Source organism: Chiloscyllium punctatum, chromosome 25 (assembly GCF_047496795.1).
Source record: "Chiloscyllium punctatum isolate Juve2018m chromosome 25, sChiPun1.3, whole genome shotgun sequence".
NCBI classification, from domain to species: domain Eukaryota; kingdom Metazoa; phylum Chordata; class Chondrichthyes; order Orectolobiformes; family Hemiscylliidae; genus Chiloscyllium; species Chiloscyllium punctatum.
The window spans coordinates 25,217,598-25,341,037 of NC_092763.1; the positions used below are offsets into that span (position 1 = coordinate 25,217,598).

General features: G+C 42.7%; 2 protein-coding genes and 2 pseudogenes across 4 annotated transcripts in view; all 4 read right to left on the reverse strand.

Moving 5' to 3' along the window:
• Positions 1–13,999, reverse strand: part of LOC140495763 (muscleblind-like protein 3) — a 287,745-nt gene extending 273,746 nt beyond the window's left edge. Inside the window, exon 1 of one of the 2 annotated variants that reach the window (XM_072594844.1) lies at positions 13,980–13,999. The gene's annotated coding sequence lies outside the window, so the exon portion shown is untranslated. Of the gene's footprint in view, positions 1–13,780; positions 13,799–13,979 lie in introns of those variants that run through there. The other variant, XM_072594846.1, reaches the window with a different exon arrangement.
• Positions 14,000–53,573: 39,574 nt separating this feature from the next.
• Positions 53,574–110,472, reverse strand: trmt2b (tRNA methyltransferase 2 homolog B). Of its 2 annotated transcripts, XM_072594859.1 has the most exons (15): positions 110,202–110,472; positions 109,807–109,970; positions 82,302–82,491; positions 78,517–78,754; positions 75,471–75,525; positions 73,620–73,727; positions 71,871–71,970; positions 68,666–68,736; positions 67,411–67,557; positions 65,881–65,975; positions 61,630–61,844; positions 60,590–60,691; positions 59,685–59,804; positions 56,999–57,098; positions 53,574–54,144 (listed from the first exon to the last, which is right to left on the reverse strand). In XM_072594859.1, exons 3-15 carry the CDS (start codon positions 82,465–82,467, stop codon positions 54,018–54,020), a joined length of 1,644 nt encoding a protein of 547 aa, XP_072450960.1. In that variant the 5' UTR covers positions 82,468–82,491; positions 109,807–109,970; positions 110,202–110,472; the 3' UTR covers positions 53,574–54,017. The 2 variants fall into 2 exon arrangements, with proteins under 2 accessions (XP_072450960.1, XP_072450961.1); XM_072594860.1 differs by lacking the exons at positions 82,302–82,491; positions 109,807–109,970; positions 110,202–110,472 and adding an exon at positions 81,891–82,295.
• Positions 95,409–99,110, reverse strand: LOC140495769 (interferon-inducible GTPase 5-like; annotated as a pseudogene).
• Positions 105,116–108,767, reverse strand: LOC140495770 (interferon-inducible GTPase 5-like; annotated as a pseudogene).
• Positions 110,473–123,440: the final 12,968 nt, after the last annotated feature.

Sequence of the window (123,440 nt, forward strand, 5' to 3'; positions counted from 1 at the left end):
GGCAACCTGCCGAGTTATATGACATTGGTATAAAATAGCTGCCAAGAAATTAAACAAGGAATTCAGGTGATTTCTTTCTCCTGAGAGTAGTGAGAATGTGGAACGGGAGTGATTGAAATGAATAACTCCGATGGATTTAAGGGAAATGGGACAAGCATTTGAAGGAGGGAAGAGGGAGTCACAATAATGGATTTCAATGAGGAAAGATGTACGATCCCTTACCAAGTTTAATCAAATTGTTTGTTTCTGTGCCACATGGAAGACATTACACAATGTGTTGATGTAGTTTCTCTATTCATAAGGCACATTTGGAACATCAGCATGTACAACTGGAGGGTTTTCAGTCACTCTTGTGGAGTATATAGGAATACCTATGACTCACTGATGCTCTTCAAGTCATGGACAACCAGATTTCCAGGAAATGTCATTAGTTGGAGCAACCTGATCTTGGGTTTCAGACTTCAGTGATGAGGATAGATTGAAGAAGTTGAGACTATTCTCTTTAGAGAGAAAAAAAAGGCTGAGAAGAGATTTGACAGAGATTTTCAAAATTGTGAGCAGGTTGCATAGAGCAGATAGGGAGAAGTTGTTTCTGCTCATCAAAAGAACAAGAATGAGAGAGCACAGACCATAAGACTGTAAGACCATAATGTATAGGAGCAGAATTAGGCCATTTGATCCACTGAGTTTCCACCACTATTCAATTATGGCTAATATATTTCTCAAATCATTGTCTTGCCTTTTCCCCCTGACCTTTGATCCCTTACCAATCAAGGCCCTATTGATCACTGTCCTAAAGACACTCAATGACTTGGCCTCCACAGCCTTCTGGGTCAATGAATTCCACAGAATCACCATCCTCTGGCTGAAGAGATTTCTCTTTATCTCAGTTTAATGTCCTCAGGTTATAGTTTCTCCTACTAGTGAAAATACCTTCTCCTTCTCCACATCCTCTCTATTCAAGCCTATCAGTATCCTCTAAGTTTCAATCAGATTCTACCTCATCCTTCTGAACTCCATCGATTACAGACCCAGAGTCATCAACCGCTCCTTATTGGACAAACCCTTCATCCCTGGGATCATTCTTTTAAATCTCCTCTGGACCCCCTCCAATGTTAGCACATCCTTCCTCAGATACAGGCCCCAAAACTGCTCACAACATTCCAAATGAGGGCTGACCGGAGCATTATACAGTCTCAGTAATACACCTCTGCTCTTGTATTCTAGCCCCCTTGAAATGAATGCTAACATTGCATTTGCCTTACGAATTGCCAACTGAACCTGCATGTTAATCTTAAGATAATTCTGAACTAGGACTCCCAAGTCTCTATGTACTTCAGATTTATGAAGCTTTTCCCAGTTTAGAAAATAGTTACCCTTCTATTCTTCCTACCAAAGTGATAACCTCACACTTTCCCACACTATATTGCATTTGTCACTTCTTTACTCACTCGTCTAGCTTGTCCAAAACCTTCTACAGCCACCCCACTTCCTCAACTACCTTTGCGACACCCCCAAATATAGCAACTATCCCTTAGGTTCCTTTGTGTAGATTATTATTTTGAAATGTGAATATTTGTGGTCCCAACACAGGCCCCTGTGGAGCTCCACTAGTCACTGCTGCCATCCTGAAAAAGACACCTTTATCGCCACTCCCTATCATCTGCCAGTCAGCCTATCCTCTATCCATGCCAGTACATTGCCCCTAACACCATAGGCTTTTATTTTATGTAACAGTCTCCTGAGCGGCACCTTGTCAAAAGCCTTCTTGAAATTCAAATAGATCATGACCACTGGCTCTCCTTTGCCTAATTTGCTCATTCCACCTCAAAGAATTATAATAGATTTGTTAATCATGACCTCTCCTTGATGAAACTATGTTAACTCAGCCTATTTTACCATGCACTCCTGAGTACTCTGCAATCTCATCCTTAATAATGGATTTAAAGATGATAAAGAAAGTGATGCAAGGAAAAAAAAAAATCACACAGCGAATATACAATGAATTGCCTGGAAATGTGCTGGAGACAGGATCAATTAAGGCATTAGATTGGATTATTTGAATAGAAATTGTAATCATTTGCAACCACTTGTTAAGGAGTATAACTGGCACCTAGGACATTTCTGTCACTGGTCACAGGTTCTGTGGGTCCTTATATAGCTGATGAGCCTGATCTTAGAGCCACATCTCCAACCACATATTTGGTAGGTGTTTCCGGGAAGAGGGAATGGTTCTTGGGCTTAATGTTGTTGGCATCCTTTCTCTGGTTCCTTTTCCATACTTCCTCTTGCTAATGGGTATTCTCAAAGAATTGTATCCCCTCATAATGGAGGTATCCTCAGTGTGAAGATGTGACTGCGTCTCCACAAGGATTGTTTAGTAATAATTTCTATTGATATGCTCATGAACGGATGATTCTGAGAGGGATTGTTAAGGACAAGGTCCAGTCAATTTCTCCCTCTTGTTGTTTACCCCTTGCTGTAGACCCAGTCTAACAGCTGTGACCTGCAAAATGACAGCTGGCTCGATCTGTGGTGGTGGACATTGACGACTCCCATCCAGAGTACATCCTACATTCATTACCACCCCCAGTGCTTCCTCACATTGGTATTCAACAAGGAGGAGCACTGATTCATCTGTGAAAGGTAGATGATAGGCATAATCATCGAATTGACCCATTGAGTCTGCACTGGCCCCCCGAAGATGATCCCACCCTATCCCTTTAACCCTGGCTAATCCACCTAGCCTACAGCCCCCTGGATACTACAGCGGAATTTCAGCATGGCTGATCTAACCAACCAACACATCTTCGACTATGGGAAGAAACCAGAGGAAATCCATGCAGACATGGGGAGAATGTGGAAACTTCACACAGACAGTTACCCTAGAGTGGAACCAATCCCAGGTCCTTGACATTGTGATGCAGCAGTGCTGACCATTGAGCCACTGTGCCATCAGTGGTACAGCAGGAGATTTCCTTGCCCATGTTTGAGTTGATGCCGTAAAACTTCATGGGGTCTGTAGTCAATGGTGATGTCTCCCTGGACTGTTCCCTCCCTTTTGTATATGAGTGTACCTGCCCTGAATATACTTTGGGATGGGGCAATGCCTTGGGACAGTCTCCCACAAGTCTGGGGGTGCTGTTGTTGCTTCCAGTTCCTCGGTCATTGCTGAGTATTACTCCTTAATCAATTTTCTGCAATGGCTTGATACAACTGAATGGCTTTTTCAGAGGCAGTTTTAAGCTGATTGTATATTTGCCTGATGAAGTAAGGCTGGCAGGTATCATTCCCTTAAGGTTACTTGTAAACCAGGAGGGTATTTACAACATCCGATGACAGTATCACCACTGAAGTTGGCTTCCAATTCCAAACTTTTTAGAAGTGAATGGCTTTTAATTAATGATTTTTAAAAAAATTAAACTGAACCAGTTGTCAAGCTAAGATATGAATGTGGTCAAGGAGACAGGCTGAGATTTCTGTAGCTTCAGGTGTGTCTCCAGGATTACATGCTTCTTCCCTGTTTCTGAGCCACTGACCAACTGCAGAATGCTGGTGGGTGGAGTTAGGAAGGGTGAACAACGCAAGGGTTCATATCAGCACCAACAATGTAGATACACAGAGGAAACAGAACACTGCAGATGGATTTTTAGAGAGCTAGAAAATAAATTCAAAAACAGGACTTCAAAGATAAGAACTTCAGAAATATACCTGTTACACCATGCACCAATAGAACTTATGCACAGAGCAGATAAATTCATTGCTGAAGACCTGGTGGAGGAAGGACTGGGTTTTGGAATCCTCGAACGTTGGAACCAGTTCTGTGGAAAAAAGGACCCATACAAGCCAAAGGGGTAATACCTAAATAGAGTCATGACCAATATTTTGTGAGCGTTTTTCTGACATGTTAAACTGGATTGTCGGGGGGGTTGGAAACCTAAATGTACATACCGATGAGAGAGAAGCAAAGTTGGAAGTGAAATGTAGAAAGTTAATAAGGAAGCATAGATGGCTGAGTAAACAAAAACGAGAAAATTGGCATCAGAGAAGCTGTTAAAAATAAGGGGCCTTTCTTTTTTTAGACAGAAATTAGACTTACAATTGCATCTTTGGAACTCTCTTTCTGAGAGTACTTGAATATTTTTAAGGCAGAAGGTGGTGGATTGTTGTTGAGTAGCAGGGTGAAAGGTTATTAGGGCTATGCAGGAACGTAGAATTGAGGTTACAATCAGGTCAAAGAGTCATAGAGTCATACAGCACAGAAACAGACCCTTTGGCCCAACTCACCTGTACCAACCAGATATCCTAAACTGATCTAGTCCCAGTTACCAATACTTGGCTCTTATCCTTCTCCATCCTTCCTATTCTTATACTCATCCAAATGCCTTTTGAACGTTCTAACTGTATCTGCCTCCACCACCTCCTCTGGCAGCTCATTCCATAGACGTGCCACCTTCTGCGTGAAAATTTTGCCCCTCAGGTCCCTTTTAAATCTTTCCCCACTCACCTTAAAGCTATACTGTCCAGGTTTTGATTCCTCTACTCTGGGGAAAAGATCTTGGCTATTTACTCTAACCATGCCCCTCATGATTTTATAAACCTCTATAAGGTCATCCCTCAGCCTCTGACGCTCCATGAAACAAAGTCTCTATTCAGCCACTCTCCTATAGCAGGCAGAGCAGAATTGTATGCAATATGCTAAAAGTGGCCTCATGAATGTCCCATACAGCTGCAACATGATTTCACAGTTGCTACACTCAGTGCAATGACCAATGAAGACAAATGTGCCAATCGCATTCTTTACCACCCTGCCTACTTGCGACTCCACTTTCAAGGAACTATGCCCCTGCACCCCTAGGTCTCTTTGTTCAGCAATACTTTTCAGGGCCCTTCCATTAACTGTGTACATCCTGCCTGGGTTTGCCTTACCAAAATGCAACATCTCACATTTATCTCAATTAAACTTAGCCTATTGGTTCATCTGATCAAAGTCCCACTTTACGATGAGATAAGCTTCTTTACTGTCCACTACAATATTAATTTTGGTGTCATCTGTAAACTTGCTCACGATAACTTCTATACTTATGTGCAACTCATTTATATAAATGACAAAAAGCTACCGAACATTACGGCACATCGCTGGTCAGAGGCTTCCAGTCCAAAAATCAACTCGTCAGCATCGCACTCTGTTTCCCACCTTCAGGCCAATTTTGTATTCAAATGGCTAGCTTCCCATGGATCTGAAGTGATCTAACCTTACTAACCAGTCTAACATGTGGATCCTTGTTGAATGCCTTAGCCATGATATTATTGAATGGCAGAGAGATCCGAAGGGCTGAATGGCGTATTCCTGCTCCTTGTTTATATGTTCAATAACTGATGGCATATAGTTCATTGGAAAGAGTTGGGTGAATTAGGTGGCTGTCCTGAGGTCATACTTAACCAATTGGAAATATGGGATTTTAGGTCTTCCTGAAGCATGGCATTAAATTGGAAAGCACAACATCCCTAGTGAAATAACTTCAAGGGCTAACATCAATGCATAACTTTTGACAATAGCACTGCCTCTCACTGAGTCAGGCATGCAGGGGGCTCAATGTCCCTAACATTCATCCTTTTATGTCAGCCAGGACTCCCTGATTAGACCAGATTAACAGCCTCAATCAAGGAACTCAAATTCTATGGAATCTGGCTGGCTGACCTCATTATAATCACTACACCTAGTTAGAGAATTTTCAGACTGGTTAGAGAGAGGGACAGAGAAAAGGAAGGGGGTCATAATACTGCTTTAAGATAAAAATGCTGTGAGGATGGAAGACAGGCTTCTAGATGATCAGAAAAGACCATATTGGTTAAAATAATGAACAGAAAGGACAAATATGTTCTCACAATTAAAAATGTATGGGACGCCAAACCAAAAATAATCTAGAAAATTTATTGAGTAGTAATAGCAGAGGATTTCGAACACCAAAATATTAATCATAGAATCCCTACAGTATGGAAACAGACCATGCAGCCCATTGATTCCACATTGACTCTCCAAACAGCATCCCATAAAGTGCCACCCCTTTACCCTGTCCTTGGAACCCTGCATTTCCCATGGCTAATCCACCGAGCCTAAACATCCCTGGACACTATGGGCAATTCTGGAGAACGTGCAAACTCCACACAGAATGTTGAAAATGCATTCCAGAGAACTCGTAATTAACACAGCAAGCTCTTTTTAAAAAGTTAAAAATCACACAACACTAGGTTATAGTCCAACAGGTTTAATTGGAAGCACTAGCTTTTGGAGTGACGCTCTATCATCATCTCCAAATCATGACTTTTAAAAAAGGGACAGCTCTGGACTTAGTTTTCAAGGCTAAAAATTAGCTGGTAAAAGGGATGTCATTTGGGGAGCACTTTGATGGAAATATTTGGAATGTCATCATGTGAAAAAAGAAGCCAAGGAAGAACAGTACTAAAAATTTTAAGTTGGGAAAACTGAGTTGTGATTTAGCAAAAGTTCACAGGAAACAGCCACATGACAGTGGAAGACATTGTAGGAGGAAAAAGCGAAAGTTCAGAACAAATATGCTCCCACAAAAAAATTTAAATATCACACCAGGTTATAGTCCATCAGATTTATTTGGAGGCATTAGCTTTTGAAGCGCTTCAACCTACAGATCCACACACTCACGCAGACCCTCTCTCATACACAAGCTTTCTCTCATATGCTCACATATATATGCACCCTCTCACAGATTTATACCTCATTGCACTCACACATATACATCGACACACATTCTGTCACAGACACTCACATGCATACACACACTTGATCTCCCCTGCGTACACACGCATGTAAGCTTGTATTTGCAGAATTACATTTTACTTTGCTCAAAAACTGCATAAATCCATGTAAGATTCTGTACGCTGGGACACAGACAGACTTTAACCTCACATCTTCAATGCATTATCTGAACTGAGATGGCACCTATTGTTAAAGATCTCTTGAGAATGTAACTTTAAAAAACGTCTAGGATTTACATATAAAAGAACCGAAACTAACATGGTCATTCTAAAAGATGAAAGATTTGATCTAAATGTGTTTAATGTTACATTCCATGACACTGCAATCCAGTTGCTATAAATCCTGTGTCTTATAATTCTGTTCTAACACACCTGTTGAAGGAGCAGCCTTCCGAAAGTTAGGAAATAAACCTGTTGGACCTGGTGTGTGATTTTTAACTTTGTCCACCCCAGTTCAATACTGGCACCTCTGAAAAAAAATGTGTGGGGCCTCAAATCTAGACTCCCTTGATTGTCAAGTGGCAAAGGATTCGAAAGGAAAAAAAAAGGACAAATATAAAGCATTTAAAACTACAAAAAGTACAAGAGGAGTGCTCAAAATGCAGAATGGAATTAAAATGAAAATTTGGAAAGCAAGCAGTCACAATGAACAAAATTGTCAACTATAATCAAGACACAGATTGATCAAGAACAGTTAATGTGGATTTATTAAGCAATGGTCAAAGAGTGATATATCACTCGTTGAATGTCATTAAGCACATTGATTCCATGCTAACATTCTGCAAGAGCAATCCAGGTGTGTTTAACTTAATTAGACTGGTTGAGCTGATAAAAAGGAGAGTTGATTTGATTTGATTTGATTTTCATTTTATTGTCATGTGTACTCAAGTACAAAAGTACAGGAGTACAGTGAAAAGTGTATAATGTTGCCACAGAAGGTGCTGTCTTAGGTATAAGCACCTAGGTACAGAATCTTAGGAACAAAGTAGAAAGAAAGAAGAAAGTTTAAAGTTAAATGTTGCAGTAATTATAGTACAGTGACACCTACCTGGTTTAAGTAGAAAATAAAGAAATAAAGCTGAAATTTCAAACATTACAGTCTTTCTTAAGTGCTTAACCATCATGGGACCACACCTCAATGAATCACCTCGAGACTGAAAGTCCACACTGAGGTCATTCAGGGTGAAGAGACAGCCATTCCAGGCTGAGAGACCGCCAAGCCAAGCCAAATTGGCGGCTTTGCCATATTTGATATAGTCTATATGCATGTTGTGGTTCTGTTCATCGAGCTGGGAATTTGTGTTGCAGACGTTTCGTCCCCTGTCTAGGTGACATCCTCAATGCTTGGGTCCAAGTCCAGGACAGATTCAATCAATAAGCACATCGACCTGGACCCAATATACCGACCACTGCAGCGGACAGCTGGAACTGACAACTGGAAGCGGCAGATTCAAACCACTACAAATGCTGGAGGAAAGATCACAGAAGTGCTTCACAGGAGGCTCCCAAGCACTGATGATGTCACCTAGACAGGGGACGAAATGTCTGCAACACAAATTCCCAGCTCGGCGAACAGAACCACAACAACGAGCATCCGAGCTACAAATCTTCTCACAAACTTTGAAGTCTATATGCATTTTAGCAAGACATAAGGCAGACTGGTCAGAAAATTCAGACCTCATAATGTCTAAGGGCCAGTGGCATGTTGGATTCAAAATCAGCTCAGTGACATAAAGCTGTAGCCGATAGTGGAAGTTATGTCTCTTGTGACAAACCAGTTGGAAGTTGTCTTGATATAAGCAAGGGTAGATCTCTGAAATCTTTGAGATCAGGGGATCCATTATGGAAGGCTGTGGGTACAGGAACCACTCTTAAATTTTGGTCACATAAATTGGACTGATGTTTCATTGTACTATTGAGAGGTGCTACACAGTAAGAGGTGCTGTCTTTCAGATGTTTGGCTAGGGTTCCGTCTGTCCTCTCAGGTAGATATAAAAGATTCTGTGAAACTATTCAAAGAAGGGGTGGCTAATGTTCTATGGACATGGATTTGAATCTGCTGTGGCAAATAGTGAAATGTGCATTTAGATTGAAAAATCAGGTAGCCTAATAGTGACCACTGTCTATTGTTGTAAAAACCCATCTGGTTCACCAATGTCCTTTAGGAAAGAAGTTTGCCATTCTCATCTGGTCTGGCCTATGTGTGATTCTAGACCCACAACGATGTGGTTGCTAGGATAGGTAATAAACGTTGGCCAAGCCAATGACATTCACATCTCACAACTGAATATACCCAAAGGCACAAGGAGGGAAGGGGCTCTCCCCAGTGACCATGGCCACTATTTATTGTTAACTAACATCACTAAAAACAAAGCAGCAGTTAATCTATCTGCATAATGTTCTTAGTTTTCAAAAAAGGACTACAATGTTTACTGCCAAACAACAGGGCCTACATGTCAGAAGTATTTCATTTTGCTTTGAAGCTCTTTGGACTGTGCTAAGGGTGCTTTGTAAATGCAAGTCTTTCTTTTTAATACCACTAAACATGGGAAGAACGGGAAAAATCAGTTGTCCAAACAGAAAGACATTTTGAGTGTTGAGAGATCGAAACTGCTGTCTGACCTGGTCAAACCAGATGCACTGCAGCCTGGATCAGGTGTTACCCTGATACAGCAGTTAATGGTAATAATAAAGCAGGTCCCGTGAGCAATAATTATCTTGCTCTGTGATATAAATACAGTTAACAGAATTCAACCAACCTGAGATTTACACGTCAGCTCAGACCAATGTGCAAGACATGAGCTGAACAGCAGAGGTCCCAGAGTGGCTTTGAAGGTAACTGTCAGAGCCTCAAATGTTTCATTAGTTTTAAAGTCTCAGGATGTCAAAAAGACTCACCAAGAGCCTTTAAGGGCAAACAAAATTAGAGACTAGGTTTTGTTGGGTGTAGTGTAGATAGGAAGAAGGAAGGGATGGAAGTGAAAGAATGGGGGAAAAGAAGGGGAATGGAATGCTGAAGCTGCCGGAGAGATAGAAAGCAACGAGGAAAGATTTGTAAATGGGAGGAGGATGAGGAGAAGGGAAGTGAACTGAAGGAACAATTCTGGAAGAGTTTTATGTTCATATCTAATGTCTTCTCTCAGGATAACACATTCCTTCTCTCACTCTACTAGTGAGCTTTCCAGTGCCAAACCACCGTCGCCAAGTGGGACAGATTATCCCAACTCTGACTTGTTTCATTCCACACCTGGGCCCTCAGGGTCCACAGGGTCTGCCAGTCGTTCTACATAACCCCCACCATCTGAAGTGTCTCTTGATGAAAACCTGCCACATGTCAAGTTCTATCCAGTGGGGCAGCACTTCATTCGAGAACCACAGGAGATAAAGGAGCAAGGACACCAGGCACCTGGAGCTTGTCCTTTGGCAATTCTTAATTATTGTTGTTTACTGTTAAATATAGATAGAATAAAAACAGAAAGTGCTGGAGAATCTCAGCAGGTCAGCAACTGTGGAGAGAGAGAGAGACTGTTAAGATTTCAAGCCAAAACTGCTTGAAAGATTTCAAGCCAAAACACATCAGGCAGTTTCCACTTTTTTTTTCAGACTTGCATCATCAGCACTGTTTTTACTTTATTTAAATAAAAATGGAAGTTGAGATTTTGGGTAAATCTGTTTTTTGTTCTGGCTTTTCTGTTAATATTTATATCGTAGAGAAATGAGGTTAGAATCCATGAAATTAGAACAGAAAGTGCTGAGGAAACTCAGCATTTGTAGAGGGAAAAACAGGATTAATGTTTCAAGTTCAACACGAGCTTTCTTCAGAACTGAACAGGGCAGGAAGATTGAGGTGTTTTATGCTGCAATAAGAGGGGGAAGGGAAGAAAGTAGAATAGATGGTAAAGGTGCCCCAGAGTAAAAGAGGTAATGGTGATGGAAAACAGAATTCACAGACTGAAGTTGTTGAACTCAATATTGAGTCCTGAAGGCTGTAACATGCTTAAGCAGAAATGGGGTAGTTGATGGCCAAGCGATAGCGTTATTGCTAGACTATTAATCCAGAAACCCAGGTAATGTCCTGGGGACCTGGGTATAAATCCCACCATGGCAGATGGTGAAGTTTGAATTCATTAATAATCTGGAAGTAAGAGTCAAATGATGATCATAAAGCCATGGCTGACTGTTGAGAAAAGTCTATCTGGTTCACTAATGCCCTTTAGGTACGGAAATCTGCCATTCTTACCTGGCCTGGCCAACATGTGACTCCAGACCCACAGCAGTGCAGTTGACTCTCAACTGTCTTCTGAGCAATTAGGGATGGGCAATTAATGCTGGATCAGCCAGTGACACCTACATCCCATGAATGAATAAAAAGAGGTGCTGTTGCTCCAGCTGGCATTGAGCTACACTGGAGCATTACAGTAAGCCCAGGACAGGAACATCAGCGCAGGAGGAAGATTCATGACCAAAAGGTCAGGTCATTATTAAGGATGGAGTGAAGTGAATGCGTTCTGCATCAAAGGAACTCTTGAGGGTGGACTGAAAGGAATCAATCAAAAAACTTTGGGAAGCACAGTGATGATAAACTTGACTTTGGGTAATAGTTCTATCACTGTCGCAGCCTACTAAGGAGCACCATCAGTCTAAGATAACAGTAACAGGAGAAGGCTCTTCAGACCCTCAAGCATGTTTTGTTAAATCATGGCTGTTTTATGTTTTAACGCTAGCATACCTTGATCCAACCACCCGTCTTTCAACATTTCAAGCCAAACATTTGCTAAACTCAGTTTTAATATTCCGTTAGTTCCACTTCAGCAACTTCATGAGGTTCCAGTTATTTGCAAAGAAGTGCTTCCTGATTTCACCCCTCAGGTCTGAGCTCTAATTTTTCACATATTCAGTTTTGTTGTCATGGATCCTTCTATGTAACTTAGCCAATCAAATCCAGCAAAAAGCCTACTATAAACTGACCGATGACACTAAATAGTTGTCAGGATGTCACCGGGGAAAATTCAAAAATATGATGTAATAATGCAAAGAACCTCAGATTTTGGAGATCTGGAACAAAACCAGAAGTTGCTGGTGAGACTCTTTGGATGCTGCCTGAACTGCTGTGCTCTTCCAGCACCACTAATCCAGAATCTGGTTTCCAGCATCTGCAGTCATTGTTTTTATCTCAGCAGTTTTGCCAACAGTTTTGGAGAGAGAGACAGAGTTAGCATTCCAAGGGTATCAATAAGGAAGCCCAATGAAGAAGAATTACTGGACTCCAAGCATTAACTCTGTTTCTCTGCCCACAGATGCTATCAAACCCGTTGAATTTCTCTAGTTATTTCTGTTCTGTTTCATAAATTTGATGATTGCTTCATCATCTATGTTGTCTGTTCCTGCCCAGTACGTAACCACAAGTAGAAGGCTCTGTGGCACAGCGGTAATGTCATTACCCTGACACCAGAAGGTTCAATTCCCAACTGCTGCAGACATTTGTCTTACTATCTCTGAGCAAATTGATTTAAAATGTCTGTGATCATAATGAGAAAACAATTTCAGGAGGTTCAAGTGAAAACAAGATGGCGGCACTGGCAAGGTAAGTAATGTTTGGTCTCCTGAGCATGCTCGGTACAGGTTGGACACATTCTTTTTCTTTCTTTTTCATCTTCTTTCTTTTTCTTTTTCTTGTCGATGGTGCGGAAGATTTCATCATCACAGAGGAGGTTGAAGTGAACCTCATGGCGAAAAGGGCAACTACAGCGGTGGCTCATGGTTGCGATCAGCCTCGTGATGTCAGCGGAGTCAGGGTCTCTTGGGGCATCAGCTGGACCCAGAACAGGGACTCATTGTGGCCCGGAGACTGGAACATCTTACAGAAATCCGGGAGAGCTTAAGAAAACCCAGAGCCGTGCTTGACAAGAAGGACTGTAAAGATGAACATTACTCCTTATTTTTCTACCCTTATATTTTTCTGTCAATTGATGAAGCTCTGTTCAAGTAATTTCTTTTTGTTCATTTTGTAATCTAATTGTGGCGACAAAACACTTTTCACTCTATTTCCCGAAATACATGTGACAGTAAGATCATTCATTCATTCGTTTAAGACATGGAAATGCACAATTTAGGAACAATCACGATATATAGATGTTTAATATCCACTGTGGGGAAGAACTTTACTTCTGCAGAGGCTGCTACCTGGGTGACCTGTAGGTTTCCTCACCAATATCATTGAGGAACATTACATTTTCAATGCAGATAGCAGTCCACAATCCTCTCCCTGTTGAATCGGCATAGTCTATGTGGCACAGATGCCACCCTCAGAATTCATTTCCCCTTCAATATCCGTGATTATATTGACCAAAAGTTGGTTACGTTCACATTTAAGTAATATATTATTTATTCCAAATGTTAGAATCTTTAATTTGATGACTGTCATGTAGGTTTACAGTGTTCTATTTCAGTGTGACATGTTTCCAAACAGATATCTCTTGCCCTTCACAAGGAATGACGGTGACATTAGCATCTGGCACATTCTATTAAAAACAAACCTTTCCTCTCTGAGCGTCAGGGAGCTGAACTGTCAGAACTGCAGAGGGTGAATCAGGCACAACCCTAGGTGAGAAACTGGACGGAGCTCACTCAGGGTACAGGAGGTATGCCCAACATTTCAGTTCCTTTTCAGGTCAATCATTGGACATGCCGTTTACATCATGAGAGAAATATTTAATTACAACTATAAACTTAATGCAGCCTCACAGAAGTCAATAAGATGTTTTCAGCAATAATGGGCTGCGTATAGGTTCGAGACTTCAGTGGGCATGAAGTTAGTCAGCAAAGATGGCACACTCCTACCCTCTTGTGTTCACTCAGAAGAGGTAGCAGTGTGCAGTGCCTAACCACAGGAGCTGCTCTCTGTCAGATACAAGCCACAAAAAATAAATCACAATAACAGTAACAGAGCTTAAAATTGATAGACAGAGCATAGGGCATTCCTCACCATTTAGACAGCTGCAGGAAGGGAGCATGGAAAAGAACTTCACAATACACCAACAATCATTTCGATGTGATTCCCACTTCCCCGTTCAGCTGCTCATAAGGCAGCTTGCACCAGATACATATTGATGGTTATATTGCTCATGCAATTTTAAAGCTGTAACAATGAGATGAAATGGTATATATATATAGATATACATTACCGAATACTGTTATCCCTCCTACTACTGCCAGTAAGCCAGTCACTTGACCATGCATGAGCAAATCAGATGTGGAGCTTAGCTATTGGTTTGCCTACGTTCTGTCATGCTCTGTCTCTCTCACTTCCAGGCTTTCCCAAACACTGTGCTCTTCTGTTTATTCCTTGTAGATCTTTTATTTATATATAAGACATGGCCAGGGGATTGAACCTTACTCCCAATCCTTTCTGTACAAAGTATTCTTTGAAAAACGACACAGGGTTTTGATGAAAAACTGAAAACAAAACTGAAAGAATTCCCTTTACAAGGAAACAACCAGACCAATAAAAAAAAACCTCTGGGCTTCCTGCAATGGAGCACACACAGTCATGTGACAGGCTGCCAGCATTCGTGACCTTTAATCGTGTCTTTCCCATCGACAGGCACAAGGAAGGGACATGCCAATCAACTCTGACACTGTGACTTTAAAATTCCTGAGAAACAATCAAGCAAAAGGAAAATAATCCATCGGACAGCATTCCTGGAGGCTGCAGTGTGCGAGATCGAGAAACCAACTTCAGGGAGGGCAGAGAAAAGGGCTTTGGCACTGCTGACATTTGTTCATAGGGTGAAGATGGAATAATAACTATAAAATACTAGGAGGGAAAACTACAGCAAATCACCAGTCTAAAGAATCAATCCAACTGCTTGGATAACAGGGTATATGACAGTGAAACACTACACAACTAATCAGCTCAAATCCAAAACTTAACACTGCCTTCAATACTTCATCAATTTTTTTTGTTTATTTTGGTAATTCACGAGATGTGTATGTCATTGGCTGTGCCAGCATTTATTGCCCATCTCTAGATGTCCTTGTGAAGATGGCGCTGAGTTGCCTTTCTGACTAGCTGCAGTCCATTTTGTGCGGATAGATCCACAAAGCTGTTAGGGAGGGAGTGACAGGATGTTGACCCAGTGACAGGGAAGGAATGGCAAAACCAGGATGGCGATTTTATTTTATTTTATTTATTTATTTATTGCCACAAGTATTTTGTAACAAAATACGGTGAAAATTGTTGTAAAGTGTCACCGCTCTCTGGCACCATCTTAAAGCACAGAAAAATAAACCAAAACATAAAATATAAGGGCTGAAAAATAAAGAAATAAAGATGTAGTGTTTAACTTTACAGTCCGTCATGAGCATCTTCGCTGTGGATTGAAAGTTGCCGCGCTTCCGCACCATCTTACCTCCACCATGTGCCCTCCACTGCATATCCCAGAGGGCAGTAGACTAAACCATATTGTTGTGATCTTGAAGTCACATGTAGGCCAGACCAGGTAAACACGGCAGAGTTCCTGCCCTAAAGGACATTAGCAAAACAGACAGATTTTTACAACAATTGTCAATGGTCACACAGTTGGCATCAAGTTCCGATGAAGAGTCACTGGACTTGAAACGAAAACTCTGCTTTCTCTTCAGAGATGCTGCCAAAGCCAGACCTGACTTACAACGCTGTGACCTCTGCCAGGGGTGGGGAAAGGAGGCAGATGTGGAATCCACCTCAGTTGAAATGGGGATTGAACACCATGTTGTTGGCATCTGAGCCACACTAGCTTTCCACCCAACCACTGTAATCACTCTCTTCACATGAAATCTTAGTCACCAAGGCAATATACACTTCTGCATGCACATTGTAGCCTGGATCTATGGATACTGATAGGAGAGTCTCAAATATCTTTTAATTACATGGCTGACCAAGAATCTCACCTGCTCTCCACTGTGTTTGGCTTACACTGAATGGATTGACAAGCTTCAACTCAATGTTGGCTGCATTGCAAATTCCTTGGTCATTACTTTCTGGAGGTCAAAGCCAGAGAAATCTGCTGTCGAGGTTTGTGATGAGGTGTTGGTCCTTAAGCTGCATATAGTATGTCGAACAATGCAGCACATTACAGGCCCTTTGGCCTTGGTTTTGTGCCGACTTTTTATCCTACTCTAAGATCAAACTAATTGTCATACCCTTCATTTTACTACCATCCATGCACCTATCCAAGAGTCACTTAAATGTCCCTAATGTATCTGACTTCATTACCACCGCTGGCAGTGCATTCCACATACTCACCACTCTCTGTGCAAAGAGCCCACCTCTGACATCTCCCCTAAATCATCCTCCCATCACCTTAAAATTATGTCCCCTCGTGATAACCATTTCCACCCTGGGAAAAAGTCTCTGGCCATTCATTCTATCTGTGCCTCTCATCATTTTGTACCACTCTATCATGTCGCCTCTCACCTTTCTTCGCTCCAGTGAGAAAAGCCCTAGCACCCTCAATCTTTCTTCATAAGACATGCCCTCCAGTCCAGGCAGTATCCTGGTATAATCTCCTCTGCACCCTCTCTAACACTTCCACATCCTTCCTATAATAAGACGACAGGAACTGAATACAACAAACACAATATGTCTCTCAATTCCACCCATCCGGTCAATGGCTTCAAACCAGACAAACGAGTCTGGTCCATTCCCTGGGGAAGAGAGTTCCAAAGACTCACAACACTCCAAGAGAAAAAAAATTCTCCTTGTGGGATGCTAAGGCATACAAGGCTATGGGATAAGTGCTGGAAAATTGGATCGGAATACTTAGGTAGTTGACTTTGACAAGTGCCTTTTTCTCTGCTGTAGACCTCTGTGACTCTATGTGTACCAGCTGCTGACCCCAGAATGGTTGGAAGATTTGCAAGTACTTTCTTCATATGTTTATCAAGTCTTAGTCAATGCAAGGGTTGATGCTACCCATTACATCTCACACCCCATGAGCACGATGGTAAGGCAGTGGTTGTCTAGGCAACACAGGACTTCTATCATACAATTGTACCTAAATATGCAACAAGTCAATTGTCCTTCATCTGTTACTTGCAGCACCAGTTGCTAGTACTTCTAATCTGCTTTCACATCCCATTTCCCATGAACTTGTCTCTCAATCTGAACTTGTTGCTGTTGCTCTCTCAGGGCCAATCTTAACTTTGCTGCTAATGATGCATATGAGGTGATATTATTATTGTTGTTGGTAAACCAGTATGGTGATTACATTTTCATTTTCTGGCACTTCCTACTGGACCATGTCCCCACAAAACCAAACATCAAACTATTGTTTCCTGGACTAAAGAATCTCATCTCTTCTAGAGATCATCTCTTCGTGACTTCCAGCTGGTTCCCAGAATAGCTTGTGTCTTCCTTATCCCCAAGATTTATAAACAGGACTGCATTGGTGCACTCATCGTTTCAGCCTCTTCCTGACCCACTGAATTGATTTCTTCCTATCTTGACTCTGTTATGCCCCCCCCCCCCCCCCACCCCCTATCCAACTTCATCCCACCAATATTCCGTATGTTTCTTCACTTAAAAGTTTTGGATTTCCTGGCTCTATCCATTTCCTCTTCTCTATGGACTAGTCCACCCTCCACCAGGATGGTCTGACAGCCTTCCACGTCTTCCTTGGAATGGAGACATGAGCATTCTCCCTCCAGCACCAGCCACCTCCATCTCCACCTGACTGGCCTTGTTCTCACATTGAACAACTTCTCCTTAGATTCCACTCACATCCTTCAAGTTCTGAAGAAGACTTACTTTGATCTTGGAACTTAGTCTAAACTTGAATTAGTCCACTAACCCTCTGAAAGCTTTCATTTCATTCATTGTTATTGTGTTACTGGCTAGACCTAATTTCTCATCCCTAATTACCCTGGACCTGGCTTTCCGGGCCATTTCAGAGAGAAGTTAAGTGTCAACCATATTCCTATGGGTCTGGAATCACATCACATGTAGATCAGACCAGGTGAAGATGGCGGATATCCTTCACAAAAGGGTCTTTGAGAACAGACCTTTTTTTTACCAATTATTGCATGGTCATCATTAGAACATAGAACAATACAGTGCAGAACAGGCCCTTTGGCCTTCAATGTTGCGCTGACCTGTGAACTGTTCTCAGCTCGTCCCCCTACACGATCCCAAAATCATCCACGTGCTTGTCCAAGGATTGTTTAAATCTCCCTCATGTGGCTGAGTTGACTACATTAGCAGGTAAGGCATTCCACACCCTTACCACTCTCTGAGTAAAGAACCTGCCTCTGACATCTGTCTTAAATCTATCACCCCTCAATTTGTAGTTATGCCCCCTCGTACACACTGACGTCATCATCCTAGGATTAGATTTAATCTTAATTCTAGATTTTTTTATTGAAGTTAAATTATACTAATTGTCATTGTGAGGTTTGAATGGATTAGCCTGGGATTTCAGGCTAATAGATCAATGACATTACCACTTTGCCACTTCTGAAATAGTCTAATATACAGTAAATTCAAGAGTATTTAGGAATTGGCAACAAATTCTAAATTTGCCCGGCGGAGTCCACATCCCATGAAAGAATAAACAAAATGAATTTTGAGGAACAAAAACAGAAATTATTCGAAAAATTCAACAGTTCTGGTAACATCTGTGGATAGCAAGCAAAGTTAATGCGTTAAATCCAGTGAATTCACTGCTCTCTGAAATGGCCCAGAAAGCCAGGTCCAGGGTAATAAGGGATGAGAAATAAATTCATCAGAATTAGTTTCTATAGCCTTTGGATCTCCAACCCGAACAAAAGCCAAATACAGACCACTGCAACATTTAAGCACCTGAAGGCAGACTAATCTATCATTCATGATCAAGGAGGCTTTGGTACAAATGACTGTATGGAATGCAGGTACATACATGTTTTCTCATTCCCATGAGTCTTTCATCTCTTGATGAAGGACAGCATAATTGACCATGATTATAAAGACTCATGACTTGTCTCATTTTCAAATCACTCAACCTGTTCCAAGGCCAATTTGACTCAAACTTAAATTTATTTTACATTTTTTTTCATTGTAGTCCCCTTCATTTTTAAGTGTAGTTGTTTTGAAACTGTACATTTCAGGCGATGAATATCTTGACGTTTTTCCATTTGCAAAATGAGAGGGCAAACTGAGGAGATTGCCTGCCTCTTTACATAGTGGTATAATCCACTTCCAACACTGAATGCCTGAAATGTTTTAATGCTGAAAATTGGAAAATATGTCTGTACCTGAGTTTAGCCCTGGGCAATGAACAATTATGTCCAGTACATTAATTAAAATGAAACTTCCCAATTTTTTTAAGTTGCCATGGCAGCACCTGAAGGATTAGTTATGTCCTACTGTGCCCAACGCTTCAGTTTTTCCACCAGCTTTATCTCCTCCCTGATCACTGCCTCAGCATGAACCAGCCTCATCACCAGTCTTGGTGTTCCAATTAGCCTCAAGCTACATGCATAGCCCACCTTAAATTTTTCTCCATCATACATACAGCCGACTTCAGCCATGACTGAGAATGTATCACTCTTGCCTCTAAATCATAAAATTGGGGGTTTGGCTGGGATGCCAATGCATTGTTGAGGGAGCAAACATGGAGAATGCTAGAGAAACTCACCAGGTCTGACAAAATCAATGTTTCCAGTTTGGTATGACTTTTCATCAATTACTGATGGTGATCTGCACTGCTGCATCTGCTATTTTTCAGATGAATCATTTTACTCAGATCCCGTCTGTGCTTTTGAGCTCCTGAGGTACCATTTGAGGAGAAGCAGGGTAGTTCTCTCTTGTATTCTAATCAATATTTATTCTTTAAACCACACCTACTAAGCAGATTACCTGATCATTATCATATCATTGCTGTGGGACCTTGCTACTTGCAAATTGACTGCCCTGTTTCCCATACTACAACAGTAATTACACTTCAAAAGTATATGGCTATGTGCAACCCATTTTGGGCCATCTTGAGAGACGCTTTTTAAATACATGTTCTTTCTTTCTACTTCTGTAGCATCATTACATCAGCACTTCATCTGTATCATCAGCTCCGGACTTAAACTTCCCAGTATTCTCTAGGGTGATCTTTCCACCACCAGCTTCCATAAACCTAAGCTTACCCTGCTCCAAACTCTATGCCACACCAAAGTTCCTCTAATTCATCAGTAAGTCCTTATCTTTCTACACTGCCTTCTTGTCCTCTAATAATTTTCCATCCTCTTATTAAAATTAGTGCAGGAACTTGCCCTCCCATGAGCTGTGTGCTTTAACTCTGGCCAATTATGCCTAAACCACCTCTTCCTCACCTTCAGGTTACAATTCCCAGCTAAGTCCTCTCATGTCTCTACCTCCTTTTAGACCTGCTGTGAAGCAATCATTTTTAACAAAGCCGTTGGTCAATTGTGCTAACACCTGTTCCCTTGATTCAGTATTTGTAATGGCTCCTGCCTGACAGGAGAGATCAAGAAGAATGATGAGAGATAATTGAAGGAAAGGAATAGTCACAAGCTGAAGTTTCAAAATGGACTAAACTGCCTTATTTGTAAGCTCAGGGGAATGGTGTATCAAAGTTAGAGTAAAGAATTTGTAACTTATGTGGTACATGAACTAGACAGATTTTTATAGACGTTTTTAATAGTTCTTGGTTTGCTTAAGCAGTCTAGCAGGTTCAGTGCTATTGCCCCTGCCTCTGACCCAGCGGTCATTCATGATTTCATTGCAAAAATTCTGAAGTGACATGGTGGCTTAGTTGTTAGCACTGCTCTTCACAGCTCCAGGGACCTGGGTTCGATTCCAGCCTCAGGTGACTGCCTATGTCGAGCATGCACATTCTCCCTGTGTCTGTGTGGGTTTCCTCTGGGTGCTCTGGTTTCCTCTCATGGTCTAAAAAGGTGCAGGTTAGGTAGACTGTCTGTGCTAAATTTCCCGTAGTGTCCAGATGGATTGGCCACGGGAAATGCCAGTCACAGAGATAAGGCAGAGGGTTGGTCTGGGTGGGATGCCCTTCAGAGCGTCAGTGTAGACGATGGAATGAATGGCCTGCTTCCACATTGTAGTGATTCTAAGAAGCCCCACTCTGAGACTTGACGGTTTATGAGAGGTGTGTTTGTAAATGTGTCCAAACAGATCAATTATCAACCTATACCCTTATAGTAGGTTGTAAGATTGGGAGAGTTTCCTGGTCAACCAATGTTATCATTCCCAGCTCCAGATAAGAGGCCAAGATCACTATCAGGAGGAACATCCAGCTGCCAGATCCAACGTAACAGAAATAAAGGTCTTTACTGGTCATATTAAATTCATGATTTGGAGATGCCGGTGTTGGACTGGAGTGTACAAAGTTAAAAATCACACAACACCAGGTTATAGTCCAACAGGTTTAGTTGGAAGCACACTAGCTTTCGGAGCGACGCTCCTTCATCAGGTGATTGTGGAGGGCTCGATTGTAACACAGAATTTATAGCAAAAATTTGCAGTGTGATGTAACTGAAATTATACATTGAAAAATTGATTGTCTGTTAAGCCTTTCATCTGTTAGAATACAGTGATAGTTTCACTTCTTTCATGTGTAAATCACAAAACCCTTTTTTTAAAAGTTGCATTCTCGGGTTAGCTGTTAACAATGGTGATAGCTAGACAATGTTGAAGGTGTTAGCCCCCTGTGTTCTCTGTCTATGACCTGATGTTTAGATTGATTCTAATCTAAAAAGTGAGATAACAGAGTTTTACATAAATTCATGCAGTTTTTGAGCTCAGAGTTCTACATGAATGTATGCAGTTTTTGAGCAAAGTGCAATGTAACTCTGCAAGTACAAATTGTGGTGAATTTCAGACATCCTAATAAGTGAAATCATGTGGAAAACAGGATGCTTCCTGAATCCTGGAAGACCAGGTGTGAGAATTGTTGTCAGATGGAGGAGCTGGAGCTCTTGTGTTGGACATCATTGCAGCACAGTTCTGAGCCCGAGAGTTTTGTGGACAGCAGCTTTTCAGAGATCTTTTTTATTCATTTATAGAATGTGGGCAATGCTGGACGGGCCAGAATTAATTGCCCATCTTTTATAGCCCTTGAGTCATGGAGTCATGCAGTATAAAAACAGATCCTTTGGCCCATCATGTCTATGCTGACCAACAAACATCAAACTACACAAATCCCATTTCCCTGCATTTAGTCCAGAGACTACTAGGACCTGGCATTTTGAGTGCTCATCTAGATGTTGCTTAAACGTTACAAGTGTACCTGTCTCCACCACACTCTCAGGCAACACGTCTCATATTTCTACCACCCTCTGGGAGAAAGAACTTTTTTTTCAGATCTCCTCTAAACGACCTATGCCCCCTGGCCCAAGACATGTCTGCCAAGGGGAAGAGATTCTCATGACCTACACTGCCTGTGCCCCTCATAATTTTGTTTACCACAATTAGATTCTTCCCTCAACCTCCTCTGCTCCAAGGAAAATAAACTTAGTCTATAGTCTCTCCCCCTCATAACTGAGACTTTTCATCCCAGTCAACATCCTGGTGAATCTCCTCTGTACCTCTCCTTCTGACAGTGTGGTGACTAGAACTGCACAATGTATTCCACCAATGATTTATAAAGTTGTAACAAGACTTCCCTACATCTATATTCTGCACCCAGCGAAGGTAAGCAAGCATCCTGTATGCCTTCTTCACCATCCTGTCTACCTGCACTGGCACATTAGGGCATTATGGACTTCTACACCGAGTTCCCTTTCATCCTCAGCACTCCCTAGGTGAGAAGAAGTTAGTGAGCTGCATCCTTGAATTGGTGCACTTCGTGTGTTGTAGGTAGATAGGGGAAGGAATTCCAGGATTTCGACCCAGCAACACTGAAGAAACAGCGATAAATATCCCATGATGGTGTTCCTGTGAGTTGCACTCATCCAGGCTTTGTGCCTTATGGATGGGACAGGATTTGGGAGCTAGTTACATATTGCAGCATTCCAGCCTCTGGCCTGCCATTGTAGGCACTGTCATACTAGACCTGTTCAGTTTCTGGTCAACGGTAAACCCCCAGGATGTTAATTGTGGGAGATTCAGTGATGATAATGTCTAGGGGCAGTGGTTAGATTGTCTCTTATTGAGGGTGGTAAATGCATGGTGTTCGTGTGGCAGAAATGTTACTTGTTGCTTGTCGGCCCGAACCTAGATATTGTCCAGCGTTTCTGTAATTTGACATGGAATACTTCAGTATCTGAAGAGTCATGAATGTTGCTTATCATTGTGCACTCATTAAAGAATAAACCCCTTCATCCTATTGAGTCTGTTCCAGTCAAAAATAATAATCGGGCAGCACGGTGGCTCAGTGGTTAGCACTGCTGCCTCACAGCGCCAGGGACACAGATTTGATTCCAGCCTTGGGTGACTGTATGGAGTTTGCACATTCTCCCCGTGTCTGGGTGGGTTTCCTCTGGGTGCTCTGGTTTCCTCCCACAATCCAAAGATGTGCAGGTTAGGTGAATTGGTCATGCTAAATTGCCCGTAGAGTTAGGTGCATTAGTTAGGGGGAATGGGTCTGGGTGGGTTACTCGTTGGAGGGTCGGTATGGACTAGTTGGGCCAAAGGGCCTGTTTCCACGTTGCAGGGAATCTAATCTAATTAAACTATTCCAACCTTCTGATGGAGAGAAGGTCATTGTTGAAACAGCTAAAGATGACTGACCTCCAACAATCACAATCATCTTCCTTTGTGCCAGGTATGACTCCACAATCAGCAGAGAATTTTCTCCCTATGGTGGCTGAGTGGTTAGCACTGCTGCCTCACAGCACTAGGGTCCCAGGTTCGATTTCAGCCTCGGGTGACTGTCTGAGTGGAGTTTGCACATTCTCCCTGTGTTTGCATGGGTTTCCTCCCACAATCCAAAGATGTGCAAGTCAGGTGAATTGGCCATGCGACATTGCCCATAGTGTTAGGTGCATTCGTCAGAGGGAAAGAGGTCTGGGTGGGTTACTCTTCAGAGGGTTTGTGTGGACTTGTTGGGCTGAAGGGCCTGTTTCCACACTGTAGGGAATCTAATGGGCCAAAAAAGGTACAACTTTATGTCCCCACGGTGGCTCAGTGGTTAGCACTGCTGCCTCACAGCACCAGGGTCCCAGGTGACTGTCTGTATGGAGTTTGCACATTCTCCCGAAATTTGCATGGGTTTCCTTTGGGTGCTCCAGTTTCCTCTCACAGTCCAAAGATGAGCAGGTCAGGTGAATTGGCCATGCTAAATTGCCCATAGTGTTAGGTGCATTAGTCAGAGGGAAATGGGTCTGGGTGGATTACTCTTCGGAGGGTCGGTGTGGACTGATTGGGCCGAAGGGCCTGTTTCCACACTGTAGGGAATCTAATCTAATTACTCCATAAGACCATAAGAAGTGGGCAGCATGGTGGCAAAGTGGTTAGCACTGCTGCCTCAGGCGACTGACTGTGTAGCGTTTGCACATTCTCCCCGTGTCTGCGTGGGTTTCCTCCGAGTGCTCCGGTTTCCTCCCACACTCCAAAAATGTGCAGGTTAGGTGAATTAGCCATGCTAAATTGCCCGTAGTGTTAGGTGAAGGGGTAAATGTAGGGGATTGGGTCTGGGTGGGTTGCGCTTCGGCAGGTCGGTATGGACTTGTTGGGCCGAAGGGCCTGTTTCCACACTGTAAGTAATCTAATCTAATCGATTAATTCCAGTTTTGCTAGGGCTCCTTGATGCCAAACTTTGTCAAATGTAGCTTTGATGTCAAGGACAGTCACTCCCACCTCACCTCTGGAATCCAGTTCTTCTGTCTAAGTTTGGACTACTAAGGCTGTAATGAGGTCAGGTGCTGAGTGCCCCTGGAGGAACTTACACTGGACGTCACTGAGCAGGTTATTGCTGAGCAAGTGCTGCGTGATAGCACTATTAGTGACAGCTGGCACATTTCAACTAAAGAAAGTGCAGGCAAAGAGGGAATGGCTAACTGCCAGGCAGTTAGTGCAGGAATCCCCTGGGTGCTTCTCACTCTCCAACTGGCAATGAATTCCGAATATTGATAAGAGTGATAGCTCCTCTGGGGAATGCAGGCAAAGACAAGTACATAGGAAATGTTTTAAGCAAGAATGAGGAAAGGCAACATAAAATGAAGGTTAGAACTCTGAACTGAATGTACAGACAAGAGAGGAGTGACAGCAGGATCAGCTGAGAAAGTGATTGCATACAAAATCCCAGGTTTTGTAAACAGTGGAGTGTTGTGCCCAGTTCTGGGCATCACATTTTAGGAAGGATGTTAAGGCTTTAGAAAAGATGTAGAAAATATTTCAGAAAACACTTCCAGAGATGTGGGCCTTCAGTCACGTGGATAGATTTAAAAAGGCCAGGGAATATTGAGAAAGGCACAAAATCAAGTGGACTCTAGACAGGGAAACTATTCCCATTGGAGAAAGGGTTAAGGACCAGTGGACACTGATTTCATGGTGAAAGAATGACTGGCATGAAGAAAGATCTTTTTTTAAGCTGTAAGTCGTTAGCATTTGGAGTGTGCTGCCTGGGAACGTGAAGGAGGCAAACACAATCTTTACAAAAGAGAACCAAATCCTTTTCTGAAGAGAAATATACACAGGTCAATGAGGAAATGAGAATACCTGCAGTGAGCTATCACAGATGCGAAGGACCAAAGGGCCTTACTCTGTGTTAAAAAACAGTCCATGGTTAAAAGTCAAACGTTTTTAGTCAAATGATCTCTTTCCAAAACGATTAGAAATCAAGATCGCCCAATCTAAATTAAAGGTAAAGAAACCATATTCCCAAAGGACCAGAGGGCTGTTCACTCTTTGGAGAGTGATGATGGTGGTGGGTTTTTCATGAGGCTCACCACATCTCAGGCAAGGGGGTAGGGAAGTGAGGGGGAGGGCCAGGGCTGAGAAGCCAGGACCTTCATGGTAACCTTAACTATTGTAAGAATAGAACTGAAACTGTTAGCATCACTCTGCGTTGCAAACCAGCCAGTGAGCCAACTTACAATCTTGCATAATACTTATAATATGAAGGTGCCATATGTAAAGTGTGAGTTAATGATGCTTTTAATAATATAGATCGTTGCTTACAATATAAATATAAGGATTATCTCATCGATGTAGACAGTAATGAGACAGCCCAGATCACGAATAAATATGACTCTTCTAACATCCGAATATAGACCATTGCCCTGTTTTTATTGTGTTTAAGGATCGCCTGTCTCTGCTGTACCACTCAGTTCACATCCAATACAGACCAATTGGTCCAATTAATATTAACAGCAGTTGCATCATGTTTCAATGTTTAACAGTCTCAAAGTAGGTTACTGCTTTACAATATTTACTTTACAAAAATGTTCTATAAACAGAAGAATTCCCTTCCCTCCAATTCTATTGCAATATGTACTGCAATGTAAAGTTCAGGAGAATAGTTTACCTACTATGCAAGCCCAGTCCAGTTTCACAGTATTATTGAATCATTCAATGAATTTACATGATTGCTGCATTGTGGGAGACATAAATAAGTCATGAGTACAAAAATTAAACTCATTGGAAATGAATATAAACAGAAAGTGATGGAAGAACTTGGTATACCAGGCAGCATTACTTTACTGCCTTCTTTACAGTTTGACTCCAATTTTAGTATATTGGAGTATCAGAGCATTTGCTCCTTTTGCAAATTATTTTGAATCTGCATCCTCTTGTTCAAGATGCTTCTACGTGCAGGAATAAATTCTCCCTATCTACTCTCTACAAACCCTTCATGATTTTGAAAGCTTCTATCAAACTTTCACTTAGTTTTCTCCACATCAAGGGATATAGCAAAAGCACGTCCCTTACTTGCCAAAGGTAAACTCAAGATACAGTGCTGAAAACCACGCAACAAAGACAGCTGAGGATTCAGAAGATTCATGGGTGGATATTTTACCTTACAGGACTGGCACCAACTCCCTTTAATTTATACAAAGCATGGACTTTCTTCTTAAAGTTCTGTAAACCTCATTACTTGGGCAGACAATAGCTGGCTCCCAGCCTTTTGCTAGAATAGACTTGCTTCCTAGTCAGCTCTAATGTAAAATATCTGGATAAAAGAACTTACAGTTTCATTTTTTAAATAAGGATATGGGACTTTGCATATACAGAGAGGAAATCCCTTTGCAACAATAAAGAACAGCTTCACCAATAAAGATGTTTGCATCAAATCAACTCTTGTGCTGAAGACACAAGAATTGGCCTGTACCTTATCTTTGTGTTCTACTTGCTTCAGTTTTCTCTTCCTTCTCTTTCACCTCATTGTGTTTGCTCTCTCTCTCTCCCCTCTTTCTGAGGATCCCAGTTTCAGAATCATTGCCCCATGAGGGCCCTTGCAGCATTTCTCTATGTAAAAGACACAGCATAAGTGCAAATGGTGCTATCAAAAAGAAACACTTGCATTTATATAGCACCTTGCATGCTTAAAAAAAATTCAAAGTGCAATATAGTACTTTTAAAGGGCAGACATTGTTATAAAGATTGATCCCAGGACAACCCTATTTTCCTTTGAAATAGTACCCTGAGCATCCATACATCCACCTTTAATTCTAGTTTCACACTATGGACAGCACAGTGGTTTCTCCCAATGCTAAAGCAAAGTATTAGTATTGACTTTGTGCTGAAGTGGGTCTCAACCCCACAACCTTGTGCTTCAAAGGCAACAGTATCACCAACTGAGTGACAACTTACACTGTCCAGCTTGCTAGAGTGACAAACAGCACTATTGACTGCCTTCTCGTCTATTCTCATCGGGCAGGGCAATACTACATTCTAGTCCTCCTGCTGAGGTGAACATTTGTTCACATTCTTTGTTATTTTAAAAAAGGATTAAAAATCTATTAAAGTAATTGGCGTGACTATGTCCCTAACCCTTCCATCGAGTGTCTGAGATAGTTTTTGATGATCAGTATCCATTATTTTATTTCAGCCACAGGACTGGAACAAAGATACTGCTTTTGTGGCTGTAAAGATTGAAAGCACATAACTTCACTAGGCGTTTATTTGTAAGCCCTCCCTGGATAGGGAGCATTTCAGCAAAGTAAGATGGAATGGGATGTTGAGTCTCCTGGGGAGTTAGAATTTTAATTCCGCAGCAACTGTTCCTTCTAGCAAGGTGAGTGCAAACATCAGACGGTGAAGGTGCAAGACTATGAAACACTGGTGAATGTTATATACCACACCTATCAGACTCATTACTCAGGAACTGCAACAACTGGAACTCAGCTAGAGTACACTCCCTTCCTCGTCAGCCCTACAATGTAAAATATCCAGACAAAAAACTTGCAATTTCTATATTTTATATAAGGATATGGCACTTTGCACATACAGAGAGGAATTCTCTTTGCAACATTATAGAGTCATACAGCATGGAAACAGATCCTTCGGTCCAAATAGTCTATGCCGAACATAATCCCAAGCTATATTAGCCCCACCTCCCCTCTCCTGGTCTATATCCCTCCAAATCTTTCCTATTGATGTACTTTTCCAAATGTTTTTTTACACGTTGTAATAAATCAATTGTGCTGAAGACACCTAATCATTCTTGTTTTACTTGCTCCTGGTGCTGTAGTTATGAAGAGACAAACAAAGTGCTGCTTTGAATAGTACAACAGCTGGTTAAAAAATACTTGGATATGGGTGCAGACATAATTCCAAGTTCTCTGTATTGGAGCCACTTTCTCTAACACAGCCAATTCTCTCACTGTCTTTTTGAAAAGAGATTGGAACTCATCAATAGTCATTCAAACTAGATTCAAATTATAACCAGTTCAGCAAAAAAGCCCACATTGTAATGTTAGATTCTAATTGTTCAATCGTCTCATTTCAACATTGCAGGCTAGATTTTTACATCTCCATTTCCCTTTTTTTGATTGACATGTTACTTTGGAAGCAACATGGATGCCAAACTTAAAAATGCCTCTGCTGCAAACTCCTTGGAAGCTCAGACACCATGCTGTCTCAGCATTTGTATAGAGTTTGTCTAGTGTCTTGTATGGTGTTTCTTGTCCATGGAGACGGTGTTGCAGATGTTCTTCTCAGACCGGAAAGTCTCAATGCAGGTGGACTGAACGATATTGGTGGTGTCATCTGAAATCTAGGAATAAACCCAAAGCCACAGGCCGCACTCTCCCTGCCCTGGAGTTGTGGCTGCAGCAAATGACAGGACTTTCTTACAGCGACCATGATAAGGTGCAGGTGACTTACATTGTCCCTCGATCAGGTTGAGATAAGAAAAGTGTTCTGTTTAGGTCAGCCAGGATCTGAAGTCAATGTTGAAACATCTCAAAGCAACCCCTTCCTGACTGTAGACCACTCTCCTGCCAGTGGGACAGTAGATACCCAGGGACTGTGATGGTGGCATCTGTGACAATGTAAGGTATGATTCAGTGAACATGTCAGATTGTCACTTGACTAGTCAGTGGGATATGGCTCCCAATTCTGGCACAAGCCCCAGATATTGGTAAGGAGAACCTTGCAAGGTCAACCGTGTTGCTGTTGTTCCTAGTGCTGTGACCAGTTGTATTTCTTTATGACCTTTATTCTGCTGGCTTGGCACAACTGACTAGCATGTTGAACCAGCTCAGAGTTCATTAAAGCATTAACCACATGTAGGGCAGACTAGTTAAGGCACATTAGTGAAACAGACGTGATTTATGTCAAATCATTAAATTTCATGGTCACCATCACTGAGACTAGCCTTCACATTATAGAGCTTATCAATTAAAATTTAACAGTTCAAACAGGCTACATTTGTGCATTATCAAGTGCCTTATCCTACAACATGAGACTTACAATTCTTTTAGAGTAAACGTAAGTGCTCTGAAAAGGCAAACAATGTCTATGGAATTGACAAGCTATTGTTATTTAAATACCTTGATCTTTATATTTTGAGAAGAAAAATCAGTTGGCCTGTATGAGTTGAAAAGAAATTTGTATTTACAAATTCAGTGTAGCTCTAAGGTTTATCACTATAATATTATTACTGCTAGATTCTACCACAACCTGCCTTATCATTATGGATTGGGCCTAAAATTTCACTGTTTGCTTGTTCCAAAGGAATAAATGTATGGATAAACTGTATTTGATGCGGGTCTACATATACAAATGTTTGTTATACCATAAATTAAGCACTTGAAGGAATGTAAGTATATTGAATGGACTTTCATTAATGAGAAATATACGTTTATGTTGTGCAGCCTGTAATAGATACTTAGATCATGATGGCATTAAATCTCGGCATGGTTCTTGTGATCTGTCCTTGGTGGTTATTAGGTGAATGACATAGAAATGTAAAGACAAAGGAGTTAGTACAACATGTTACTAAACTGACACCCGAGCTCAATATGTCCCGGGGATAAGTAACAGGACATTGGCTGGCGTGCAAGGTGTGAGAAGCAATAGGGGTAGTTGAGGACATGGGTTGCATGAATAGAGCATGGTGGGTATGTCAACAAATAAGGTATGAGATCTTGAAGATCTAATGTACAATCATGAGCCCATGAAGTAAACCATCTCAACACTGGAAGCCTCTATGGCCAGGACTGGTAGCATGTGTCAAATTACTTTTTGTTTCTCTTTCTACAGTACTTCCTGACTTCCTTGGTGAGTACTTCTAGTAATTGCTGTCTTTATTCCAGATAGGCAGCATCCATTGTAATTGACTTCTGTACTTGAACCTAATGTTCACCTCTTCCATTTCACAATGCTTGGTGTTAAGGGATAGAATTGAAGCCAATGTTTTCACAATTTTTCAGGCTTTTATTTACAGAGATGTGTGTCATAAGTATGCACTTCCTAACTCAACCACTAGTGTTCTTACTTTAAGGAGCACAAGTCATCTCTGATTGAAACCTCTCCAGGCATATACAATTGAACCACAATGAATGGGTCAGCAAGAAACTAGTTGGGTGAGTGAGAAAATGGTGCAGGGTAGGATATTGGACAGTGGAGTTTTGTTCAGCTATGTTTTGGAATATGGTAGCAAACATAAAGGGCTTTGGGATATCCTAAGGATTCAACTATTATATTTCTACAAAATTAATACCAATGCATTAAATTGGAATATTCTCCCTTGAGGGCAAAACTACTATTGTTTGTTTTTGGTTCGCCAAGTTAGCTCTGTGTATCCAGACACTATGTCAGAAATATGGTGTCAGTTTAAATCAGTTTAACACTCACCTTGAGACTTCTGGGTCCTCAAAGTGTTAGTAGATCAGGATCTATGTGCTTTGAAACTGGAGGATTTTGAAAATCTGGAATTAGCTAATCCAGATTATATTGTCGGGGATGAGTGCGAGACTAATGGTCACGAGTGGTCAGAGAGATTTGGGCAACAAGTGAAAATATAAGTCAGAAAGAGTGTAGACTAGGACAAGGAAGGGGGCTAAGAACTAGAAAATCTGGTACTACAGAAAATAAAACTTTTCTAAGGTAGATTTGTAAGGTCTCTTGTCTCAACCATGGGAAAGGGGAGATACAATTATGATAACACACAGGAAGAAACCATCATCAGATAATAAAGACCAGGAGTGGGCCATTCAGTCCTTCACACCCATTCCACCATTCAGTGAGATCAAGGATGATCCTTTGTTCACCGACAGTTTTCAAAGACTATCTTCATACTCTTTTAGGATTATAGCATCCAGCACTGTCAGACTTGAACACACTCAATGATGGTGCTTCCACAGCTCCCTGAGTTACAGAATTCCAAAGGTTCACCATTCTGAGTGTAGATGTTCCTCCTCATCTCAGTTCTAAATGGCCTGCCCCTTATTATGAGATGGTTCAAGACCCTCAGCTTGGAGAAACATCCTTTCTGTATCTATTGTGTCAACCTTGGGTGCCAGAGCACAGGAGGGTGGCTAATGTGGTGCCTTTATTTGAGAAAGGCTATAAGGGGCAGCCTGGGAACTATAGACTGGCGAGTCTGACATCAGTGCAAGCTGTTGGAGAGGATTCTGAGACATCAGATTTACATGCAAATGGAGAGTCAAGGATTTATTACAGATAGTCAGCATGGTTTTATACAGAGGAAATTGTGTCTCACCAAATTGATTGAGCTTTTTTTAAGGATGTGGCCAAAAAGATTGATGAGGGCGGAGCAGTGGACACTGTCCACATGGAATTTAGTAAAGCCTTTGACAAGTTCTGGATGGTAGCCTGATTAGTACAGCTAGATTACCTGGGATTCAGGGACAGCTTGTCAATTGGATACCAAATTGGTTTGATGGTAGGTGACAGAAGATGGTGGTGTAGGGTTATTTTTCAGACTGGAGACCTGTGACCAGCGGAATTTAGGAAGAATGGTTAGTAAGTTTGCAGATGACACCAGAATTGGTAGTTTGGTGGACAATGAAGAAGGTTATCTAAGACTATAAAGAGATCTTGATCAATTAGGTTAACAGGCTAAGGAGTGGGAATTTAATTTGGATAAATGCAAGGGGGTGTATTTTGGTAAGACAAACAAGGTTAGGAATTGTACAGTTAATGCTAGGGCCCCTGGGAGACTGTTATTGAACAGAGACACCTAGTGATTCAAGTACATAGTTCTTGAAAGTTGACTATACGATGTTGAGATTGTACAGGACTTTGGTGAGGCCACTGTTGGAAGCTACTTTTGAGTACAGTTCTGGTCACCTTGCTGTAGGAAGGATATTATTAAATTGGAGAGAGTTCAGAAAAGATTTACCAGGATATTGCTGGGACTACAGGGTTTGAATTATGAGGAGAGGCTAGATAGGCCATGACTTTTTTTCCACTGGAGCAAAGGAGGTTGAGTGGTGACCTTGCAGACTTTTATAAGATCTTGAGGGGCATTGATATGGCGAATAGCAAAGATCTTTTTTCCCTTGGGTTCAAATCTAGGGGGCATATTTTTAAGGTGAGAGGAGAAACATTTAAGGGGACCTGGGGTGGGCAATGTTTTCTGCACAGAAGTTGGTTCGTGTGTGGAATAAACTGCCAGAGGATGTGGTAGATGCAGGTATAGTTATAACATTGAAAGAACGTTTGAATAGGTACATGAATAGGAAAGGTTTAGAAAGATATGGGCCAAATGCAGACAAATGTGATAAGTTTAGCTTGGGAAATTTGGTTGGCATGGACGAGTTGGACTGAAGGATCTGCTTCTGTGCTGAATGACTCTGAGTCTATAATTTTGTATGTAAGAATGCAATCACCTCAGATATTTCTAGTATTTGTTTTCTATGCATGAATCAGCTCTCCATCCATGTCAATATACACCCCTAATCGCATGTGAACCAGATTTGTTTACTAATCACTTGTTTGCGAACTTACCAAAGTTTTCTGAACATCTAAATAGACCACATTCACCAGGTTCCCGCCATTATCTACACTGCTGGCTACAACCCAAACAAAGCTCCAACTGGTTTGCCAAACAAGATTTCCCTTTGGAACTCCATGTTGACTTCACCCAGTCCTACCATTACCTTCAAGGTATCTGGCCATCAAACTCCAGTGAAATATTGTAGCATTTTCCCTATGATTTATGTTAGCTAACAGGTCTGTAGTTCCTTAATTTTCTCCACCCCTCTCTCTTTCTCTGTCTCTCTCTCTCTCTCTTAAATAGCGGGTTACATTTTTCATGTTTTAATTTCTAGAAAACATTCCAGAGTCTATAGAATTTTAAAAGATGACACATCTACTATCTCAACAAGCCACCTCATTTAGTAATGCAGTCAAGAAGATTTATCGACTTTAAGTTCAGTTCATTTCTCTATTGCTACTTATTTATTAATGTTAATATTTTCCAGTTCCTCATTTACTTTAGTCCCTGGATTCTCCATTATTTCTGGGAGTCTTTAGTTGTTTCTTCTGCTACAAACAATCGAGCTGACGGACTGATGGTAAATTGACTGCTTACAATTCACCCATCTTCTAGATTTCATACAATCACATGAGTTAAGAATTGAGCAACTGAATTTCAGATGCTAGAGATCTGAAACAAAACCAGTAATTGCTGGAGAATTCCTGAAGCAGGGTTGCCAGACTTAGAATGTTAACTCTGTTTCTCTCTGTGCAGATGCTGCCAGAGCTGCTGAGTTTCTCCAAACAAATTTCTGTTTGCTTGCCAAAATAGTAATCGAGGTACAGAATGTTGTTGTGGTTCTGTTCGCCGAGCTGGGAATTTGTCTTGCAAACGTTTCGTCCCCTGTCTAGGTGACATCCTCAGTGCTTGGGAGCCTCCTGTGAAGCGCTTCTGTGATGTTTCACCCGGCATTTATAGTGATTTGTACCTGCCGCTTCTGGTTGTCAGTTCCAGCTGTCCGCTGCAGTGGCCGGTATATTGGGTCCAGGTCGATGTGTTTGTTGATAGAGTCTGTGGATGAGTGCCATTATACCGGACCCAATATACCGCCCACTACAGCGGACAGCTCGAACTGACAACCAGAAGTGGCAGAGACAGGCCACTATAATTGCCGGAGGAAACAGCACAGAAGCGCTTCACAGGAGGCTCCCAAGCACTGAGGATGTCACCGAGACAGGGGATGAAACGTTTGCAAGACAAATTCCCAGCTCGGCGAACAGAACCACAACAACGAGCACCCGAGCTACAAATCTTCTCCCAAACTTTGTACAGAATGTGCTGTGAGTGAACACCATTGAAGTTGACAGTGAGAAAGAATTTATATTATGGAGCTCCTGCCTAGCTAGGGCAAGAGTTGTTTTCAGATGTTTAATATGGAAGATATTCAGAACACAGAGAAGCACATGGTATTATCTGGAACTATAATTTAGCATTTTCCTCCATATTTTTATAACAGAAACTACATCCCTTGGCAACACTCATGAAAAATCTGACACTCTGTAATAAATGCTGCCACACTGTCTGGCACCCCAAATTCAGGTAGCCAGCCATCAATGCCATTAGAATAAATAAAACAAAGACCCAGGAAATCTGAAACAAAAACAGAAGTTTCTGGAGAAACTCAGCTAACCTGGCAACATCAGTTGAGGGAGAAACAGAGTTAACGTTTCGGGTCTAGTGACCCTCGTTCAGAACCGATTTTAGCTGGGAAAAGGTGGTTTCATGCTGAAGGTCCCTTCCACTATCCTTCCAATGCAGGTCAACTGGGGTGGGGGTGGGTGGGAAGGAGTGAGGGACAGATGGTGATGAACCCAGAGAGAGAGAGAGAGAGACAGAGAGAGAGAGGGGATGAGAGAGTGAGAGGGCAAGAGAGAAAAAGAGAGAGACAGATAGAGAAAACAACAGTAAGGGGGACAAAGCGATGGTATAACATGCCAATGATGTAAGTCATGCCAACATCTGATGTTTAATGATGCATTAATGATATAAAGTCTATCTTTGCCCTCAGGGCAAGCCTGGAAGTTGGGAATGGGTTGTGGGAACCTCTGTGTCTTGAGTAGGTTTGTAGGAACCTCTACCTTTTCCTTTTTAATGTTCTGATGTTCAATCTCTCCACCCAGTAGGAAGATCCACAGAAGACACCATAACAGGATGGGGCCACGAAGCCCATTAAGTCTGTTTCAATATCCAACTGGATTAGGGTTTCCCAAAGGGAGGGTCAAACCCGAATGCTTGGGGTCTCTCTCTTCCCTGCAAATACATTTCTCCAGAGGAAGATGAGATCAAACACATGGGAGAAAAGGGAAGGTCAGTCACCCACTTTGCATAAATTCATTGCCCAGTCTCAAGTTTCCCTTGAGTGGGAGGCCAGCTACTGCTGTGGTACATTGCTGTACTGAGCTGGCAGTGAATGCAATGACCAACTCCTATCAAACCTGCTGATTTCAGGCATTTTCTGCTTATATTAATCTCTTATTGGTCTGACCCATGTCAGCATGGAAATGCTATCAGTTCGAAACACTTAAACCTTCCACCATTAATCCCTTGCTTTTTTAAAATTCTTTTTACAGGATGTGGGCGTCACTGGCTGGGCCAGCATTTGTTGCCTAAACCTTATTGCCCCTGAACCGAGTAGCTTGCTTTGCCCATTTCAATGGGCACTTAAGCATTGCTGTTGGGTCAGGAGTCACAGGTAGGCCAGACCAGAAACAGATGGCAGGTTTCTTATCCTTCCCTTAAGCACCTTTAGTTGATCCAAAAGGGATTTTCCAACAAGTGATAGTGTAGTGGTTCCGATATGAAGGCCAGCTTTATATTCCCAGATTGATATGAAATTCCACCAAGTGGTGCGCTGGGATTAGAATCCACGTCCTTACCATGGGACTCTGGGCCACAAACCTAATGATATCAGCACTCTACCACCACTTCCATAATTGTCAATAACAACTGTACTGCTTTTAGCATTTACAACATTCCCAAGGATACTACATTTAATGAATACTTTGTAACAGAATTGGATGGAAGCAACATTGCATAAACGGAGGAACATTTTAGGACTAGAAAACTGACCTGATTATTAAAGCATATTAAACATCTAAATATATCTAACTGTTGTTCATATTGATGGAATTAATATTGTTCCAGATGTGATATGTGAACCAAGCTGGTGTGTATGCCATTCACAGATAAGCATTAACCACATCAAAACCAGGGCGGTTGGCCTACATTGGAAAGGTAGTGGAAGGGAACTTGTGGTAGTGACCCTGCCTCTGAGCCAGGAGACCTGGGTTCAAGTCCCACCTTCTCCAGAGGTGTATAATAGCATTTCTGAACACAGAGCCACCGTGGGGTGGCTCAGTGGTTAGCACTGCTGCCTCACAGCCCAGGGACCAGGGTTCAACTCCCGCCTCGGGCAACTGTCTGTGTGCAGTTTGCACATTCTCCCCGTGTCTGTGTGGGTTTCCTCCGAGTGCTCCGGTTTCCTCCCACAGTCCAAAGATGTGCAGGTCAGGGTGGAGTGGCTTCGCTAAATTGCCCGTAGTGTTTGGTGCATTAGACAGGGGTGAATTTATGGGAATGGGTCTGGGTGGGTTGCTCTTCGGAGGGTTGGTGTGGACTTGTTGGGTCTGTTTCCATACTGTAGGGATTCTAATCACTAAAATGGTAACAGTCATAGATATCGCTGATTGATCTGTCCTGTCTGCATGTATTAGGCTTGAAGGTCTTGTGGTAAGTGGCAAAGTCTCCAGTTCTAGGCTGGGAGAGCAGGGTTCAAGTCCCACCAGCCCTGGACACATGTCTGGACTACAATCGCCTCAAGTTGTTACTTGTTTCATTAAAAGCAACGAGAATCATGCTCTTTACGTGCAGCACTTTCATGTTGTGCACATTTTGCTGAAATATAATTTAGATTGGGAGATTGTATTTGCTAATTCATTTACAAAGGGATCTGTCAGCCAGAACAGTTTGAGTATAACTGTTCAAAAGAATAGTCGGGTCATAGTTGCAGCTTTCATATTGGCATCAATCCTCCATTTCTGGGTTACATACTCCCTCTTGTGGTTGCATGTGGCCTCTATGATTCCCCATATGGAGCCGACTCAAAACACGCAGGAAACATTTATATCATGTATTTTGGTGCTGTAACCAGTCTTATAGGTGCAACGCAAACCACTTTGGATGCTATTGCAGGGTAGTACATCCATTGCAGTGCCAGCCTCACTGATCACCATCTTGATGTGGCTGGAAGTGTTCATGGCTCCAGTCCCAGGGTGCCATCTGACAAAGTGCTGCTATCTCAGACCTCAATGGTACAGTTCACACCCTCTCGGGATCTCACACATGGCTGATTGTTGATTCAACAGCAGGAGGGACTCTTTTCCTCGACAAGTGCTCTTGAAGAAGAGCATCAAGCTCTTACACGTTAGATGTTGAATGATTTCCACTGATTGCCAAAGCATTTATTGGTTTTTACAGGATGCAGTAGGATCTTGCTCTGACTCTAATAACTGGGTAAGTTGGCCTGGAGAGAAACATGCCCACTTCTCGCTAACTCTATACTTAAGTGCTGGATGAGAAAGTCCATTGGTGACTTTCTCCACTCACCAGCAACTGAAACCCTTAAGTGGTTAATTAACAGCCACATTAAGATCTCAATGCACCATTACCCACAGCAGTGTACGCCGTGAGAGAGGGAGGTACTGTTCAGGCAGAGAGGAGAACGTGAAGTAGTTCAGAATGGGAGTTTTGAAAAAAACTCCATCCCTGATGTATCAGACCGGAATTGTGAAAGGGGAAGCCTTCCACAGAATGGTTTTCACCCACAGCCATCGCAATCACATCCTCTGGGTCTGTACTAGGGGGCGGAGGTATCAATGGTGCACCCAACATGCCAACAGGATGCCATTTGCAATATAAATGACTGGCTTCAGCCTCAGTGGCTGGCCTGCCTATGGTCAGGAAGATCTCATCTACACAGTCACCTTTCCAATTGGCCCATTAGTAGCCCCAATTGGCTAGCCACAGTTAATCCTACCTCGGGGATCTGGGGTGGAGGGTGCTGCACGCAGCGATCCCCTGCAACCGCAGATTGCGGTGGTTCACGGACTCCCAGCCCAGCTGCTTGTTCTGTGGCGCTGTGGACTCCGTGGACCATGTATATATTGGGTGTGGGCATTTGCACTCCCTTTTTGATTTTCTTAAAAACCTTCTCCTTTGCTTTTGGCTGCACTTCAGTCCCACGCTCCTGATCTTTGGGCACCCGGTACGGAGGAGGGAGGGCAGGTCCGAAGACCTCCTCGTGGGTCTGCTCCTGGGCCTGGCCAAACTGGCCATCAACAGGTCCAGGCAGCGGACCGTGGAGGGGGTCGTTAGGGCCGACTGCCTGCCCCTCTTCCGGGGTTACGTTAGAGCCCGGGTGTCCTTGGAGAAGGAGCACGCGGTGTCCACCAACACCCTGGAGTCGTTCAGGGAGAGGTGGGTGCCGCAGGGAGGGGAGTGCATTATTTCCCCCTCCAACTCTATTTTGATTTAGTCCCTACCCTCCCCTTCACTGTTTTGATCACACAGCATTGCCCCTTGATGTGAAGGGCAGTGCTTGTCACTGGCCACTCGGGTGTTTTTCCTATCTTCCTGGTGGTGGAAATTGAATAAAGATTCGTGCACTTTGTGTCTCTCACTGTGTCTCACACCTGCACACACACACCATGGGTGCTGGGGAAAAATAAGCACTACCGCAGTTAGGCGGGAGTGTGGGGGTTTAATTAAAAAAAAGAAAAAAAAAGAACAGGAGTGTCTAGCCCGGGTGTCCTTGGAGAGGGAGCACGCGAAAAAAGAATAAATAAACAGGAGTTGGCCCTTTGATGTGAAAAAAAAATCCTACCTCCACCAGAACTGCTCAGAATTGGCAATGCATCTGGGAGACAACCCAATGCACGATTTTGTACGAAGTTCCTGATTTTGCATCCTAATCCTCCTTTTGGTAGAACTGGGAAAAACTGTGTCAGATGTCCCTACTTCAGTAAGAACACGTCCTACTTAATAGTGTTCCACTTTTTGCATCCATCTCCAATGTTTCCAAGCATGGGGAGCAGGCCACTGGCAGTATGAAGGTGACCCTAGGCCATGGGCCTTTCTGAAGGCCTCTCTTTCAGGGGGCAACTGGCAAAATTTGCACTGGTGCAAAGGAAGTGTGAAATAATTGAAGTCAAGGGGCAATAATACATTTATAATTTAAAAAACAGTTCACAGAGCATTGCTTATAATGTCAGCATTTACGACCATGCGCGCAAATCTGGAATTGTAGCATTCAGCCATTCATCCTTTAGAACTTACTCCACTCTTCAATAAGATCTCCATTGATCTGACTGTCACCTTAATGTCACTTTCCTGTCCATCCCTGATAGCCATTTGTTGAATAAATTCAATGTCCCAGCCTTCAGTGCAGTATGGGGAAGAGAAATCTATAGATTAAATAATACCTTCCACAGGTAACTCTGAAATGGGACACCTTTAATTTTTAAACAGCATCTTCTAGTTCCAGACAACTCCACAAGAAGAAATATCCACAAGAAGAAGAAATATCCTTTCAGCATCCACTCTGTCAAGTCCACTCAGGATCTTGTGTTTTAATAGAATCTGATCTCATTCTTCTGAACTGTAATGGGTGTGGGGAGGAAAATCTATCTCTGGTGGTGGGGTTGCTGGGTTTGAACTAGAAGTCGTGTTGAGTTGGTCACCAGAAATGGAGATGGAGAGGTCGTTGGGGGCCAGGAAAACAAAAGTCATGAGGGAGGAGGAGGGGGATGTGGGTGGTGCCCCGAATATATGTGGGGAGTTCCTGGACCAAGGGGAACAGGACAGTGTCAGGATAAGAGGAGATAAGTTCAGAGCGGTAGGAGCAGTCAGGTTCGTGGATCTTGGGGAGGAGGTAGAACCGAGCGAAGCGTGGTTCTGGAACTATAAGGTTGGAGGCTGTAGATGGGAGATCTCCAGAGGTGATGAGGCTGTGGATGATCTGGGAGATGATGGTTTGGTGATGGGAGGTGAGGTCATGGTGGAGGGAGCAGTAAGAGGAGGTGTCCGTAAGTTGGTGCTTGGTTTCAGCGGTGTTTAGGTCAGTGCGCAAAACTACCACTACATCCACCTTGGGACATTTCTGCCACCTACAGTTAGACCCTACCACCAGATATATATTTCCACCCCACCCCTATCAGCATTCTACAGAGACCATTCCCTCCATGACTCCCTCCTCAGGTCCACACCCCCACCAACCTACCCTCCACTCCCTGCACCTTCCCTTGCTGCCGCACGAGATGTAAAACCCTTGCCCTCACCTCCATCCTAGGCCCCAAAAGGTTCCTTCCACATCCGGCAGAGATTTTCCTGCAGCTCCACACACATTATCTACTTTGTTTGTTGCTCTCAATGTGGCCTCCTTTACATTGGGGAGACAGGATGCCATATTGCGGACGTTTCAGGGAATATCTCTGGGACACATGCACCAAACAACCCTGTGGCCGATCATAATAACTTCCTCCCCCCCCCCCCACCCCCACTCCGCCAAGGACATGCAAGTCCTGGGCATCTTCCACCACCAAATCCAAGCCACCCAACGACTGGAGGAAGAATGCTTCATTTCTGCCTTGGGACCCTACAATCACACAGCATCAACGACGATTTCACCAGTTTTCTCATCTCCCCTTCCCCCACCTCATCCCAGATCCAACCCTCCACAACCCTCCAACCTTCCTACCCACCTATCCACTCCACCCTCCCCTCCGACCTATCACCATCAGCCCCCACCTCTATCTCCATATCGTCTTCCCAGAAACCTCCCCCCCGCCCGACCCCCACCCTAATATGTACCTCTCAGCCCCCTGCTCTGCCCCACATTCCTGATGAAGAGCTTATGCTTCCTGACCTGCTGTGCTTTTCCAGTGCCACACTTTTCCAATCCGATCTCCAGCATCTATAGTCCTCACTTTCTCCTCAGCTAGTTACAATCTATTTCAATGACTTGGATGAAACAATCTGAATGTATTGCAACCCAAACATATGACGATACTAAAAGAGGCAGAAATCAGGTTGTGAAGACAATGTAAAGTGCTTGTCTTATGAAGAAAGGTTGAAAAGATGTGGCCTGTACTTATTAGCATTTAGAAGTAAGGGAGGTGATCGTATTGAAATATATAAGATTTCAATGTGGCCCAATGATAGCTAATGTTTCCCTTCAGAGGGGAATCGAAGGCTCGGAGGCACAGTCTCAGAATAAGGTGTGCCCAATTAAGACAGATGCAAGGAATTTCTTCTTACAGCAAGTTGTTAACCTTTGCAATTCTCTGCCTCAGAAAGCAGGGAAGGCTGTGTCATTGAATATATCGAAGGCTGAGAATAGACACAAGTATTGATTGACAAAGGAACCCACAGTTATAAGAGGTCTTCAGGAATGTAGAGTCATGACCACAATCAGATTAAATCTTGTTGACTGGGGGTGCAGTCTCCAGGGGTCAAATGAGCTACTTTAGCTGCTGACTCTTGACTTATTTTCATATAATCTAAGTCTGGATGTGAATCATGTGTTTGGGTTTGGACATCTCACAAATACATGTAAAATGTCCCATATTTTTATGACGAGAAGTATAATAAGACCAAATAGCACAGAGGGTAGAAGTTGGTGAAATATGTTTTCAATCAGGACATAATTTAGACCGTTAGTAAATCTCCTGTTTGTCATCACACTTTGATGTTGAGCAATCAACTTTTGTCGTTCAGACTTTTTAAAAACAGAACCCAGTCGACTTCCTCAGGGTTTAAAATGCAATGTAACCTAAAGATTCTGCTCATGTTTTATGGCATTGCTCATTCATCTGACTGACCCCTGACTGCATCGAGACGCTTAATGCAATTCAAAATGCTGTCAGCTCTCTGACAAAAGTAATTTTGGAAACTTGCCAACTGGATTAGTAAGGTTGGGAAAATGACGTGGATTGTACATGCTGCCCCGACAACTAAGTGACCACCTCGTTGAGTTCAGTAATATGAATATTATTCCCACTTAATGAGCACAACATATTGTAATAGCTGTACTGGGAGAAAGTGAGGACGGCAGGTGCTGGAGAATCAGAGTTAAAAAGTGTGACACTGGAAAAGCACAGCAGGTCAGGCAGCATCTGAGGAGCAGGGGAATTGACGTTTTGGGTCATCAAGAATGACCCATATTGTAATACTAACACTTCAACAACAGTCTTTTCCATTCCCAGCCAACACAGAGGCTCAGAGGGAAGGAAAACTCTTGTTTTCAGTAAAATTCAGCTGAAAATAATACCTCAGCGGTAACCTGCTAAGTATTCAGATGAAGAGCACTGACCATCCTAGACGTGTCAAGGAGAGAAGATCTCCACTAGTCATTTAGTTGAAATCTTAAAGCATTGAAAGGCAGCAATTGATCAATCATTAAGTGCTCACATGCTTTCTGGGAGACATGGTCTATTAACAAAATGCTCAACAATGTATATCTCCATACTCAGTAAAGAACAGGAGGAGTCTAGATGTAAGAGCATTTGTTAACTGCTGCTGATTCTTGGTTTGAGACCCATGGTGCTCAAGGGCCAGAGCACAAAATCTAGACCACTCTTTCAATGAGGCATTAAACCAATGACCCATCTGCGCTGTCTGGAGTACCTTTATGATCCCAAGCAGTCCAGAAGCAAGAACAGAATACTGCTTCCCAGTGATCTGGTCTCAACAAACAGATGATCTGGCCAGCTAACCCATTGCTGTATCTGGGAGCTAGCTGTGCACAAAACTGGTTGCCATTTTTGCCAACAAGCAATCTTGATAACAGTTTAAAAGCAATCCATTGATTCCGTCGCACTTTGAGAAATACATTGCTCACCACAAGTTTGTTCTTCAATTTATTAAGGGAAAGCCAAGATGAAAAAACTCTTCTGTCAAGTCAGAAACACAATTCGTTTCCATCCTAACTGCTTTGATAACCCAGAAGCAGAAAAACAAAGACAATTTGTAATTTCTTTGAAATATCTGGGGTATCTGTTAACGTTTTTCAAGAATTTCTGTAAGAGTTTTCATCAATCATAAAGAGGATAATTGTAATTTCCTTGGATAGCAAGAAAATCTGGTCCATGTCACTGGATGATTCTTCACCTGGAAGCAGTAGCAATGGAGAGGAAGTTAAAAATGAATCAGTTTAATTGGCAGACCCACAGCAGAACTGCAACAAAGCAGGAGATTCCCAGGTTGAAGGTAATCAGCATACAGAGACACCAAAAAGAAAGCAAACAGAGACAGAGGTATACAGGGATATCTTGTGAGGTGGAATGCTGTCAATTTGACTGTTTGATGAAAAGGGGAAATGAACCCTTGAAGATTCTGTGCAAACTGGCTACAAAGGTCTAAAATCTGGAAAGCTGTGTAAATAGCTCAGAGCCTAAAGAGCTGAGTGTTTTCCCAGAAAGAGTGAACTGAAGCATTATTAACTGGTTGTTTGAAAAGCAACTCTGGAAATCTACACCACCAGAACTGTTGTGACCCAAGGGAGAGAGGATTCTTGGAAGTGTGACCTGTGCGCTATCATATTGTTTGAGACAAGTAACCATTTCTTGTGAAGAAGAAGTAATCTGAGATCACTGTTAATAACAAAAAGAGTGAACATAAAATTCACAGTTCAAGAAAAAAAATCAATAACATAAATTAAAACTTGAATTAACAGGCAAATTGCAGTCAATTATAAACTGCTAATTACACATTATGTGTTAGATACAACTAAGACAGACCGTAGGAATTGGCTTAATAGTGCACTCAGTATTGAGTGCACAAAGTCCATCAAAATTCTGTTTTGCAATTTCAAGTTCTCTTAGGATTTAACGTGATCCTCAACTCACAGCAGTGCGCAGCTAAATGAACCAAATTCTGCAGGCACAGCCTTTGCCAAAAATGGTACACTTCTGCAGAACCTCTTCAACTTAGCTTATGGCTATCTGGCTGATGTAAATCAAGCAATGCTGTGAGTAAGTAACAGAAAAGGCTGCAGCGATTGTATATTTGACAATTCCCAGCTGTTTGATCTCGCCTCCACTTTCTTCAGCCCCCCTGTATTACACTATTTGAATAATCATTTGAGTACTGTTGGCTCTGTAGCCTTTCATTGGTTACCGACGGTGATTTTGGTTTTGGAATCTGATTTTCAGTATCACTGTCCTTAGAGGCTGGAAGGCCAGGCTGCCCTTCTCCATTTCCTTTTCAGCTTTCCTTTACAATTCAGGTGTGTTTCAAATATGCAAACTTTAAGAGCACAGATTCCATCACATTTGCTGAAGATAATCACACAAAACTCAAAGGTGAAGGCTGTTGTTGAATGTAGGATCCGGTGTGAATAAAAAACAGAATGTTGTGGAATAGTGTCGTTATATAGTGCAACGATGGCTCAGTAGTTAGCAATACTGCCTCACAGCACGACCTTCGGGCAACTGTGTGGAGTTTGTATGTTCTCCCTGGTGTCTGCGTGGATTTCCTCTGGGTGCTCTGGTTTCCTCCCACAGTCCAAAGATGTACAGGTTAGGTGGATTGATCATGGGAAATGCAGGGTTACAGGTGAGATGCTCTGAGGGTCAGTGTGGACTCAATGAGTCAAATGGCCTGCTTCCACAGTGTGTGTGGGGGGAGTGACGTGAGCACTTGTGGTTATTTAAGACATACATATCTTTGTTGTATCGATTATTTAATGTGAAATATGTACTTTTATTTGAAGAATAATTTTCTTGTTAATGCATGCAAAATATGCATTGAGTCTGATTCATGTGGAAACAAAAGCCATCAAAAATGGAATGTTTTTGGCAGTTACTTCATTTGGGGGTCAGTCAGTGAATTTGATTAGTTTGGTTTGAAGTTTCCCCATGGGGTTATCACAACTTGAAGAAGTACTTCATTGACTATAAAATGGCTTACAGTCTCTGGACATTGAGGTAGAAGTTAGTCTTTCTCTTTCAAAGCTGTGAAACAGAAGCTATGCAGCAAATACCATCAACAACTCTACAGGACAGTCTCCACACTTAAACCAATGTGACAGAATCAACCGACTGTTTTCTAAGATTTCCAGTTGCAAAGTGGATTCCTCAGACATGCAACTCCTGTGAGGGGCAAAAGGAACTGTGTCACAAGCAAACACAGAGGGAATGACTATTTTACATTCTGCCTGAAGGTCCGGTCTCTTCAAGAAAGAAAAATATCAAATGGAGAGCACAGAACCACAGTGTATTAAAGCACAGTCACCCACAAATACCAAAGCCTGAATTCACAGAGGATGACAGCACTCTCTGCTTGTATTTGATGTTCTAATCCCAAATCAGGCATTTGGCCAAAATGGATCTTTGTTAATGTCTTTGATGACTGTGATGACAAGGCTATGAGTCTCACATTGACAAATATCAAATTCACTCAGAGTTATAGAAGACTGTTTGATCAAACTTCCTGATGTTTAATGCCTTTGAAGGTCTGAAGTTCCCAAAAATCAAAGGCAGGCTCTTACAACTGACGTAGTATTAAGATGAAAATAAAACTCCCACAATATTCCAGCATCAGGACTATTATATGTGATTCCTCTTCAAATAACCAGAATACATGGCCCCTCTGATTTTGCCTGATCCTCTGAGGGTATCTAATGAAAGAATAAATTAAAAAGCTCACCTTAGATGCCCATGTTCTCACTTGTACCAAATCCCATCCGTACATTCCCCATCTGCTCGCTGAACGACATCAGTTCCTGGACTGTCTAATATTTCTATTTTAAAATGTCCCCCCTCCATTTTAGATGCGTCTGGTTGAGCTGAATAGCCCATTTCTGTGCTGGAATTATATTCCATACAATTCCAAGTCATTCTTAAGGTCTACTGACAACCTTGTATCATGATTTCTTAGTGATTAGTGATAGAATCCTACTGTTTACGCGAGGTTTCTCCGATGTTAGGACATGGGCTCCATTCAGACTGCAGGGCTTAAAAGATGGTGAGATAGTGGTAGCATTGAATGTTCTTACACAAGGGACTGTGACAATTCAAAAAAAGGGCAGCTTCTTGAGAGCATGTATGGATCGTAAATAAATATTAGTCTTGATAGTGGTGCCTATATCCCATAACTAATTAAATCATAACTACTCCCATGCCCATAACTAATCAAATCAAATGCAAAAATGAGCCTTGTCAGCATACACTGCAGAACCTGACAGTATACCTCTGAATGATGTTACCAAAGGGCAGCAGATCAAAGGGGAATGAGGAAATAAGGACAGATTCTCAGGGGATTCCATAAATAATAGAGCAAATTCGAAAACAGAGGCTGATGAAAGGTCAGTCTATCTGTCACTGGATATTTTGGATTGCAGCTGAGCCCAGGAAGGATGACAAAAAAACTACTGAAGGAATCTTATCCACAAAGCAAACTTATGCTGACCGGCATTAGGAGAACTTAGCGACTCCTGCCTTTTAGTGTCATAATCCACAGGCGACATCTTTGGAATCACAGAATTGTTACTGTGAATTGTTGTGTTAAAACACCGCCCTTGTTTCATTTGCACATATTCTCTGTAATAAATGGATGAGTGTGTACGTGTGTGTGTGTTTGTGTTGGTGTATGTGTGAGCGAGGCACACTTCTGTGGAGTCCCACTGTAGCTTTCTGTTGTTGTGTGTGATATACCAAAATGATCATCACAATCTCCTGAGTAGATTGTGCTAATTAAATTTCAGCTATCATAATCTTCCAAATAAAGGGACATCAAAAACCATTTTAGTATAGGAGTACAGCTGTTTACTGAGTCTTTCCAACGGGGAGTATAATACACCAAACAGATCACCTTGAGTTCCTACATTGATTAGATCAATGAAAATGTAGCTACAATAATCCCTGATTATAAACAAATTTCTCTGCATCAATTTCACAGCACTGTATTAGCTATTGCTTTGCTGCACTTGGCAGTGTAGCAAAGAACAGTTTTAAGGGAGCAAAATCTAACAATGTCAAAATTATTGAAGTGCAGAAAATTGAGGAAGGAGTGTGTCATTTGCTTCTCCCAATTGATAGTTCTTTTCAATCAACGTTTGAAGAAATTGGATCAGATCCAAGATGGCGGTCAGCCAGAGCTTGTCCGTCATCCATTTTTTTTTCCAGTTTGTGTTTTTTTTTCCCTGTCTTTCCTCCCAGCAATGCCCTGAACTCTTATTTGAAGAGTGCTTCAGAGAACATCTCCGGGATACCCGCACCAACCAACCCCAACACTCTGCGGCCGAACACTTTAACTTGCCCTCCCACTCCGCCAAGGACATGCTGGTCTTGGGCCTTCTCCATTGCCACACCTTAACTACCCGCCGACTGGAGGAAGAACACCTCACCTTCCACGTGGGGACCCTCTTACCCCACGGCACCAATGTGGATTTCACCAGTTTCCTCATTTCCCCTCCCCCCACCTTATCCCAGTTCCAACTTTCCAACTCAGCACCACCCTCATGACCTGTCCTACCAGTCCATCTTCCTTCCCACCTATCAGCTCGACCCTTCTCTCCTATGTATCATTACCCCCACCTCTGTCTACCTATCGCAATCTCAGCTACCATCCCCCCCGATCCACCCCCACTTTCCATTTATCTCTTCGCCCCCTTGGCCCACAAGCCTCATTTCGATTAAAGGCTTATGCTTGAAACGTCGATCTCCTGCTCCTCGGATGCTGCCTAACCGGCTGTGCTTTTCCAGCGTCACACTCTCGACTCTGATCTCCAGCATCTGCAGTCCTCACTTTCTCCTTGCCTCAGTGAGGACTCGGTCTCAGACTCAGACTCTCAGTCTCAGCGCGGAGCCAATATGGTGATCTCTTGGCTTGGTGTGGCAGACTCTAGGCCTGTCATGGTGGTTTCCTGGGCCGGTGTGATGATCTCTCAGTGGCGCAGCGATCTCTTGGCCCACTATGGCCTCAGCGTAAACTTCCAGCCTTGAGATGATTCCAGTACAGTCTCTATACCTTGATGAAGCCCAGTGAGGTCTGGAGTCAAGGCCAAGAGCATACTAGAGGCTAGGTGCTGGTGTGGACTGGTTTGGAAGGAGTTCTGAACTTTTTATTCCTTGATTTTTCTAATATATTCCTATGATCTGTGATGCTGGACTTTATCTTTATTTTCCTTAATTACTTTTCCCTAAGAATTTCTACTTAAGAATCTGTATCTAGGTACCTTTGTATTTAAGATGTGCCATAGGTGATGGCTTGTGAACTTTTCATTGTATCCATGTGAAGACATGTGACAATAGAGCTAATTCTAATTCATATCTGTAGTCTTCTTCCATCTTAGTCCATGGAGAAAGTAGAAAAAGATGGTGCTCCTGTTAAAGCCTGATCTCCTTTAGAATCCCTACAATGTGGAAACAGGCCCTTCAGCCCAACAAGTCCACACCGCCCCTCTGAAAAGTAACCTTTCCAGACTCATTCCCCTACCCTATATTTTGCCCCTGACTAATGCATCTCTGGACACAATGGGCAATTTAGCATGGCAATTCATCTAATCTGCACATTTTTGGACTGTGGGAGGAAATTGGAGCACCTGTAGGAAACCCTCACAGACACAGGGAGAATGTGCAAACTCCACACAGACAGTTGCCCAAGGCCTGTGAGGCACTGAGCCACCATGCAATCCCACTATTGCAGATATAGATATCTAGATACTTTCTAACTAACCTGTACATCATTGTGGCCATCACTAAAGCAGCTTTCAGTGGAGCATCATTGGGTACTGATCCCAGTTAATGATTATCTCACTAAGTGATCCCTAACACCCATTTGATCAATGATGCTAATATCTCTCATTCGATATAAAAGCCAACACCACAACTTTGGTCCAATGGACTAACTGGTCACTTTAAACATGGAATGTATCCTTGACTTTTTGAATTACTTGTGGTAATTGACAATCTGTCAGTCTGACACTAACATTAATGACCTTGGGTTAGTAGCCTTACTGCTACAATTCTGAAACGCAGGCTGTATTTCTTTTTAGCTTAAGTAGTTCTAATAATTCTGTGAGTTTTTTTTAATGCATCAGTAGCATCAGCTCTTCAGAATGGTTTATAATTTTACATTAGTGTTACCTCACCTCAAGTTTTTTTGTTTTAAATATTATTTGGTACAATATTGATGATAATATGCACAAAATGTGAAATGCTACTGAACTGCTGCAGTATCCAAAGAACAGCAAGTTTTCTTCAGAATGTCTGTCATAGTATTCCTATTAGCTATTTTCCTATTATGCTACTTTCTCCCCTCCCCCACTCACCGATTGTACTCTATGCTACGTACTCCCCACCCTCACCCTCCTCTCATTTATCTCTCCACCCTTCAGGCTCTCTGCCTGTATTCCTGATGAAGAGCATTTGCCCGAAATGTCGATTTTCCTGCTCCTCGGATGCTGCCTGAACTGCTGTGCTTTTCCAGCACCACGAATCCAGAATCTGGTTTCCAGCATCTGCAGTCATAGTTGATTTTAAATCTACTGCGAATCCTTTTGCAAGGATGCTTGCCTTGATGTTTTCCTCCTCTCTCCACAAGAATCTCAGGGAATCCCTCTCCCACTGCAACTCCCAGGTCATTTTCTTTGACCTGAAGCTCTTCAACAGTCTTTGCTACCTTACCCCACCCTCCTCCCTGACCTATGACTTTCATCCCCTCCCCCACTCACCTATTGTACTCTATGCTACTTTCTCCCCACCCCCACCCTCCTCTCATTCATCTCTCCATCCTTCAGGCTCTCTACCTGTATTCCTGATGAAGGGCTTTTGCCCAAAACATCGATTTTCCTGTTCCTCGGATGCTGCCTGAACTGCTGTGCTTTTCCAGCACCACTCTACTCCAGAATCTGGTTTCCAGCATCTGCAGTCATTGTTTTTACCTATTCCTTTTAGCAAAGCTGCTCACTGCTAGTCCCTCTTCCTGTTCCTGTTCTCCTGTTCCTTGGGTGCTGCCTGACCTGCTGCGCTTTTCCAGCAACACATTTTCAGCTCTGATCTCCAGCATCTGCAGTCCTCACTTTCTCCACTGCTAGTCCCTGTCAATGTAGAGTATTTAACATCTCGATTGCTGTCCCTCTCAGTACATCACAGCTTCTGTATATACCTGTGTGTCTCTTGGTTGGTGTCTACCCTGTTATTTTGTAGCTCCATGCAACCATGCATGTGTCTGGGTTGCTTTTTCTATATGCAGTCTGCAGTTTTACTGCCTCACAGAAAATACCATTGAACCACAAACTCTTCTGACCTCCAGTGGTAACTGAGGATATTGCAAAAAATAAAACTATTGAGAACCTATGAGTTGATGTTCAGAATGCGCATTAGATTAAAAAAAAATGACAATTCGGTCCACATTTTGAACTATTTTCATGGTTTGGTAGAAATTAAGAGAAGTTGCTGGATATTGAGATGGTGTTGGCAGACACTGACTAGTGGGATAGCACAAGGATCAGTACTTAGCAGGTTTACAAGGATGTTGCCTGGGATGGAAGGTGCTGGCTATGAAGAGAGGTTGAGTAGGTTAGGTTTGTTTTCATTAGAAAAAAGGAGATTGAGGGGGGAACCTGATCGAGGTCTACAAAATCATGAAGTATATAGACAGGGTGGATAGACGTAAACTTTTTCCCCCAGAGTGAGGGATTCAATAACGAGAGGTCACGTATTCAAAGTGAGAGGTGAAAAGTTTAAGGGGGATACACGCGGCAAGTACTTCACACAGAGGGTGGTAGGTGCCTGGGACGTGCTGCCAGCAGAGGTAGTAGAGGCAGGCATGGTAGATTCATTTAAGGTACATCTGGACAGATGCATGAGTAGATGGGGAGCAGAGGGATACAGATCCTTAGGAATTGGGCAATAGGTTTAGACAGGATTGGCACAGGTTTGTAGGGCTGAAGGGCCTGTTAATTTTCTTTGTTCTATCCTCACCTGGTCCAGCCTACATGTGACTCCAGACCCACAGCAATGTAGTCGACTCTTAACTGCCCTCTAGGCAATTAAGGCTGAGCTAGCCAGCAACATCCACGTCTTGTGAATGAATTTTTAAAACGTGTAGGCATACAAGATCACAGTATTCTCACTCATAAATCATTGAAGACAAACCCTTATGAGCAGCAAGCTATAAGGAGGCGAGTGGAATATTAGCCATTATTGCAAGCAAATTTGAATACACGAATAGAGAAGTCTGCCTTGAATTGTGTTAGAGCTTGGTTAGAGTGCACCTGGAGTAGTGTTGGCAGAATTAGTCTTTTTACCTCAAGAAATTTATTATTGCTGGAGAGAGTGCAATGAAGCTTCATCAGGCTTGTTCCCAGGATGGTGGGACTGTTCTGTGGAGAGGGATTAAGCAAACTAGGCCTGTATTCTCACAAGTTTCAAAGAACAAGGTTATTTCATGGAAACTTACAAAATATTTCAATAGATATAAAGGGTCAATAGAGATGAGCCCAGACCCAGAGCACAATTTAAAAATAAAACAGATGCCACTTGGGTCCAGATGAGGAGAGACTTTTTTTTAAAAACTCAGTGTTACAAACTTACAGAAATCTCTAGCAGAGGGTTTTAAAAGTTCAGTCTTTGAGCATGTTGAAGGTAGAGATTGATAGACTTTTGATTACTAATGGAGTACAGGGTTGAGGATGGGGGGAGTAAAAGGCATTGAAGTTTTCCAACAGGCTTGATCATTTTGAATGTCAAGATGGGCTTGATTGGTTGAATGGCCTAATCCCTTTCCCATGAAATAATAAATGCAAATGTCACTTGCTTTAAGTCTCTAGAAATCCTTCAGTTTGATCACTAATTGATGCATAGATTTGGCACTGCAATATGCAAGAACAAATCATATATTCCAAAGTTTCCTCATATGCCACTGACACAGGTATAGATTTTTAACCAAGGGCAGAAATTTCTAGAGAAACTCAGTAGGTCTGGCAGCATTTGTGGGAAGAAAGCAGAGCTGAACTAAAGAGGAGTCACTGGACTCAAAACACTGACCTTGCTTTCTTCCCGCAGATGCTGTCAGACCTACTGAGTTTCTCCAGCACCCACAGTTCTCCAATTTCTTTTAAGGATTTTAAAAAAGGTCCTGGCACTCCAATGCTGTTAAATTCAAAACCACCTTTAATACATCCCTTGGAATCCATCACATGCCATCCCTAAACTATCTCACTGTCTCTGAAATTGGGGTGAACACAATATGATTTGGAGACATTACAGGGAATGGAATTCTGAACTAGATGGCCATTTTATACTGATTTGCTTTCTCACTAAAGTCATTTCTGCCACTTTCAGCCCTCTATGCTTTCGGTTGCACTTCAGAAAGGCTTCATTGAATAACAGGTACTTTCACAAGTTCAGAGATCATGAAAGACCCTTTGTAACAGTACGTCTTTGTTTGAAATCAGGTTTCCTGCAGCTCAGCTGCCACAACTAAGGTTTCCTACAAGTCCTTAGGGCAGGGGGCTCCAGGTTGAGCAAAAATATCACTTTCCAGGAACAACACATTTAGCTACAGTCTGTTGGTCCCCTGTGACTGCTGCCATGAAATTGAGGCAACGGTTTCCTCTAATATGCTTAGATACACATGAAGGGGTTCATTACAGAGGCTCCAGAGTGGTGACAGAAATAGCTAAACCAACAGTCGCATCTGCACTGGATGAACCACTTGACTATTTCATCCCTGAAGAACCTAGCATTTGATCTTGACAAGAAAACCCCATATGTAGCATACTGCACAGCCAATTTACTCCCATGGAATCTTACAAGCTGGATATTAGTGGTAAAGCCAGTATTCATTTCCCTACCCTAACAAATGAGTTAATCATTTTGGAAGGCAATTTAAAGCCATCCATGTGGGATCAGAATTAAATACAGGCCAGGCCAAGGCTAAAAACAGCATACTTCCTTTCTAAAAGTGCAGAAGCAAACCAGTTGGATTTTTGCAATAAAGCGACAGTTGCAAGATTTGAAAAAGGAACTCAATTCAGATTCTCATTGTCATGCAGCTACCTGAATTGTATTGTCTAGATTAATTGTACAGCATATACTCTTCCAGCGAAAACGACCAGTACACAACTGAAAAATAATTGTTTTCTGTTATTCTTAAGTATTCTGGAAAAATATTCAAAAATCCAGACATTCATGTTCACACATGCTTCATGTGATGTGATCCATTTAAATTGGGTGTGCAGCCTATCATTATAACTACCATACACTCAGTAGGAAATGCAGGTGAGGTGTTGCATTAAAATAATGACATAACTTTTACTATTTGATTATGGTACAAAACCACACAAGACGATCAGGAAATATTGAGCCTTACAAGCAAATTTCATCTTGCTCAAACAAAGTATAAATTTTACTTAAGAAAATTTATTCAAAGTAAGCATGTTAAGGCAAGGAAAATAAATGGCAAACAATACTTTTCAAGAACAGTTGGATTAGCTCTTCTTGTGTATAAGATGATTCAATTTGAATTGCAATCAACATATTTCCATATCTGAGAATCAACAGGTTCTTGGGCATCCAGCAACATCTTTAAAAAGTTTGGCAAGAAAACTGCAAAAACAAATAATCATTCACCATTCATTCGAGATATGAACTTAAAAAGTTCACGAATATACTGCTGATCACTCCAATATGGAGAAAGTATCATGATCTGTCAGCTCAGGTCCATTCCAATCCACTTCTCCAAAGTCAATAACCAATGACTAACTTCTGCAACATTGCTCCACTGGCTAGTAACTGTACAGCTGTTGAAAACACAATCTCCTTTCTCAAAAGGGTGGCTGTGGGCTTATCTCTCAAACAGCAGCACAAGTTCACAATGAGAGGTGTGTGGGAACATGTCCACAGGTACAGCTACTCTTGGAGTGAAGGGGTCACCAAACAGCTTCTTCTGATGGTCAGGTGGACTGCACAGTCTGAAAGGAGCAAAAACCATTATAGCTACAAGCCCAATCATTCAAATACGTTTTATTGGCTGTAATAGACCAGCAGGTCTAATGGAATTAGGAATTGTGACTAGTGTCTTGGAACTCGTGTTGCTCACTTCCACATGATCACTTCTATTGATGTGAAATATGGAATTATTCCAACTTTACTTAGAAGCAGCATATAATTCGAAATTATGCAAGATATTTTCCTCCTGGAATATTTAATTTTTCTCAAGTATGAATTTCTTGTTGCAGAATCACAGATTAACACAGCACAGAAAGGCACCGTTTGAACTATCATTTTTGAGACAGCTCTTTTGAAGGGTAATCCACTCAGTCTTTCTCTCTACATCCCTGCATTTACTTTACAAGTATTTATTTCTTTTTATTGATTCTTGGGAGGGCAGTGACCTGACTGGGCCAGCATTTCTTGCCCATCCCTAGTTGCCCTTGAGAAAGTGACGGTGAGCTGCCTTCCTGAACCACTAGACTATTTGCTGCAGGTAGACCCACAATACCATTACAGAGAGAGTTCCAGGATATCTAGAGATTGGGTGTAGGATACATACAAGGTAATTGCAAGGTTAATGTCACCTACTTCAGCATAGCTCGATTTTATGTTCAGAGAATTTTATTTAATCATGCTAAGAGTGAGGATATTGACTCAGTCACCAGAACTGCTCTAATATTAACTCAGGATTAGATTAGATTCCCTACAGTGTGGAAACAGATTCCCTACAGACTGGCCCTTTGGCCCAATCAATCCACATCTGACCCTCCGAAGAGTAACCCACCCAGACCCATTTCCCTCTGACTAATGCACCTAACACAATAGGCAATTTAGCATGGCCAATTCACCGGACCTGCACATCTTCAGACTGTGGGGGGAAACCGCAGCACCCGGAGGAAACCCACACAGACACAGAGAATGTGCAAACTCCACACAAACAAACAGTTGCCCGAGGCTGGAATCGAACCTGGGACCCTGGCGCTTACTGCTCATTCTCTCCAAAGAATTACTTTGTTTTCAATTTCACTGCAGTTGATCTGAAGGTCACAACTTAAACTGAAGTGCAATTCTCCAACTGCAAATGGCAACTGGATTTCAGCTATGAGTTCAATAGGGTCATGACCACTGGTCAGAATCCCGATGTATTGTTGACATTTTTAGATGTAAATTAAATGATTGAATACAGAGAGTTCACACCTGTAGATGTGAAGGGAAATTGAAACAGCCTTTCAAAAGCTGTAGAGGCAACTCAAAGACTGGGCTATGACCTCTTGCAATGACAAAGATATTGAGGAAGTGACAATACACAAGGGCAGGGGCTAAAAAGCCTGCTGCAACACAACTGGAGTGAGCTAGTGGGACTGAACACTATTTTGCATACCAGCCTGTGTTCAAACATGAACATGCTGTGAAGGTCACAGTCGAAGAATGGTTCCCTAGTCATCCCACATAGTGGGTAAAGAACCTCCCTCACAGTGCTGCAAACAAAAGGAAACAGTACAACAAAACGATTCTCTCTCTCTCACCCCAAGTGCTGAATTTAATCATCGTTAAAAGGATTCAGAACAACAGAACCTCAACCAATCTGAAAAATTAAATGTTAGTGAGACTAAGTGTTCAACTACCAACAAGAACATAACCAATAAACTTCACTGAACTCCATAACATGTAATGATTGGCTCTTCACAAACAATTCAGAAACGGAGCCACACAACTAATTTTTAGACTTTCATCTTTTTTAACTCATTTGTGTATATGTCTGTTACATTTCTAATTCTTATGTTTTATAATTAATAAACCTACTCTTTGTTAATTGAAGAAAAACCTGGTGAAATTGGCTTTTTTTTTTAAAAAAGATTTCCTACAACGTGGAAACAGGCCCTTCAGCCCAATCAATCCACACCGACCCTCCGAAGAGTAACCCACCCAGTCCCATTTCCCTCTGACTAATGCGCCTAATACTATGGGCGATTTAGAGTGGCCAAGCCACCTGACCTGCACTTATTTGGATTGTGGGAGGAAACCGGAGCACCTGGAGGGAAACCCACGCAGACATGGGGAGAATGTGCAAACTCCACACAGACAATCACCCAAGGCTGAAATTGAACCTGGGTCCCTGGTGCTGTAAGGCAGCGGTGCGAAGCACTGAGCCACTGTGCTGCCCCAATCATAAAACATAAGCTAGTTAGGGCCTGGGGAAAGGAAATCTACAACAGAAGTGAGCTGTTTTTAAATTAACTTTGGACACTGAAAGGAAGGGCGAATGAAGATTACTCTTTATCCCGAATATCATAATATAAGTCATCATAGCAATCTCTATTCTGTTCTCAACTAACGTATAGACCTTTCCAAATTCTGGATAGTGATTAGTGATGGCTGAGCCGGTGAATGATCTCAATCTATCCCTTCCTTTCAGTTATTTTTCAACTGGATCAACAAAACTTGAATGTGCTCCCTCACCTTCCTTCATCTTCCAGGTTCAGCCAGCAAGTCGATACAGTTCCTCACTCAGCCCCTAGACTAGGTAAGTCGCTAACAACCAGGTCAGTCAGCTTTCTGCCGAGGTGACAAAGTCAGGAATCTTGCAACCCCAACGCATGCCCGTGACCACCCATCACCAGAACCATCCTCTCCATGTTGGTCAAACTAAACTGGCTCACTGTCAGTGACAGATAGGTAGATGCCTGGCTTAGCTGAGGCACTATATTCTTCCGCTTGTTTGGCTCATGTGATTAGATTCCCTCTAAATCTCGGGTGTACTAAATTAAATGGGAATGGGTGGAGCTGCCTAGCGGTAACATGGCACTTGGAGTATTCACCAATGCTACCTACTCAACAAAGTTTCTCATGGCTTCACCCTCTGGCTTACAAGAGATGTACACAAGCTGCCGAATCTGCTCACAATTACGAATTGCTCGCACCACCCTGTAATCTGAAAAACAAAAAAAAAAGAAAATAGCAGCACCATCTAAACTGAAACACAGTAGTTTAAATGCTTAAACTCTAGATTGATGATTGAAATGACAGTCTGAATTTTCCGTTTATAAATGTAACATTTTTCTTACAGTAGTCCTGTAGTGGATACTCAAGATTGCAGCAAGGGGCACTACTGCCCAGGGTCTGCACTGGGTAAGGAACATTCTCACTAGACTCCAGATCACCAGCTGAGACCATCGCTTGTTCCTGGACACATCTCTCTCTCTCTCTCTCTCTCTCTCCCCTTGTGGAGCTGGCTAGTGCCATGTGGTCAGATCGGGGAAAACAGGAAGGTGCAGCTGGGTTGGATGACGGCTGCTGTGGTATTTTATTTGTCCTATAATACTGGCTGAAAACTGCAGTTTGCCACTGGGCCATTTGGGACATTGTCTTGGAGGAATAAGGGGGTTCTAAGCTTGGCACTGACTGGCACCCCATAGGACAGAGGGCAGGAGAAGAGAGGAGAGGTAGTAGAGCAGTAATCAGAGGGTGGGTGGGGAGGTGCGGGGGCACTTGTTGGTGCAGACTTTAGACAGAGGTGCATCACAGGAGAGGGCACAAGTAGGAAGAAGCTGGGAAGTCTGAGGGGACACTCCAAAATGGCACCAATCTGGTCAGCAACCATATGGCCCTACTGTCAACAATACCAAGATGAACAAGGCTCAGTGAGATTTTTAACTAGAATAGAATAATGTTAAAGTGAAATGGGGATGAGGAGCATGTCAGCCAGGGTGGAGCAGATTTGATGGGCAAATGGACTCCTATATCTTATGAACTTATAAAAGGCTCCCCAGTCTCTCACCATTCCAAAATATTCAGCTCATCTTTCCAGTTAATGCCAAACTTCACCAAACTGCATTCCACGTGCTATGTTCTGGTTAAATCACCCTCCTGTTTATATGCTTCTGCTGCCTGCTTGCGCCCTCCTCACCACATACTTTCCCACCTCACTTTGTATCATCAGCAAAGTCGGATGTGTCACACAGTATCCTCAGCAAAGTCATTAATATAGAATGTAAGTAGCTGAGGCCCAAATCCTGATCCTTGTCGTACCTTGCACAAACCAGATTTATCAGGTGTTGGCGCATGCTACACAATCTCTGGAGAAGCAGTGGATGTAATAAATTTGTATTTTCAGAAGATATTTGATAAGTACCACACATTAGACAACTTAAGAGTCTGAGATATAGAAGGTAACCTATTCACATGGATAGAGAACTGGATAACTAATAATAAACAGAGTTGGGATAACAGGGCCATTTCCAGGATGACAACCTATAAACTTGTGGAGTGTCATAGGAATCCGTGCTGGGGCAATTATTTCTGCTATAATGCACGTTTCTTCAATGCGAATTAGCTATAATGTGATTGAAGAATTTAGACCATTATTTGTAGAACGTGAACTTTCCTTACCTATATTGGCTATAACATGATTCCAGCCCCATTAGTTTAAAAGTCATCGCTATTACTTGATTATCTTATAATGCGGGATTGCACAGGAACAAAACTGTCACGTTATATCAGAACCCACTGCATACATTAAAGATTTGGATACGGAAAGCAAATGTACTATACAACATTTGGCTACATCATACAAAAATTGGTGGGAAAGCACGTGGTGAGGATGACAATGTGTGAGAGAGATATAGACAGGTTAAGTGAATAGGAAAAAGACTTGGCAGACGGAATATAATATAGACAAACGAGAGATAACACATTTTGCAGAATAGAGATTCATATCTTTAAATGAAGGAAGGATGACTGAAGAAAGCTATGGAACAGAGGGATTTGGGAGACCTCATCCATAAATTACTGAAAGCTAGCATCCAAATTTGGCAGGACATAGGGAAGGTAAGTGGAATGTTAGCTTTACTTCAAAGCGAAGGGAGTATAAAAACAGAAATGCAGAGATGTTCAGTAGATAGATCCGGTACTGATTGGAAGTTAGAAAAATGAGAGGTGATCTTGTTGAAAAAAAATGCAAGATTCTTAGAAGACTTGACAAGATAAATGCAAAAAGGTTACTTCCTCTTGTGGAGACTTGAAGATCAAAGGGCATCACCTCAGAATAAGGGGTCATCTATCTAATATGGCGACAAAGAGGAGCAATGTCTTCCCCCAGAGGGAAGTGAAGCTATGCAATTCTTTACTACAGACTACAGTTGAGACATTATTAAATAAAATCAAGGCTGAAACAGATAGATTTTTAACTGGTAAGGGAATCAGAGTTATGGGCAAAAGACAGAAAGTGAAGTTGAGTATTATCAGATCTGACATGATCTCACTGAATGGGGGAGCAGACTGTATGGGCTGAATTGCCTCCTTCTGCCATGTTCTAATGGTCTGAGATACTGAGCCGCACAGAGCTAGCGCCTAGCTGATTGTACAAGATCTCGGATACACTACACAACAACATTGCACTGTTGTCAGAGTACAGGGATGGATACGCATTCAGCAATGTAAAATTTCATCTTGCTTCACAAGTGAGATAGGCACCAGATAAATGAAGCAGATATTTTAAATAAAAAGGTTAGATTCTTACGCAGTCCAGCCCGGGATGGGTTCACAACAGCAATGAGGAACTTGACATCCTCCAGTGAGGGCAGCAGCTGTGGTAAAACAATCTCTGCTTTGCCCTTGAGGAACTCACAGTTAGCGACACCTGCAAGAGAGAACAAGGAGAATACCAAGCACTCTGTTCGACTCAGGACTGCTGGGACATATATCACAGGTTGACATCTAACTCGAGGTTTGATAATGCATTGTGAAACATAGTGGGACAGATGGACTACACCCTTCAAACTCATTCACTGGAGAGATTCAGAGTGGTCATTTATTCGACATGTTTGTGTGGAATATCAAACTCATCTTAATTCCTCTTCAGTGATCTGCTGACATCAGCAGGTAACTATCAAGAACACTATCCTTCCAACTTTGTCGTCCTGAGGCAAGCTGCCTCATTCCTGCTTCTCTGCTGAAGCCTTATTGAGGTAGAAAAGCAAACTTTAAAAGAAGAAGACGATCAGAGACCGATGGCAACAGGTGAGGAAATAGCACACTGTGGTCAGGAGGGTATTGCTCTGTTGTATAACAGCGTGAGTGAGTGAGTGAGTGTTGGGGGGGCGGGGGTGGGGGCCACGCCTGTGTGTGTGGAGAAGACAGAAATCCACTGGACACCATACTCTTGATGATTATCCAGCATTACACATGTACAGTTTAGGAGATGATAAAGGACTAGTTCTGACTTGCACCTCCTTCGCAGATAAATCAGCCAGCCAGTCAATATCCATCGTCTTGTTCTAACGCATCAAGTAGGACCCTTTCGGTGAAGTACGGGAGACATGCCAACCTGACGAATCCAAACTCTATTCTCATTTAAATTCTTGGGCATAAAAATAAAACAAAGGGCACGTGACAATTGGAGATACTGTCCCATCACAAACATACCATTAAGAATGGCATTGCACCGGGCATCCTCTACAGCTTGTTCAACGAGCTCGATTCCGATCACTTTAGCTGCTCCTTGGGACAAGGTCAAGCCAATAGCTCCTAGAAAAGTAAAACCAGGCATTCAGTAATTATCCTTGCATCAATACACACAGTCTTTGATATCTAATGCTCTCCTCCAGCACAGTGCTCAATGCAAGGTTAACATGGTGCTTTGTCTCAGATGCCAGCACCAAACCATGTCAGAAAGAAGGAAGCTTGTACAGAGGAATCAGCATAATTCTCCCAGTAACAGCAAACAATGGGCATACTAATTTTAAAACATCAGTGGTTCACCTTCCTGTAGTTGCTTCACCTAACTTGGATATTGAGCATGAGACACAGATGAAGGGTAAGTCACCTTCCCCACTTCATAGACTGGGATGCAGTGTTTCCAGCATTCGCTGTTCTTATCTCAGATTTCCAGCATCCGCATTATTTTGTTTATTTGGATTTATGCGGAAGTCATAACAGTCATTGATCTGAATCTGGATTAGTTACCCAGCACAGTGGACCCATATTCCTGGGCTACAGGAGAAACAATATTGTCTAAGGAGTCTTGGTAGTGGCTATAACTGGTGGAGTGCCAAGATACCTGATGTGGGCCAGGGGAAGGGATGTGAATTCTCAGTAGGTTTGACAGTGGTGCCCCACCAATGATCTCACTGAGCACATCCGATTGTGCATAGCCACCATCTAGTCAGTTACAAGGGGAGAGCTAGCTCTTCTGAAACTTCTAGTCATCAAGGACAAAGTCACTGCCTTCAGAAATGAAGGGAAAACAAGAGGACGTCTGACAGGAAAAGAAATATTGGAAGATCCAGATGGAACAATTGTGGAGTCCAGATTTGACTAGTGGGCCTCCAATAAGGTATCAGCGCCAGGAAGGGCAGTAAGCAAATACTTAGGGCACCTTGAGAGATGAAAGAGAAAAACAGGGAAAGTATAGTACTTTTCCACCATTATCCAACAAGCTCGACACATATCACAATCCCACGTACCTGTACCACAGCAGACATCGAGCACGATATAGTCACCATCCACCCTGATCAGGTCATGAACTGTTTGATAAAGGACCTCTGCTCCCTCAGAATTGACCTGGAAGAAGGCATCCGGAGAGATTCGGAAGGTCAGACCCAATACTTCCTCATAGATATAAGGAATTCCATAGAGGAGTTGATATGGTGAATGCTCATGGAGACAGCGGGTCATTGAACTATCAATGAAAACACACACAATTAACAACAAAAACTGCCTCATTAGAGGAAGAGAAAAGGATTTGGAAAAACGTAGAGCCCACTGTACCCCACAGTTCACAGGCAGCTGCCCATATTTTGAATGAGTCACGAAACAGGGGCCTTGTCTGCTACATCAGGTAGAGTCATAGGGTCCTGCAGCACAGAGACAGGCCCTTTGGACTCAGGAAAAAGTGAGGATTGCAGATGCTGGAAATCAGAGTTCAAAAGTGTGGTGCTGGAAAAGCACAACCAGTCAGTCAGCATCCAAGGAGCAGGAGAGTCAACATTTCAAGCATACGGTCCAACCAAAATCTCTGTCCACGCTAACTCCATTTCCCTGTACTTGGCTTGTAACCTTCTAATTGTCTATACACGTATTTGTTCAAAGGCCTTTTAAGTGTTGTTAATGAATCCGCCTCAACCAGTTCTGCTGGCAGCTCATTCCACATGTGTACTATCCTCTCTATGTAAAATAATTGGCCCTCAGGTTCCCTTTGATTCTTTCCCCTTTGACCATAAACTGATGCACCCTCATCCTCGATTGCCCAACCCTGGGAAAAAGACCGAGTGCATTCACCCTATCCATGCCTCTCAATCTTATACATTTCTGTAAAGCACCCCCCTCAATCTCATACAGTCTAAAGAAACAAGTCCTAGCTTGTCCAACCCCTCCCTCTCATTCAGACTGTTGAGTCCAGGCAAGACTTTGTAAAGTTCTTCTGCACTGTTTCCAGTTTAATAATAACCTTCCTATAACAAGGTGACCAAAACTGAACACCGTACTCCCAAATGTTGCCTTACCAACATCCTGTACAACTGCAATACAACTTCCCAACTTGTATACTCAGTGCCCTGACCTATGAAGACCAGTGTACCAAAAGCCTTCTTCACTGCCCTGTCTCCCTGTGACTCCACTTTCAGAGAACCGTGCACCCGAACTCCAAGGTCCCTCTGTTCCACTACACTCCTGAAGGCCCTACCATTCACCATAAAACTCTTAGTAATGATTTGACTTTCCAAAATGCAAGACCTCACACTCCAAGACCAAACTCTATTTGCCATTTCTCGGTCCAATTCCCCAGCTGATCAATACCTTCTATTTTAGTGTCATCAGCAAGTGTACTAATTATGTGTTGTATATTCTCATCCAAGTCATTGATATAGATAACAAACAGTAATGGGCCCAGCACCGACCCCTGGTGCACTCTACTAGTCAAAGGCCTCCAGTCCAACAAGCGTCCTTCTACTATTACCCTCTGCTTCCTACATCAAGCCAATTTGCCAGCTCCCATGGATTCCATGTGATCTAACCTTCCAGAGCAGCCTACCATCTGGAATCTTATCAAAAGTCTTACATATAGACTACATCTACTGCCCTGCCCTAGTCAACCTTCCTGGACACCTCATCAATGGACTCTAACAAATTTGTGAAGCATGATCTCCCACTCAAAGCTTTGCTGACTACTCCTAAATCAAACCTTGTCTTTCCAAATGCATGCATATCTTACCTCTCAGAATCTTCAAGTGATTTACCACACACAGATGTTAAGCTTACTGGTCTATAGTTCCCAGGGTTCTCTTTGCAGCCCTTCTTGAATAACGGCACAACGTTCATGACCCTCCAGTTTTCCGGTACCATTTTATGATGCAAAAATATCAGCCAGGACCTCTGCAATTTTTTCCTTTGGCCTCTTGCAGTTCTTGGATATGTCTGGTCAGGAGATTTATCCACCTTCATACATTCTAATACATCCAACACCTCCTCTAGTTTAATATGGACTACCCCCCACGATATGACCACCAACCTCCCCAAGCCTTCATGTCTTTCTCCATGGTAAACACAGAGGAGAAATATTCACTGAGAACATTGCTCATCTCCTGTGGTTTGACACATACAAGTTTACTTTGGTCCTCGAGGGGTCCTATTCTCTCTAGTTATTCCTTTTCCTTTAACATACTTAAAGAACCTCTTTCAATTCACCCGAATTGAAAGGATGCTGCAGGTTACAGAGGGACATACATAAGCTGCAGCTGAGCAGTGGCAAATGGAGTTTAATGTGGAACAATGTGAGGTGATTCAATTTGGAAGGAGCAACAGGAATACAGAATACTGGGCTAATGGTAAGATTCTTGGTAGTCTGGATGAGCAGAGAGGTCTGGTGTCCATGCGCATAGATCCCTGAAAGTTGCCACTCAGGTTGATACAGTTGTTCAGAGGTCATACAGTGTGTTAGCTTTCATTCGTAGTGGGATTGAGTTTCAGAGGCATGAGGTCATGTTGCAGCTGTACAAAACTCTGGTGCAGCTGCACTTGGAGTATTGTGTACAATTCTGGTTGCTACATTATGGTAGAAGCATTAGAAAAGGTTGCTGAGAAGATGTACAAGGATGGTGCCTGGTATGGAGGGAAGGTCTAATGAGAAAAGGCTGAGGGACTGGAGGCTGTTTTCATTAGAGAGAAGAAAATTGAGAAGTGACTCAATAGAGGATTAGTGAGGATGGATAATGAGAGCTTTTTTCGTCTGATGGTGATGGTTAGCACGAGGGGACATAGCTTTAAATTGAGGGGTGATAGATATAAGATAGACGTCAGAGGTAGGTTCTTTACTCAGAGTAGTAAGGGCGTGAAATGCACTGTCTGCAACAGTCATAGAATCTCCAACTTTAAGGGCATTTAAATTGTCCTTCGATAAACATATGGATGATAATGGAATAGTGTAGGTTAGATGGGCTTTAGATTGTTGCACTGACCTGTGAAACCATCGAGGGCCCAAGGGCCTGTACTGTGCTGTCATGTTCTAATCTTCTCAGCCAAAGCCCCCTTTTCGCCCTCAGTGAACTCCTATATTCCCTGTTCTGAACATTTCATGGCACTGTTTAGAAAGCAAGGAATTTTTTGCAATGTCTAAGCCAACATCTCTCTCTCTTATCAAACGTCACTAAATGGAAGTTATCTCAGTCTTGTTTGAGTGGTGCTGTTACATGCTATTACACTACCTTGTCAATGAAAATAACTTTCAGATTCCTGTGTAATTCTGACTCACTGATAGATGCAGCATTGTGTTTGACAGCTATACGATTACCCTTTCTGTACCAGCAAGGGAACAATACCATTTATGCAGCGTTCTGACCTCTGCTCTGTGCCTTCCATCACCCTATATGCCCCCCTATCAGAAAAGTGACAGTCTCTGATACACTACGATAGCAGTAACTCCTAGAAAATGAGGGCAAAGATAACAGAGGATGAATGATGTAATGGTCTTCCAGCTAGATTGTACAACATATGTAACGGTTAGCTGCCCAGCCACTGAGCTTAGCAACATTAACATGAAGCTGCCTGCATCAGCCTTCATACATTCTGCATTTTAACATGACAACAGTGAGTGCATTTCAAAAGTACCTCATCCTTGACTATACCTTAGTTCCCCTGATTTGGCAGCTAACATCGGCGAACCTTGCAGAAGATAAAACTTTGAAGTTATTTTCCCAACTCTCCAGTAGCAAATGAACAAAATTTCAAAATATTAATCCAACTTGCAAGGTGCATTTACAAATCAGCCTACTGACTGAACTAACTAAGAGAACTAACTCCCATGTCACCAAAGGGATGATTACAAACCCATTATAGCATATAACTAGTGCTTTCTGCTCTTGTCCTGGTGAGCTTCAGTTTCACTTTTGGAAGAGATTTTTTCACCAATTTGTGACTGCAGGATGATTTTGTGCAGATGCCAGATTTGACACATCACAATCTCCCGATCCTGCTGCCCCAGGTGACTACTTCTAACAAGACTTACCAACCCAGCGCTGTGTCTGTGCTGACTAACTGGGTGGCTCCGTGTCACAGATGAGCACATATGCAGAACTGAACAGATTTCAGTTGGGACACTTTGCCAGACATCTGACTGAAATGATAAACTGAGGAGAGCTGTTTACTGATGGTATGGGATTGTAATCGTATGGCTGGTCATAGTGCTCCCAGATGGTAATGAGCCAACAGGGAATAACAAATACCTCTCCTGAAAGTAGAGACTCGTCAGTTCACATGCAGCTCCTGGTCCAATGGTAAAATATTCCACCAGTGATTTCTGATGTCTGGCAATTTCCTCCTGTGAAAAAAAAATTCTACAAGAATACTTTACATGACCATACATTTCATCTTTAATACTGACTAATCCTTCATTCATAAAACAACAATTTATCAATTCATCATATTGTTGAGATTCTTTACTGAATTCTGCCAAACCTTCCCCTAGATTAGCTGAAGAGGACAGCACTTTATCTACTTTTAATTGTCAATCAGCAGTCAGTCTGGATAAGCATTCCCAACCAAAGAAGAAAACCATTACTTCTCTTTGAAACGTGATGAAAATGTTCTGACTAAACACACCCCAGATAGCAGAGTAAGCAAAACAACTGATGCTAATTTCTTAGGGCTTCGAACTCTTGCGACAGTTTTATATAGATTGTGACTGGGTTTTGAGAGGTCGACACTACTTCCGGTTTCATCCAGTTTATGAGCTATGCAGAAGCTAATTCAAGGACAAAGCCAAATCAACCCTCAAGGAGACATGGTTAAAAACAACCCAAGCCCAGTTTGAATTACACAAGAAACTAAATACAAAAGGTCATTCAGGCAGAGAGGTCGACTAGTCAGCAGTGTTACTTGCACCGCTTACTCAGAAGATCATAAGTTCATGCCCACAGGAGACACGAGCACAAATTTCAGGCTGCCACTCAATTGCAGTACTAAGGGAGCACTGCAAAGTGTGAGGTGCAATTTTTCAGAGTCTTCATTAGTTGTTAATTCCAAGCTGTATTGTCCTCTCAGCTAGGTGCAAAAAAAAACAAATTGGTGAGGTAAAAATAATGACTGCAGATGCTGGAAACCAGATTCTGGACTAGTGGTGCTGGAAGAACACAGCAGTTCAGGCAGCATCCAAGGAGCAGTGAAATTGACGTTTCGGGCAAAATCCCTTCATCACCTGATGAAACGTAGATTTCGCTGCTCCTTGGATGCTGCCTGAACTGCTGTGCTCTTCCAGAAGCAAAAAACAAATTGCCATGGCACAATTCAGAGAACAGCAGAGTAGAGTAATTTTCTATCTTACCTGCCTGGCATGTATCCTTCAAAATCAACAGCACTAGAAATCATGAACACATTGCTGTTTATGGACCCTTACTGTGCCCTAAATCATTGCCATGTTTCATGCAAAGTCAAATAGTTATGTTTCAAAAAGCATTTCACAGACTGCGAAGCATTTTAGAATCTACTAAGGTAGAAAAGGTGGTGTATAAATGCAAACTCTAATTTTACTTTCCTAGACTCTCCTTCAGGATAGAGTATAGCAAGATGGATCCTGTAGCTACAGTGTATAGAAAATATCTCATACAACAGCACCTGCTGAGTGCAACATGCTGGCAAATGTACCTGGGAAACTACATTCTATAGTGTGAGGGAGGCTGCAAATATATGATGTGACCAGATTTAACCCACAATACTGGGAGTTACTCTGACTGTGTACAATCCAGATGGAGCAGTACCTTCTCTAGATGCTGAGGATGGAAGTAGATAATAGCCATCGTATCTCCTTTCCTATTGGTGCGAACGGTGATTTCCCGCCAGTGTCCTCCTTCATGGAACAGGATGCAAGGCTCCAATGGAGAAAGCTGGATGAACTGCTCATAACTCTGGAGTGGTGGGGGCAGGGGAGCAATAAAATTCAAACCAATTAAACCAGCAAAAGTACTCAAGATTTTCTCCCTTAAGGAGTGGTATCTTTGTTGAATTACAGTTCCCCAGACAATTGGTCTCCCAAGATCAAATGCCAATCACTCATAACAATGTCACCTGTAAACCTCACTGAGGCTTTCAACTCTCAGTTCTTGTCCCTGACATTTGTACCTCCTTCTCCTAACACAACAGAAACGCACTCCATTTTACAGGCAGCACGGAGGCATAATGGTTAGCACTGCTGCCTCACAGCGCCAGGGACCTGGGCTCAATTCCAGCCTCGGGGACTGCGTGGAGTTTGCACATTCTCCCAGTGTCTATGTGGGTTTCCTCTTGGTGCTCCAGTTTCCTCCCACAGTCCAAAGACGTGGTTAGGTGAATTGGCTGTGCTAAATTGCTCATGGGGTTAGGTGCATTAGTCAGGGGTAAATGTTGGGGGAATGGGTCTGGGTGGGTTACTCTTCAGAGGGTCGGTGTAGACTTGTTGGGTCAAATGGCCTGTTTCCATACTGTAGGGAATCTAATCTTCTACCTGGGCATGGGTGCCAAGGCAAATTTCACCACCACACTGTAGCTTGTTAAAATGACTGCAGTGCAGGGATTGAACAGGAAATCTTCTTAAAATTATTCTTTCATAGCATGTGGGTATTGCCAGCCCCATACCAATTTAGCCTTGAGAAGGTGGTTTTGCACAATGCAGTCCATTTGACCTTTCTGTAGCGAACAGGTAGAGTGGCTTGCTTGGCCATTTCAGAGAACTGTCAATCACACTGCTCTGATCTGAGTTACATGTAGGCCAATTTCCTTCCTTTAAGAGCATTAATGAACTGGGGCTTTATCATCAATAATAACTTCATGATCACCTTTACCGAGAATAGTTTTTCAACTCGATATTCTCATTGATGAATTGAATTTAAAATACCTACTGTAGCTGCAATGGGATTTGAATCCTTGTCCCTGAATTACACTGGGCTTCTGGATTATTAGCCCAGAGATATTATCAACACACATGCACCACTATTTCCCCTTGGCGAGACCTTGGATCACCACATGAAGTTGACTTACTCTGGCCACTTGCTTGTGTTTCTCGGGCATATTCACCAGGTGATCTGAATGAGTACAAACAATATTTCTCCCTGTGAGGAACAGATCAATAACAATTTACATTTACATTAACATTGGAAAATACCCCAAGGCACTTCACAGGAATAATTGTCAGACAAACCTTGATTCTGGGCTGCGTAAAGATGTTAAAACAGATTACCAACAGCTTGGTCAAAGTAGTGGTTTAAAGAACCTCAGACTGTGGGGAAAAAACAACTGTTTTAGATAGGGAACTTAGGGCCCAGGAAACTGAAGGCACAGCCATCAATGATGAGGCAAAGGTTTTTGGGACATGGAATAAATCAGAATGAGAAGCATGTAGAGAATTCACTGGGTTGTAGAGCTGGAAAAGATAAAAAATATAGGGTTAATCAATGACAATACTAAAGAGTCGGGGGAATCGGAATATTCAGGAAAAGTATGCAAATTGTAAAGCTTTGCCCAGGTCACAACTAGAGAGTCACATTCTGATTTGTTTACTATATTTTAGGAAGAATGCGAAGGTTCTAGACAGGGTGCAAAGGAGATTTATCAGAATGTTTCAAGCTAAAATGTTCGGTTAGGTGGAAGGAGCTGACGCTATTGCCCTTGGACCAAAAAGATTATGGGGAGGTTTGCAGACCGAACAGTGACTTGGAAAAGAAAACTGGATAAATACATAAAGGAAAGTATTTACAGGATTGTGAAAGCAGGGGAGTGCGATTAATTTAATAGCTTTAGCTACTACAGACATGATAAGCTGTAGCTACTATTACTATCCTAGCTGAAGTAAACAAAGGTCTATGACTCTATAAGTGACTCAGCCCCATATCAGCTGGTACCTTTAGACTCTGAACTATCAAGATACCACTTCACTGGAACCTACAAGTGAAGGAACATAGAACACACAACATTACAGCGCAGTACAGGCCCTTCGGCCCTCGATGCTGCGCTGACCCATGAAACCAATCTGAAGCCCATCTATCCTGCACTCTATTATGATCCATATGTTAATCCAATGACCTTTTAAATACCCTTAAAGTTGGAGTCTATTACTATTGCAGGCAGGGCGTTCAATACCCTTACTCCTCTGAGTAAAGAACCTACCTCTGACATCAGTCCTATATAGATTACTCCTCTATTTAAAGCTAACTCCCCTCAGACTAGCCATCACCATCCAAGGAAAAAGGCTCTTACTGTCCACCTTATCTAATCCTCTGATCATCTGGTACATCACTATTAAGCCATCTCTCAACCGTCTAACAATAACAGCCTCAATTCCCTCAGCCTTTCCTCATAAGACCTTCCCTCCATACCAAATTCCTGGTAAATCTCCTCTGCACCCTTTCCAATGTTTCCATATCCTTCCTAGAATGCAATGACCAGAACTGTATGCAATACTCAAAGTGTGGCCACACCAGAGTTTTGTACAGCTGCAATATTACCTCATGGCTCCGAAACTCAGTCGCTCTACTAATAAAAGCTAACACATTGCACACTTTGTTAACAATCCTATCAACCTGGGTGGCAACTTGCAGGGATTTATGTAGACAATAGACAATAGATGCAGGAGTAGGCCATTCAGCCCTTCGAGCCTGCACCGCCATTCAATATGATCATGGCTGATCATTCCCAATCAGTATCCTGTTCCAGCCTTATCTCCATAACCCTTGACTCCACTATCTTTAAGAGCTCTATCCAATTCTTTCTTAAATGAATCCAGAGACTGGGCCTCCACTGCCCTCTGGGGCAGAGCATTCCACACAGCCACCACTCTCTGGGTGAAGTAGATTCTCCTCATCTCTGTCCTAAATGGTCTACCCCGTATTTTTAAGTTGTGTCCTCTGGTTCGGCACTCCCCCAGCAGCGGAAATATGTTCCCTCCTACCAGAGTGTCCAATCCTTTCATAATCCTATACGTTTCAATCAGATCCCCTCTCAGTCTTCTAAACTCAAGGGTATACAAGCCCAGTCGCTTCAGTCTTTCCGTGTAAGGCAATCCTGCCATTCCAGGAATTGACCTCGTGAACCTACGCTGCACTCCCTCAATAGCCAGAATGTCTTTCCTCAAATTTGGAGACCAGAACTGTACACAATACTCCAGGTGTGGTCTCACCAGGGCCCTATACATGGACATGAGATCTCTCTGCTCATCCAGACTACCAAGAAGCTTACCATTAGCCCAGTACTCTATTCCTGTTACTCCTTCCAAAGTGGATCACTGCACATTTTTCCATATTAAACTCCATTTGCCACATCTCAGCTCAGCTCTGCAGCTTGTCTATGCCCCTGTGTAGCCTGTGACATCCTTCAGCACTATCCACAACTCCACTGACCTTAGTGTCATTTGCAAATTTACTAACCCACCCTTCTATGCCCTCATCTATGTCATTTATAAAAATGACCGACAGCAGTGGACCCAAAACAGATCCTTGTAGTACATCACGAGTAACTGAACTCCAGGATGAACATTTCCCATCAACCACCACCCTCTGTCTTCTTTCAGCTAGCCAATTTCTGATCAAAACCACTAAATCACCCTCAATCCCATGCCTCCATATTTTCTGCAATAACCTACTGTGGGGAACCTTATCAAACGCCTTACTGATCATCCATATACACCACATCAACCGCTTTACCCTCATCTACCTGCTTAGTTACTTTTTCAAAGAACTCAAAGGTTTGTAAGGCATGATCTACCCTTCACAAACTGTGTTGACTATCCCTAATCAAATTATTCCTTTCTCGATCATTATAAATCCGGTCTCTTAATCCTTGCCAACACTTTACCCACAACCAAAGTAAGGCTCACTGGTCTATGATTACCAGGTTGTCTCTAATCCCCTTCTTGAACAAGGGGTCAACATATGCTAGCCTCCAGTCTTCTGGCACTATTCCTGTAGACAATGACAACATGCAGATCCAAGCCAAAGGCTCTCCAATCTCCTCCCTAGCTTCCCAAAGAAACCTTGGAAAAATCCCATCCGACGCAAGGACCTTACAATTTTCACACTTTCCAGGATTGCTAACACCTCCTTCTTATGAACGTCAATCCTGCCTAATCAAATAGCTTGTATTCTTTTCGACAACAACATTGGCTTTTTCCGGTGTGAATACTGACGAAAACTATTCATGAAACATGAGTACATTACAGTTAATGAGGTGGCCAAACACGGGTGTAACTCACCTTTGCCAGTTCCAATGTAATGCCCAACTGTTTTGGGATTGCCATCAGGCCCTCTGTTCACGGAGAAAGTTGACTTGTTGCGATACCCAACAGTAACTGGCTGCAACGAAGAATGGCACAGTGAACAGATCTCAGGTGTCCAGGAGATATCTACCTGCAGCAGACACCAACTACACTATGGCAACCACCAGAATGACTAGAACGTAGAACTATAAAACCCAAAAAAGGCTACTTCATTCATTGAACAGCATCCTGTCAATTCAAATCTCCAACATTTCTACTCCATTATCTTATTAAATAAACCATTTTTAGTTAAACGTTGATTTTGAAATTAAAGTTCTATTTCCTAGTAAGCATTTTATACATACTGTTCATTCATTTGCATTTATGGCTTTCGCTATAATCCATCACTAACACATTTGACTGGCACAGGAATTAGGTTTTTAATCTGTAAATTATAGATCTAACGTACTTTGCAGTATATTTCATAAAATGCTCAATAAGTTATTCTGCTCAGACATTTAAAGGGCCAATCCCAGATTTTATTTGCAGCAAAGTTTGAAATCATACAGTCTGTTTCTGTTAATAACAACAAGGTAAAGTTTCCTAACAAATCTCAAATCTCTTCCAAGTGTGGCTCAGGTGAATTTATAGCACTATGACTGAATTAGAAACATATCCTGGGACTTACGCAGAATCCACAAATGCAGAAGCAGACTATTCGACCTCTGAACAGCATCCCATCCAGACCCACCCCTGCTACCCTAACCTTGTAATGTTGCATTTCCTGTGGCTAATCCACCTCACCTGCAAATCCCTGGACATTATGAGTAATTTAGCATGGCCAATCCACCTAATCTGCACATCTTTGGACTGTGGGGGGAAACTGGAACATCCAGCGGAAACCTACACAGGCAAGTGGAGAATGTGCAAGCTTCACACAGACAGTCGCCTGAGGCTGGAATCGATCCCAAGTCCCTGGTGCTGTGAGGCTGCAGCCCTAATCACCAAGCCACCCCTACACAGCAAGTCAGAGATTTGGTATTCTGTAGCAAGTGACCTCCTGACTCCCGAAAAACTTGTCTACCACCCACTATATATATCACAAGTGCAAGGTAATGCTCCACTTTCCTGAACAAGCTTAGCTCTGACAAGAGTCAAAGTCTGACACCATCCAGGACAAAGTAGCCATTTGATCAGGACTCCATTCAACATCTTAATCATTCATTCCCTCCAGTGCAAAAGGGTCAGTGGGAGCAATGCAAAATACACAACAGCAACCTTTCAAACTTACAAATTCTACCACCTGGAAGAACAAGCATGGGAAAACCTTCACTTAGAAATCACACACTATCCTAATTTAAAAAAAAAATTGCTGTCCCTTTATCTCTGATCCGAAATCCTTGAACTCCATAACGAACAGCATTGCTGGCGTAGCTTCACAAAAACATTACGGTTCAAATCAGCAGCTCTCACCGCCGACCCAAGCATTAATTAGGGACGGGGTAATGAATGTTGGCCTGTCCAGTGATGCCCACATCTCATGGACAAAATTCAAAGCAAATGGAAAGACACACAGGGTCAGGAGATGAAAAGATACCATTTCTCTCCCAAATATCCAACAATCAAGGCTAAACCATACGCCTTCAAGAGAAACCAGCACTACATGCTGCGGCTGTTCTCTACCTGGTTAAGCAATATATCACTGTCATAATGAATAACCGGTGGGGGTAGTGATTGTATACTAACCGAGGGGAGAGTTGAATGCAGTGGGCAGCACAGGTCCTCTGTCCTAGCACAACTGGGGAGGCTGGCAGTTAAAAGCTGAAGGGTCCTCTTTTGAGCTTCATATTTAACCTAGAAGGAAAGAGAATACCCAAGTTAATACGCTCATGCTCTCAGGACATTGCAAAACACAAAGAAACATAGCAGATATGTTGCCAAATCACATGACAAGGTGTTGAATTGAGAGTTTTTACTTCCCATGAATACAACAAAATCAAAATTGGTAGCCAGCCTCCCGTTCAAGGTAAACTCAGTCAGTTTCCAAACTATAGTTCAGGCTCTTTAATAGACAGACCAGTCAGTTACTGTCTGGAGGGTATTGCTGTTAGAGTTAAAGCCTCCAGGACCAAAACAAAATCCTGCAATGGTACTAAGCAACTACCTTTCTAGTCGAAAGTTGCTAAGTATTTACAGCACAGAATGGGGTCCTCATATACCTTCCCTTTGGATGTATCTTAGCTATACACAAGAACTCTCGAATGTGGTAGCAAGGTATTACATTCTAAACACTCTCTGGGCAAGAAATTTCCCCTGAAATTCTCTGTTAGTTTTATGGTAACTATCTTATGCTTATGATCTCCAGTTTGGTCATCTTCTCTACCACAAACCCTTCATAATTTTCAAGATCTTGATTCTATAGCTTTCTCTCTTTGCAAGTAAACAGCTGTAGATCGGAACTGGATAACAGGGAAAAGCTGTCTTACCCCATCAAACCATCTTCACCAATGCAGACACTAATCTCATAACTGACTGCTTTTCAGACTGAAAGAAAAGAAAAACCTGGGAGGTTTTCAGGAATAGGCATCCTAACCACTCCTTTTCTTCATCCAGATGAATGATTTATCAGACCTGGGGACACAGGGTATAATTTCAAAACTGGAGGATGATACAAATCTAGGAGGTACTCTGAACTGCGAGGAGGTTAGGTTAGTGATGGACTTCAGGAGCACACAGACAATCTGGTGGGATAGGTCGATTCAGACTGGTAAAATTAAATGCAGAGAAGTGTGTGAAGAAAGTGTAGGCAGAGAAATTTCAACAAAGGAAGAAGTGACAAAACAGATTGAGAGAAAATAACTTTGAAAAGCCTTCCAGAACCGTAGGTTTGATAATCAGAGACACCGAATACAAAAGGAAGAAAGTTATTACAAAACACTTTATAAAACACTAGCTTGGCCTCTGCATAAATAGTGTGTCCAATTTTAGACCACCGTTTAGGTGCGGTGAAGAGTCACCAGCATAATTCTTGTTTGACAGGTTACACAGATAGATCAGACTGTTCTTTCCAGAGAAGGCGGAGAGGAGATTTGATAGAGATGTTCAAACTAATGAAGGATTTGGCCACAGTGGATCAGAAAAAACTGTTCCCACTGGTGGAATGTTTGCGAATCGTAAGATAGGAACATAGGAAGTTGCTAGCCAGGTGAAGAAGAGATTCTGCACTGACCAAGCACATGGACATTGCTAGTCTGCTTTCAAATAACTCAATGGCTGCACATAAAACAGTATTAAATTTTACAGTCTAGTGAAGTTGCTTTGTGGCTTTCTAGCTTTTCCTGTAAAATACCAGGAAATACAAGTAAACTCAAAACTCTTTCCGACACTGTAGGTGGAAACCATTTTGCAAGGAGGCAGTGTCAGAGACTGGACTTACTGGAGCTCAAATTCTGCAGCCCACTGTCTCTGGAGGAGAATCTGGACAGTCTTCTACCCAGTGTTTGAATTTAGGTGTTCTCAAAGCTTCTTATCGATAGGATATAATCAATATAATATAATATAATATAATATAATAGACATTGCAACCCGCTCACAAACCTGCAGCTGCTCCTCGTAGTTCATTCTCCAGAGTGGAGTCACAGCATCAGCCAACCTGAGACAGAACGGATAAAGGTAATGCAATAGGATGAAAAACATTATAGAATGGAATCAATTTTATTCTCAATTGCTTATCAGGAACGAGGCAGGATTATCCGTTGTTTATAGCTGCCTATAATTGTATGCATTTGAACAATTTAATGAAGCAATTGGATAATGTGAAAGCAAACTACTGTGGATGCTGGAAATTTGAAACAAACAGAAAGAATGAGAGAGAAACTCTGCAGGTCTGGCAGAACCTGTGCAGCGAGAAACAGAGTTAAAGTTCCTCGTGAATGGGCGAGTGGTATACCTTCTGTGATTTGATGGCAAGGTGCCACAGGGGAGCGTGGAAGTGTTGACAGTGATGAACGATTGGACCAGAATGTCACAGAGGGAACTATCCCTGCTGAATCCTGACAATGGAGGGTACGGTCCTCTTTCCTCACTATCCAAGATCTCGGTTACAACTTCCAGGTGAAGCAGCTTATGCTTGCACTTCCTTCAATCTGACCTATTTGATTTGCTGCTCACAATTTGGTCTCCTTGACACTGGTGACACCTAACGCAGACTGGGATAACCAGTTTGCGGAACACCTCTGCTCTGTCGATAAAGATGATCCCAATCTCCCAGATGGGCATTATTTCAATAAACCACCTTGCTCTCATCTTAACATTGCTATCCTGAGCCTATTGCAACGTTTCAGTGATGCAAGAGGTAAGCTCCACAAGCTATTTTCTGCTTTGGCACTTTACAAACTCAACACCTCAATATTGAATTTCATAGCTTCTTTCCCCCAATTTCTCCTACAGTCCTCTCCCTGTCTCAGGTTTGTCTTAGTTGAGAATCATTTATTTTGCTTTCGGCTGAGAGGGTCGCAAAGTGCAGCACTGGAAAAGCACAGCAGGTCAGGCAGCACCCGAGGAGCAGGAGAATAGGCGATTTAGGCATCAGCCCTTGATCAGACTTATGCACAAACCGTCTATTCTCCTGCTCCTCGTATGCTGCCTGGTCGACTGTGCTTTTCCAGCATTGCAATTTTTGACTCTGATCTGAAGTCCTCACTTTCTGAGCTGAGGGGGCCTATTTCCACCACTCCACACTTAACTTACATTCATTTTACATCTCAAATTCCATCCCTATTTGTCCTTCCCGTCAAATCGCAACCCTTCTGTATTTTGCACTGGGCCTCTGCAACATTTGCTCGCTGCCTCTCTTCTGGCTCTGTGCAAATTATAAAAAGCTATCATTTTCTAATTCCTTTCAGTTCTGAAGAAAAGTCATAACAGGTTTGAAACATTAACTTTACTGCTTTCTCCACAGATGCTGCCAATCTGGAGAATAATATCGAGTAGGGTGTAGAATCAGCTCTCCACCCAGTGAAATTAGTTGATGTTACCACCAATGTTTTCCGGACATGAACAAAATGATCTGCATGAAGTCCTACCACACTGTGCAATCAGCTATTACTAGACGCACCAGTGTCTGTCGAGTTTGTGCAACTATCTAATAGTAGAAGGCACTCTGCTGATGATAGAGCAGTTGACTGAACAATTCTGATCAATTATGCAGCAACAGACTTGGACCGGAGGAAACTCCCTGCAGTGAAGAACTTTGGGAATGAACAGGTCTAATTCACATTTCTCCAAAAACTCTTATGTTACTTTTTTTTTGTCTCTCCTATTTTTCTTGGAATTGCTACAATGTTAGTTTGAGCACTCTTTTCCATCTCCCTCTGTCAGTCACCCCAGTCCACCTCCAATTCTTTGACATTTAAGTTTCCATCTAGACATCCTTCCATTTGATTTAGGCCCTTCATCTTCTGTCTCCCCAGAGGTCCCATCTTCATTAGTCATCTCTCCCAGCAACAGATACTATATCAGCTTTTTTCAGCTATTTTATCCAATGGGCCCACTAACTTCACTGACCCATAATGTGCTAGTTCCTGATCTTGTCCTTTCTTGTTACTCCACAGATCCATTTCAGTAGCTGCATCTCATTTGTGTCCAGTTATTATTCCTTGTCTCAATGTTGCACAAGTTAAACTATTAGATTAGATTACATTACATTACATTACAGTGTGGAAACAGGCCCTTCAGCCCAACAAGTCCACACCGACCCGCCGCAGCGCAACCCACCCGTACCCCTACATTTACGCCTTACCTAACACTACAGGCAATTTAGCATGGCCAATTCACCTGACCTGCACATCTTTGGACTGTGGGAGGAAACCGGAGCAAACCCACACAGACACAGGGAGAACGTGCAAACTCCACATAGACACAGTCACCTGAGGCGGGAATTGAACCCGGGTCCTCTGGCGCTGTGAGGCAGCAGTGCTAACCACCGTGCCGCCCACGTCAGTCTTCTCAACTGTTTTGCAGATTCCTCTTTAAAATTTCCGTGGCACTTTTCCATCACATAACACTCCACTGTTACTTGCTCCACAATTACTCCAACCAGAGCTCATCAGTTGCTTAGTTTCCATACTTCCATCCTCTGCCATCACTGACCCCAGGTACTTGAGACTACTTGCTTTCACCAAGTCTTCAGCCATAATCTTTACACCACATTCTCACCTGCTTCTCTATGCTCAAGCTGATAGCCCACCTACTGGGTCTTTACTGATCTTCATATCCCTATTTTTACAGGGGTTTTTCTCCAGTTCTCCAAAGACAGTTTTGTCAACTTTCACACCAGTTTAAAAATCTCTCAAACTATGTTGGTGTTCCCTGAAATAAATCCACTTGGGATCTCAGTGATATTTAGCTGTGAAGTGTGTTTATGCCTAAGGATTACAAATGAATAACAGAAGTTAATGGCCAACATTACACTTGGGCTCCAAGGCAATGGGGAGAACAAATATACTAAAACCTGACCCTCTGGAATTCTCAACGAATAGAGGAAAAGCGGTTGGATATACTGGGATTTTGTGATTGGAATGATCACAGATGGATGATCAGAATTCTGGTTGGAATTGGAAAGTACAGAACAAAAAAGTGTCACCTTTCTTCCCAGGTTTTACTTGTGTTGCAAAGTATTGGAGTTTTGCCAGATTTTCGCTTTTCTCCCAAGGGTTCCTGCACATTTACTTGGCTAGTTGCAGTGGTTAGACTGCGGCTTTGTGCAAAGGTCACATTTCTGCAACATCGTAGGTAGGAGCAGAAACAGAAGTCCTGCTGACTGATCAGCTGAGGTACAATCTGCAACAGGCGACTTCGAGAAGCAGCTGACATAGTGTCACCTACGGAGAGAGGGAGAGATCCATGAGAGGAATGCATTAGCTTATTGGAAAATAAATGTTCCTGTTCTAAAATCCCAAATTTATTTAGCTCCTCAATCACATTCGGAATCCCACCCGCCTTGCACTTCCAAATGGACGAACAAGTATATTCAGTTTGCAGCTAGGACAGGAAGAGAAAGCGGGAAATTGTAGTTTCAATTTCTGGTCTGACTTGAATTGGATGATTTCACTGGTAAAGGTATTGCTGGCTTAGCAGGTTACTCACAATGTGGACATTACTAGGTGATCACACACCACCACAGAAAGTTAAAAATAACAAGCAATTTTGAAGTCTTGTGGATTAATATGACCAGCTAACAATTAACAGCCAGGGAAAGGATAGACTATGTCAGGGAAAAGTCCTAAGAAAAATGTATTTTTTGCGATTGTTCCCCAACATTGCAGTAACACACAGTAAGACTTCTTGTAAATTATTGCATTCAGTTCTGGTTGCCACATTACATGAAGGATGTGGAGGCTTTGGAGAGGGTGCAGAAAAGGTTTACCAGGCTGCTACCTGGATTAGAGGGTATGAGCTGGAAGGAGAGGTTGGAAAAACTCGGGTCACTTTCTCTGGAGCAGCAGAGGCTGATAGAAGTCGATAAAATTATGAGATGTATAGATAGGGTTGACAGTCAGAATCTTTTTCCCAGAGTTGAAATATCTAATATGGGGGGGGGGGGGGGGGGGCAGTGGAATTCAAAAGGCGATATGAAGGACAAGGTTTTACATAGCAAGTGATAGGGGTCTGTAACTACCACCTGCGGGGTGGTGGTGGAGGTAGATACAATAGGAGCACTTAGGGGACTTTTAGATAAACACATGAATATACAAGGAATGGAGGTTTATGGACGAAGGACAGGCAGAAGGGACTAGTTTAATTTGGTGCCACGCTTGGCACAATATTGTAGACCTGTGCTGTACAGTACTATGTTCTGTCTAACTATAAGATTTAAAAGTGGCAGTAGTTTGTTTACCTATGATCAATACACTTCCTAAACATAAGGTCAATGCCATCTTATTGTTAATTTCTTAATTATCTTATTCGCTCTCCTTTAGTTTCATGTGTTGATATACCCTGCACTCTGGGTCGACATGACCACTTTCTTCATAGCTGAGCAAAAGGATTCAAATGCTTTCCTTTATCTAAACTCAACAGATAGTCCAATAAAACCAAGAATTGCAGATGCTGAGATCAGAAATAAAAACAAACTGCTGGTTATATTCAGGCAGCATCTGTGCGGTGCAGAGAAAGCAGAGTTAATGTTTCAAGTCGTGACTCTTCATCAGAAACACACTCCTGGAACTGCCTTTTCTAATTCTAGCCACCACAGTTCTGATGAAGACTCACTGGATTCGAAACATTAACTCGACTTCCTCCCCATAAATGCTTCCAGACCAGCTAAATCTGCCAGTCATTTGTTTTTGTTGCAATACATAATTCGATGACTGTCTAGGTGCAAGGTGCATTTCTCTCAAACAATTTTCTTGAGGCGTGCAGATATTTCAAAATGGCACAGTGCTGCTCAGGGTAGTCTTATGCAAATTCATTTGAATCTGCTTGCAAGTCCTGAAACTGCCTTTTCTATTTCTAGCCATTCTTCAAACGATAAAGTGCAAAATACGAGAGGCTAACATGAGCATTCCATGTGTGGAAGAGATCGGCCTTCCTTCATTTAACACCAATTTACTTTTCGGGGACTTCGTGTAGAGTCATATTCAGAGTTGTACAGCACGGAAACAGACTCTTTGGTTCAACTCGTCCATTCTGACCAGATATCCCAAATTAATCTCGTCCTATTTGTCAGCATTCGGCCCATTTCCCTCTAAACCATTCCTATTCATATACCCATCTAGATGCCTTTTAAGATGTTAAAATTTTACCAGTCTTCACTACTTCCGCTGGCAGCTCATTTCATATACACCCCACCCTCCCCGTGAAAATATTGCCCCTAGGCCCCTTTTAAATCTTTCCCTTTAAATCTATGCCCTTCAGTTTTGGGCTGCCCACCCCAGGGAAAAGAACTTGGCAATTCACCCTATTTACACCCCCCATGATTTAATAAACTTCTATGAAGTCCATAAGGTGTAGCGCATACATGGGGTGTGGGCATCACTGGCTGCGCCAGTATTTATTGTCTTTCTCTAGTTTCCCTTGGGAAGATGGCGGTGAGTTGCCTTCTTGAACCCCTGTAGTTATTGGTTGGAGGGATACTCATGGCTCTATTAGCAGGAGATCACCAGGATTTTTACCCATTAACAGTGATTATAATTGATGCTCAAATCAACTGATATGTCCAAAATTGTAAACTAAGGTGTCAATATACAAGGATTAAGCTGTACTAGAAATCACCAAACAAGTTATTTTATTTTTGTCTGATAATAATGTAAAATTTAATGGCACACTACGTGGTGTGATGCCTGCAACCAATAGCTTCTATTAACACAACTGATCATCCTAACCATTTCTATTGATGTGGTATATTACCAATACCCTAAGATGTTTCACAAAAAAAAGACAAAAACTGAAACTGAGGCAATGAAGAAAACATTAAAATCTAAGAGAGTAAAGACTTGGACAAAGTGCTTGGATGTTGAAAATAGGAAGGGATGGTAGAGTTTCAAAAGGGAATTCACAAGTTTGATACAGTTTGTTATTGAATGAACTTGGGAGGTCCTCAGTAAGATGCTCATTGCTAGTTTTGAAAGGACAAAAACCATATTAGGTGAATGGGCCTGGACAGCCAAATGCACACCTGCAACTTATCAACTGATGGAAATGGGGGGGTGCTCAAAAGACCAGAAATACAACAGAGCAGATATCTTGGAGGCTGCGGGCTGCAGGAGGTGACAGAGATAGGGAGACATCTGTGAATGAGATTTGGTCAGCACTTTGAAACCAAGATAGAAGATTAACAATAAATGTGTAGAATAGACAGCCTGCAAGTTAAAAAGAAAGACATTAGAGACCAGCAACCTTAAATATTCAGAACGTCCCACTTTTGTTCTGGTCCCAAGTTCAAACTACCATCTAAGGACAAGCTAGAAGATACGTGGGAAAACCATCATCTGTTAAGTTCCCCTTCAAGCCACTCACCATCTTGATTTGGAAATACATGATTGTTTCTTCATCAAAATCCTGGAATTCTCTCCTTATTGGCATTGTGGGTCTACCTACAGCACAGGGACTGCAGTGGTTCAAGAAGGCAGCTCACCACCACCAGGACCAGGACCAGGACCAGCACCAGCACCAGAACCAGAACCAGGACCAGGACCAGGACCAGGACCAGGACCAGCACCACCTTCTCAAGGGCAGCTGGAGATGGGCATTAGTTGCTGGCCCAGTCAGCAGTGCCCCACACCCCATGAGTGAATAAGAAGTCACAACACCTTCCTAATGGGTCTGGATGTCTCTGACAGGGTGAGGAAGAATTACATGACAAGACAAAGGAATCCCTCCTGTTCTTTCCCCCTCATTTACTCATTATTCATTTATCTCATCTCTCACCTCCACGGCCCACAATCCACTGAGGGTAGCGAACCAGCTGCGCATGCACGCCCCGCCGCCTTCTGGGATTGCTTCGCCCGCTCGGTTCGTAGAGGACTGTCTCATGCGCACGGCCTTCTGGGTAAAGTGCCCTCCATCTACACCGACGTTGAGCACGCTCTTTCATCCAGGAAGGAACTCCTCGATGTTTCTGAAGGAAAATCGAACTACATCTAAAATACGTTGCATTTTCGTTAAGAATATTGTGATAGGAACTCGGTGTTCCGACCACCAAACCACATCCCAAAGTCGGCGGAAGTTCATCAACATGCTCCCTCCCCAACTATAAATCAAAGCGCAGTTCCACTAAAAAACAGAGAACCCGCTTTCATTAATTATTTATCTTCATAGGACCGAATTCTGTTCACTTTTCCGTTCTTCTAGGTTGAATTTAACAATGACTATAATATCTTCTCCTTTAATAAATTCGTTGGCAAATTTTGCTAACTTCTAGTATGTTTCAGTAAAATAATAATCAGATGTTACCAACTGATCATTAAACAAAAAGGAATAACGTGCGAGTGAAAGAGAAAAAAAGAACGAAAGAAATGTCAAAAATGTCAAAGAAACAAAAACAAACACTTCTTCAGGACAGCCTCAAACACCTTCAAGTTGATGACGTACTGTGAGTGTTGATAATTAGCCTGTTAAGTCTGGCATTCCCATAGCAGATGGTAAGAATGGGAAAAGTCCTGATGAAGATATGCTTGATGCAACACACAACTCACCGCATTCAAGGGCTTGAGCAGAGATAAGCCAAGCTGCACTACGTTAACTATACATGATGTAGAAATGGGAGAAGCCCCTCCAATAAGGCAACATTCCTATCGGCTCGGCCCAGAAAAGCTAGCCCCTGTTCAGGAGGCAATTAACTATATGCTGGAATAAAAATTAATACAACGAAACAGTAGGAGCATATTTCCCCAGTTGCGCTTGTGCACACGTTGGAAAGTCCTATAGCGTTTGTAGGTTTATTGTTTAATATATTTATTCTGGTTTCACTCTGCCATTTTTTTTACAATGAATCCTGTTTCATTCATCATGTGGGGTAAATGTCATGACCATGGATGAGAACCCTGAAGTTTTGGGGGAAAAAAATTAACTTACAATTCCAAAATGTGATTTAAAAAAAAATACTGTATACATAAAGAGGTTTGATACAGTCAACAAAAGTTAATAGTCATACAGAGACAGAGAGAGACCAAAAGTCTCACACCTAAAGCTATGAAAGTCACTTTAAACAACAATAATTTAGAGGGAGAAGAGCCAAGTCAAAACAGATTTTGTGACTTAAAAGATAATAGGGGATGGAGTGGGGGAGATAGGGTGGGAAGCAGCTGAAAACCTCCTACTGAATAGCAAAAGCTATGGGATTATGTCCCTAGCTGCAGGCATATTTAGTGTCTTTCCCTTTGAAGAATATAAATGGGCAAAGTTAAAAAGCCAGTTCCAGTTCTACATTTCTAAATTCACAAAATGTGGGCATCAATGGCTAGGCCACATTTATTGTCCGTTCCTCATTGTCCAGATGGCAGTGAGCAGTCAACCACATATACATGTTAACAGAGTTCCATGTAGACTAGACTAGGTAAGGATGTCAGATTTCCTTCCCTAAAAAGGATAATAGTGAATCAAATAGTTTTTATGACAATCAACAGTGTTACATGGTTACCATTAGTCTTTTTCCTTCAAGATTTTTATTGAATTCAGATCTTGCCACCTATTGTGAAATTCAAACTCATAGCCCATATTAACCCAGGGTTCTGGATTACTAATCCAGTGACAATCCCACGAAGCCATTACCTTGTTTCTGCTCAAGCATGTTCGTGAGACTGAACAACTTATGTACTGGCAGATTGTGGTACCCTTGGGTTTAAGCATTAGCATGATGCAAAGGCTAAATTTAAAAAAAACTATCCCCTAGTCACCACTGTATTTCAGGTAAAGAGACTGTAACTGTAAGAGATATTAGCTATCTAGCAAGTCAGACAAATGAAAGAGGATAACAAAAGGATACCCTTCAATACTGAAATTCATTCATGATGAAGAGGAATTAGAAAATCAGAATCTCAACCAACCTGCAAAACTAAGGTTCTTGAAAGCATCAAATATCATCCCTACCCAGAACCTCTGCTGCAAAGTTCAACTATTTGCACTTTATGAACAATTCCAATCCATAAATGTATGGTTTAAACTTAGTTTAAAAAAAAAATCACAAAACACCAGGGTATAGTCCAACAGGTTTAATTTGGAAGCACTAACTTTCAGAGTGCCACTCTTCCATCAGGTAGTTGTGGAGGTTAAAATCATGCTCACAGAATTTATAGCCAAAGGAGTCCAGTGTCATGGAGGTGTGATACAGTAAACAATCTTAGATTAAAACTTTCATCTTTTTTAGTGGGATGTGCTGGTTTCTGTTCTTTGATATATAAATCACAGAACTTCTTTTAAACTACATTCTCAAGAGAGTTCAGGTTTTTAAACAATAGGTGTGAATTCTGTCTGTGTCCCAATGCTATGTCAGACTGACAAATCCTCTGTATCGTTTTACAGAGTTTTACATGGATTCATGTAGTTTTTGAGCAAAATAAAACATAAGTTTATGGGGTTTTGCAGAATTATATGTGTGCACATGTAGGAGTGACAGATTGAGTGTGCACATGAGTATGCGTGTGAATGCACGTGAGAGAGTGTGTGGGTATACAGTATTTGTGTGCGCGCGCAAGCTTGGTTAAGTGTGTGTCTGAGAGTGTGATCAGGTGTGTGATCAGGTGTGTGTGTCGGTAAGAGTGCGGGGAATGTGTGTGCGCATATGACAGCGAGCTTGTCTGTGAGGGAGAGTCTGCGATTATGTAGGAGATTGTGCGTGTGAGAGAGTGTATGTGTTGGTGACAGTGCGGGGGGGGGGGGGGGTCTGCATGGGTGTGCGAGTATATAGGTGAGTGCGCATGCGTGTGTCATGCACCTCCAAGTCATTTTTAACATACCTTTTTGGACTTAACTCTTTTCTAACCTGTATGTGTGTGCTGTGCTACTACTTATTATTGCACTTAGTAACTAATGAACTCACACTTTGTTAACTCAAGATCTGGTTAAATTGCCTCCTTTTAAAAGATAATTTCATTTGTGTCTGGGAGAGAGAGGTATCCACAGGGATGGTATAAGTTTTTAAATTAACCTTATTGCAACAAATCAAGGGATGCATTTATATTAATAAAGAAGGGGAGTCAGTTCATTGTTCCCCACCCAAAACAATGAACGTGTCTTGAATTGTAACAATTCAGGAAACCTCACAAGAGGTCTGAGCATAACAAAACATTAGAAACATGGGTATCCCATTTAATCCCTCAACCCGATATCTTGAATGGCTTACCTATACCTAAACTCCATTTACTCTAACATCATATTCTCCAAACTATGCTAATCAGAGTGGAGAATTGGTTAACAGACAGAAAGTAAAGAGCAGAAATAAATGGATTATTTTCAGGATGGCAGCTTGTTACTAGCAGGGTGTCACAATGAACAACATTAGGCCCACAGCTCTTCACAATCTGTATAAATGATTTGGATATGGGGACCGATTGTAATGTTGCCAATTTGCTGATGACAGCAAACCAAATTGAGAGGAGCACACAAAGTGTTCAAAAGAATTGGACAGGCCAAGTGAATAACTTAGAACAGAGCAGTTGGAACATAAAGTAAGTGTGAAGTTATTCACTTTTTGTACAAAGAACAGAGATCTAAATGTTTTTCTTGAAAGATTGGGAAGTGAAAAGTATTCAAAAGGGCTGCACGTCTTTGTTTATGAGCACCAAAACCATAATGCAAGTGTACAAATGAAGTCAGAAGGCAAACAATACATTGACCTCCATTGACAGGGAATGAGAGTACAGTATGAGTGTAAGATGAGTTGCTGCAGATGTAGATAGATTTAGTGAGACTCAAACTGGAGTGTTGTATACTGTAGCAATCCCCTTATCCAATGATAGACAAACTTGCCAGAGAAGGAATGCAGCACGAGATTAATCCTTGGGATGTTGGAAATCCTTTCAAGGAGACTGGATCAGTATTGCATTGAATCTTGAAGAATCAAGTGCATCTCATTGAAATTTACAAAATTCTTACAGAGAATGACAGGTGGATGTCAATATTTCCCCTGGGTGGTGAATCTAAAACCAGGGAATCCAATCTCGGGATAATGGGAAGGTCTGAATCTTTGTAATTCTCTACAGTAGAGTGGAGGCTCAGTCAGTGAACATGTTGCAGACAGACATTAATTGAATTTGTGGAAACGAATGATATCAATAGATATGGAGACTATGGGAACGTGGCATTGATGTGGTTGATCATCTACAATTTAATTGAATGGTGGAGCTGGCTTGACAAGTTATGAGTGACCTATGTTCCTTATGGCTTCTTTTTCCTTAAGGATCCATCCATGTCCCTTTCTACATATAGGCTGCTCCTCAACAATATCAACCAAAAACCTATCAGGCTCCATACAATAACAAATAGCTCCACCTCTCCACAGACCATTTGTCTCACATTGTATTGACATCCAGTCCATCTAAATATTGATAAGACTGATTATTTTCTCAGTCCCTGCCACAAACTTAACTATCTAATCAAATGCAGCCCCCTCACCATTATGGTTTGAAATTGACTGCTCAGAATTCTACATTCTTCCTTCATTATAAAAGTTTTCAATTATAATTTATCATCACCAAGACTGACTACGTCTCCTTCTATAAAGTTTGCATTCTTAAAATGTTTCTAAAATTTTTATTCTTATTTTGCGATCCCTACTTCATCTCATTTGCTGAAACCCTTGCCTATGTTAGCTCTAGTTTTGACCATTCCACTGCTCTCCTGGGTAAACACACCGCACCCCCACTCCCACCCCGCAGCTTAAATTCTGTAAACCTAAACTCAGCTAAAATATTGCTCATTTCCAAATTGACAACTCCCATTGCTCATCAACTAGACTCACTGGCCAACACTCGATTCTGGACTAGCAATACTTTTGATGTTGCAAATTGTCAGAGTTTTCAAGTTTATGTTTTGTCTTATTTCTGCCTGTCTTGAATCGCCTCCAGCTCCAGAACTCATTGGAGATCTCAACACTCAAAATCTGGTCTCCTTGATAACTCCAAATTTTACTATTCTAACATTGGCAGCCTGTCTGAGTCTAAAGCTGTGGAATTGCCTCCCTAAAGTTTTTCCTCATTTCTTCTTCCAAGATGTTGCTTCAAATCCCACCTCTTTGTCCATGCTTTTGGTTCTCTGTCCCAATATCTCATAAGACTAAAGTGTTAAATGTTATTTGATAATGGTCCTGTAAAACAGCTTTGCACATATTAATACACTCAAGACACTGCTAACAGTGAAGCGGTTGTTGAGAGGATGCTGGCTTCAGCAGTTCTAGCTGTAGAATTAGAATTCCTAGTTAACGCAAACAATCCCTTAGTCTATGTTTATTTTACAGAAAATGAGAGTCAAAGGTCATGGAAGAGTGTACAAGGAAGAGAAAAGAGGGTTCAGTAGGAAGCCCTAGGCAGTGTGTGTATGAGAGCATAGAGATAGGACAGGGCATAGAGCAGCTTTCATACTGCTATGGTCAAGCAGACAATTGACATCACTTACAATATGGATGAATAGCAACCATCTGGATAAAGCAGAAGGACTTACAACAGCATGAAACAAACATGTCCAGAAAAAGAAACTGAACAAACACTGTTTTGGCAGATGTCTCTGTAATGATGCTGGATTTCTGTTTGCTCGAGAGCAGCTCCATTTTACTGTGTCTGGTACTAGCGTCTTTGTGACTCATAACTAGCAGTGTGGATAGGGCTTTAAACTAAATAGTGGGGTGGGGTGTGGCTGGATTTATTTGCATGGAAAATTATGGAAAGAGATAAAGGGATGTAGGTGGGGCATGGCCTCTGCAAAGGTTAATTTCCAGAACAAGTAATAGGAGTCAGGTAGATGGGTTACCTCTAGGAAAGATAGGTGAGGTAGGCAGGAAGTGCAGGAATCTCCGATTGCTATCCCCATCTCAAACAAGCTTGCAGTTTTGGGAAATATAGAGAGTGGTGGACTCTCAGGGGAACATAAGCACTGGCAGCCAGGTTTCTGGTACTGAGACTGGCTCTACTATAATGAGGGGTACATTAGGTTCCAAGTGATCAATTGTGATAGGGAACTCTCTAGTTAGAGCCACAGACAAATGTTTCTGTGATCGGCCGCGAGACAACAGAATAGTGTGTTGCCTCCCTGGTGCCAGGATCAAGAATATCTTGGAGATGGTGCAGAATGTTCTCAAAGGGGAGAGGGACCAGCAGCAGGTCATTGTACACATTGGTACCAAAACATAGGAAGGGAAAGGGACGAGGTTTTGAAAAGGCAATATAGGAAATTAGGCAGGAGGCTAAAAAAGGTCCTTGAGGGTAGTAATATCTGGATTACTCCAGGTGCTACATGCTGGTGAGGGTCAGAATAGGAAGATAGGGCAGATGAGTGCATGGCTGAGGAGCTGGTGCAGAGGACAGGGATTCATACTTTTGGATCATTGGAATCTCTTCTGAGGTAGAAGTGACCTGTATAAGAAGGAGTTGCACTTGAATTGGAAGGGGACCAATCTCCTTGCAAGGAGATTTGCTAGTGATGCTCAAAAGACATTAAAGTATTAGGGGTACGGGATACGCAAAGAGATAATGAAAAAAGAGATAAGTCTGAGACTGGTACAATTGAGTCATAGAATCCCTACAGTATGGAAACAGGCCTTTCAGCTCAACAAGTCCACACCGGCCCTCCGAAGAGTAACCCACTCAGATCCATTCCCCTACCCTATATTTACCCCTGACTAATGCACCTAACCTACACATCCCTGAACACTATGGGCAATTTAGCATGGCCAATTCACCCTAACCAGCACACCTTTGGATTGTGGGAAGAAACCAGAGCACCCGGAGGAAACCCACGCAGACACAGGGAAAACGTGCAAATTCCATACAGTCGCCCAATGCTGGAATCGAACTGGTTTCCCTGGCGCTGAGGATTAAGTCAAGATAGGCAAGATCAAAGCAGAAAATGAGGTAAGACCAATAACTTAAACTACATTTATTTCAATGTAAGAGGACTGACAGGTCTGGCAGATAAATTTATGGTATAGTTGGGAACATGGGACTGGGATATCATAGCAATTACAAAAATGTGGCTCTGAGAAGAGCAGGACTGGCAGCTTAAAGTTCCAAGATATAGATGGTATAGGAAGGAGAGAAAGTGGTTGGGGGTGGGGGGGGTGGGGGGGGGGGGGGTGTGGGGTGGGGGGAGGCGTGGGGAGTGGGCAGTGGGGGGTGAGGGCACGAAAGGTGGGTAAGTGGCGTTTTTGATAAGGGATATCATTATGGCTGTATGTAGGGAGGATATTCCTGGGATTATGTCCAGCAAAAAGTTATTTCATGGAACTGAGAAATAAGAAAGCGATGATCTCCTTTTCGGGACTCTACTATAAGCTCTCAATAGTCAATGGGAAATCGAGAAGCAAATTTGTAAGAAGGTGTCAGTTATCTGTAAGAATGATAGGGTTGCAATGGTAGGGAATGTTAACTTTCCAAACATAGACTGGGACTGTCAGAATGTTAAGGATTTGTATCAAGTGGAATTTTTTTAGATTAGATTATTTACAGTGTGGAAACAGGCCCTTCGGCCCAACAAGTCCACACCGCCCCGCCGAAGCGTAACCCACCCTTACCCCTACATCCATATCTACCCCTTACCTAACACTACGGGCAATTTAGCATGGCCAATTCACTTGACCTGCACATCTTTGGAGTGTGGGAGGAAACCGGAGCACCCAGAGGAAACCCACGCAGACACGAGGAGAACGTGCAAACTCCACACAGTCAGTCGCCTGAGGCGGGAATTGAACCCGGGTCTCTGGTGCTGTGAGGCAGCAGTGCTAACCACTGTGCCACCGTGCCGCCCATTTGTTATGTATGTACAAGAAAAATTCCCTTTACGGCCTGTGGATGTATCTTCTTCTGAGAAATAAGGCAAGGCAAGTGACTGAGGTTTTAGTGGGGGAGCACTTTGAGGCCAGTGACTATAATTCAAGTTTTAAAATAGTTATGGAAAAGAATAGACCTGATCTAAAAGTTAAAGTTCTAAATTGGAGTAAGGCCAAGTTTTACATTATTAAGCAAACACTTTCAAAAGGTGATTGGGAGAGGCTATTTGTCAGTAAAGGGATGGTTGGGAAATGGGAGACTTTCAAAATTGGGATAATGAGAGTACAGAGGCAATATGTTCCTGTTAGTGTGAAGGTTAGAGCAGGTAGATGTAGGGAATGCTTGATGATTAGAGAAATTGAGGTTTTGGTCAAGAAAAAGGAGGTTAATGGCAGGTGTAGTCAGCTGGGATTGAGTGAATCTGTCAACAGTACGAGTATAGTCAAGAGGGCAATCAGGAGGCCAAAAAGGGAACATAAGATAGCTTTGGCAAATAGAGTTAAGGAAAATTCTAAGAGATTCTATAGATGTGGTAAGGGCAAAAGAGTAGCTAGGGTGAGAATAGGTCCCCTTAAAGGTTAGCAAGGCCATCTATCTGTGGAACCACAGGAGGTGGGTGAGATACTAAACGAGTATATCACATCAATATTTACTGTGGAGAAGGACATGGAAATAGAGAATTTGAAGAATAGTGATAGCTTGAACAGGTCCATGTTTCAGAGGTCGGTGTGGACTGTTTCAGTGTGGACTGACTGGATCGAAGACTCAGTTTCCATGTCTATAATATTCATATGTACTCGAAGTACTTCACATCACATGTTGAAAAATTCTTGTACCCCGTGGGAGATAGGAGAGGTGCTAAATGACTGTTTTTCTTCAGTATTCACTCTGGAAATGACAATATAGAATACTGAGATACAGACTATGAGACTAAATGGGATTGATGTTTATAAGGAGGAGGTGTTAGCAATTCTAGAAAGTGTGAAAATAGTTAAGCCTCCTGGGCTGGATGGGATTTATCCTAGGATTCTCTGGGAAGCTAGGAAGGAGATTGCATAGCCTTTGGCCTGGATCTAAATGTTGTCATCGTCTACAGGAATAATGCCAGAAGATTGGAGGATGGCAAATGTTGTCCCCTTGTTCAAGAAGGGAAGTAGGGACAATCCTGGTAATTATAGACCAGTGAGCCTTACTTCGGTTGTGGGTAAAGTGTTGGAAAGGATTATAAGGGGATTCATAATCCTCTAGAAAGGATTAATTTGATTAGGGATAGTCAATACAGTTTTGTGAAAGGTAGGTCCTGTCTCTCAAACCTTATTGAATTCTTTGTGAAGGTGACCACACAGGAGGATGAGGGTAAAGCAGTTGATGTGGTGTATGTGGATTTCAGTAAGGTGCTTGATAAGGTTCCCCATGGTAGGCAATTGCAAAAAGTACAGAGCATAAGATTGTGAGTGATTTAGTGGTTTGAACCAGAAATTGGCGAGCTAAAAGAAGACAGAGGGCGAGGGTTGATATGAAATGTTCATCCTGGAGTTTAGTTACTCATGGTGTACTGCAAGGATCTGTTTTGGCGCCACTGCTGTTTGTCATTTTTATAAATGACCTGATGAGAGCGTAGAAAGATGGGTGTAAATTTGCAGATGAGATAGTGGAGTTGTGGACAGTGTCGAAGAACGTTGCAGGTTACAGAGGGACACAGATAAGCTGCAGAGCTGGGATGAGAGGTGCCAAATGGAGTTTAACATGGAAAAATGTGAAGGGATTCACTTTGGAAGGAGTAACAGGAATACAGAATACTGGGCTAATAGTAAGATTCTTGGTATTGTGGTTGAGCAGAGAGATCTTGGTATCCATGTACATAGATCCCTGAATGTTGTCCCCCAGTTTGATAGGGTTGTTAAGAAGACATACATTGTGTTAGCTTTTATTGGTAGTGGGATTGAGTTTTGAAGCCACAAGGTCATGCTGCAGCTATACAAAACTCTGGTGCGGCCACACTTGGGGTATTGTGTACAGTTCTGATCGTTGCATTATAGGAAGGATGTGGAGACATTGGAAAGGGTGCAGAGGAGATTTACCAGGATGTTGCCTCGCATGGAGGGAAGGTCTTACGAGGAAAGGCTGAGGGACTTGAGGCTATTTTCATTAGAGAGAAGAAGGTTGAGAGGTGACTTAATTGAGATATATAAGATAATCAGAGAATTAGATAAGGTGGATAGGGAGAGCCTTTTTCCTTGGATGGTGATGGCTAGCATGAGGGGTGATAGATATAGGACAGATGTCAGAGGTAGTTTCTTTACTCAGAGAGTAGTAAGGGCCTACAACAGTTGTAGTCTCTCCAACTTCAAGGGCATTTAAATGGTCATGGATAAACATATGGATCATAATGGAATAGTGTAAGTTGGATGGACACCAGATTGGTTTCACAGGTCGGCACAACATTGAGGACTGATGGGCCTCTCTGCGCTTTAATGTTCTATGTTTTATGTACATCCATTCCCATCTCCAGATATTTCCTTGTCCTTTATACTCAAAGTTTACCCCAGTGAAGAAGACAGGGAATAAATAATGTAGCAGGTTTTCAAAGGAATTTTCTCTCCAACCCGACTCCAGTGATTGACAAGTTTCCCAACCAACCCTGCCCTTGTCACCACATGACAGACTACTGGGAGAGGCTCTGGGATATCGTCACTGTTGCGGCTGAATGTAACGTGGAGTTTCCAATACTGTGGGTACTTATGCCCATTGAGGTCACAAGGTCAGATTCTGGAATCATGACCTACAAAGCAGCAATGGCTGCCGTGGAGTTTGCTCTGATTTCCCCCGGCTGTGAGATCCCTTTAACTTTCTTCCCCCTTATTATTGGTGGGTGTGACCTAATGGATAGCACTCTAAGACCTAATTGTTGTTGCAATATAAAGAGCTTGTCAATAGGTAGATGTATGAGGGCTTTTTTTTTTCCGAGACAGTGAGACTTTTCATCAATTCCCCAAGGCTTGATTCTTCCCCACCCCTTCCCACTGCAGTTCCCACATCTCTCAGCAACTAAAGCTCACCTAACCACGCAAATTCTCTCATACCTTCCCAAATTGTCACTTTGGTGTCATGGGAAATTTGAGGCATTAAAAATGTCTCATTGTGAAAAAGCACCAGTCCAATGGATTAAAATAACTTCCAGCTGAATGAAGGACTTTGAAATGGAGTCAGTGTTGTAAGGTAGGAAACAAGTATGGTGGAAGGAGCTGGATATGATTTGCTCTGTAGAAGGGTTATCCTTATGAGAATGATATCGAGATGCGTTAGGATGATACTGGGGTCAGAATGGAATGGTCTATATTCGAGAAAGTTCCACATATTGCACAACAGAGCTGATCTCAACAATCAGAGTTGATATAAATGATGGCTGAATGAGGAGAGGCCCAGATCCACAGATGGAAAGTGTTAGTGAAGGAGCCTGTGTGAGTTGCTGTAGTGCATCTTGTAAACAGTATACAGTGCTGCCACTGTGCATCAAGAGTGGCAGGAGTTGATGTTGAATTAGGAGACGGTGTGTCAATTTAGCAGGATGCTTTGTCCTAAATAATACTTATTAATTAGCATGGCATCCATCCAAGCATGATGTGAGTAGTCCATCATACTCTTGACTTGTTTTGTAGATTATTGACAGGCACTGTGGAGACAAGAGGTTTACTTGTCCTCTTAGAATTCCCAGCTTCTGACCTGTCCTTGTAGCTACAGTATTTTTGTGGCTGGTCCAGTTTTGTTTCTTTACAATGGTAACATTAAGAATCTTGACAGTGGGGGAGTCAGTGACTGTAATGACATTGAATGTCAAAGAGTGATGGTTAGATGCTTCCTTGTTGGAGGTGGCCATTACTTGGTACGTGTACAGCATGAATGTTACTTGTCACTGTTAGTCCAAGCCTGGAGATTGTCCAGATATTGCAGTCCATGGATACTGGCTACCACAGCATCTGTGGAGCTGCAAATAAGGCTGAACTTTAACAACCATTAGCGAATATTCCAACATCTCACCTTAGGATGAAAGGAAGGTACAGATGAAGGTGACAGGGTCATGGGCTCTACGTTAAACCACCCCTGCTGTGGTGACCTGGGACTGAAATGATTGACCTCCAATAACCACAACCAATTTCTTTTGCTCTAGGTATGACTCCAAATAGGAATGAGTAGCACCTCCTATTCAGACTGACTCAGGACCCTAATGCCATTCTATCAAGTTGAATGGAATTAAGTTTACTGTCATGTGTTCACATGACTACAGTGAAAAGTTTATAAATTACTACTTACTGCACCATCTCAGATGCAAAGACACCCAGGTACAAAATCTTAGTTGCAAAGCAGAAAGTAAGGAAAACGAAGTTAAAAAGTTAAACATTACTGTCCTTCTTACTAAAATTTGAAAAACACAAAAACACAGATAACAGTGTCCACAAATGCCTGGCGATGATGGGTTCACATTCTTCCTAAGGGCTTGACCTCACCCCTGCCACCATGCTGTGCTGCGTACTGCTTCCACCTTGAAGCCTGTCCCCGCTCTCGTCATCAGCTGCCTCCAACTGCCTGGCCCCGTTTTCGCTGGCATCTGCCTCAGGTCACCTGATCCTGCTGATTTTACATCAGAGTGGTGCTGGGAAAGCACAGCAGGTCAGGCAGCATCCAAGGAGCAGGAAAATCGACGTCACTTCCTTTTGCTGTTGCCGCCAAAAGTAAAATGAAGATGATAGAGAAAAGAAAAAAGAAAAGGTGAAAGAAGAATGTTGCAGTCCTGGTGCTGGGGCAGTGGACGGGCTCAGGAAGCCCAAACTCTGGCTTCCCTGTCACCATCGCATTCAAGGTTTAAAGTGTGTTGCGCCTGCCACACAGTGTGTTTTAACTGTTACATCTAGCAAAGAAACTACAAGTCAACTCTTAATAGTAATAAACAATAATATTTGTTTATTTAACACAATTAATATTATAATATCAAAATACACTACAAGCTAAGAATTTACACTATAAATCTAACCAACTATCTTGTACTTTAACTTATCTCTGGGTGGTCATATACCACCTTGGCCTTGATCCATATAGCGATGATTGCCTGATCATCTTCTCCAGGTGGTCCCAGGGGTGTCTTCAGTGGTTGGTCTCACGTTACTGCTGCTGAGGGTGGTATTGCGGTGATTCTTATACTTACAAGTCTTTGCGCCCAATGGGATGTCCACCAATAGATCGATTAGGGATCAATCAGACCCAACCAGGCATTGACATGTCGATGGCAGCGTGGTCCTTGGGCATCCACTCCTGGAGGTGTTGTGGGCACATAGCCCTTTCCAAATAAGGGTGTGAGGCGCCCCTTTGTCTGGTAAATAACTCAATGTTTCCGATTGTCTTGCAGATGACATTCAGGTCAATTCCATTCAATTCCAATTCAAGTGTATATTGTATTTTCTGCAGCTGCTGAGTCTATTGCATGCTGTCTGTCTGTCGCTGCAGCCTGCTTGGATTCTACAGCTTGGTTATTTCAGTGTCTTTGACCACATTCACTTTTGGCCAAGGCTTTTCTCAATTTCCCAGCATGCCTCATTTATTGTCCTATTTTTAAATAAGTCCATCATTTTGAGTGGGCCGACCAGCCACAGATGACTGGAGAAAGACTTAACATTGACCTGGACTGTAACTTTTAAATGCAGAGAATGATGTGTGTATGGAAAAAGCTGCTAGACAAGATAGTGGACGATAGTTCAATTACAACATTTAAAAGACATCTGGATGGTTTTATAAATAAACAGGGTTTAGAGGGATATGGCCGAATTCTGGCAAATGGGACAAGGTTAGATTGGGATGCTGATCGGTGCGGATCAGTTGAAACAAAGAATCTGTTTCCACAGATATGGGAGCCTATGGGTAGCAGCAGCTTTATGATTCCAGTATCCTGTACTGTCTTCACTGGGAAGCTGCTGTCAACAGCATATCTGCAATTTACATCTGCTTCAGTCACCTGCCTAGCATGTGCAAATGCTACCTCTGTATTGTGAGTAACATTCTTTGGAGGAGGCAGTGGCAGATTGTGGAAATTGCTTGTGGTCAGTCCTGAATGTTGTTTTGTTTCCTGGAAGTAGATATTGATGAAAATGTTCACAAGCAAAGACAGTGGCCAGGCATTCTTTGTCCATTTGAGTGTAATGTGTTCCATTTCTGTTAATGCCCTGGAACTAAATGCAACCCGCTGTCCTTGCTGCATCAGGGTTGTTCCAAGTCCTGTCTCACTGGTACTGAGGGGTGGGACCTTGATGCCAAGTGCAGTCTCTCTCACATCACCTGTGCAATCCATCTCTTTGGACCGTGTTTGGATCTAAGCTGCCATGAAGCCAGGAGCTGAGCGGGCCTGGCTGAACCAAACTGAGCATCAGAGAGCAGGTTATTGTTGACCAACTGTTGTTTGATAGCAACATCACTTTGTTAATGATTGAGAGGAGCCTGCAAGGGCAGTTATTGGTTCATCATTCGATCTGTGCTATTTGTCAGTTAGATTCAAATGGACAAATTGCTTAGGGCCTTGGCACGGTGTGGAGCCGGTGCCTTCAGTCATATTGCTGCATGTTGTCAGGGCCCTTTGTCCTTACTTTATCCAGTGCCTTCATCCATATTCTGATATCATGTATATTGAGATCTGCAGAGAACTGAAATCTTTTCTGACACTCTCTGCTTTGTGCAATAACTGTTCTAACGCCAGGTGATAGGCTGTACACTGAATGTGCTGATGGGTTTAACAGTATTGGAAAATAAGCTTCCTCTTGATCAGGCTTTATACTGGGGTTGTTGTATACTGGGAGGAAGACTATACCGTTAACCTTAACACAGGTTTCAAATGTCATGTGAATGATAGTTATGAGGATGGAAAAACGTACCAATGTGGAAATTACCCATAATCAAAAATGAAACACAGTCCCAGTGAGTTTTCTTTCTGTAGGAGTCCATTTCAGTCATAATGCTGTTGTCATATTTTAGAAGGGAACATTACAGAGAAGGAGCTGAACCTTGGAACTGAATCCATCACTGTCAAAGCAGACACACAGATATTTCTGACCACAGGAATGGGGGGCTAAATGGATACATCCTGTGCTGGATGATTCCAGCAGCAAGGAACATTTATTTAAATTTGTATTTAATATAAGGGTGTTCAGAGAACATGTGAAATTAATTCAACTCATAAAATTCTCTTTATAGTATACCTCAAAAAAGCCATCTAGAAGAATGTTCTGCAATAACATTTCCCTGAAATAAATAAATAAAAAATATTTTCACAAATAAGTTCAGAAAGAAGGGAGTACTTTACAGCAGACTTGCATTGATACTGAGGGCTAGATCCCAGTTATCCATCAGCTACAGCATTCACTCACTGGGTTGGATCATTTTCGGTCCCAAATGCAGCTCTCACCACTTTCTGTGCACTCTCTGTAAGATCATCCAGTGCAGTACTCAACAATTTGTAGGTCACAAGGAACGAAGACCCTGCTCCAAAGATGGAACCAATCACTGGGATGGTGTCAAGGGCGAGCTTGATTGCTGAAACGGTGACAGCAACAGCACCCCAGGCCAATCTGTTTATGATATCGGGGGTTATCTCCCCCCCAACCAGGTGAGTTGTCACCACTGCTTTCAGTTCCTCCACAGGTTTCCCTGCCCTTTTGGCCAGACTTTGAATCATCCAGACCCAGACATTGACGGAAATGTATTATTCCTCCAATTACTATCCCAATGTCACAGCCCAGGGAGACTCCAGGAACTGGCACTGCCCCAATTACCCCAGAAAGTGTCGCCAACATCCAGACTCATTTCCTTAGCTCTTTCCTTTTCTTCTCCACAATCTCTGAGCTGAAATTTGGAAGGGCCAGTATGTGGACACACTTTTCTTCATATTCAAAAGGTCATCTTCCAGAGCTTTATTTAACAGATTAAAATCATACAGATTCGGGTCAAAGTTTGATATCAGGAACACTCTGGGTGATTGGATCCCAGCCTCTTGCAGCTTGCTGACACAGTCATTCCTGATCTTCTTCAGGTTTTTCTCTTCATTAAATTTCCCCATTCTCTTTCTCACTGAATAAAGATTATGATCAATATTAGATTGAACAAAATATAAATTCTTCCCTAGCCGTTTGATCTCTCTGGCAAGGTTTGTGTCATTGCTCGAGAATCGACAGACTGAGATGATGATGAAAAAATCATGCCTTTTGAAGTTCATTTCCTTCAGGTATTTATTCAGTGGGAATTCTTTGCTTCCAATTCCTGGCAGATCCCAGAAACAAACATTCGGCAGGTTGGGATGTTTGTATCCCGTTGGCTCCATTGTGGTTTCTATGTTACCGACTTCAGCTGCTCCCCCATCATCGAACTGAAGTCCTCTCATCGCATTGATGAAGGAAGATTTCCCTGCACCTGATTCTCCCGTTACTGCAACATTTAGCTCGGTATTGTCCAGTTGAGTTACTTTCTGCTGTAGCACAGTTTTAACCTTTTCCATTCTACATGTGCTAAAATCAGGCTGCAGTTTTTTGTGCTCTTCCTCAATGAATAACGAAGAGTCTGAATGTAGGGGGTAGTGTAATTTTTAAACGGTTAGCTGCATTTTAGTCTTTTCTACCTCATAGTAAACACAAGCAGACACTCGAAACTGTTGCCGGACCTCCCCCATGTTTATATGAATGAAACAATTGTAACAGCTTTCCTCGATAGTTGAGAGACCGCCCTTAACCACAGTTGTACAACATCATCCATATAAGGAAAGAACGGGGAGCTCGAACACTGATTGGCCAAGTGAATAACAAAATAATCGCAGGCACCAGAACCCAAATAAGGAAAACAGTGGGGAACCCTAGCACTCATTGGTCAAGACAGCAGTAGGAGACCCAGCCCACATATACATGTATATAATGCGTGAAGATTACTATGCTTGTGTGTGTACCTTTGGGAACAACACCCGACTTTGCAAAGTTGAATGAAAAAGTTTTGGACAGACTCCTCCGTGTCTTTGTTCCTGGGAAGGGAAATAAAAGTGCCGGAGATAGGGCCGGACAGCCACTTATCTCGCACATGAAGATTCTACTATTCCACTTTCCAAACAATTTTAGTTTCTTGATCTCTGAAAGAAAATACGTTGATGTAATCTGTCTTGAAATTTTCAGGACCTCCTATCACGCTTGATTTCTCATTGCTTGTTAAAATACATTTACCATTTTAAATATAACTGATTATGACGCCCAATTTATACAAAATGCCTTACCATGAGCAATGAGGTGAATGACCTTCATTCCTCTTACTGATGGATCCCTTATGTTTAGGGTCATAGCTACCATATTTGAGGATAATCATATTCTTTTCCTTTCACAGACACAGACACAAGCACAGACACACGCCCCTCAATCACCTTCCTGCATTCTACCTGAGCCCTCCCAAGGGGGTGGTTCTCAACTGCTGTTTGTGAGGCTCAAGTGTTGTAATGGATCAAGTGAATTGAGGGTTGGTTAAAGCCCAAACCCAGGGCCTTGCTGTTGAAGATGCTCCTCTGTGTTGAAGGACTTTAATCGGATATGGAAGCTGTATGCCTGCTAGTCTACTTGCTTTACAAGCAACTTTGAGCAAATGTAACATGTTGCACACGGAACCTGTATTCTACCAGAAGATGCTGAGGAAATAGTTTAGTTCAGGAATGACAAGGCAGATTGGTCACAAAACATGTGGGTCCTGTAGTATATCAGAAGATGTGGATGCTACTACTGAGATAGCCGACCACGTGCAGGTAATATGACCAGCCACAGAAACCTGAGCTTTGAGTTTTGCACTTTGAGTAGCAACTAGACTCACTATTATGCATCTGCAGGGCTGAGAGTAAGACTGGATAGCATGTTGAGAGAGGTAGTCAAACTGCAGGCTAGGAACTTGCAGACAGAAGGGACATGGGAGACTATCAAACAGACCAAGAGAATCAGGAAGAGAACCCTGAAGTTCCACTTGCTAATTGGCTTTCTCATTTGGATATTGGTGAGGGCATTAGTTCCTTGTATGAGTGCAGTCAGAGCCAAGGACTGAGCACCATGGGTGATTCAGCTGGACAAGAGAAGAGATTGATAGAGGATTCATTAGTTAAGGGGACTGGCATTTCTGTGTTACCTCCCTGGTACCAGGATCAACTATGTCCTGATTGACTGCAGGACATTCTTCGAGGAGAGGCTGAACTGCCAGAGGTCATGGTGTATATGACTTGGGTAAGAAAAGTAGGTTTCAGGGAGCTGGAAATAAGATTGAAAAGCAGGCGCCCTAAAGCAGTAAATGTAATGATTGCTGACAGTCTTGTCTGAGAGTGAGCATAGAAATAGGAACATTGAGCTTGTGGGTGGAGAATCTCATGGACGAAGTAGGGCATGGAAAAAACTAACATCTTTTCAGGGAGATTCACTAGTGCTGCTGGGGGTTTCCTGCTCATTGGCATGGGAATCTGAGAAAGAGCACAGGCTTGATCTTTTAAAAAACCGGTCAAAAATTGGAAAAACCGAAGGCAAACAAGGATAGAAAACAGGTAGCAATGGCAAGCACCAAACAGTACCAGAATAAAGAATACATTTTTAAAAAGTCAGAATTGCAGCTCCTGCATCTGAATGCTTGCTGTGCAGCAGTCACAAAAAAGGTTAACAATTTCCCTGCACTATTTAAGGTAAATGGGTCTGATTTAACTGCTCTAACAGAGATATGGACTCACAGTGCCTAAATTCAGGAGGTGAATACCCTAGGATGTTTGGGATATTTATGAAGGACAGGCAAAAAGGAGGTGGCAGAAACGTCTGATAAGAGATGAAACCAGTACATTAGTAAGACAGCATCTTATGCCAAAGGAGCAATATGTAAAATCAATTTGGGTGGAGCCATGAAACAGCAAAGTGGTAGCAAACGTTGGTGGGAGTTGTTTATCGGCCACCAGAACACACAAGATTATAAGATATAGGAGCAGAATTAGGCCATTAGGCCCATGAGGACTGCTCCACTAGTTGACCATGGCTGATATGTTTCTCAACTTGATTGGCCTGACTACTCCCTGTAACCTTTAATCCCCTGAATAATCAAGAACTTATCTCCAAATAAATACACTTAATATCTTGCCCGTCTTTGGCTAAAGAAACTCCAAAGGCTGTTTGTGCTTCAGATTTCCAAAATCTACATGTCTATTCTTCCTACCAAAAAGCATAACCTAACTCTCCCACATTATATTCCATCTGTCACTCTCCTAGCCTCTCCAAGTGCTTGTGTAGCCTCCCCACCTCGCCATCAGTCCCTGTTCCTCCACCTTTGTGTCATCTGCAAACTTAGCAAAAATGTCCTTTTGTCCAGATCGTTAATGTAAGAAAAGCTGTGGTCTCAACACCGACCCTTACAGAACTCCACTAGTCACCAGTTGCCATCCAAAAAAGACCTCTTTCTCCCCACTCTCTGCATTCTGCCAGTCAGCCAGTATTCTATCTATGTTAGTACCTTGCCCCTAACATCATGGGCTTTTATCTTACTCAGCAGCTTCCTGTGCAGAGACTTTTAAAGGCTCATCAAAGGCCTTCTCAAAATCCAAATAGCTCATGTCCACTGGCACTCTTTAATCTAAATTGTTCATCTGAGCTCTTCAAAGAATTCATAGATTTATCAGACATGATTCCTCTTGATGAAACCGTGCTGACTCAGCCCTATTTTACCATGCACTTCCAAGTACTCTGCAATCTCATTCTTAATAATGGACTCAAAATCTTACCAAGGGCTTAGGTCAGGCTACCCAGCCTATAGTTTCCTGTCTTCTGCCTCCTTCCCTTCTTAAAAATGACTGTTTAAATGTAACCATTTTCCAATTGTCTTGGACCCACCCTGACTCCAGTCAATCCTGAAATATCACTACCATTACCTGTATAATCTTTACAGCTATAGCTTTCAGAACTCTGGGGTGTTGTCCAGCGGTTTGGGTGATTTATCCACCTTCAGGTCTTTCAGCTTCCCTAGTACCTTGCCCTTAGGGATAACCACTATACTGACCACTGCGCTCTGACTGTCTTGAAGTTCTGGCATCCTGCTGGTGTCTTTCACCATGAAGACTAAAATAAAGAACCTACTCAGCTCTTCCAGCATTTCTTTGTTCCCCATGATGGCTTCTCCTTGTTTTCACGCAATCCAATGTCAACGTTTTCCTCGCTCACCTTTTCTACAACAAAGAAATTTCTGGAATCTTCTTTTATATTCCTGGTTAGCTTATCCTCAAAGTTCATCTTTTCTCCCTCTCTCTCATCTCCCCACTCCACTTATTACTTTTTCAGTTGTCTTTTGCTGGTTATTAAAGTTTTTACAATTCTCTGGCTTCCTGCTCATTTTCATCACATTGTATGCTTTTCCTTTTACTTTTATACTGTCCCCATCTTCTCTTGTCAACAACAGTTGCCTCATTCACCTCTTACTATGTTTCTTCTTCCTTGGGATTAATCTCTGCTATGTCTTCCAAATTACTCACAGAAACTCCTGCCATTGCTGCTCCAATCTCTTCCTTGCTTCAACTCCCCTTCTAATTAACTGTGGCCAGCACCTCCATTATGTCTATGTAGTTACCTTTACTCAATTGCAATAACGTTATATCTGATTCCAGCTTCTCCCAGTGAAACCGCAGTGTAAATTCTATAATATTATGTTCACTGGCCCTGAGAGGTTCCTTCACCTTAATCTCCCTAATCAAGTCTGCCTCATTATTCATCACCAGATCCAGATCTGCCTGTTCTCAGGTGGGTTTTAACACAAGTTGCTCTAAAACAAACCATCACAAAGACCTTGTCCAAAGTCCTTTTTGTGGGATCCACTGCAACCTGATTTTCCCAGTCCACTTTCATATTGAAGTTCCACATGTTACGTGTAATAGTGCCTTCCTTACATGTCTTTTATATCTTCTCATTTATTTTCTGCTGCACACCCTAATTTCTACTATGGGGCCTGTGTGTAACTTCTTCACAGCTCCTTTTCCTTTGCAGTTCCTCAACTCTACATACATGGCTGATGGTGCATTTGATTTAATAATAATCTGGAATAAAACCATTGAAACCATGAAACCACTGTCGGCTGTCCGGAAAAACAAACATCTGGTTCATTCATGTTCTTCAGGAAAGGAAATTCACCATCCTTATCTGGTCTAGCCTACATGTGACTCCAGACCCACAGCAACTTGGTTGACTCTGCGGGATGGGCAATAAATGCTGGGCCAGCCAGCGACACACACATCCGGATGAGTAAAAGGATAAAAATTCTATGCCACCTGACTCTATATAATTTTTTGTTGTTGATTAATTTTAATTCCTTACTAACAATGTAACTCTGATCCCATTGTCTGTCAAGGAAAAAGTGAGGACTGCAGATGCTGGGGGATCAGAGTCGAGAATGGGGTGCTGAAAAAGCACAGCAGGTCAGGCAGCATTTAAAAGAGCCTGATGAAGGGCTTATGCCCAAAACGTCAATTCTCCTGCTCCTCGGATGCTGCCTGACCTGTGCTTTTCCACCCCCCATTGTATGTCTACCAGACCATTTGATAATACGTGTATCCTTGGATATTTAGCTTACAGCTCTTATCTCTTTGCATCCACATCTCTGTGCTGCCCACAACATTGTACCTGCAAATTTCAATCCTAACTATGAGCTCATTGAATTTGTATTATCTATTGCACACATTTATGTACAACATCCTCGATCTTGCAATGATTACACCCTTCTCAAAGGTATTCCTTTACGTGTCTGAAGTTAGATTCTTGACTCTCTCCATACTCTCTGTCCTATTACTTATTCTATAAACTTTAAGAACCTTTCCTAAGCTCTCTCAACCGCTGAGAGAAGCAGATGGTGTTTAATTTAGATAACTGTGAGATGCTGCATTTTGGAAAGGCAAATCAGGGCAGGACTTATACACTTAATGGTAAGTTTCTGGGGAGTGTTGCCAAACAGAGACCTTGGGTGTATGTTCATAGTTCCTTGGAAGTGGAGTCGCAGATGGAAAGGGTAGTGAAAAAGGCATTTGCTAAGCTTGCCTTTATTGGTCTGTGTATTGAGTATAGGTGTTGGGAGGTCATGTTGCAGCTGTACAGGATATTGTTTAGGCCACTTTTGGAATAATGTGTGCAATTCTGGTCTCCCTGCTATAGGAAAGATATTGTGAAACTGTAAAGGGTTCAGAAAAGATTTACAAGGATGTTGCCAGGTTTGGAGGGTTTGAGTGTAGGGAGAAGCTGATTAGACTGTGGCTATTTTCCCTGGAGCATCAGAGGCTGAAGGGTAACCTTATAAAGGTTTATAAAATCATGAAGGGTATGGATAGGGTGACTAGCTAAGGTATTTTCTCCAAGGTAGAGAAATCCAAAACTAGAGGCATAGGTTAAGGGTGAGAAGGGAAAGATTTAAATGGGATCTAAGGGGCAATGTTTTCATGAAGACTGTGGTACATGTATGGAATGAGCCGCCAGAGTGGGTGGTGGAAGCTGGTACTGTTACAACATTTAAACAGCATCTGGATGGGAATATGATTAGGAATGGTTTAGAGGAATATGGGCCAAATGCTGGCAAGTGGGAACTAGATTAATTTTGGATAACTAGTTGGCATGGACTTGTTGGACCAGAGGATCTGTTTCCATGTTGTATATGTCTATGACACTATCACAAATTGAAACTTCTTGCGACCACCTGATTTATCCTTTCCTTGAGGATCCTTACCCAGGTCAGTTCAGATGCAGGCTGAACCGATGGTGCCATTCCTTTCTGTTGAAATACTGATGCTAGGGCCTCATCAAAATGGAACCCTCTTACACGGGACAGCACAATGGCTGAGTGGCTAGCACTACTACCTCACAGCATTAGGGACCTGGGCTCCATTCCAGTCTGCCTGTATGGAATTTGCATATTCTCCCCATGTCTGCATGGGTTTCCTCCCACAATCCAAAGATGTGCAGGTTATTAACCAAGCTAAGTTGCCCATCATGTTCAGTAGATTAGGTCATTAGTCAGGGTAAATATAGAGTATAGGGTAGAGGGAATGGGTCTGGGTAGGTTACTCTTCAGAGGATTGGTATAGACTTGTTGGGCTGAAGGGCCTGTTTCCACACTGTAGGGAGTCTATGATACTCACACCATTCCTTTAGCCACATGCTTGCTTCCCTAATTTTCTTTACTTTATGCAAATTTCCACAAGGTTTGGGTAATAATCCAGAGATTACCTGCCTCAATTTTAGTCACACCCTCCTGTTGCTGACCACTGGCCAAATTTGAAATACTTAATTTATAGGGTGTGACTGTTTCCAGAAACATAGGTAAATCTCCCTCTCCCTGATGTGTTACAGTGATCACAGCTCACACTTCAGCTCATCAACTCTGAATACCAAACTGTAATGATAATATTGGGCATGTAGTTAATCATGAAATTATCGATTCATATAACACGGTAATACAATAATAATAGGCAGTTTTAAATTACACATAGACTGGGTGAATCCAAACAGCTGTATTGCTAATGAGGATGGACTCTGACAGTATGCAGAGGCAGTATATTGAGGAAGCAACCCGGAGTCAGGCTATTTTGGACAAATGCTGCATCATGTGTAAAGGCTAATTAATAGTCTTGCTAAAAATGAGCCTTTTGGAAATAGTGAACCTAAAATGACTCTTCAGATTGACTCAGTCTCAACTGCAGCTGTCACCACTCTCCGTGAATTCTCTGTAAGATCATCCAATGCAGCACTCAGCAGCTTAAAGGCTGTAAGGAACGATGACCCTGCTCTAAAGATGGAACCATTGTCTGGGATTCTGCCAAGGGCATTCTCAACTGCTGATATGTTGTTGGTACTGAGTCCCTCTCTTATTCTTATTATATCGGGAGTTATATCCCCGCCCCCCCACCGCCAGCGGAGCTCTCACCACTGCTTTTTTCCATAGGTTTTCCTGTAATGTTGGCCAGTCTTTGAAGAGAGACATTGTCGAGACCTAGGTAATCACGGAATTTTTAAATTGCTTTAATCAGTATCACAATGTCACATCAAAAGGAGAATCCAGCACTGCCCCGAATACCCCTCAAACTATTGCCAACATCCAAATTTGTTTCCTTAGCTTTGCCCCTTTTCTTCTCCACAATCTTCAAGTTTAAGTTTGGAAGGGCCAGTACATACACACTTTTTTTCACATTTGAAAGATCATCTTCAAGAGCTTTATTTCGCAGATTAAAATCAAACCAATCCAGATCGAAATTTGATATCAGGACCACACTGGGTGATGGGATCCCTACTTCTTCCAGCTTCTGGCCCAGTCATTCCTGATCTTTTCCAGTGTTTTCTCTTCACTGAATCTTCCTCCTCCCCTTTTCATTGAATTGAGATCATTATCAATTTTAGATCGAACGAAGTGGAATTTTTTTCCCCAGCTGTTTAATCTCTCTGGCAGTTTTGCATCATTTTCTGTGAATCGACAGGTTGAGACAATGATGAAGGAATCATCTATTTTAAAATTCATTTCCTCCAGTTATCTATCAGCTGGCATTTTGTTGTTCCAATTCCTGGCAGGTCCCAGAAACAAACATGAAGCAGGTTGGGTTGTCTGAATCTGATTGGCTTCATTGTGGTTTCTGTGGGTTCAGTTTCAGCTGTTGCTTCATCATTGCCCCATAGTCCTCGCATCGAACATATAACATAGAACATTACAACACAGTACAGGCCCTACCACCCTCAATGTTGCACCGACCTGTGAAACCAATCTGAAGCTCATCTCAACTACATTATTATTCCAGTTTCATTTATATGTTTAGCCTATGACCATTTAAATGCCCTTAAAATTGGCGAGTCTACTACCATTGCAGGCAGTGCGTCCCACACTCCAACTACTCTCTGAGTAAAGAAACTACCTCTGACATCGGTCCTCTGTCTATCACCTTTCAAGTGAAAGCTATGTACTCTAATGCTAACCATCACAATCTGAGGAAAAAGCTTCTCATTGTCCGTCCTATCTAATCCTCTGATTATCTTATATGTCTCAATTAAGTCACCTCTCAACCTTCTTCTCTCTAACGAAAACCTCAAGTCCCTCAGCCTTTCCTTGTAAAACCTTCCTTCCATACCAGGCAACATCCTAGTCAATCTCCTCCTGAACCCTTTCCAAAGGGCGTCACGGTGGCACAGTGGTTAGCACTGTTACCTCACAGCACCAGAGACCTGGGTTCAATTCCTACCTCAGGTGACTGACTGTGTGGAGTTTGCACATTCTCCCTGTGTCTGCTTTCTTTGGGTGCTCCGGTTTCCTCTCACAGTCCAAAAATGTGCAGGTTAGGTGAAGGGGTAAATGTAGGGGATTGGGTTGCGCTTCGGTGGGCCGGTGTGGACTTGTTGGGCTGAAGGGCCTGTTTCCACACTGTAGGGAATTTAATCTAATCTAATCAAAGCTTCCACATTCTTCCTATAATGCGGTGATCAGAACTGTATGCAATACTCCAAGTGCAGCCGCACTAGAGTTTTGTACAGCTGCAGCATGACCTCATGATTCTGAAACTCAATCCCTCTGCCTTCTTAACAGCCTATCAACTTAGGTGGCAACTTTCAGGGATCTATATACATTGACCCCGAGATCTCTCTACTCATCTATACTGCCAAGAATCTTACCCTTAGCCCAGTACTCTGCATTCCTGTTACTCTTTCCAAAGTGAATCACCTCACACTTTTCTGAATTAAACTATACTTGCTACCTCTCAGCCCAGATTTGCAGCTTATCTTTGTGCCTCTGTCACCTACAACCATCTTCGGCACTATCCACAAGTCTGCCAACCTTAGTGCCATCCTCAAATTTACTAATGTATCCTTCTACGTCCTCATCCAGGTCATTTATAAAAATGACAAACAGCAGTGGACCCAAAACAGATCCTTGCAGTACACCACTAATAATTAAATTCCAGGATGAACACTTCCCATCAATCACCACCCTCTGTCTTCCCTCAGCTAGCTATGTTTTGATCCACTTCACTAAATCACCCTCAATCCCATGCCTCTGTATTTTGTGCAATAGCCAACCATGAGGAATCTTATCAAACCCCTTACTGAAATCCACGTACACCACATCCACCGCTTTACCCTCATTTACCTGTTTGGTCACCTTCTCAAAGAACTCAACAAGGTTTGTGAGGCATGACCTACTCTTCACAAATTCTGGATTAGTAAACCGTGTGACTATCTCTAATCAACTTATTCCCTTCTAGATGATGATAAATCCTCTTATAACCTTTTCCAACTCCTTACCCACAACCGAAGTAAGGCTCACTGGTCTATAATTACCAGGGTTGTCTCTACTCCACTTCTTGAAAAAGGAAACAACATTTGCGATCCTTCAATCTTCTGGCATTATTCCTGTAGACAATGACGACATGAAGATCAAAGCCAAAGGCTCCGCAATCTCTGCATTGATGAAAGTAGATTTCCCTGCCCCAGAGTCTCCCGTCACTGCAACATTCAGCTCTGTGATGTCCAGCTCATCCAACTTCTTCTGTATCAGTGATATCACCTCTGTGACACCATGTTTTGCAGAAGAAGTCTTCAGTTCATTAATTTCAGCGAGACTGATCCATCTGATCTCTGAAACATTTTATACGTTTTCTACCAGAAAATAATATTTCAGCAGCAAGCTGTCACTTTGTCAAAACATTCCTTCATACTCACATCAAATTAATAAGTGATGAAGCACAATAACTGTTGTTATATAACAGATTGTCGCCGGTAATGCATATACCGCATTGTCCAAATCATAAGGTGAATGATCAGTTGGATTGTCTGTTCTTGACTAGGCAAAAGTGAGACTGCAGATGCTGGAAATCAGAGTCTAGATTAGAGTGGTGTGTGGAAAAGCATAGCAGGTCAGGCAGCATCTGAGGAGCAGGAAAATCAACATTCCGGGCAAAAGCCCTTCTCTTGTCTGTTCTTGAAGCTAATCGGCCTTCCTTTGACACTTTAAATCTGGGTCCTGAACTACCACAGCAGAGGATGTGCATTGATTGTTTCTCATATGAGTAGTGACTGCCCCTCATTTACTAATCCAAGTCCTCCCCGTTAAAACTCTTGATGCATCTCCATGTAGTCTTTCCTCAGTCTGTCTAAACTGTACCAAGTGGATGTCTCTCTAGTGTTTTTTGCAAGAAGCAGTGGAATGATGGGAAAGTGAGGGTTGGACAAAGCTGAAACTGAGGGCCCATGTTTCTGAGATTGCTCCCCCTATGCTGAAGGGCTGAAGAAGTGGCGAGGTTAAATGGAGGTAGTGGAGCTGGAGAATTGCCAGTACCCACTCATTACAAGTGATGCCACTGAGCAAGGGGCATGTGTTACAATGACAGGCTGTGTTCGAACAGGAGACACAATACGAGGAGTTTCTTGACCAACCTGGAGCTGGCTCCTCCCATCCTCCTTCTGTGTCTCTCACTGCTTTCCCCATCTGACTGCCCAGTGATTCCAGAGAGCCCTCCTCAGAAAGGGGGGAGGGGCCAGAGGGCCGTAGCTCCTCCCACGATGTCACTTCTTTGTCTTTGGTTGTGTTCGGTTTTCTCCTGTTAGAGGGAAGTAGAGAGAGTGAGTAGCAGCACTTTATTCACCATCAGAAAAAGTACAAGACAGGTGTGAGGAACCCCCGTCCTTAATCAGAGTGAGGATAGGGACAAGAAACTAGAAAATACATCCCAGAGTTTTTTCCATTGTGTAGAGAGAAGGTCACATAAAGCTTTGAGCCTGATATGACTTTTTCAGAAGAAGGATCTCTTCCAAAGAAGAGTCACACTCACCTTGAAATGGTACCTTTGTTCAAAGTTTGGGAGAAGATTTGTAGTTCGGGTGCTCGTTGTTGTGGTTCTGTTCGTTGAGCTGGGAATTTGTGTTGCAGACGTTTCGTCCCCTGTCTAGGTGACATCCTCAGTGCTTGAGAGCCTCCTGTGAAGCGCTTCTGTGATCTTTCCTCCGGCATTTGTAGTGATTTGAATCTGCCGCTTCCGGTTGTCAGTTCCAGCTGTCCGTTGCAGTGGCCGGTATATTGGGTCCAGGTCGATGTGCTTATTGATTGAATCTGTGGATGAGTGCCATGCCTCTAGGAATTCCCTGGCTGTTCTCTGTTTGGCTTGTCCTATAATAGTAGTGTTGTCCCAGTCAAACTCATGTTGTTTGTCATCTGCATGTGTGGCTACTAAGGATAGCTGGTCGTGTTGTTTCGTGGCTAGTTGGTGTTCATGGATGCGGATCATTAGCTGTCTTCATGTTTGTCCTATGTAGTGTTTTGTGCAGTCCTTGCATGGGATTTTGTACACTACATTGTTTTTGCACATGCTGGGTATCGGGTCCTTCGTCCTGGTGAGTTGTTGTCTGAGAGTGGCTGTTGGTTTGTGTGCTGTTATGAGTCCTAGTGGTCACTGTAGTCTGGCTGTCAATTCGGAAATGCTCTTGATGTATGATAGTGTGGCTAGTCCTTTGGGTTGTGGCATGTCCTTGTTCCGTTGTCTTTCCCTTAGGCATCTGTTGATGAAATTGAGCGGGTATCCATTTTTGGTGAATACATTGTATACGTGTTCTTCTTCCTCTTTTTGCAGTTCTGGTGTGCTGCAGAGTGTTGTGGCCCTTTTGAACAGTGTCTTGATGCAACTTCTTTTGTGTGTTTTGGGGGTGGTTGCTTTCCTAGTTCAGGACTTGGTCCGTGTGTGTGGCTTTCCTGTAAACCTTTGTGGTGAATTCTCCATTAGGTTTTTTCTGTACCATCACGTCTAGGAATAGAAGTTGGTTGTCCTTTTCTTCCTCTCTAGTGAATCGGATTCCTCTGAGTGTGGCGTTGATGATCCAGTGTGTGTTCTCTATTTTTGTGTTTTTAATGATTACAAAGGTGTCATCCACATTTCTGACCCAGAGTTTGGGTTGAATTTGCGGTAAGACTGTTTGTTCTAATCTTTGCATTATCGCTTCTGCTATGAGTCCAGAGATGGGTGAGCCCATGGGTGTGCTGTTGATTTATTCATATATTTGGCTGTTGAATGTGAAGTGTGTTGTGAGGCACAAGTCCAGTAGTTTGAGTATGCCATCTTTGTTGATAGGTTCACTGTCCTGTTGTCTGTTCTGTAGGTCCAGCAGGTTGGCTATTGTTTCTCTGGCTAGGGTTTTGTCAATAGAGGTGAACAGTGCCGTTACATCGAATGAGACCATAGTTTCTTCCTTGTCTATGTGTAGCTGTATGATGTGGGAGCTGGCGGATCCCATTGTGAACGGCAGTGACCACATCTGCAGCAAGTGTTGGTTGCTGGAAGAACTCCGGCTCAGAGTTGATGATCTGGAATCTGAGCTTCAAACACTGCGGCACATCCGGGAGGGGGAGAGTTACCTGGACACTTTGTTTCAGGAGGCAGTCACACCTGGGAGATTAAGTAATTCACATTCAGTTAGTGATCAGGGACATCAGAGTGTGACTGTAAGTGAGGCAGGTAGGGGGAACGTGAGTTCAGGAGTGCAGGAGCCTCAGCCCTTGACCTTGTCCAACAGGTACGAGATTCTTGCTCCCTGTTTGGATGAGGAAAAGGGCTCTGGACAGGATGAGCCAACTGACCACGGCACCATGATGCAGAAGGCCATTCAAGGGGGGGGAGTTAATAGACAAGTAGTAGTTATAGGGGATTCTATAATTAGGGAGACAGATAGTATCCTATGCAAGCTGGATTGGGAGTCTTGCATGGTGTGTTGCCTGCCCGGTGCCAGGGTGCGGGACATCTCCGACCGGCTTGAAATGATATTGGAGCAGGAGAGGGAGGATCCAGTTGTTGTGGTCCACGTTGGGACTAACAACATAGGCAAAGCTACGGTGGAGGACCTGTTTGGGGAGTACGAAGCACTAGGAAGGAAATTGAAGTACAGGTCCTCAAGGGTCATAATTTCCGGATTACTGCCCGAGCCACGTGCCAATCGGCATAGGGACAAGAAAATTAGGCAAGTAAACACGTGGCTAAGGGATTGGTGTGAGAAAGAGGGATTCCATTTCATGGGGCATTGGCATCAGTTTTGGAACCTGGGGGATCTGTACCGTCGGGACGGTCTCCACCTGAACCGATCTGGTACCAATGTTCTAGCGAAGAGGATAAATAGGGTGGTCAGTAGGACTTTAAACTTCAGAGTTGGGGGGAAAAGAAAGTGAAAGTGACAGGGAGTATGGAGTTAAATGGAAAGATAAGCAGCAGGATAGCATGTGTCCAGGTGGATTTAAAATTGAGGCAGACTGGAAATGCAGAAAAAAGCAAGGATAACTTAGGACATCATATGACTTCCAATATCTCTAATGATAAGAAAGTTAGCATTAAGGCACTTTACCTAAATGCTCGTAGCATTCATAACAAAGCAGATGAACTAATGGCACAGATCATAGTGAATGATTATGATGTGGTAGGCATCACAGAGACTTGGTTACAGGGGGGTCAGGACTGGCAGTTAAACTTCCAAGGATTTTAAACTTATCGAAAAGACAAGGAGGTCAGCAGAGGGGGTGGGGTTGCCTTGTTAGTTAAGAACAAAATTAAATCTATGGCACTGAATGACATAGTGTCAGATGATGTGGAGTCTGTGTGGGTGGAATTGAGGAACCACAAAGGCAAAAAAAACCATAATTGGAGTTGTGTACAGACTGAATCCTCCCACTTACTCCAGACCAAAGGGGTAGCCATGGGCACATGTATGGGCCCCAGCTATGCCTGTCTCTTTGTTGGCTATGTAGAGCAGTTGATCTTCCATAATTACACCAGCACCACTCCCCACCTCTTCCTCCGCTACATTGATGACTGCATTGGCGCTACCTCATGCTCCCGTGAGGAGGTTGAGCAATTCATCAACTTCACCAACACATTCCACCCTGACCTTAAATTTACCTGGACCATCTCTGACACCTCCCTCCCCTTCCTGGACATCTCCATCTCCATTAATGACGACCGAATTGACACTGACATTTTTTACAAACCCACCGACTCCCACAGCTACCTGGATTACACCTCTTCCCACCCTACCTCTTGCAAAAATGCCATCTCGTATTCCCAATTCCTCCGCCTCCGCCGGATCTGCTCCCAGGAGGACCAGTTCCACCACAGAACACACCAGATAGCCTCCTTCTGTAGAGACTGCAATTTCCCTTCCCACGTGATTAAAGATGCCCTCCAATGCATCTCATCCACATCGCACACCTCCGCCCTCAGACCCCACCCCTCCAACTGTAACAAGGACAGAACGCCCCTGGTGCTCACCTTCCACCCTACCAACCTTCGCATAAACCAAATCATCCGCCGACATTTCCGCCACCTCCAAACAGACCCCACCACCAGGGATATATTTCCCTCCCCACCCCTTTCTGCCTTCCGCAAAGACCGTTCCCTCCGTGACTACCTGGTCAGGTCCACGCCCCCAAACAACCCACCCTCCAATCCTGGCACTTTCCCCTGCCACCGCAGGAACTGTAAAACCTGCGCCCACACCTCCTCCCTCACCTCTATCCAAGGCCCTAAAGGAGCCTTCCACATCCATCAAAGTTTTACTTGCATATCCACTAATATCATTTATTGTATCCGTTGCTCCCGATGTGGTCTCCTCTACATTGGGGAGACTGGGCGCCTCCTAGCAGAGCGCTTTAGGGAACATCTCCGGGACACCCGCACCAATCAACCACACCGCCCCGTGGCCCAACATTTCAACTCCCCCTCCCACTCTGCCGAGGACATGGAGGTCCTGGGCCTCCTTCACCGCCGCTCCCTCACAACCAGACGCCTGGAGGAAGAACGCCTCATCTTCCGTTTCGGAACACTTCAACCCCAGGGCATCAATGTGGACTTCAACAGTTTCCTCATTTCCCCTTCCCCCACCTCACCCTAGTTCTAAACGTCCAGCTCAGTAACTGTCCCCATGACTTGTCCGGATTTTTCCTACCTGCCTATCTTCTTTTCCACCTATCCACTCCACCTTCTCCTCCCTGACCTATCACCTTCATCCCCTCCCCCACTCACCCATTGTACTCGATGCTACTCTCTCCCCATCCCCACCCTCCTCTAGCTTATCTCTCCAAGGTTCAGGCTCACTGCCTTTATTCCTGATGAAGGGCTTTTGCCCGAAACGTCGATTTCGAAGCCACTTGGATGCTGCCTGAACTGCTGTGCTCTTCCAGCACCACTAATCCAGAATCTGGTTTCCAGCATCTGCAGTCATTGTTTTTACCTCCTAACAGTGGTCAGGACCAGGGACGCAAGATATACCGGGAAATAGAGAAGGCATGTCAGAAAGGCAAGGTCACAGTGATCATGGGGGACTTCAATATGCAGGTGGACTGGGTAAATAATGTTGCCAGTGGATTCAAAGAAAGGGAATTCATGGAATGCTTACAGGATGGCTTTTTGGAACAGCTTGTCATGGAGCCCACAAGGGAGCAGGCTATTCTGGACCAGACTTGCAATGAACCAGACTTTATAAAAGACTATATTAAAGTAAGGGAACCCTTAGGAAGCAGTGATCATAATATGGTAGAGTTCAGTCTGGAGTTTGAAAGAGAGATGGAAAAATCGAATGTAATGGTGTTACAGTTAAATAAAGGTAATTATGAGGGCATGAGAGAGGAACTGACGAAAATAGACTGGAAGCAGAGGCTAGTGGGGAAGACAGTAGCGCAAAAATGGCAGGAGTTTATGGGTATAATTGAGGACACTGTACAGAGGTTCATCCCCAAGAAAAGAAAAATTATCCAGGGAGGGATTAGACAGCCATGGCTGACAAAGGAAGTCAGGAAATGTATTAAAGAAAAAGAGAGATCCTATAAAGTGGCCAAGAGCACTGGGAACTCAGAAGATTGGGAAGGCTACAAAAACAAACAGAGGATAACAAAGAGAGTAATAAAAAAGGAGAGGATCAAATATGAATGTAGGCTAGCCAGTAATATTAGAAATGATAGTAAAAGCTTCTTTCAATACATGAGAAACAAACGACAGGCAAAAGTAGACATTGGGCCACTTCAAACTGATGCTGGAAGCCTAGTGATAGGAGATAAGGAAATAGCAGGAGAACTTAACAAGTACTTTGCGTCAGTTTTCACAGTGGAAGACATGAGTAATATCCCAACAATTAAAGGGAGTCAGGATGCTGAGTTGAGTATGGTTGCCATTACAAAAGAGATAGTGCTAGAAAAGCTAAAAAGTCTTAAAATTGATAAATCTCCTGACACCGATGGGATACATCCTAGAGTTCTGAGAGAGGTGGCTGATGAAATAGCGGAGGCATTGGTTGAGACCTTTCAAGAGTCACTGGAGTCAGGGAAAGTCCCGGATGATTGGAAGATCGCTGTTGTAACCCCCTTGTTCAAGAAAGGATCAAGACAAAAGATGGAAAATCATAGGCCAATTAGCCTAACCTCAGTTGTTGGTAAAATTCTAGAATCCATCATTAAGGATGAAGTTTCTAAATTCTTAGAAGAGTAGAGTCTGATTAGAACAAGTCAACATGGATTTAGTAAGGGGAGGTCATGCCTGACAAACCTGTTGGTATTCTTTGAAGAGGTGAAAAGTAAGTTAGACGAGGGAAGCCCAGTGGATGTGGTCTATCTAGACTTCCAAAAGGCCTTTCTTAAGGTGCCACACGGGAGGCTATTGAGCAAGGTGAGGGCCCATGGTGTTCGAGGTGAGCTACTGGCATGGATTGAGGATTGGCTGTCTGACAGAAGGCAGAGAGTTGGGATAAGAGGTTCTTTTTCGAAATGGCAGCCGGTGACGAGCGGTGTCTGCAGGGTTCAGTGTTGGGGCCATAGCTGTTCGCATTATATATTAATGATCTGGATGAAGGGACTGGGAGCATTCTAGTGAAGTTTGCAGATGATACGAAGTTAGGTGGACAGGCAGGTAGTACTGAGGAAGTGGGGAGGCTGCAGAAGGATCTAGACAGTTTGGGAGAGTGGTCCAGGAAATGGCTGATGGAATTCAACGTGAACAAACGCGAGGTCTTGCACTTTGACAAAAAGAATAAAAGCACAGACTACTTTCTAAACGGTGAGAAAATTTGTAAAGCCAAAGTACAAAGGGATCTGGGAGTGCTAGTCGAGAATTCTCTAAAGGTCAACATGCAGGTTGAGTCCGTGATTAAGAAAGCGAATGCAATGTTGTCACTTATCTCAAGAGGGTTGGAATATAAAAGCAGCGATGTGCTACTGAGACTTTATAAAGCTCTGTTTAGGCCCCATTTGGAGTACTGTGTCCAGTTTTGGTCCCCACACCTCAGGAAGGACATACTGGCACTGGAACGTGTCCAGCGGAGATTCACATGGATGATCCCTGGAATGGTTGGTCTAACATATGAGGAACGGTTGAGGATCCTGGGATTGTATTCATTGGAGTTTAGAAGATTTAGGGGAGACTTAATAGAGACGTACAAGATAATACATGGCTTGGAAATGGTGGACATTGGGAAATTGTTTCCGTTAGGTGAGGAGACTAGGACCTGTGGACACAGCCTTAGAATTAGCGGGGGTAAATTCAGAACAGAAATGCGGAGACATTTCTTCAGCCAGAGAGTGTTGGGCCTGTGGAATTCATTGCCGCAGAGTGCAGTGGAGGCCGGGACGCTAAATGTCTTCAAGGCAGAGATTGATAGATTCTTGTTGTCTCGAGGAATTAAGGGCTGCGGGGAGAATGCGGGTAAGCGGAGTTGAAATGCCCATCAGCCATGATTGAATGGCGGAGTGGACTCGATGGGCCGAATGGCCTTACTTCCACTCCTATGTCTTATGGTCTTATGGTCTATATTTCTGATGATGTCCAAGAATTCCTGTGTTGACTGCATAGAGTGTCTGGATCCGCTGATCAGGTGTTTCAGTTTCTGCTGTAGTTCTTTAGCCAGTTTGTGTGATGGTGTCCCTGGTAGTGATACTATGGGTCTGAGCTGTGGGGTGGGATCAAACTTTCTCTTTTGGTAGGTGTTAGTATCTGCAAGTAGTTGTTGCGCTTTCTGGATGTACTTTGCTTTGTCCTGGATGACCGTCATTCTGCCTTTGTCTGCTGGTAGTATGATTATGTTCTTATCGTTTCTTAGTGTTTTTAGTGCTTCCCTCTCCTTGGTGTTGAGGTTATGTGTTTGTCTTTTCCTTGTTATCAGGGGTACGATACTTTGTTTCACTGTTTGTTGTGTCTCTTCTGTCAGTCCATTGTTTCTGAGTGTGCATTCAAGTCTGCTGTCTTGGCATCCCTGTGGTTGTAGTTGAGTCCCTTGGCCAGTATTGTTTTTTCCGTGTCTGTGAGCTGTCTGTGGGAGAGGTTTCTAACCCAGGAGTGTGTTGTGGTGTCCTCTCTGTTGTGTGTTAGTTTGGCCATTTTTTCTTTTAGTGCCGCTTTTTTGCGGTGTGTGGTCCTGTTCTGTCCTATGGTGACGGCCTGTTCTATGGTCCGGGTCCATTCCTGATTGGTGGTTTTTGAAATTAACGATTTTTGGTGCGCAATTTCTTTTCTGTATTTGTGAAATCTGTTGTGAATGTCTGTAATCATTATCTGGATCATCCTGAATCCATTCTGTCTGGCTGTGTCCCTGGCTTGTGAGTTGTTGACTGGTGGCCTGTATCTGACACATGGTGGAAGGATTAGATTCTTTCAGCATTCATGCAGGAACCGGAGTTGTTCGTATGTGGCGCTTAGGCAGTTGGCACAGGATTCCCATTTCCTAGCTTCCAGCCTAATTCCCTGAGCTCCTGAATGACCTCCTCACCCCTCTTCCTACCTGTGTCGTTGGTGCCAATGTGCACCACGACTTCTGGCTGCACACCCTCCCCCTTAAAAAATCTGAAGACACGGTCCGAGACGTCTCGGACCCTGGCACCCGGGAGGCAACAAACCACCCGAGAGTCTCGCCCATGTCCACAGAACCGCCTGTCTGTCCCTCTAACTATAGAGTCTCCTATAACTAGCGGTCTCCTCCTCTCCCCCTTTCCCTTCTGGGCCTCAGAACCGGACCTCATGCCAGAGACCCGGTCACTGCAGCTTACCCCTGCTAGGCTGTTCCCCCCCAACAGTATCCAAAGTGGTATACTTATTGTTGAGGGGAACGACCACAGGGGATCCCTGCACTGCCTGCTTCCTCCCCTTCCCACCTCTAACTGTTACCCAGCTACCTCTGTTCTCTGGTGTAACTATGTCCCTGTAGTTTCTATCTATCACCCTCTCAGCCTCTCGAATAATTCTCAGTTCATCCAACTCCAGCTCCAGTTCCCTAACGCGGTCTGTGAGGAGCTGGAGCTGGCCGCACTTCCTGCAGATGAAGTCGGCAGGAGCATCGGTGGTCACCCCTACCTCAAACATCCTGCAGGAGGAACATTCCACTGCCTGCACTGCCATAACTCTACACTTAGTCTCCAAAACAAGAACACTAAGTAGCTTACCTGTTCAGCCGACTGAGTCCTTTTTTTTAGGTTAGAGGAGGAGGGAGGGTGGGAGATACTACACGTGTAGTGTCTCGGGTTCCTTCTCCACTCAAACTTCTTACCTTCCCAGAAGCCTCTGTTGATGACTTTTCTTTTTAATACACGGTGACTTTGTAAAATTTAAATACAGTGATTTGTTTGTTACTTGGTTCACTGTTTTGTCTCTGTATGTTCCTTTCTTTGCTTCTGTTTAACTCTGCTTTTAAATCATTGAGAATGCTAACATGTTTTGCTGAGTGTAAGTCTCTGTATTTAAGAAAGGAAAGGGACTGTTGTAGCAGGTTACAGCCACTAGACAAGGGTTTGCGGAGAGTAAGGCTTTAGCTTCAGCCTGAGGAAACATAATGGCAGTGCCAACCAACCAGTACGTACAGGTAAGCTTCCTTAGGTTAGGAAATCTCTCTTTATTGCTACAACAGTGCTAGGGGCAACAGGGGTCAGCCACAGGGATGGGGTATTACTATGTGACACCAATGTCTTCCCAACGTTGGATTGCTCACTCAGGGATTTTGAATGAGAGATCGCTCCCCTCCATGATGTCAGAAGAACAGGAAGAAGATGAAGAAAAAGAAAAAGAGGATGAAAGAAGACAAAAAGGGTTAGGAAAGAACGCTGCCTATATCACTGATGCTTGGTACATGTCCTGTCTGAACTGACGACATATATCACCCTCCGCAGAGAGTAATCTGCACACCTTGTCTCTCATGAAGTAGCAATCCCTGTTCTAATAAATATACAGCTCTCAACATTTCATCAAAACACTACTCCTGCAGTTTGTTTCTCTTGTACAATTATCAGTTTAACCCACAACTACTCAAACCAACTAACAATATTTAGAAATTAATGTTCTGAACACATCCAGAACAGGAACTGCATTGAAGACTGAGAGAAGGGAAAGCACTCGAAGCAATCTTTAAGACTGAATTGTGATTTCGTTTAAACCTGTTGAAAGTAAATCTCCCTCATTATTTCACTGACTCAGCCTCCACAGCCCCCAGTTTGTTGGTTGATCCTTGGTCCTTACCTGTGCTGCTTCCTTGAAGGACAGTCTATCAGTGAAGTTCTCCCACTGTCAGCACCTTAATGCAGAGTGACTGCTCCTGCTGCTTCACTCTCTCACACCAGGGACTCTGAGCAACTGGGCAAAGAATAAAAACTGTTATACGGTTTACTATACACTGGCCAATGAGATTCACACATAGTGGATGTTTGCTTGTTGTTTGGTAGAATATAGTTTGTGAGTCTAAATGGTGTTTTTTTCCTTCCTTTATTCTGAGCATCATCCTCATTTTTAACTGTACTGGCAACTCCCTTTGCCAAGCAGAGGACTATAGTTGTCCTTAAGGACACTTCATTTAAAATAACAGAAGCTTTTCATTGCACAGGTATAGTTTCCCACCGCTTTGTAGGTGAAGATATCAATTCTGTAAGACCATAAGAGAGAGGAGCAGAATTAGGCCATTCAGCCCAATGGCTCTGCAGTCAATCATGATGAAATGCTTCAAAAACCCACTCCCCTGCCTTCTCCCTGGTTCTGTTGCTTTGGGGATCATTTGAATCTCTCAGGGTAGGTGAGCTGTTTCTGTGCAGGCAGCAGGCTGAAACGTTAGGAAATACTGGCACATCAATGTCAACCTTTACCCCAGATACACTCATTCACATCTGTGAAACCAACATGGTGAGACTATCATTAGCTGCTGTTTAAACTGGATTAAACTGTTTCTAAGATTAATTCTATGTAAGGGCTTCCTGTTATTCGCAAAGGAAAATGAATCAAAAGCAATTAGAATTGATTGGCTGGAATAAATACAAATAATTTTGCTTCATTTTCTTAATTTTTTTTTACGTGAATGATACGAGCATGTGCTTTTGAAGATACAATTTTGAACTTTACTTTTCCTGGCTGGATTTTATAAACAATACCATGTCCTCCCAAACTTTGATCTAAATTTAAGTTCTATGATTCTAATAAAATAGTTTTTTTTTAGCAATGACCCCTGCCTAACTCCTCTCTCTCTGAATTATGCTTTTCTCTGATGTTCTCCATTCATCTCTGCTGCTTTTTCTCCTGTACTGATTTGATGTGGAGTTTATTAACCTTTTTAGTCAGTTTAAACCAATCCCACAGCTCTGGTTAAGTAATGAACTTTTCTGATATTCAATGACACATCACATTAAACTTCTGAAGGTCCTGTAACTCGATGAGTTTGGGTTGGATTGGGAAGGGCTGTCAGCTCTGTATGGTTGGGTCAGGTCAGAATCTGTGCGGTTCGGTGTGGGCAGCAGAGGGATACCGGTGGCATTGTGCCAGGGTTGAAATAGGGTTCAGTTTAACAGTTGCCTTGAGTTTGGTGTAGCTTGTTCATCCACTAGCTTTTTATGAGTCCTAGAGCTGTACCGAACAGAAACAGACCCTTCAGTTCAACTCATCCATGCTGACCAGATATCCCAAATTAAACTAGTCCCATTTACCAGCATTTTGTTCATGTCTATCTAAATCCATCTTATTCATATACCCATCTAATAAATCTTGTAATTGTACCAGCCTCCACCAGTTCCTCTGGCAGCTTAGTCTATACATACACCACCCTCTGCATGAAAACGTTTGCCCTGAGGTCCCTTTTAAATCTTTTCTTTCTCACCTTAAACCTATGCCCTCTAGTTTGGGACTGCAGTATTCTGGGGAAAAGACTTTGGCTGTCCAACATACTCTTTCCCCCATGACTTTATAAACTTCTCTAAGGTCGCCTCTCAGCCTCTGATGTTTCAGGAAAAATAGCCTCAACGATTGAGTCTGTACCTATAGGACAAACCCTCCAACCCTGGCAACACCCATGTGAATCTTTTCTGAACCTTTTCAAGTTTAACAATACCTTTTCTATAGCAGGGAGGGCAGAACTGAATGCAGTATTCCAAAAGCAACCTAACCAATGTCCTGTACAGCTGAAACACGGCCTGCCAACGGCTATACTCAATATACTAAGCTAACTAAGTCAGAGCACTCCAATCTAATTATAAAGGGATATTTTTCATCCAGTTCTATAGGACAGGAATTGCCTATTGGAATTTTCAATTTCCCTGAAAACCCCCCAGAGTCAGTAGCATTGTATTTCCACAGGCTCCTGATACACTAATCCAAAGTGTGTTGTTTCAATAACTATGTCGCCAAGGGGAATTTCTGTCCACAGGAAACTCCACTTCCTTCAAACTGCTAGAGCCGCACTGTAACTTCCTTCCTCTCCATAATTTGAGTCAGTAATCCTGACTGACAATACATCTGGAACAATTAGCAAGACTTATACACTTAATGGTAAAGTCCTAAGGAGTGTTGCTGAACAAAGAGACCTTGGAGTGCAGGTTCAAAGCTCCTTGAAAGTGGAGTCGCAGGTAGATAGGATAGTGAAGGAGGTGTTTCGTATGCTTTCCTTTATTGGTCAGAGTGTTGAGTACAAGAGTTGGGAGGTCTTGTTGCGGCTGTGCAGGACATTAGTTAGGCCACTGTTGGAATATTCCGTGCAATTCTGGTCTCTTTCCAATTGGAAAGATGATGTGAAACTTGAAAGGGTTCAGAAAAGATTTACAAGGATGTTGTCAGGCTTGGAGGATTTGAGCTATAGGGAAGAGGTTGAATAGATTAGCACTGTTTTCCCTGGAGCGTCGGAGGCTGAGGGGTGACTTTATAGAGGTTTATAAAATCACGAGGAGCATGGATAGGGTAAATAGACAAAGTCTTTTCCCTGGGATCGGGGAGTCCAGAACTAGAGGGGTATAGGTTTAGGGTGAGAGGGGAAAGATATAAAAGAGACCTAATAGGCAACTTTTTCATGCAGAAGGTGGTACATGTATGGAATGAGCTGCCAGAGGAAATGGTGGAGGCTGGTACAATTGCAACATTTAAAAGACACCTCGCTGGATAGGAAGGGTTTGGAGGGATATCGCCAGCTGCTGGCAGGTGGGACTAGATAGGGATATCTGGTCGGCATGGACGAGTTGGACCGAAGGGTCTGTTTCCGTGCTGTACATCTCTATGACTCTAATTTCTAATTATGGGACAGTTCACACTGGGGTCACAGTGTGTAAGCCTGAGACAATTCCAGTGTCACTCCAACCCTGAGGAAAACCTACAATTTAGCTTCAGTCTAAGGGAGATTATCCTGCTGTTGTTTGAATGTGATTTATTGGCTTTATTATTAAGGCATTGTTTGGTTGGCTGTGACTGGTACTAACTGCTTAAACACCCCAAAGGACAGTAGGACAAGAAGGCACTCCACAGGCATTCCCTGAATGGGCGTGGTCAGGGTTGAGGTGGTCTCACTATTTTGTTCAGTTCAATGCCTCCCCAGCACCAAATCTGTCACAAGGAAACACTATGAAATCCAGGTCAGAGACTGTGTTTAAATATATAAGAACACGTGTTCATTGAAAGTATATATCTGTGAAAATAACAGATGCAGGTATATTGCTGGAAGTGGTACATATTTTTCTGCAGTAATATCAAACAAATGTTCATATGAATGCAGCTCGCCACCACAATTGGAGACAGTAGAACTAGATCTGTCCGTAATGATCAGCTTTA

What these genes read in the sequence shown, in the direction of transcription:
- trmt2b (XM_072594859.1), bottom strand. Translation starts at nt 82,467, where the DNA reads ATGAAAGAGCGTGCTCAACGTCGGTGTAGATGGAGGGCACTTTACCCA. An exon ending in AGTAAAACCTGGGAAGAAAG is followed by an intron (nt 75,526 to 78,516) that starts GTGACACTTTTT and finishes GTTCTGTCTCAG; the next exon opens with GTTGGCTGATGCTGTGACTC. An exon ending in GTGCAATGCCATTCTTAATG is followed by an intron (nt 59,805 to 60,589) that starts GTATGTTTGTGA and finishes TCTCTCTTGCAG; the next exon opens with GTGTCGCTAACTGTGAGTTC.